Consider the following 144,179-nt stretch of genomic DNA (forward strand, 5'->3'; position numbering starts at 1 on the left):
AATATTGCTGCGCGGTGTGGGATCCTTACCAGGTGGGATTGACGGAGGACATCGAGAGGGTGCAAAGAAGGGCAGCTCGTTTTGTATTATCGCGTTATAGGGGAGAGAGTGTGGCAGATATGATACACGAGTTGGGATGGAAGTCATTACAGCATAGACGTTTTTCGTCGCGGCAAGACCTTTTTACGAAATTTCAGTCACCAACTTTCTCTTCCGAATGCGAAAATATTTTGTTGAGCCCAACCTACATAGGTAGGAATGATCATCAAAATAAAATAAGAGAAATCAGAGCTCGAACAGAAAGGTTTAGGTGTTCGTTTTTCCCGCTCGCTGTTCGGGAGTGGAATAGTAGAGAGATAGTATGATTGTGGTTCGATGAACCCTCTGCCAAGCACTTAAATGTGAATTGCAGAGTAGTCATGTAGATGTAGATGTAGATGTAGATGTAGCTTCAATCAGTTTAGTAAAATTCTTTTGTGTGTATTAATGTATCATCCAGTAAAATAACACAAGGTGTGTATCAATGCATCATCCAGTAAAATAACAAGATGTATGGTGATACTAAAAGTGGTCTTCACTGGGGTGACAATGTACACTACTTTTGTAATGCGAACAGAGCCTCCAATGTATTTGTACGTTTACCTGAATTAGATATCTTGTAACAGTGGTATCAAAGAACTTGTGATGAAATGATTCTTAATGTGCCAGATACCTTTCACATCAATGAAAGGGCTAGCGTGTGTGCACCAGTGGTCTGTAAGCTGCCTAATATTGACAAAAAGCGTGATGAAAGCTTCTCCATATCTTCATGTTTCTGTCCGTTTAATTATATTACGAAAAGGGTAGATGCTACTCATCAAATAGTGGAGATGCTGAGTCGCAGACAGGCCCAACAAAAAGAACTGTCAGGAAGTGAGCTTTTGGTCAACAACACCTTCATCAAAAACAGAACCCGCACAAACAAGGAAGATGAATAAAGAAAAATATACATTATTTTCTGTTAACTTTACTGTAAAATCAAAATTAATACTACAAGAAAAGATATTTATACAATGCGGTATAAAATGTACACTGATAAATTAAATGCAGGTAAAGTTTTTTATGCAGTCATGGGCACGTTGTTTCTTTAATACGTAACTCAACAGATTTGTACAACGATTACATTTTTCTTAGAAAACTGCAGTTTGGCTGGCAGTGCAATTCTTGCTTTACTTTCATACAGAAAAGTCTATCATAGAAATGGAATGGCAGACAGATGATTTATAATAAAAACAGATAATTGCAAGATATATTTGGTTACAACATACATCAATCTATATCTTAGTAAATACCACACAAAATAATTAATCCACATTACTTTCATAATTCACAAAGACGAAATTGTTTACAATTATGTACATCAAAAACAAAAATTCAATGGAAATTCCTGAATGAAATAAGACTTAAAATAAAGGAAAAACAACCACTCACCTGATTGATGTGTGGTACACAGAAACACGCAGTCTGGCAATGTTTGGATGTCTGCATGGTAGAGAAAGAGCAAAAGCTCCAAAGTTAGTGAAAATACTGTTTTCTGTTGTACGTTCCTATGTGTGACACATCACTCAGAGCTATAGGTGAGTGGGTGCCTTTGCTTCATTTACATAAATTTAAATACCACTGAAACAATTTTACAGAGAGAAAAGCAAGTTATTTATCCCCTGTAAATAAGACCCTGGGGAAAAAACTCTTCTCTCTTAATTTTATCAGGCTATGTTGTAAGATATCTAACCAAGGGAACAAACTAAATAGATTAGATATTTTCATTCAAAATATGACACACATTTATTGAAGTAACAGCACAAAGAATTCTATATGCGACCATTCAGTTTTCTAATACTACAGACAAAAGCACATTCCATATGCTACAGAACACAATAGGCTGTAAATTGATTACTCACTAATAACAGTCCACATTATTCCTTCAATAGCACATGTATTTCAAAACAAATCACAGCTGTCACTGTAAACTTCATATGCAAGGTATTACACTTAATATACTTGCACGATTAAACAGAGATTCAATTCCATGTACTGAATTTGTTGTACCGCATATTTGTTAGTAATCAGTACTGTACCTCTTACAAAAACAAAAACAGTGAAATGTGACAAACCACGCACACACTCTTATTTCCTTCATTCCTACATTAATATAATTAACAACTTCAGTCCATGATTCCAGCACACACCATCCAGTTCCTTTATGCTAAATGCAATCGTGTGATTTCAGAAACAAGTGAAGCAGCACAATCGTAATTCAAACAGATCCTGCTGCTGTACAATAATCCAGCACACAACACAACAGATGAGAAATAGTCATCTCATTCACACTTAAGTCATTGCATCAGTCAGTTACTCAACAGATAACAGGCTTCTACAAATGTTAACATAACTGCAAGGTACAAAATGCAATTACTTTAGTATTATGTTGCTTTGAACCAGACATTTCTTCTTCTGTCTGAGATATATTAACAAATAACTGTTTTCACTTACACTGAAAATTTGAAAGTATGACAATATTATTACGTCACTTCTAGCTCTATAAATGAAATGCAAAATTTGCTTCTCACAGCAATCTGTTTTAAATGTATATTAAAGCTTAATTAATATCCAGATTTTATTTTATTTGTCAATCATAAAAAACTGTTTCATGACTGTCAAAAAGTTTACTCTTTTTCATTCTTTTGAACTAACAGTTCTTCGCCCATATATATCAACAGCAGTATTACAGTCCTGTAACAAGTGATACTTCAATGTGTGTACTTCAACCATATACATAATGATTTAGCTGTAATGGGGAGTGTATGGTGACACACAAAACAGAATAACTGTTTCTACACCCCAATCTTTCACTGTCCCATGAAATGCTGTAAGACAAGGTAAATGCAAAAGGTCCCTGCTTTACATAAAAATTTAAATTTTCATTGTAAGTGAAATTACAAGTCTCTAAAATATATGTGATGTATGTTAGTATCCATAACAGGTCAATCAAAAATTTGAAGTTTCAACAAGATCTTAGACTTTTCAGTTATTTTCAAATGTTTTATCATTAATGATTTAATGCTTCAAACAACAACAGCATGTATGCTTCAGTATCAAAAATTAAGTGAAATAAAATATTTCTGTAAAATGATGCTTTCATATATGCACATTACACTCTACATTATCCTCTGCAAGCATCCTATTTTTAACACACAATGGTCCTTTTACAAATTTTATCTATTATTTTATTGTTATTATAACATGTGCACTCTCTCTCTCTCTCTCTCTCTCTCTCTCTCTCTCTCTCTCTCTCTCTCTCTATCAGGAGAAAATAAATGAATGATACATCTAAAAATAAAGGTAACCACTCACTGTGTCGCTGAAGTGTTGAGCAGCAGACATAAATAAAATTGAAAGCTTCCAGATAATGCTCTTTCTACTGACACACACACACACACACACACACACACACACACACAGATGTAAAAATCCAGTGCTCAGGCAACTCTCTCTGCAAGTGTGCCTAGCAACTCAACTGCTCACGGTCTCCAATATATAGTGAGTGGTTACATTTACCCCTTCCATTCTTTGCATTACACTCAGGACTTTCTGGTGTCTTATTAGACATCGAAAAGTTATACTTTGAAAAAGAAAAGGAATATTAACTATCTCGACATATACACACACAGCACCATTTGAAACAGAAAGAGATACACAAAAATGTTTATTTCTTCTGATGGCTGAAGGAGTTTTTAACAAACAGCCCAGAGTATTAACAAATGGCCTGTCTAAAACATGCCCCTAACATAACAATAACATATGAAAACCGTATATATCTCAAAAACAGATAATGCACAAACAGCTCAAAAATGTATGCAAATAATTATTACTTATTATTATATGAAAGGAACTAAGTATTTCAGCTAAGCCTTACAGACTTGTAACTATACACTACTAGATGACTGGAATTACTATCCAAAAATACAAAAAAGCTGAATTGACAGTTCCCATGACAGTGAGATCTGCAGTTTCATCTTTGACCATACAATATAAAACATTGTACTACATATAAAAGAGACTAACTTGCAATAAATAGAGGCTTTTCAATGAAATTAATGACAATATTAATGATATTATTAACCAATTTTCAATTAGTATTTCTTCATAAGAAAATTTAATATTGTCTCAAATAATATTTCTTTTTCTTTCAGATAGCCTCCAACATAAATCTTAGTATATTTCCACTAGTACTGAAAAAAGATTCAAAATAGTGTGCAATTCTAAATCCATAAAGTCAAAAACTATTCAGCAGCATTCTAGTCGGTTTCCAGTCATGTAATAAATTTATTTGCATGTGAAATATTAATGTACCAAGAAACACACCTTCTATAGAAGTCTTGGGCAAAGATGAACGTGCAGTTTATATTGAAATATGAAGTGTGATTATCTCATATTCTATGACGTAAAATTTCAGTTAATGATTCACCACAAAAAGAGTATTATTGCCAATCTTTTTTCCAGTACTTATCCTTGGTAGATTAAACCATGAAAACCATTTTGGAGCCCTGATAAACCATTTCTTGTTAATATGGTGAAAAGCTTGTTGGAAATGTGGTCTGATCTGATTGCTGCACATGAACATCTCACAGGGTAGCAAGAACATACAACCCCTGGCAAAGTGAACAATCATCATTACAACAGTTAGATGAAACATGTGGTGTTATCTGCACACAATATGGTACAGTACTTAAAAAAAAGTTTAATCGCGTGAATTTATAATTTATCAAAGTAATGCTCTAGGTCTGATAATCCTTTTGCCCAGTCATTACAATGAATAAATTTAAAAAAGAAAATATAAAAATGTCTTTTTCAAATACAGAAATGCCTGCATCATCTCTGTTGACAAACACATGTTCTTCTGGTATGGGTACAAATGTATATGAAAGCAAAGATAGCTATTTGGGCAACTTTTTTAAATAGTGTAACACATTTCCCTCCATATTACTAGAGACCAAAATCTGTCAGCACAATGCTCAGAACAGTCTTTACCTAAAACCGTATCTTAAATCCTTTATGTTTTTATTCATCTTACACTACAAATATATAGAGTTGTGACATACAAATAAGACATGTGACAAAATGACCAAACAGCACTAATTCCATGACTAACTCTGCGTAGAAACAGTGAAAAGGTCCATTTTATGAGTGTACGTATCCTGTACTCTCATTCCTAACAAACTGTGTTAAGAGCTTCTTGTTAGTTTCAATAGTGTAAGAAAATAAGAAGTGTATAAGAAAATAAATAAGCACTAAAAAAAAACAGAATATGGCATCATGACCAGACACAAGCAAAATACAAAGGTAGTAACTGACACATAAAGAAAGTGATTTTAGTACTAACAGGCAGAGTATGTAAGATTTTCACTATTAATCATTAAATCTTGCAGGTCTTTATTTCTTGTTTGTAAAGAAGATGCTTAAGAAATAATAAACAGCCACTCCTCCAAACGTACTCCACCATATATCTCACAAAACACCATTGACACAGTCATAGGTTAACTACCTACATAATTTCAGTTGGCTCTGAAGTAGGAAAACATATTCCATTGTTAGTGCAATGCTTGTTGTGCTGCAAGTGTTCATGCTAAAAGTAAAATCTCATTTATAAATGAAAGCATCTGCATTTAATTATGAGGTAGTGTTTCACAAAAAGTGTTTGAAAAATGTAAGACTTGTACTGCTGAAAATATTTTCAAATGTTCTATGTTACAAGAAGCATCCTAATGCCAAGACTTACTTGATGAAAGAACATGGGGTATAGTGACTTCTGCGAAGAGAGGAAAAGGAGGGAGAGGGGGGGGGGGGGGGGGGGTTGATGATGATGATGATGATGATGATGATGACAACAACAACAATGTTTGGTTTGTAGGCCACTCAACTACAAAGTCCCAATTGAAATGATGAGGACAACACAAACACCCAGTCCCTGGGCAGGGAAAACCAACCAACCCGGCCGGGAATCAGACCTGAGACCCCGTGATCCAGAGGCAGCAACACTCGCCTAGACCATGAGCTGCGGACTTTCTGAGGAGTGTGTGTATCTAATAATTTATGAGTCCAACTCTCACCTCCTTCCCTTACATCATGAGAAATTTAACTACATGCAAAGGGCAAATAATCTCCTAATTGCTTTGTGTCCATCAAACATTTTTGGTAGTACAACATAAGTAAATGTAAGTAAATGAAGGATGTAAGGTAATTCGCTTACATCACAGATCTGGGAGTGAAATAATGTTTCTGTACACGAAAATGATGCCTTTTACCCACTTCTTCACACATGACTGCAACCAAAGAAAACAGTTACAGAAATACTCATGTGCCCATAAAACTAAAACTGTCAGAGCAATGTTACTTTTTTTTCTTCTCAGATGGTATTAGTTATGTTACATTAGTTAATTAATAATCATTTGCTCCTAATATGCAGAACTGAGTAGAATGCTGCCTTACATATAAATCCAGCTTCAAATGCAGGTTACATAAAGCATTACAAGTAATTAATCAATATCTCATAGAATACTTACATAACACTTCAATACATGCAGATCTATCAGAAAATAACATAATCTGACCTCATCAAGTTACTTCAAACACTAATACAAACTTATTGTAATCAGTAATACACCACACAGAACAGCTTCCAGAGCCAAAACTATTGCACTGTGGAAGCATGACACTATATGCTGACATTGCTTTCTGTTGCAGAGAGGTTTCACAAATTTTCTACTGAAGTTACAAGCCACTCAAAACTAACACAGTGTTCAGCTTGCAGATAGCACTTATTTCAAACCAAGCACACCTAACAGTACATTTCTTCATTTAGTTCTACTATATTGCTGACTTTTTAACAACAATTTACACAGAAAAAATAAACTTGCAGCAAAGTGGAGTATATGTGCAGATCTTCCTCACAGCTGCTATCCACCCAGTCCAAACCAAGAAAGAAAAATCAAAATATCATAACCTTACCTTAAGATCATCCATTCTTTGCCTTATTCGTCTACGCATCTCCCGATATCTGGAAAAGTTTAAATTGTACTCAAAAAGTTATAAATAGATCAACATGATTCATAGCTGTCAAATAGCACACTAATAACAATAAGAATTTTAAAATTAGGGTGAATGTGTGTCTCTTACTTAGCTTTGATGCGTTTTGTTTCTCGCTCTTCCTCTTCCTGATAACGCATAAGAATAGCACGGCATTCTGTAATGCTGAGATTTAGAAACTGAGCCACTTCATTGCTGATTTCTTCTGTATTCTGTTTATCCATTAAAAACAGCTTTGCAACATCTTCATGTGGACCCAACATAACTCGTACCAACAAAGGGTATTCATCTTCACGTAAACGTCGCCTTTCTTAAACAGACAAGAAAAGAAATTTCTTCAACTATTTTTCTTCACTAATTATCTCTTTCAACCTCCTTTCTTCGCTCTTTAACTGGGAATATCTAAATCTGTGTAACATCATGAAGATTATGAGATACTTTCAAGTCATAAAAAAAGTGATGCAAATATGTTCAAGTGACTCACTAACAAGTTCTCTCCACGTCCTGAATTGATCCGCCTGTAGCAGATATTATTAGTCTGCTTGACTTACAGACACTTAATATGAAAAGTACATATCTGCAGTCTGGCAGAGCGACATACAAACACACAAAAAACAGAAAAACAAATATGCGACATTTATCAAAATGTAGTTGATAAATACTAACTAAAGCATTATTATTCTTTCATTATTACAAAGATTCAATTTCTGGATAAAATCAGTGACTGCAACCCAGAATAATGATATAATAAACAACAATAATGCACCAGTTTGTATCTTTCAATTTCCTAGTCCCATTATTCGCCAGTTCACGAGCAATAAATAAGAACTAACTAGAGGTACCCACATACTGAGATATGAAATAACAGTATGTTACACAATGACATGTATTGTATATTGCATCTCTCAGTATGTAAGGTACATTAAGTTTTTTCTTATTATTTTTTGTGAAGTGGAAATACCTTATAGAGTAAAAGACATGAACACTTAAAGAATTTACAGCACATTATTATAGCAAAATGAGAAATAACTAGAGGTACCTTACATACTGAGATATGCAATATATAATAATATATATATAACACTGAATAAAAATCAATTAAACTTTAAAATACCTAGACTAGTACATCTGAATTTAGCAATGACATGCCAGACAACATAATCTTCTACGTGGCAGAGAGATCCTCTCTTTCTGACAGCAAGAACCCAGAAGCAGCCATCCAAATGAAGTCACATTACTATCCTGCACACTCCAGGAGATCACTTGAACACTGTACCATCATTGTATGCCACTTCTGTATGCCACCGAACTTAGTCACATGTCTGCTTAATTCAGTTATTACTGCCACTGTTACATGTTACTCTGCTCATATTTGCCAATCTGCCTAAAAATACAAGTTTCATTCACTTCCATTACGAAACTGTAGCCACGGCTATGGCAGCCCAGTTCTACAACGAGGAACCAACTGTAAACTAATGGTTCCTCATTAGGAATTGTGGGCAGTGCAGTGCTATGACTGCCTGGCTACATTATGGCATACCATCCACAGCTACCAACTTAGAGAACAATGATTTGTGCTAAGATGGTCTTGCCATATTTTTGTAATGGTTTGTGAACAATTGTGTTCCATACATAAATTGCACACTGGAGGAGGAGGAGGAGGAGGAGGAGGAGGAGATTAGTGTTTAATGTCCCATCGACAATGAGGTCATTAGAGATGGAGCACAAGCTCAGATTAGGAAAGGACAGAGGAGGACAGCAGCCGTGCACTTTTGAAGAAACCATCCCAGCTTTTGCCTAAGTGAGTTAGGGAAGTCAACCAAAAGCCTAAATCAGGAACAATGGAAGCGAGTTTGAACCACTGCCCTCCCAAATGCAAGCCAATTGTGCTAACAACTGCATACTGCAGACCAGCAACGGTTGTGACAAGACATCCAAATTGACTCAATGCATCCTTGGCCCAGTCTTCAGCTGCAAATACAGAGTGTTAACTAATATGTGGGAAACCTCTGGGGAAAAAGAACCAAAAAAATTCATACATACATATGGTTAATTATTTTAATTTTCTTCATTACAGATTCTGTTTTGTTGTTACATGTTTACTTTGTTTGTCATTTTGTTTTCAAATTTCCAGCATTTAAAGAACATATTATATTCAAGACTTACTGCGAATATTGGCAATCTCTGTCCACTGTGTTCAAGAACAATTTCAGTAGATACAGGAGACACCTGGAATACAGGAGCAAGTATGACGATCCATGATATAGCATTTAGAAGCTACTGACAGACAACACTAATGGTAGACATTTTGAGCATTTCATTTAGCCATCAGAAGACAACATAAGAAAAGAAAAAATACCAATAGGACCAAGCTGGAAACTTGAAAACAAAAAGACTGAAATGAAGCAAACATGTAACAGTACGAAAGTGTCTGTAACTAAGAAAATTAAAAAAAAATGACTATATGTGTATGTGAAATTGTTTTTGCTTCTTTTTAAGTCCTCCAAACACTTCCCCGAGGTTCCCCACATATTAGTTAACACCCTATATAAATGATGCAGTGACAATTACAAGAACAAGGAGTTCTTATTATTACTGAAAACACGGTCATCAATTCATGCTCTTTTGGCACATGTTCCCTTACTTCACTTTGTAGGTGGGACTATACTAGACATGGCCTACACCTCAACAAGAAGGGGAAGGTTAAACTGGCTGGGCTGATAGCAGGAAATTTAAAGGTGGGAGGAACTACATCTCATGGTGGTAACTCTTTTTTAGTGTAAGATCAGTGTCCAGAGGGAAACTCGGCCAGGCAAGTACTAAAGATGTTAAAAAAGTTCAAGATACTCACAAAAGTAAAATGAAAAATGTTAGTATATTTCATCAAAATATTGGGGGATTGAAGAATAAAATTGATGAGCTTCTGCTTTGTTTAGAAGATATAGAAACTGAGAATGTAATAGATGTACTATGCCTGTCTGAGCATCACATTGTCACTGATATGCAAAAGGTTAGCATCAATGGGTACAAATTAGCTGCACATGTAAGTAGAGATAATATGATGAGAGGAGGAGTTGCCATATATGTCAAAAGCTTCCACAGCACAAAACATTTAGAAACTAAAAAAATTTGTGTAGAGCAACATATGGAAGCATGTGCCACTGATCTAAAACTAAATGATGGCACTTTCATAATTGTAACAGTGTATAGGTCCCCCTCAGGGAATTTCCAGCTATTTCTAGAAAACTTGGATGCTTTGTTGTGCTATCTGTCAGACAAGGGGAAGCAAATTATCATTTGTGGGGATTTCAATGTTGATTCCCTGAAAGAGTGTGATAGGAAGAATGACCTTGTAGTATTACTCAGTTCTTTCAATTTGAGCTCCGTCATTGATTTTCCTACTCGGATAACAAAGAACAGCAGGACATTGATAGATAACTTTTTTATAGACCAAGATAAGTTTAAGGACATAAATGCTTATCCTGTTGAGAATGGTCTTTCAGATCATGGTGCACAGCTGGTTACAGTACATGGCATAGCTCCATGCAGTATATCAAATCAGAATTTCAAAGCAGTGCGTTCAATTACCAATATAAATAGTGCAAACTTTAGGGAATGACTAAAGGAGCTAGACTGGGATGAAGTGTATATGGAACCCGATGCAAACTTGAAATATAACTTATTTCACGATAGATTTTTAAGGGTATTTGAAAAATGTTTTCCCAAGAAAACAGTGAAACATAATTCCAAGGAAACATATAAAAAACCTTGGCTAACTACAGGAATAAGAATATCTTGCAACCGTAATAGAGAACTGTATCTAACAGCAAGAGGGAGTACTGACCCCGAAATTGTTCAATATTATAAAAACTATTGTGCGGTACTAAGAAAAGTTATTAAAAAGTCCAGAAGCATGTGTATCATGTCTGAGATCAGTAACTCTGATAATAAAATTAAATCAATTTGGAATATTATTGAAAGGGAAACAGGGCAACCAAGAGCACAGGAAGACTTTAGTGCCATAAAACTGAATGACAAGTGTACTAACAAACAATATGAAATTGGAAATATTTTCAGTAATCATTTTTTAAATGTTGTGGAGAAAGTAGGATCTAGATCTTCACTAGAAGAGGCAAGGCTTCTAATAGAAGAGGCCATACCTGTGCAGTTTGAAACAACTGTATTTCCACAAACCTCTCCCTCTGAAATCAGTAAAATAATAAACTCACTGAAAAGTAAAAGCTCTTATGGAATTGATGGCATTTCCAGCAAGATACTTAAAGCTTGGTCCCCACAGATAAGTAGGATTCTCAGCCACGTATGTGTTTTCCCCGATAGACTGAAATATGCCATTGTAAAACCATTGCATAAAAAGGGGGATACGTCGGATGTCAACAACTATCGCCCAATCTCTCTTCTGACAGCTCTATCAAAAATTTTTGAGAAAGTAATGTATTCAAGAGTAGCCTCCCATATATGTAAAAATAAAGTACTAACAAAATGTCAGTTTGGTTTCCAGAAAGGCTTTTCAACAGAAAATGCTATATACGCTTTCATTGATCAAATATTAAATGCTCTGAATAACCGGACATCATCCATTGGTATTTTTTGTGATCTCTCAAAGGCCTTTGACTGTGTAAATCATGGAATTCTTTTAGATAAGCTAAATCATTATGGTTTGAGGGGGGCAGTGCACAAATGGTTTAATTCATACTTAACTGGAAGAATGCAGAAAGTTGAAATAAGTGGTTCATGTAATGTTAATACAACAGCTGATTCCTCAAACTGGGGGGCTATCAAGCACGGGGTCCCACAGGGTTCGGTCTTAGGTCCTTTACTGTTCTTGATATACATTAATGACTTACCATTCCATATTGATGAGGATGCAAAGTTAGTTCTTTTTGCTGATGATACAAGTATAGTAATAACATCCAAAAACCAAGAACTAAGTGATGTAATGGTCAATTATGTTTTTCACAAAATTATTAAGTGGTTCTCAGCAAACGGACTCTCTCTAAATTTTGATAAAACACAGTACATACAGTTCCGTACAGTAAATGGCACAACTCCAGTAATAAACATAGACTTTGAACAGAAGTCTGTAGCTAAAGTAGAATTTTCAAAATTTTTAGGTGTGTCCATTGATGAGAGGTTAAAGTGGAAACAACACATTGATGGTCTGCTGAAACGTCTGAGTTTGTCTACGTATGCTATTAGGGTTATTGCAAATTTTAGTGATAAGAATCTCAGTAAATTAGCTTACTATGCCTACTTTCATTCACTGCTTTCGTATGGTATCATATTCTGGGGTAATTCATCGTTGAGTAGAAAAGTATTCATTGCTCAAAAACGTGTAATCAGAATAATTGCTGGAGCCCACCCACGGTCATCTTGCAGACATCTATTTAAGGATCTAGGGATCCCCACAGTAACCTCACAGTATATATATTCACTTATGAAATTTGTTGTTAATAATCCAGCCCAGTTCAAAAGTAAATAGCAGTGTGCATAGCTATAACACCAGGAGAAAGGATGATCTTCGCTATGCAGGGTTAAATCTGACTTTGACACAGAAGGGGGTAAATTATGCTGCCACAAAAGTCTTTGGTCACCTACCAAACAGCATCAAAAGCCTGACAGATAGTCAACCAACATTTAAAAATAAATTAAAATAATTTCTAGATGACAACTCCTTCTACTCATTGGCTGAATTTTTAGATATAAATCAAGGGATGGAAAAAAAACTAACTTAAGCATTAGTGTCATGCAATATTTTGTGTAATGTAATATCTTGTACAGACATCTTTCATTAACCTGACACGTTCCACATCATTACGAAGTGTCGTATTCATGATCTATGGAACAAGTATTAATCTAATCTAATCTAGCATCAGAGGAGTGGTAGCTCGGCCTTCAATGTATAACCTTCCAATTAACAACATCAGATTAACAATGTGCTTCTTTTCTCCAATGGTCTTCTGGTATGTTACACTTTTTATGAAAATTGAAGCCAATGGCTGCCTCAGTTCCTTACCATTCACAGAGAGTTGTGGCTTCTTGACAGCACAATTTGCACAGAAACTTGTCATTATCGTTAGCTTAGAATTCCTACAGCAGCAGACGCTGCCAACCCAACTGCAGATTGCTGTGTTGAATATGTTCCAATGTTCTACCCAGCCCCTGCCACTACATCAGAGTTGACAAAAGGCACATTTTGCCTTCTGTGTCATCGCTAGGCACAGAGGGCAACAAATCTTAAATCACGTTTACCTTCTCCAGCATTACCAATGTCACTTGATACTAAGTATGATGGAATGTTTGCTTGTCACAAAGTTGGCCACAAAGTACCAAAGGATAAACTAATATTTGATTTCAATTATGTACAACAGCATCTGGGATCCACATTATCTGTTCATTGCTTTACAAATTAAGTCACTGCCAATGACATTTGAAGTAGATTCAGCTTCATCTGTATGTTCAGTAAATTTAAAAACATTTGTACACCAAGGAGTGCCAAAATTTGAAGCTTGGCACCTCAGATTATTAAACTATGGTCACCAGCAAGTTTTTATTAAAAGGAAATTTACAATACTGATTTCACATAGGAAAGCACCTTTAATGGTTCACTCATACTGTTAATAATATTTCTGAACTTTATTGTGTTTGATTTCTCAGTTCAGTAAAATGTGAATTCAGTATCAGATATCATACCTTTGTAAGCTCTGGAAGATCTCTTCCAAAAAAGTTTATTTGCTCGTGGAGTGAGTTGGACATCCTCATTTCGGACACACTTCTTTGTTTCCCTCAACAGCCCTGCATGTCTCTCTCCCCCCCCCTCCCCCCCCCCCCCCCCCACACACACACACAAAAACCAAAAACAAAACAAAAAAAAGACAGTCCCTCACACTATTAGGGAAAATATCACAACTGATTGAACTCTTTAGTGGACCTTGTGTCATATAATTGATTACTGCTAGTGCCAGAGCCACAGTTTTAGCAGTCACTTGTAATGGTGATGGTAGAACATGTCTCTATGGTGGCTCTGAATCTGTAATAAATCTGAGTATGTGATCAATTCATATCTCCTTCCTCAACTGAGGTTCTTTTTAGCAGTCTCAAATGCACCTACTACTTTTCATAGAGAGACTTATTGATCCATATTTACAACTGCCAGTCGATGATGAATTACATAAAGTGGTGATAATCAACGTACCTTTTCAAGTATACAGCTGTAAGTGTTTACTTCTGCTGTAGAAAGTACTCGGGTGGTTTTCCAAAGATTTTAGAAACAACTAATGTAGTCTATACCATTTTGTGCACATTATTTAAATTAAGTCATTATTACAGGAACTATACAGAAAGGATATTTGTAAAATTTGCATGTTTAATGTAGCATGGAGCAAGCAACTGTAATAAAATGTAATCTTAAAAAAAACTTAAAAATAAAAAAAAAATTCAGCTCAATGCCCACCAGCATGTAGAGAAAATAGATATTTTGCTATGGCTTTCAGTCTTGAGAGAGTTACAGTCATTATTGGCTGACGTCGTCTATCTACTTGGCATACTTCATTCCTGGTGTCTCAGATGTTGCTTAATCACTGAATCAGCTGCCGAAAAAAAAGGACCACACCAAACAGCAGCTCAAGGTGGCACTACAATTGCCGTAATTTGTCACCACATACTTCCATGGAAAACAGAAACACACTACACCATGGGAGCCATTCTCACACAACAACAATGACAGTCCTCCAGACCATTCATTAACTTATGCGTCAAAGATGTTTATGGCAACATAACAAAATTATTCACAAATGAAAAAGAAGCAATAGCAATAATTATTGCAGGACCTTACACTCATCAACACATTCATGGGACGAAGCTTTTCCTGGAGACAGATCCTACCCCATTAATAGCCCTGTTTGGAATCAAACCCCAACTAAAAAAATGATGGCACAATGTTTACAGGGCTGGGCCTTTTCCATATTATGACTGGAATCCATTTTCATATTAAATTTGGGTACTCAAATTTAACCTTACAGAGGCCAGCCTAGTCACCACCAGGCCCAACTTCACACATACACAGACATCAGTTACTGACACTTCCACTGCCATCACTACTGCCCTAGATTTCCAACCTCATCTAATGGCTGCTACAACTGGCCTCAGGTCTCTGCATGTAGCAGTGCTCCAACAATGCTTTTTCTAGCAGCCAATGAGAATGATATAACACTGCTACCAAGCCTAAACCACCACTGCTGACATGATTACACTACATGGGCTGAGCTAGATTCATCACTAATCCCCCCCCTCCCCTCCCCCCATACACAAAAGCAATCCCTATGCACCAAATTTTGTGTGGAAGACTGTAGTATCCTCCAAATCCAGAGATGATATAACTTCCATCAGGTAGCCCATTCTGCCATCTCTACAGACTTGGCTGTCTCAATATCCAGAACTCGCACTTTTGCTACAACAGCCCAGCTATATTTTTGTACTGTCTTGCGAGTAGTTTGCTCCTGAGAATAAATATAACTTCTTTCAAAAGCTAGCAACATCTATCATTAAAAGTAAATTTCCCAGATTATTACCAAATTGCAACTTTATCATTAAAAAACTTGCATAGGCTTTCCTGGCTTAATAATTCTTGGTAGTCTCCTCCAGGTTTGCTGCCGGATCCTAAAATCAACATGACTTGATATTTCAGGGGTCCATCTGCACCCCATCTTGAGGAGAGACGCTACTCTTACTGCTGAGTCTCACTGAAAACTGATAAAAGACTAGAAACCATAGTCCTACATGGGCCCTTTTACCATGGACAGCACATGGGCTACTCACCACCAGTGTTGCTCCAAGATTGGCTCGTTGTACCACCCATAGAAGACACCAGTACAAAAGGTATATCACAATTAAAGACTGTCCTCACACACTTGGGCCGGTGGCACTAAAGATTGTTGAGTGTAATTACACAGTTTAGAACAGATGCATCATTGTCAAGTGCTCCTGATGAAGTACCTGATTTCATATTAAAAGCATGTGCTCACCACATAGCAAACCCCTTGGCAAAAATTTTCAACTTCTCTTTACAAACTGGTGTAGTTCCAGATATTTTTAAAATAGCAAAAGTTTCACCACTACTAAAAAAAGGTTCTTCTGAAAAAATATCAAACTGCCGACTCATGTCACAGTTAAGTTCCTTCTCAAAAATTCTAGAAAAACTCTTCTATGACAGGATTTTAAGTTTCATAAATAAATATGCACCTCTTACAGTACAACAACATGGTTTTAGAAAGTGTAAATCAAACAAAGACAGCAATTTTCGAATTCTTAGACTGCATTTTAAAATCCCTTGATCAACATAAATTTGCTGCAGGTATTTTTCCAGATCTATCAAAAGCCTTCGACGTCCTGGACCATAACACTCTGCTCGAAAAATTACAAGACGAGGAGTAAGAGGTGTAGCACATAGCTGGTTGTGTTCATACCTAAAAAACCACAGGCAGAAAGTATCACTTCAGTATGAATTCAACAAAATGAATAAAACAAGAAACAACTCCCTTCTTTCTAGCGAATTACCAATAAAATATGGTGTACCACAGGGCTCAATCTTAGGTCCACTACTCTTCTTGATTTATGTGGATGACTTAGTTGAATATATGAGTCCCACAAAAACTATCCTGTTTGCTGATGACACCAGCATATTGCTCACTGGATCCAGTCCAGAAACTTTGGGGTTCACAGCAGAAAGTTCTACGAAAAGACTTTCTGAGTGCTTCACAAAAACAAACTCATTATAAATACTGAAAAAATGGTGTGTGTCGATTTTCATTTAATTCCTCCAACTAATCAAATGTCTATTCAAGCCCAATTAAAAAATGATCCCCTAGAAAATGTAAGTGTCACAAAATTCTTGGGTCTTTGGGTTCAGCAAGATTTAAAGTGGGGCACACATATAAATAACTTGTGTAGAAAAGTATCATCTGTGTGCTATGGCCTAAGAATTTTAAAGGCTACAACAAGCGAAACAACAGTACTGTAGGCATACTATGCACAGTTCCACTCACTAATCTGATATGGGATCATTTTCTGGGGATACACAACTCACAGTGTAAAGGTTTTTAGAATGCAAAAAAGAACTTTAAGAATAATTTGTGGCCTTAAAAAGATGGAGTCCTGCAAATCCCATTTTACTGAGTTTGGTGTTCTAAATGTTCCAAGTTTATTTGTTTATGAAACTATCTTGTTCACTAGGGACTACCTCCTGAAAACAGCCAAACTTCTACAGAACAAAAATGTACACAACTCTAATATCAGAATGGAATTAAATATACATCAAACCTATCACAGAACAACCACCTATCAGAGGAGCATAATTAACACTGGTGTAATACTACACAATAAGATATCAGAGGAAATAAAAAATACCACTCATCGAATATTTAAAGCTAAACTAAAGGCATTTCTAACAAAGCACTGTTCCTATTCTGTCAGAGAATTTATGAATATGTAACAAAATTAGTTGTAATACGTACCCAATTTTAATTTGCCTACTATTTTGCTAATACTATGTGCTATTGTAACTTATCTTTGACCTGTCCAATATCAATTGTACAATTTGTGCTATATGATAAAACTGGACCAATAAAAAGTCAATCAATAAATCAGTCACAAGAGGTTATGAGAGCCTGAAAATTGGCGGCAGCAGAGTATTCTTTAAACAAGGGACACAGGATGAAATCTGATGAGATCCTGACAGTTACTGGTACATCCAGTTTTTGGGGCAGTGTTAATTTTGAGTCAACTTAATTTGGCTGGCAACAGCTGATTAACAGAGACTGGAGTGTTTATTATTGGCTGATAACAGCTGTATTAAGCTAGTGTGGTGATGTTTTGATGCGGTGATATTTTAACTGCTTGAGCAATGTTTGTTCCCAACCTATTACTCCACGCAGCTACACCTTACACTGCCGCCTTAACACTACCTTATTAGACTGGTGTAGACATTCAGCCTTGCAACTCTCAAGATTTACCTCAGTGTCCAGCTATGTTGTAACCTGTTCTTCCTCGGCATCGAACTTCTTTCTTTGTGCAGATTTCTATAAGTGAAGTGACTATAAAACACAACACTGCTTCTCTACTTAAGTAAAGTGTAGATAGGTTTCAATTAACTCCGAATACTGTCACAAACTTTCAGAAGAAGGTTACTTGTTACATGGAAACCAACTAATATTACTGTCTCAAAGGCCTTTCATTAACATTCTATGAATAGTATATAACAACAATCGCTTATATACATTGTATCTGTCTTCCTTTGTGCTGCAAATCTTCCATAGTACCAGAGCTCCTTCATTCCTCCTTGCTCCATGGAGATTACAAATGCTCTAAAGAAGATAGACTCACACTTGCTGAGTAATACTTCTCACAGCATGTGTTTACAAACTATCTGCAATCACGCTCATCTCTAGTCTGAGCTCTATATCTAAAGTACGTGTCTACATGCCCTTCCATGAATGGCATGGATCACTACAAGACAAAGGTTTTCCTATTAACAGAATGAGGAACCCTGTATTATCCGGCATTAACGCACAAAGTTCTTTGGTGAGACTACCTTGAATGTTTGAGAATAGCCTTTGACTGCATTACATTTTTGCTGCTGGTGTCTAGTGCAGACAGTGCCAGAAGCCCACCCTTAGGAGCAACACCAGTGATGGGTGTTGCATGCACCCTGTACAGTACACAGGGTGTATATGCGGACAAGGAAATGAGATTCTCAGATTTTTCCTGGATTTCCTGGTTAAAAATACACTTTCTCTTGGGTGGAAATTTACTTTCTTCGTGTTAAGTGACAGAGCATAGGACACATGATGTAGTCAGCCAATAGCAACATCACTGTTAAGTAGCACAAACAAACAAATAGGAAAATTTAATGATTTAAATTAGTTTACATAATGTTGCTACAAGAAAAGAAAACCTTTCACATATAATATTGGTCTCAAAGATTAATAAGCTGCAAGAGAAACTAAGCTTTCACATATAATGTTGATCTTTTTTGCGCGTGTTACACTTCAAGATACATCACACAAATGTGCCAGTAAATTTTTTAACGATGACATTAATGTCTGATATTTTGAGCTCGAAATTATTCTAAATGGTTGACCTCAAAGAGTTGATTTTTAAATGAGAGTCAAATGCTCTGTGATTTAAGAAATTAATTGTACATTCTCGTACATAGTTCATCTTGTGTAAAAGGAAATTTACTTTGAAAGTAACGCTTTTCAAAGAACCATTCACAACATTTTCCCACAACCTGTTAGAAATAGGTTCATTTCAGCAGTTGCCAGAGAGTGCCAGATGATGGGCGTCACCGCACTTGTGCAGCCATGATGACGCAGGAAGCCTGTATGTTCCTACGTGTAAAATATTAAAAGACCTTACATTATGTCATAAAAGAAACAAGACATCAGAGGATATTTCAAGAGCATCGGAATTTCGTGACCCATACTAAAATGCATAATTCGACTTAAAGTGCACATTCTTATGTCCAGAGTCAGATGTACATTTTCTTTAGAAGACGTGCTAGAAGATGAAAATGTGCACTTGAAATGCAGCAAACAGATCAAACTAGCCAATACTGTGGAATTAAACACTTCGTTTCAAATAAATTGACTGCCTCAGCGGAAAACATTAATAAAAGCCACATTTGTTCAGCAAACTGACAAAAATAACTTCATTGTTTTGCAAGGCGGTGCTTGACTGTCAGAAAGGTGCAAATAAAATAAAATCTGAAACTAATATCATATTTTAGCCTTCCGTAATTATGTAAATGTATTTTCATTCACTTGATAGCTCCCGGCCACAGAAATCTGTTTTATTTTCATTTGATGTGAGAGCAATAAACAAAAAGGAAACAGAAAAATCACTACATGTAAACACAGGTCATGTGGAGACTACCTACCTCCCCACTACATCTCAGACTGCTCTGTGCATCAGCCCAATATCTACGATATTACTGAACCGGGGCAATACTATGATCTGTTCATCATAAGAACAAACCTGATGTAAACATTGCACTATGTATTCTTCCGCATTTGCTGGAACCTCATTGGATTTCTGTTTCACATGGGACTGCAGCCAAGTTGTGTCGAGTACTGTCAAGTATGATATAAATAGTGGCACAAACCTCTCCCTCCCCTCCCCCTCCCCTCCCATGAGAGTTTAAGGTAGGACGCAAAAAATTTAAAAAAAAAAAAAAAAAAAAAAAAACTTTTCAAAAAGTTGCTCAGTTCGTAGCATACATCTTTCTGAAGAGTTTGATACATCAATGATATGTGTTCGAGGAAATGTAAGACACGTTATTTGGTCTTAAGTGTGCCAAAGTGCAGTGCCATGCCTCTTCACACAGCAGTCTTCCATCACACATCACTGTATTTCACTCTGTGGAATTCAAATGTGTAATATTTTGTAATGGATGCCATCAAACTATATTCAGGACAGTGGAAATTAAAATGTCCTGTGGTGCCTCTCCTGTTCCCAGTTGCCTGGTTTGACATCCTAGCCTTCTTTTTCTTTTTGCACTCTTTATTGTCTATTAGCTAATAACTTGATGTTTTGTGTGACATAAAATTGAATATAGGATAGATAAAATCAGTAATGACAAGAGATAAGCATGACAGTACACATTTCTTCAATCCTTAAGTCATAGAATTTTTTCTCTCTAATCTTGCTACAGCTTTACATGGCGTGCTTTCCTTTCTGGGAAAGAATCTATTACCTCATCAAAGTTCGTTACACGTTTTGCTACATGAAAAAACGAAATATCGTCGTCTAAAACTGAAAAGCTGTTCATACAAATAGCAACCAAGACTGGTGTGGTTTCTCAATCTCATTATGTGTATTTTGTCACTGTCGGCTACATAACACGAAATAGGCCTGCCTAATATAGCAGCAACTGTAACACACACCAAATAAATGTGACTGTTTTGACACAAATGATTATTTTTATAACATGACAGAATACAATTCACGAAGTACCAATATGAAATTCCTATTACACCTCCCACAAGCAAAATGTTTTATGTTAGGAAATCGTTTCCCACTTCATTCATAAGCTCCAGCTTGTAAAGCATGAGATTGAAAGCAGTTGTATGAAATTTTTAGATACATGTGGAATCGCCATATTCTTGCTTATTTTGTGTGATGTCCCCGTTTCTTCTCCTCCCTCATTCTAACACTCAATCTTGTCATCACTAATTCTGCAACTATTCCTGCCAGTGTTAAAACTCATTCTCCGGTTAACTTCACTAACCCTGCCACAATCACCTGTTTAGTTATGCTGCATTCATTCTCTGGTTAGGCATTATTACGTGGTCGTACAACATGTTTTCCGCACTACTCCCTGAATAGAGCTTAAGCGGGTGCTAGCTGGGGACTGTACGAGTGGCCCTTACTAGTGTAGCGGTCTGGCCAAAAATTTTCTGTCAAAATGTCACTTTCTTGGGTACACCAAGAAGACAATATGCGATCTTTCTTACCTGTTATTCCTGTTAGTCATTTATTTCCACTCTGGTAGTCTGAATCTATGGATTTCACTAGTAATTATAATAATGCCGATCATACGCAAATCCAGTCAACCACATAGACAGCGATTGCGGTTCACCCGCTCGGCTTTATTCTACTCAGCTTGTATAGCTCCATCCACTTTTGTCTGCAGGAAAGTTAATTTCTAGAAGCAACAGGGATTCTCTTGGCAGAGACATCACATACACTATGCACATATTCAAAAATCAACTTATGATTCATTTAGAAATCAGCTTAAAATGTGTTAAAAAATATTCAAAAATCAGCAGGGATGTGTTTCAAAATCATATGAATAATCGATAAACCAACGTGCACTGGACGCTAGCTGCTTTGTGAGACAAGGTTGTTTCCCTCAAAAATGTGAATTTGGTGCCCCTCCCCCCTGAAATTGCCGATCTAATGTAAACAGTTGTGACGTCATGCTCATTGGAGGCAATTTGTTATTATTAAGCATTACATAGTCTTCCTAAGACCTTTGACACATTTTGCTGTTAGCAGCAGTCGCTTGTATGAGCACTGTGTTTTGTTGTTGTATATGGCGCATTTCCTTTGAAACTTAAGTTTGATTGTTTGTTTGTTTTCTCTCTCTTGTTCATGTTTTATTGCTGACGTCATGAGATACAGTAATATCCTTTGTTAGAGTGTTGGTTCTTAGGAGTCAAAGTTACAAAAATTTAACTGAAAACTAAAACAATGAAAAATTTCCAGAATTCTAAGAAATTCTAGTTTTTCCCGGATCTCCCAGTTATCCAGGGTCATATACACCCTGAGTACAGGGTCCTATACAGGATAATGGTTTCCACCCTCGCCATCAGTTTTCAACAGGATTCGTCAGCAGCAGCAGCATCTCTCTTAAAGATGGCAGACAGATGGATTGCCAAAATATTAAGTCCTGTTGATTTTAGGATTTTAGAAAACTACCATGTGACATTAATAGTCCCTTTAGCCTCACCTCAACAAGAGATGTATAGTAATAAGAAATAATTATCCTGGAGAAAACTACATAACTGATTCAGCACAGCCTTAAGATGCATATTTGAAGCAATATCCTTCCTCTCTTAGAATACTAATGACAACAGGTTTTGGGTGGGAAAATGCACTAAAGTAAATGTAATTCTTAATGTAATGTGGTGCAAACACAAATATTGCAGAAATTATGTCACTTACCACCATTATCTCTGACTACAAAGAGTGCAAAATTACTTGGCTTGCTATCCACTTTGTATTTCTCGAGTAACAAATTAATAACTTCCTGTGTATTAACAAGAGATGTGACCCAGACACTCATTTGGCTGCCATGAGGTGGAGTGAAAAAGCTTGTTTCTCGGTTGTAGAAGTGGCCATTAATTGAGCACCTTCTCTTCAATTTAGTGCGGGATCGCATTCCCGGACGGCGCCGGATTGCTGTTGATCCTGTTTTAGCTGCTCTTCTTAAGACAACATCAGGGCCACTTTCACTCTGATTTTTAGCGTCTCCACCTGAACTGCTAAAAACATCATCATTACTTGCTTCAGGAATTACTGGTGTGGTTGCATCCATTTTACATCCCTGATCCCAATGTCTTTCCAGACAGTCTGGACCACTCATAGACCTGTTCAGATTTTTTTCAAGGCTAGGAAACTTATCCAGACTTGCAAGGTCTGCTGGTATCTTATCTAAACTGGATCGATCTCCATTTGCATCACCATCACCACTGTTAGTATGGCTGCTGTTGCTACCACGAGTAGCAGCTGTGCTGTCTACACCTGCGGAATCTGTTGCGGATCCTGTTTCTTCACTAGTGAAGCTGTCAACTGTGTCAACACTGGACTGTGTAGAGAATGTGTTCCCATGTGTTGTTTCATCTGAGAAATCTACACTTGACTGTGTAGAAACACTTGGGAGACTGACTGGCATTGTTTGATATATCTTCTCAGACTCATCTCTTTTCCGCTCCACCTGTAATAAACAAAAATTTATCACTACAAATCAAACAACACTAGACCCAAAATTTCTTAACTTATCTGAAGTGCATACCTGCAGGAGGTCATCAAGCTCATCCCAATCAATTTGTTTGACATCAAGTTTTGGTGGTAAAGTTTGAGCACCATGTTTTAATTCATGATTTGCATTACTACTGTCAGGGGATGACAGTTCATCACAGGATGTTTCTTGTTCTTTGTTCTCATCTGTCACATCAGCCAAATGATTGTAAATATCATCATCAAAACTTTCAAAGTCCACCTAAGACAAACGGAAATAAAAAATAACAAAAATGATCAGCAAAGTCAATATAAGTGAGACAGCAAAAAGTATTAGAAAATTCACTTCTCATAAAAGAGAGGAAGTGTGGGGGTAAAAACAACATATGGAATTAAACAAGAACATGATCTTTATTAAGATTTCAGCATTTGTAAACAATGTTTTCTTAACTTGTTTCCAACAGTCATAATGCAGTCTGATCCTAAATTAACTTCATATAATATTCCATTCTGTGGTATTTGTTTAAGTTATTTTAAATTCGCCTGTGTAACTACTAGGAAACACATATTTTTGTCACTAAACATGTTTCATTTTATTGATATAAAACATCATCAGTGGCCTATAATGAATGATACTTTCAATTTTCTAAAAACAGTTCATTACAAAACATGTTATTTTACTTATGGTATTTTATGTCTCATTTTTGATCACATCAGGGCATATATGCTTGCCCATATTTGAGGTGTTCCCTAATTTTGCATTATTGTTTTTTGCATAATTCCACACTGCACTGCAGCACTACATACTTCTTGGTGAGAAACATAACACTATATAGCACCACTATTGTATGTTTGGGATGTGGGAAACTGCCTAAAAATGGCATCCTACCTGGTCAGCATATTAAGCCCCTGTCATTAATCCGCCAGGCATATCTGATCTGTGAATGGTGCACCTCCCCACCCCAGAAGTGGCAGTTTAACACGCACAGTTTTCCGGATGGGTAGATGTGAAAAGACAAGGGTTCCAATTTTATAATTTTTTCATTTTTCACACGATTTGTTCAATGATTGCGTATGGTTCCAACATTTATCTGGTCAGTAAGTAGCTGTTTCACGTGTGGTTGTGCTTTGTGTGGGTGGTAGTTTTCCTGAAAAGTGGGGTGGTGTCTGTTTTTATTGATTTTTAGGATACTCTCATCTTTTTCTACTGTGTTTGGTCTATTTCTACATCTACATCCACATCTATGTAAATACCCTGTCAGCCTCAGTATGAAGCATGCTAGTAGTGATACCCTGTACCACTATTAGTTGTTTCCTTTCCTGTTCCACTCATATATAGAGCAAAGGGGAAAGCAACTGTCTCTATGCCTCCATATGAACCCTAATTTCTTTTATGTTATCTTCAAAGTCCTTTTGTTAAATGTATGTTGGCAGCAGTCAGCTTCAAATACCAGTTCTCTAAATTTCCTCAAGAGCATTTTGCAAAAAGAATGTCGCTTTCCATCCAGTGATTCGCATTTGAGTTCTCAAAGCACCTATGTAGCATTTGTGTGTTGTTTGAATCTGCCACTAACAAATCTAGCAGCCTGCCTCTGAATTGCTTCGATGTCTTCCTTTAATCTGACCTGATGCAGATCCTAAGTACTAGAACAGTACTCTAGAGTAGGTTGCACTAGCATAATATATGTGGTCTGCTTTACAGGTGAGCCACACTTTCCTTAAATTCTCCCAATAAACCGAAGTCAACCACTTGCCTTCCCTACCATAATCTTCATTCCATCTCATATCACAACGTTACACCCAGATATTTAAATGACACAACTGTGTCAAGCAGGACACAACTAATGCTGTATCTGAACCTTATGGGTTTGTTTTTCCTACTCACCCACATAACTTACATTTTTCTACATTTAGAGCCAGCTACCATTCACCACACAAATTAGAAACTTTGATCTTTAACACCTTCATACACACCACAGCATCAGCAGCATATAACCATAGACTGCTGCCCACCTTTTCTGCCAGATCATTTATGTATATAGAAAATAATAGTGGCCCTATCACACTTCTCTGGGGCACAACTGATGATACCCTGGTCTCTGTAGAATAATCGCTGCAAGAACAACACACTGTGTTCTGATACCTAAGGAGTCTTCGAGCCACTGACATACTAGGGAACCTATTCCATCTGCTCGCACCTTCATTAGCAGTCTGCAGTTGGGTGTAATATTTCTGGCTTTATAGCCATCATATTCAGGAACATGAAGCCTTTCTTAGAGCAGTTGAGAAGGCAGCATTTGCAAGACAATGTAATGTGTTGTGAGGTACTGACGGTTTGTTAGGTGAGAATATCATGAGAAAGACCACCTAAATTTTGGACCTTCCCCATGATTAGCTGCTGCTTTCGGAAGTCGCGTGCCAAAATGACAATCTTCTATTATTAATACTAAACAAATTAAACATTATATTTTCTTGAATTTCAAATTAAAGCATCTCTCAATAGTGTGCCGTCATTCCATTATTTCACAAATATTAATAACAAGCAGAATAAGAAACAACTGCTAAATGAAAAGGCAGACGAAGCACTTCGGTAAGCTTCGGTAAGCCTAAATTGGTTGTCGGGCGATGTACTTATGGCTGTAAGATCAGAGCTAGTTTGGCAGTGTCAGAGGACAAACCTGTTTGCCACCATATCAGTTAAGGCTTAGTTGCAATGTATAGTGTATAAATCAGAGCTGGTTTGGCAGTGTCAGAGGACGGACATGTTGTCTGTTGCAGACAGTGTTAGTTAAATCTTTGTTAGTAATCTATGGTTTGTCAATAGAGCTGGTTGGGAAGCCTTGGAGGACAGCATGTTGTCTGCTGCAGTCGGTGTTAGTTAAGACTTTATTAGCAATGTGTGGTTATTTGGACATACAGTTGAAAACAGTGTGATACTAATTATGGAAATATGTAGTTCATTAATTTGTTGAAATATAGAAATCATTTGTGACTCTAAAGTGGAATGCAATTGTGCAGTTTCTCATGTTCTGCTAATAAAAAGTGGGTGGCATCCCACGTAAACAAACTTATTGGAAATTTAATTACTGCCGAAATAACAGTTCCTCGCTAAGAGTTTCTTACAGCCTCAAGAATACAGACTCAAAATCTAAGTGCTGTTTTCTGTGCAGGGAATAACAACTATATAAGACTACAGGTTGGCAAACATTCCACTCAGGGTGGTGGAAGCAAATAAGCACCCCACATGTACTGCAATCTCAGTACAAATGAAATCAGCAACACGTCATCGCTACATCTGCCTGAGCACACCAACAACCCTTCCATTCAGCTTTGCCTGAGAAGTCCTGAATACCACCACCAAGATGTCACCTGCATATGGCACTATGCTATTAACAATATTCTCCCCACTGAGGAGATATGTGAGAGGTTCAACAGTTACGCACGATAAGACAGGACCATTGCAGTGTCTTGCAAGCAGCCTTTTGTTATCTTTTTAACTACTTGTTTCCCTGTGTACCATTCAACAGTACATCCACAACAATAATCTATGAAGCTATTGTACATGCTTTGGGAGCCAAAGATCCCCAAGATGCTTAAACATCTCAGGCCACCATACACAGTCGAAAGCACCTGTGATGTCGCTCATGATTGCTGTTATGTATTTACTTCTGGAGCCATAATAAAGTCCAAGTGATCTATTGATTGTGCCATCAATAGATCTGCCTTTTCAGATGCCATATTAGCTTCCCAAGATCTTCCTGTGTGCCTGCAAACGATTGCAAAATAGGTGCTCCGCGATCCTAGCCAGAGTGGTCAACAGGTATAATTGCCTGCACCACTTGGCAACCCTCACATCCATTGCCTGTGTCCTTGCTTAGTATTATGGCTTGTAATATTTTACAGCTCACAAGGAACCTTCACTGCAATAAAACCTCTTCAGAAAAATCACCCAGAACTGTGTGTCAGGGGAGACTTACTATATGGAATGACAAGGAAAGACTCTTTCCTTCTCATCCCATCCAGTAAGTCTCCCCTCTCCAACACTTTTCCTTCACCCCTCTTTCTTCCCCTTCAACTCTCCTGCCAGAAGAGTGAGCCATTGGCTTCAAAAGCTTGTAAAAGTTAAACTTTTTGTGTTTGTGTGTCCTCCTCCCACTGCTTGGTGAGTACATTTTTTAATATATCCATTTACATTACAAATCAAAGTGTACAATTTACAGCGAAGTAAATTCACTTAAGAGTATGACACTGTCGTAGTTTGTGTGTATTCTCTCAACTAAACAATCCAAGGAAGCTCATAAGCTGCTGGATTTATTTGAAAGGAAACTGAAAACCCTTTACCAGCAGCAAACTTCTACAATTTAGGTAATAAAATAGTACTGTTATTTGTTGATAAAAATATTAAGTTACTGAACATTTATTTGTTTTTCTGATTTAATAATATTTCAACTGATTTTAGGTATCCAGTATCAAAGAGAACATGTCATTAGCTAGTTACTGCATCACACACTGACTCACTAAGCAGGGAAGACACATACAGATGCCAAGAATTTTATTTTGTAAGCAGTCTTGGATATGGTTGAAATTATGTTAGTTAAGTAACAGGCAAACTCGCTAGAAAGCGTAGAACTTCCTGACAATACCAATGTACGCAATATCAGTGATATGGAAGGTGACATTAGGGAACAATTAATCAAAAAATTAAAGAGTACCCCACACTTTGCTTCTCAATTTCATGAATTTATTGATATTTGAGACTATGTGCAGTTTATGGTATATGTACACTTTGAAGACATGCACAAGGGAGACATTTTATTTTGCAAAGCACTTCCTACAAACACTACTGGCTACTGTTTGTATGATATGGTTTTAGAAAGCACTCACAGCTACGAGACTGATTGGACACAACGTATAACCATTTTTAGTGATGGTGCTAAAGCTATGACTGGCAACAACAGTGATCTCATTACAAAATTAAAATAAATAATCGCAAATGTTTCATGGATACACTGCTTTCTTCATCAACAAGTTCTGGTGGCCATGGTTTTATCTTTTGATTTATAATTGTGTACGTAAAGAGGGAATCAAAGTTGTGAACTCTATTAAAGGTAAAGTATTGCAAACATGACTGCTTAGAATCATTTGTGAAGACATGGGTTTGCTCCATCAAAATCTCCTTGATCACACGTGTAGGATGGTTTCCAAAGGAAAGATACAGAGACAAGTCCTGGAACTAAAAGCTGAATTGTTAATATTCTTACAAGATTCTAAATCTGACTATGCAAGTCATTTTTGTGATCCTGTTTGGGTATTAAAATTAGCATTTCTTATTGATATTTTTAATCATCTAAATATTTTAAACAAGAGCCTCCAAGGGAGGCATTATAACTGCATTATAATGGCTAAGGATAAAAATCAAAGGATTTCTTGCAAAACTTCATTTGTGCTCAACATCTTTAATAGAGGAGATGCCTGAACCTTTCCCCAATGTTCAGAAAACTGGAAGAAATTGCAATGGAGCAGTTGGTCGTAGTAACTTCTCACATTCTTTGCATGATACAGAACTTGCATAATTTTGAAGATAAAATATTAAGTTACTTTTCAGAATTGAACTCTGAAGCTTACTATGGGCACAGATGGTTAATAAACTATGTTTGGGTATGTCACTACAATAGCTGAACAGATCATGAGGAAGAAAGAAACACTTATAGATTTGCTGCTGACGGGAAGCTTAAAATGGAATTAAATTCGCAAAAGACTGGCGTCTTATGGATGAAGAGAAAAGATGAATATCCATGGCTGGAAACGGAATCTTTGAAATTATTAGTGCCATATGCCATTTTGTACCAATATGGCTGGTGTCACTCTTTGAATGTAAACCATTAAAAACAATAAAATTCTGGTAGTGTCACGTATGTTTTTAAATAATACAAATGAGAGACATTAGTAATTAATAATCAAAGTGCAGTTGTGCCAATAAAGCTCTGTGCATTTGTGCATAATCACTGAATTATTGTTATTGACTTTACTCTTGATGATATCTGTTAGTTAGTAAGTTAGTTGGTTGCGTGTTCCATTGATCAATCGCATGGTACGGTAGCCATCACGATGTGGAACATGTCAAGTGCACAAGAAATGCACATATGAAACAAGATTTTTTAATATGTATATATTACAATACAGAGTTAAAGATTAATATTGCTATTATTTACCCCATTCCTTTAAATGGCACAAAATGCATATACTATATTTATAGATTTATTTATTCCTATTCAAGAATTCATCTGTGCTATAGAAGTACGTGTCAAAGAGATATGATTTCAATTTATTTTTTAAGCTATTACTGCTGACAGACATTTTATTTCACCTGGTAATTAGTCGAAAATTTTTAAAGTTATTTTAACCCTTTCTGTGCCAAAAATAGGTTGAGTAAAGAACAGCGTAAGTCTGTCTTTATTCCGGTATAATAATCATGACTGTCACTGTTGTTTTTAAACTGGTCCATGTTGTTGAAAACAAATTTCATTAGTGAGTAAATGTACTGTGAGGCTGTTGTAAGAAATCACAATCTTTTAAAAAGATGCCTACAAGATGTGCCACTAGAACCCCACCCCACACATCGTTCTACCCACTTTCTTTTGAGCAGTGAATATTTTTTGTCTAAATGTTGAGTTACCCCAAAATATTATTCCATATGACATCGGAGAGTGAAAGCATGCAATGTATGTTAGCTTTCTAATTTCTGTATCCTCAAAATTATCAATTATTCTGTTTGCAAAAGTTGCTGCCCATTTGCAGAAAACCAATTCACGACTTTTCCGAAGACCTTATTTGTATCATTTTCAATTGGCATTTCTTTTACTGGATTAATAATGATGCTTGTATCACCAGCAAACAGTGTCAATTCAGCTTGCTGTTTCAGACAGGCAGGGAGGTCGTTCACATATATCAAGAACAGAAGGGGACCCATGATTGAACCCTATGGAACACCTAATGTAATTTCATCCCAGTTAGATGAAGTGGCAAACTTATTTAAATCACTTAACCCATATAAGGAAACTTTTTACTTCCTGTTCTGTAAGTATGACTCAAACCACTCATATGCTATTCCATTTATATCATAGAATTGTAATTTCTGTAACATAATGTCATGGTTCACAGAATCAAATGCTTTGGACAAGTCACAGAAAATTCCTATTGGTGACATTTTACTATTTAATGACTCTATTACGTGGACAGTGAAATTGTATATTGTTGTCTCAGTGGAACAGCATTTTTGAAATCTGAACTGTGATTTACTAAGTATCCTATTACTGCTGAGATGGCTAACCACTCTCGAGTACATTACTTTCTCGAAGATTTTTGAAAATGCTTATGTGGCTTACGTATCACAGGAGAGAAAGAACAGTGAGACAACAGGAAATGCGGAAGAATAAATATTGTAATGTTTACATCAGCATTATTATTACAATGAACAAAGTAAAGTCAAACATTACTTAATGAGCAACACACAACATAATTTTGTAAAAGGTTGAATCACTCAATGAGCAATGTTTCGTACAATGAGTCTGTCCAGTGCCTTTGCTTTTAGCCTTTGGTAACCATTCCAAAGACTACCTTCTGACTTAGATAGGACTCTTCAGCTGCTACATTTGAGCAATAAGTCACATGCTATTCTATGGCATTCCTCCTTACGCACAATTTCTTAAAATTACTTTGCTGGATTTTGTTCATTTAGTTATCAATTGGTTCCTGAAAACAGTTTTCAGGTTTTGCGTTTACTCATCGTTAACACAGGGTATTTATTATTAAAAATTCTGTGTGTTATTCAATTCAGAATTAAGTAATTTTTATATAAAACAAATCTGACTTTTATTATGCCTATGTTTTTGTAGCTAACACTTGGTTCAAGAATCATAAAAGACGGTGGTATACATGGAAGAATCCTGGAGATACTAAAAGGTATCAGATAGATTATATAATGGTAAGACAGAGATTTAGGAATCAGGTTTTAAATTGTAGGACATTTCGAGGGGCAGATGTGGACTCTGACCACAATCTATTGGTTATGACCTGTAGGTTAAAACTTAAGAAACTGCAAAAAGGTGGGAATTTAAGGACATGGGATCTGGATAAGCTGAAAGAACCAGAGGTTGTACAGAGTTTCAATGAGAGCATAAGGGAACAATTGACAGGAATGGGGGAAAGAAACACAATAGAAGAAAAATGGGTAGCTTTGAGCGATGAAGTAGTGAAGGCAACAGAGGATAACGTAGGTAAAAAGACGAGGGCTGCTAGAAATCCTTGGGTAACAGAAGAAATATTAAATTTAATTGATGAAAGGAGAAAATATAAAAATGCAGTAAATGAAGCAGGCAGAAAGGAATACAAACGTCTCAAAAATGAGATCGACAGGAAGTGCAAAATGGCTAAGCAGGGATGGCTAGAGGACAAATGTAAGGATGTAGAAGCTTATCTCACTAGGGGTAACATAGATACTGCCTACAGGAAAATTAAAGGGACCTTTGGAGAGAAGAGAACCACGTGTATGAATATCAAGAGCTCAGATGGCAACCCAGTTCTAAGCAAAGAAGGGAAGGCAGAAAGGTGGAAGGAGTATATAGAAGGTTTATACAAGGGCGATGTACTTGAGGACAATATTATTGAAATGGAAGAGAATGTAGATGAAGACTAAATGGGAGATAAGATACTGCGTGAAGAGTTTGACAGAGCACTGAAAGACCTGAGTCGAAACAAGGCCCCCGGAGTAGACAACATTTCATTAGTACTACTGACGGCCTTGGGAGAGCCAGTCATGACAAAATTCTACCAGCTGGTGAGCAAGATGTATGAGACAGGTGAAATACCCTCAGACTTCAAGAAGAATATAATAATTCCAATCCCAAAGAAAGCAGGTGTTGACAGATATGAAAATTACCGAACTATCAGTTTAATAAGTCACAGCTGCAAAATACTAACGCAAATTCTTTACAGACGAATGGAAAAACTGGTAGATGCGGACCTCGGGGAGGATCAGTTTGGATTCCGTAGAAATGTTGGAACCCGTGAGGCAATACTGACCTTACGACTTATCTTAGAAGAAAGATTAAGAAAAGGCAAACCTACGTTTCTAGCATTTGTAGACTTAGAGAAAGCTTTTGACAATGTTGACTGGAATACTCTCTTTCAAATTCTGAAGGTGGCAGGGGTAAAATACAGGGAGCGAAAGGCTATTTACAATTTGTACAGAAACCAGATGGCAATCATAAGAGTCGAGGGGCATGAAAGGGAAGCAATGGTTGGGAAAGGAGTGAGACAGGGTTGTAGCCTCTCCCAGATGTTATTCAATCTGTATATTGAGCAAGCAGTAAAGGAAACAAAAGAAAAATTTGGGGTAGGTATTAAAATTCATGGAGAAGAAGTAAAAACTTTGAGGTTCGCCGATGACATTGTAATTCTGTCAGAGACGGCAAAGGACTTGGAAGAGCAGTTGAACGGAATGGACAGTTTCTTGAAAAAAGGATATAAGATGAACATCAACAAAAGCAAAACGAGGATAATGGAATGTAGTCAAATTAAATCGGGTGATGCTGAGGGAATTAGATTAGGAAATGAGACACTTCAAGTAGTAAAGGAGTTTTGCTATTTAGGAAGTAAAATAACTGATGATGGTCGAAGTAGAGAGGATATAAAATGTAGACTGGCAATGGCAAGGAAAGCGTTTCTGAAGAAGAGAAATTTGTTAACATCGAATATAGATTTATGTATCAGGAAGTCGTTTCTGAAAGTATTTGTTTGGAGTGTAGCCATTTATGGAAGTGAAACATGGACGATAACTAGTTTGGACAAGAAGATAATAGAAGCTTTCGAAATGTGGTGCTACAGAAGAATGCTGAAGATTAGATGGGTAGATCACGTAACTAATGAGGAGGTATTGAATAGGATTGGGGAGAAGAGAACTTTGTGGCACAACTTGACTAGAAGAAGGGATCGGTTGGTAGGACATGTTTTGAGGCATCAAGGGATCACAAATTTAGCATTGGAGGGCAGCGTGGAGGGTAAAAATCATAGAGGGAGACCAAGAGATGAATACACTAAGCAGATTCGGAAGGATGTAGGTTGCAGTAGGTACTGGGAGAGGAAGCAGCTTGCACAGGATAGAGTAGCATGGAGAGCTGCATCAAACCAGTCTCAGGACTGAAGACAACAACAACATGTTTTTGTATTATGGGACCTCTACTGTTCGGACATGCACTGGTCTGGTTGTTTTATTTACTTTCATCCAGTTTCAAAAGAAAACAACATTTCTTATTAATTGATTGTTAGAGTATTTTGGACATTTATTTACAAATTATTATATTAGATTTTAGATGCTATTTTTCAACTCTTTTTTTATAAAGCACTATCAAAATTATGACTTCACATAATCACAATTAACAACACAAACAGAAATGAGAAATGGCTATTTTGTGGGAATCCCAATGAAATCACTGAGCTATGAAAATAGAAAGAATGTCAACACACAATATATCAATTACAATCTGAGGTGAGCTCAAGCATCCTACATTCGCTTGGTAGGAATTTCAGTACTTCACACCTCATCTCACTGCTGCCAATCCTAGCTAACCTGAGCAACTTTTAAATGCACTTTCATGATCTGTTCTAGTTCCATGTGATTTTATCACAGCCAATGATCAACATGAAAACTAAGTTGTAAGTATGGCACAAGATGCTGCCCCTGCACTGCCATTCCCACCTGGAAGTTAATGTGGTCCTTTCCCTCTCCCCACAAGTTTAATGTCTCTCGCAGCCCCAGATCCGTTCCACAGATGTAGGATGAGTTTGGTAGACACTGTGTCACTTCTCACTGCTGCAAGTCTTTGCGTATATGAAGTGTTCAATAGGTTTTAATTAAATTCATATTCATTACTACAAATAAATATCGTAACTTTACAATGTGCTTTCTAAGGCTTTGTCACTTCCATGTGACGTTTAAACCATGGCAAATCATTATCATGAAATATATGTTATCAGCCATATTGCAATCTACTTCCTCTTGCAACCTGTAACCCCCTCTTCATCTCCAAGCAAGACTTTGTGACTGTCCTGGGGATCACCAGCCACATGTAGAAAAATACTAGTCTAGAAGACGGAGCAATGCTGCAGGCAGTAATGTGATTTTTTACTTGGTCAGCTGGTCACACAGCCCACACCAGGCGCCACAGACACTCCGTCTGTGTAAACTACGGATTGATGTAAGAGGGCTGTGTGACCTACTTCTACACATTTTTACCCAGGAGAAGGGAAGTTTAGAGTGTAGTTAGAAAACACATGGACTGGAAGAGTCTACACTGATCTCTCCCTCTGCACCAAAGTGCTTCGTACACACTATGTATACCTAGTATGTTAAGTCTACTACAGTTAAACAGTAGGAGGAGCTCATTAGTAATGAACAAAATCCGTAATATCCTTGACGCAGTGGGAAGGGACATAGCATGTTTTCAGGAGCCCTGTCAATGGATACTCAGTTTCCCCAGACAAACCATGGTCATAAAACTTGGTAATAGGTTAGTGTCAGCTAGTAACATATTTAATAGGCATTGCAATGAAACCAAGATATTTTTGTACTTTCAACATTGCAGCACAGTCAGCAGTCATGATAATCTGATATATAAGAAACTATCAGCCTCGATTGTGGTAATGAAACCAACCATTACCTCAGTTTCAGCCCAAATAATTGAGCCTTTTTCAGAAGATATACCTGAATCTATAATTTGTCTAAGAGGGCATGGTCTGGGCTAGAGTGCTGCATGACCGAGTAAGCGAGCACAAAATACGGGATGGGGCGAGCACACCCTAACTGGATAGGCTGCCCACACTAGTTGTAGTGACCGAGCATAGATGTAGTGACTGAAGATGTAGCACGTAACTTCAAACACATTACACGTGTCACTATCCTTGTGAGACTGCAGCCAGTACGGGCTTCTCATTTGTGGTCTCTCTCTCTCTCTCTCTCTCTCTCTCTCTCTCTCTCTCTCTCTCTGTAATCATGCAGTGCAAGGAAGCCAGTGCAGTAAGACGTAAGATTGAAACCAATGTTTATACATTGAAGAAACAGGAAGGTCTAAAAAGCCAAGTATGGAGCACATTTTTGTTGGTTGTAGACGAAAACAGTGCATCTACCGAGTACGTATCGTGCATAAACTGCTCCACATTATTGTGTTTCTAATCGGGAACCACTCATTTAAAGAAACACAGTTGCAAGAAACCTCACAAAGATACAGCTCCTTCATGGATACAGGCAGTAATAAAAAAACAGTATTACAGCAAAGTGTGTTACAGTGTGTGCGAAAGATATGAGACTTTTTAATGCTGTTTGCGGTGAAGGTTTCAGAGAACTAGGCCAAGCATTAATACATCTAGGTGCGCATTATGGAGAAGTTAACGTGGCAGATGTCATGCCACATCCCTCTACTATAACCAGACATGTCAAACAACAAACTGATGTAGTACGAAACAGCACAATGCCTTCTGTTATTGCGGAAGTTATTAATAAAACATGTGCTGTGACAGTTTATATGTGGACTGATTCGCATAATCAGGTGCACTATTTGAGCCTTACAACACATTACATTAACACAGATTGGTCTCTTGTGATCAATGTTTTATTTACAACAAAATTCCCGGACGGCAGGAAGACGGAAGTAAATATTACAGAAGAAAGTGTGCTCTATGAATTTAGCTGTGTTACGCACCCGTTCTTACGTCACTTTTGTATTAAAAGAGAGATTGGTTGGTTGGGTGTGGGATTGAAGGGACCAGACTGCTAAGGTCATCGGTCCCTTGTTCCACGATAAAATCACACGAAATAAAAACTGTCAGTCATTAAAAACGGAGAACTGAGACAAGGGACGACACAATACAAGAAAGACAGACAAAGACCAGACAAACGGAACTAAAATCACACCGAGTGTGAAGGTGGTTGGCTGACCATGAAAATTAGGAAAAGCCAACCACCAAATGACATTAAACCCACAGTTTAAAACCACAGGCCAAAGGCCCAAGTCAATACAGGAAATAAAAGGACAAACACTCAAATCATACGATAAAAACCCCCTGCCCGAATAAAACTCAACACGAGGTCCGCCATAGCAACGTCATCACATAAAAGGGCAGGGAGGGTATCAGGCAGCGCAAACGTCTGCCTGAGTCCTGTTAAAAGCGGGCAGTCCACCAAAATGTGGACCACCGTCAGAGCTGCCCCGCAGCGAAATAGCGGTGGGCCCTCCCGGCGCAACAAATGGCCGTGCGTCAGCCACGTGTGGCCAACGCGCAGCCGGCAGAGGACGACAGAGTCCTTCCGAGAGGCCCGCATGGAGGAGCGCCACACATCGGTCGTCTCCTTCACCGCCCGAAGTTTGTTGGGCGTGGGCAGGGTGCGCCACTCGTCACCCCAGGCACCAAGCACTTTCTGGCGCAAAAGCGACAGGAGATCACACTCCATAAGGCCAAGTTCCAGAGCCGGTGAACTCACTGCCTGTTTAGCCAGCGTGTCAACCCGCTCATTGCCCGGGATGCCGACATGACCTGGGGTCCAAACAAAGACCACGGAGCGGCCGCAACGGGCAAGAGCATGGAGCGACTCATGGATGGCCATCACCAGACGGGAACGAGGAAAGCACTGGTCAAGAGCTCGTAAACCACTCAGGGAGTCACTACAGATGACAAAGGACTCACCTGAGCGGGAGCGGATATACTCTAGGGCGCGATAGATGGCAACCAACTCGGCAGTGTATACACTGTTCCCGGGTGCCAGCAACCGTTGCTCACAATGATCCTCTAGAGTAAGAGCGTAACCAGTGCGACCAGAGACCATCGAACCGTCGGTATAGGCCACGGCAGATCCGGGAAACTCGGCAAGGAGAGAAACAAAGCGGCGGCGGAGGGCCAGAGGAGGGACCGAGTCTTTCGGACCCTGTGCCAAATCCAGCCGAATGCATGGTCGGCGCACACACCAAGGGGGCAGATTGGCCCGGAAAACAGGCGGGAGAGGAAAAAACTCAATCCCACACAGTAGAGCCCGGATGCGAACCGCGATCGTACACCCTGACCGGGGCCGCCTGTCTGGAAGATGGACGATCGAGTGCGGGAACAGGAGACGGTAGTTGGGATGCCCTGGCAAACTACAAACGTGGGCAGCATAAGCGGCCAGAAGTCGGTCGCGCCGAATCCGCAATGGAGGAACACCAGCCTCCACAAGTAAGCTGTCAACAGGGCTTGTCCGAAATGCTCCTGTGGCGAGTCGGATCCCGCAGTGATGGATGGGATCCAGCAATTGCAATGCTGATGGCGATGCCGAACCATAAGCCACACACCCATAATCAAGGCGGGACTGGATCAGCGCTTGATACAGCCGGAGAAGGGTGGACCAATCGGCACCCCATCCGGTGTGGCTAAGGCAACGGAGAGCGTTTAAATGCCGTCAGCATGTTTGTTTAAGCTGCCTAATATGAGGCAGCCAAGTCAACCGGGCATCAAATACCAGTCCCAAAAACCGATGCGTCTCTACCACAGCAAGAGGTTCACCGTCAAGGTAAAGGCGTGGCTCAGGGTGAACCGTGCGACGCCGGCAGAAATGCATAACGCAGGTCTTAGCGGCCGAAAACTGGAAGCCGTGCGCTACAGCCCACGACTGCGCCTTGCGGATAGAGCCCTGCAGCTGGCGCTCAGCAACTGCAATGCCAGCGGAGCTGTAGTAGAGGCAGAAGTCGTCTGCATACAACGAAGCTGCGACGGACGATCCCACCGCCTCAGCGAGCCCATTGATCGCAATTAAAAACAGGGAGACACTGAGGACAGACCCCTGTGGGACCCCGTTCTCCTGGACCCGGGAGGAACTATGGGACGCAGCAACTTGCACGCGGAAGGAACGAGACGACAGAAAATTCTGAATAAGACCCCACCCATGAAGTGTGGCCAGGATGTGATATCGCCAAGTCGTATCGTACGACTTCCGCATGTCGAAGAAGACGGCAACCAGATGTTGGCGGCGTGCAAAGGCTGTACGGACGGTAGACTCTAAGTAGACCAGATTATCGACGGCAGAGCGGCCTTTACGGAACCCACCCTGAGACGGAGCCAGAAGGCCGCGAGACTCGAGGAGCCAACTCAACCTCCGGCTCACCATACGTTCCAGCAACTTGCAAAGAACGTTGGTGAGGCTTATGGGGCGGTAGCTGTCCACCTCCAGCGGGTTCTTGCCAGGTTTCAACACGGGGAGGACGATGCTTTCTCGCCATTGAGACGGGAACACACCCTCAACCCAGATGCGGTTGAAAACTTCTAGGAGGCGTCGCTGGCAATTCACAGAGAGGAGTTTCAGCATCTGGCTGTGGATGCGGTCTGGCCCAGGAGCCGTATCAGGGCAAACAGATAGTGCACTCTGGAATTCCCAGTCGCTGAAAGGAGCATTGTGCGACTCCGCGTGGCGCGTGTGAAAGGAAAGCCTCCAACTTTCCAACCGCTCTTTCCGGGAGCGGAAGGCCAGTGGGTAATTCGTAGATGCGGAACACTGAGCAAAATGCGCTGCTAACCGGTCCGCAATTGTGTCGGAGTCAGAACACACCACTCCATTCAGCGAAAGCCCAGGGACAGAGACAGGTGGCCGATAGCCATGGAGTCGCCTAATCTTAGCCCAAACCTGCAATGCAGAGGTACGGACGCCAACGGTGGAAACATACCGTTCCCAGCACTCCTGCTTCCGTTGGCGAATAAGGCGTCGGGCACGGGCACGGAGCTGTTTAAAAACGATGAGGTTCTCCAAGGACGGGTGCCGCTTATGGCGTTGAAGAGCCCGCCGGCGATCTCTAATCGCCTCTGCGATCTCGGGCGCCCACCAAGGCACAGTCCTCTGCCGAGGGGACCCGGATGAACATGGAATCGCAGATGCCGCCGCAGAAACGATGCCGGTGGTGACCGACTGAACTACCGCATCAATGGTGTCATGGGAAGGAGGTGCAATAGTGGCGAGAGAGGAGAACAAGCCCCAATCAGCCTTATTCAGAGCCCATCTGGAGGGGCGTTCAGACGAGTGACGCTGTGGTAGTGACAGAAAGATGGGGAAATGGTCACTACCACATAAGTCGTCATGGACACTCCAGTGGATGGATGGTGAAAGTCCGGGGCTGCAGATAGAAAGGTCGATGGCCGAAAATGTGCCATGGACTACGCTGAAATGTGTCGGCTCTCCCGTGTTTAAGAGGCAGAGGTCAAGCTGCGAGAGAAGAGTCTCGACATCTCTACCCCAGCCAGTAATCGCGGCACTACCCCACAGGGGGTTATGGGCGTTAAGGTCGCCCAGTAACACAAAAGGAGGAGGCAGTTGTGCTATCAATGCTGCCAACACATGACGCGAGACATCACCATCTGGCGGAAGATACAAACTGCAGACAGTAATAGGCAGAGGCGTCCACATCCTTGCAGCGACAGCCTCTAAAGGTGTGTGAAGAGGTACACATTCGCTGTAGACAGAGTTAAGGATGTAGACGCAGACTCCACCAGATACCCTCTCATAAGCTGCCCGGTTCTTGTAATAACCCCAATACCCACGTAGGGCAGGGGTCCGCATTGCCGGAAACCAAGTTTCCTGTAGGGCAATGCAGAGGAAAGGGTGACTGCTGATGAGTTGGCGAAGCTCAGCAAGGTGGTGGAAAAAAGCGCTGCAGTTCCACTGGAGTATCGCTTTGTCCATGTCCGAAAAAGGCGTGAAAGGACCAAGGAGGCAGATCACGCCACTAGGTCACCTGCTGCCACCGATGGAGGACCAGTACATCTACTACATCTACATCCGTACTCCGCAAGCCACCTGACGGTGTGTGGCGGAGGGTACCCTGAGTACCTCTATCGGTTCTCCCTTCTATTCCAGTCTCGTATTGTACGTGGAAAGAAGGACTGTCGGTATGCTTCTGTGTGGGCTCTAATCTCTCTGATTTTATCCTCATGGTCTCTTCGCTAGATATACGTAGGAGGGAGCAATATACTGCTTGACTCTTCGGTGAAGGTATGTTCTCGAAACTTCAACAAAAGCCCGTACCGAGCTACTGAGCGTCTCTCCTGCAGAGTCTTCCACTGGAGTTTATCTATCATCTCCGTAACGCTTTCGCAATTACTAAATGATCCTGTAACGAAGCGCGCTGCTCTCCATTGGATCTTCTCTATCTCTTCTATCAACCCTACCTGGTGCGGATCCCACACTGCTGAGCAGTATTCAAGCATTGGGCGAACAAGCGTACTGTAACCTACTTCCTTTGTTGTCGGATTGCATTTCCTTAGGATTCTTCCAATGAATCTCAGTCTGGCATCTGCTTTACCGACGATCAACTTTATATGATCATTCCATTTTAAATCACTCCTAATGCGTACTCCCAGATAATTTATGGAATTAACTGCTTCCAGTTGCTGACCTGCTATTTTGTAGCTAAATGATAAGGGACCTATCGTTCTATGTATTCGCATCACATTACACTTCGCTACATTGAGATTCAATTGCCATTCCGTGCACCATGCGTCAATTCGCTGCAGATCCTCCTGCATTTCAGTACAATTTTCCATTGTTGCAACCTCTCGATACACCACAGCATCATCTGCAAAAAGCCTCAGTGAACTTCCGATGTCATCCACCAGGTCATTTATGTATCTGCTTCCATGGTGTCTGAGGGTCCGGCGAGATCTAGGTCCTCAGCGGACGCCCGGATCTCCACCTTATCCTCGGACGCAGGGCCTGTAGGGAGCAGTGGGGTGGATGCCACCGCGTGTCCCTTGGCCTTAGAGGTCTTCTTCTTCGTCTTGTCTCTCTGGTCCTTGGGTTTCATTGGCTGGGAGGGCTCCAGCGAGTCAGTCTCCGGGACGGAGGAGGAGCGGGAAGCCCTGCGACCAGCCGCTGGTCTGCTTTTCTTCCATTGGCTGACGTCACCCTTCCCAGAGGCGGAAACCTGGGAAGGAAGGGACCCAAGGGACCCTTTCCGTGCTATTCGAGCCGAGGAAGTTTGAGGCTTCCCCAGCTTAGAAGTGGGGACTGATGTCCCCGATGGTTGGGGGGTTGCTGTTCCTGAGGCAGGTAGTGCAGGAGCAGCAGGGAGTGAAGTGCCCCCCACCATCAAGGGGGCAGGTGTAGCATTCCGGCTCTGAGAGGTGGCAGTCTGAGGGAGAGCTAATGGGGGCATAACAGTAGTAGCCGCGGCGTAAGAGGCAGTCATTCGAACAGGATGGAGGCGTTCGAACTTCTGCCTGGAATCAGTGTATGTCAGGCGGTCCAGGGTCTTATACTCCATGATTTTGCGCTCTTTCTGGAAGATCCTGCAGTCCGGCGAGCAAGGCGAGTGGTGCTCTCCGCAGTTTACACAGATGGGAGGCGGAGCACATGGAGTATTGGGATGTGACGGGCGTCCACAATCTCGACATGTGAGGCTGGAAGTACAGCGGGAAGACATATGCCCGAACATCCAGCACTTAAAGCACCGCATCGGGGGAGGGATATATGGCTTGACGTCACAACGATAGACCATCACCTTGACCTTCTCAGGTAAAGTATCACCCTCAAAGGCCAAGATGAAGGCACCCGTGGCAACCTGCTTATCCCTTGGACCACGATGTACGCGCCGGACGAAGTGAACACCTCGCCGCTCTAAATTGGCGCGAAGCTCGTCATCGGACTGCAATAGAAGGTCCCGATGGAATATTATGCCCTGGACCATATTAAGACTCTTATGGGGCGTGATTGTAACCGGAACATCCCCCAGCTTGTTACAATCGAGTAACCGGCGGGACTGGGCGGAGGACGCCGATTTGATCAAAACCGAGCCCGAGCGCATTTTGGACAAGCCCTCCACCTCCCCGAACTTGTCCTCTAAGTGCTCGACGAAGAACTGAGGCTTCATGGATGTAAAGGATTCACCATCAGTTCTCGTACACACCAGGTAGCGGGGCGAGTATGTTTCACTGGCATCCTTAGTCTTTCGTTCCTCCCATGGTGTGGCCAGGGAGGGGAACGATTTGGGGTCATATGTAGTTGCGTTGTATTGAGCCCTGGAAAGCTTAGAGACTGCTGGCGGCTGGCCGCCAGCAAGAGATGATGTACCACACTTCATTGCGGGTCATCCGCCCTGATGCCACCTACTCCGACCAAGGGCCCTCCCCACAGGCGCCACCCAGCCTCAGCAACGACCACCTGGCAGGATGGCCATTGCCGGGAGTCCCAATGCCCCAAGGAGATAGGCATCTACTCCTTGGCATATGTGGGGAGTTAACGGCGCTGGCATCAGCAGAGCGATCCCTGTGTAGTCAGGGGGCTACAACCAACAGGGTACATGGCGGCCCCACCACAACGGACTGGCTACCGTGCTGGATTTCAGGTGATGTAGTCCAATATCGTCATTGGCGCATAAAGCGACACAGCATAGCAGACTGCAATAAACTGCACCCAAGAACAAATCCACGCCCAAGAGATGGTAGGTGAGCGGGACTGCTAAGCGATGACGACAAACCTGGCTAGAGATGGTAATGCAGGATGGACACATCGCTCCTTGTAAGGCGCCCTTCCCCAATCGGCTCGCTCTTCGGAAAATTTAGAAGGATGGAGGTCAAACCCGTTAGGGGACCATCTCACAAGGCCAAAACGTTTGAGACTCCTTTTAGTCGCCTCTTACGACAGGCAGGAATACCGTGGGCCTATTCTTACCCCGAACCCACAGGGGGATAAAAGAGAGAGAGAGAGAGAGAGAGAGAGAGAGAGAGAGAGAGAGAGAGAGAGAGAGATAAATACATTTTGTGTGTGGGTGTGTGTGTGTGTGTGTGAGAGAGAGAGAGAGAGAGAGAGAGAGAGAGAGAGAGAGAGAGAGAGATGCTTTGGATTTGTACAGTACAGTGCAGCGAGCCGGGGGAGGCGAGGCGAGACGTCAGCGGTGACCGGTCATGCTCGGTTATCTGCGTGTCTGGAATCTGGACATCAGACATGGGGCGAGTACGTGACCGAGCCGAGTCATATGGGGCCGGACACTAGCGGCTCGGTCCCCACGTCAACAAGCGAGCTGTGACCGGTCAAACATTGAGCGTTGCATCACTCTAGTCTAGGCTGTTTTAGATTTATTTCTAGACCATGCCCTCTTAGACAAATTATAGATTCAGGTATATCTTCTGAATAAGGCTCAATTATTTGGACTGAAACCTAGGTAAAGGTTGGTTTCATTACTGCAATTGAGGCTGATAGTTTCTTATATATTGAAACCAAGATAACTCATTGAATTAAAATATCTGATATCAGATGAATTATCTGATGCATTTATATGTAATACTTGCATAATATTACCTCATACATTGATAAAGCGTCTTCACTTATTTCACTCATAAAGCATTTCTCATTTGGCCAACTGACGAAAAGCAAAGTTAACCCAATAGCACAGTATTATTTCTCAACAGCCATACAATGTACAATACAATGAGGTTGTTTTTGAAGAGGTTTCTATTGGTTATTTCACATTCTGTATGAAACATTTTTGTAAATGATTACATAGAACTCAGATACTACAAAGGATAAAAATTTTTGATCAACGTGAAGACTTGATAAATCAGACAATTTAGTGGAGTATCATCAATATCAGGTATAAAGCAAGTCCTGATTCAGCATCTTATTTAAATTATTTCTTTTTTCAGAAAATACACCATTATGGGTTAGAGATTTCAATACAGTTTACATGATCCATTATTGTGGAATTTCTAGTCGTGCAACATCATGCGAGAGCCTATTTCAAGTTTGGAACAGTAGGAAAAATATAGTGACAGGCTTACAGTGGATTCACAACCTTCGTAATTCATGGTATAGGAAAGATCTGCATCAGAAAAAGTGTGTGTAACTATTTTAGAAATCTACTGAATTACTTGCATAAGTTACTTCAATATAGTGTCTTAATCCAAGTGTATGCTCTCAGCTGATCACAAACCTATTCAGCTTGAATGTGTGAAAAGATAAATGATATGCTGTGATGAAACAGATTGCTTCGTGCTAACTCACATCCATACACAAGAATGCCACTTCTTCACAATGTAAGATTTACAATAAAAAATTGTTAAGGCATCCATTGCCACTTATTGACAAATTGTCTGTCGGCTTCTGTCTTGAGTTCATCTGCTGACATTAGTTTGTAAACAACACTATGTAGAGGAAATTCTGAGTCGCAGATAGGCACGACAAAAACACTCTGACAATCAAAACTTTCGGCCATTGGCCTTCGTTGACAATACACACACATATTCATGCACAAATGCGCGCACCAATGAAACTCACACACACACAAGTGATGCAGTCTCAGGCAAGATTTTCCATTGTTTGATTAGTTTGTAAACCCAAGTTTTACATTCCCACATTTTATGTTTTCCTGTTTTTATGTTTATTTTTGTTGGTACCAATAGAAGTCCAGTTCTCTCAATACAATGCTTTCCCATCATTAATGATTCTGTGTGACAATATTTCTCGCGTTTTAAGTTTTCTTTGATGCTTTCATGACATTTACCATTGATTTTTATACAGATTTATGCAAAAAGTGATTCATATTCAGATAGTTAAGCAAGATGAAAATTTAAGAGTGATGCAGGATTGGAATTCGATAGAACGAAAAGGAAGAGAAGGAAAAGTAGTAGGTGAATATGTACTCGGGGTACGGAATGGAAGAGGAAGCTGCCTGGTAGAATTTTGCACAGAGCATAACTTAATCATAGCTAACACTTGGTTTAAGATTCATAAAAGAAGCTTGTATATGTGGAAGAGGCCTGGAGACACTAGAAACTTTCAGATAGATTATATAACGGTAAAACAGAGATTTAGGAACCAGGTTTTAAACTGTAAGACATTTCCAGGGGCAGATGTGGACTCTGAGCATACTTTACTGGTTATGAACTGTAGATTAAAACTGAAGAAACTGCAAAAAGGTAGGGTTTCAAGGAGATAGGACATGGATAATCTGAAAGAACCAGAGGTTGTAGAGAGTTTCAGAGAGGGCATCAAGGAACAGTTGACAAGAACAGGGGAAAGAAGCACAGTAGACGAAGAATGGGTAGCTTTGAAGATGAAAAAGTGAAGGCAGCAGAAGATCAAGTAGGTAAAAGGGGGAGGGCTAGTAGAAATCCTTGGGTAACAGAAGAGAAATTGAATTTAACTGATGACAGGAGAAAATATAAACATGCAGTAAATGAAGCAGGTGAAAAGGAATACAAACGTCTGAAAAATGAGATCGACAGGAAGTGCAAAATGACAAATGTAAGGATGTAGATGCGTATACTATCAGTTTAATAAGTCACAGCTGCAAAATACTAACACAAATTCTTTACAGACAAATGGAAAAACTGGTAGAAGCTGAACTAAAGGAAGATCAGTTTGGATTCCGTAGAAATGTTGGATAACACGAGGCAATACTCACCCTAGCTTATAAGCTAGGTTAAGGAAGGACAAACCTACGTTTCTAGCATTTCTAGACTCAGAGAAAGCTTTTGACAATGTTGACTGGAATACTCTCTTTCAAATTCTGAAGTTGGCAGGGGTAAAATATAGGGAGCGAGAGGCTATTTACTGGTACAATTTGTACAAACAGCAAATGTCAGTTATCAGAGTCGAGAGGTATGAAAGGGAAGCAATGGCTGAGAAAGGAGTGAGGCAGTGTTGTAGCCTGACCCTGATTATTCAATCTGTATATTGAGCAAACAGTAAAGGCAAAAAAAATGTGGAGTAGGAATTAAAATCCATGGAGAAGAAATAAAAATTTGAGGTTTGCCAATGACATTGTAATTCTATCAAAGACAGCAAAGAACCTGGAAGAGCAGTTGAACAGAATGGACAGTGTCTTGAAAGGAGGATATAAGATGAACATCAACAAAAGCAAAACAAGGATAATGGAACATAGTCGAATTAAATCAGATGATGCTGAGGGAATTAGATTAGGAAATGAGACAATTAAAGTAGTAAATGATTTTGCTATTTCGGAAGCAAAATAACTGATGATGTTCGAAAAGAGAGGATATAAAATGTAGACTGGCTATGGGGAGGAAAGCATTTATGAAGAAGGGAAATGTGATAACATCAAATATAGGGTTAAGTGTCAGATAGTCTTTTCTGCAAGTACTTCTATGGAGTATGGAAGTGAAACATGAACAATAGATAGTTTAAACAAGAAGAGTATAGAAGCTTTCAAAATGTGGTGCTACAGAAGAATGCTGAAGATTAGGTGGGTAGATCACATAACTAATGAGGAGGTACTGAATAGAACTGAGGAGAAGAATTTGTGGCACAACTTGACTAGAAGATGGGATCAGTTGGTACGACATGTTGTGAGGCCTCAAGGGATCACCAATTTAGTATTGGAGGGAAGCGTGGAGGGTAAAAATCATAGAAAGAGACCTAAAGATGAATACACCAATCAGATTCAGAAGGATGTAGGCTGCAGTATTTACTCAGAGGTGAAGCGGCTTGCACAGGATAGAGTAGCATGGAGAGCTGCATCAAACCCGACTCTTGACTGAAGACCACAGCAACAACAACAACATTCCTGCTCAAAGTCAGCCTTGGAATGAAGCAGAAAATGCAGGCTATAGACAGAGTAACTGATCATGTAACGCAGCATTTTCACAGTTGGCTTGTTAGGTCACAGCCACCTGTAATATAGGTTCACAGTGTTTGGAAGGTTTGGAAAGTATGCTGAGTCACTGCCTTAATGACATTCATGGTTCAATGGCAGTGACTTTAGTAGAAACCTTTCTTCTACTCACTGGATAGTATTACAATAGCTTCACATTAATTTCATAGCCATTTATACAAATTAACATTACTTTTGAAGTGGTGTCTATAATGGGCTTTCACGAATTGTCATTACTTCCACATGAAATGCGCTAATCTGTACTAGGCATGCTGTCTTAGATTGGTACAACCTTAAGTCACACACAAACATTTCTCCTCAAGATGCTCCATAACATGATGACCATTTTCACCCTCCTCCTCACATAGGACCAAGTGATGTTGACAACAAGCTGTATATTTCTTATCTATTGTTCTCTGTTTATGAAGACTGCCAATTTTAGCGTTTCACCAATGCTTTGTTACCAGTTTAATTTGACATAACTTTATAATGATTATCAATATTAAGTCTCACATTAGAACAAAAATACCATTTTAAATTTGGGTTCATGAAAGAGTAGAGTTAACTGCTGTTAGAAAGAACAAAAACAATTAATTACTTCAGATTTTTCTAAACAGGCATAATTTAAATTGTTTTAATTTCATATTTTGAACAACGTAAAGAGAATGACAGTAACAGTACTTTCTTCACTTTCACTTTTTGTGTTTCCTATGCTGTCCTGTATTTTACACTTTCCTGCATTTTACACTTTTTGGGTCAGTCTGCTGAAAAGTGTAAAAAGGGGGTTTTACTGTAATTATTTTTTTAAATAAAAGATAGAAAATGACAACAAGTAAGTGAATAAATCAAAAAGTACAGTACTGAGTTCACACCTCCACAAGAAATTCAGGGCACAGTGTCCAATAAATTGCAGACAGCAATGCACATCAGCAGAAACACTGCTTTTACTGGTAGTCCAAGTTTATACTTTGTTCTTACTGGAGATTTATATGACACATTGTGAAATCCAGCCACACTTCATTGATTTATCAATGAAGCTCACAGTCAGCAGCCTTTTCTTTAATTAAAGTCATAAACATATCAAAACTTTAATGATCAGGAAAAAAAATCTAAAAGTAAATTATATGTAGGGGAACCTCTATCTTGACGAAGGCCTTGTTGGCTGAAAGCTCACTTTTTGACAGTCTTTTTGTTCCGTCTATCTGTGGCTCAGCATCTCCATTATATGGGGACTAGCAATTATCCTTTTCATAATATTGTTACATTCCATCCTAGATTTTCCATTTCGTTATGTGATAATAACAGTTTACACCTACATTCTTTTCTATGGATGAAGAAACTTAAATCCCAATTAAAAATTAATATCTATCTGTTCAAATGGTGTAAATAGGTATAGTATTTGTTTTAAAGGTAATTCTTGTTTGAACAACATATGAGTAAAACATCTTGAATCAAAATAACATTAATTCACGGCAAAATACAATCATAATGCTAAAATGAGGAACCATAATGCCTATAATTACACGTAAGAAATATCCTAATTAGCAAGAATAAGCAATGAGAAGATGAAAGAATATATAGAATGGCTATACGCTGCAGACAGCTGACGAAGTGAAGAAGACCTTGGGATGGAAGAAGAAGATACAGTTGCAGATGATGACAAAGGAAATGCAATACCAACTAGTGAGATTGAAGAATCTATGAAGGAGATGAAAAATGGAATGGCAATGGGAATTGATGAGATTCCCGTGGAACTGTTAAAGTCATGCAGCCAAAGTCTTGCTGAGGACGCTCAACAGAAGACTATATGGAAAGCTGAATTGCGTAGGATATGAACAATTTGGTTTCATGTGAGGAGTGGGAACTAGAGATGCCATTGAGCTACTGAGAGAGATAGGGGAGAGGTACATGGAGAAGAAAAGTAAGGTGTATGTTGTGTTCACTGATCTTGAGAAGGCTTTTGACAGTTTCAGATGGGACAAACTGATGGAAACCCTCAGGAAACATAGGGTTGACTGGAGAGATAGATGGCTAATAAGAAATTTATATTGGAACCAGAGAGCAAGAGTACAAATAGGAGGTTTGATGAGTGAAGAAATTGAACTCGGAAGAGGTGTAAGACGAGGTTGTTGTTTATCACCGACACTGTTCAATATATATCTGAAGTAAGTTATTAGTGAAAGTTTTGATGGAAGGAGATGAGCCTGTATATGGGGTTGGAAAGTGGAGTGTATAAGATTTGCAGACGATTGTTGTGATTGCAGAGAGTACAAGAGAGATGGAACAAATGTTAGATGATCTAAACACAAAATCAGAAGAATATGGAATGTAGATTAACAAGAAGAAAACAAAAAGCATGGTAATGGGAGGAAAGGGGAGAGAATGCTGTATGAAAATAGAGGGAGAGGAAATAGAGCACATGAATAACATCAATTACTTGGGAAGTGTAATAATGGATGATATGTATTGCTCAACAGAAATTAGGAAAAGAATTGCAATGGCAAAAGAAGGATTCACGAGGAAACAGAAATTACTTTGTGGACCACTAAACGAAGATCTGAGGAAAAGATTTGCCAAATGTTACATCTGGAGCATTGCACTAAGGACACTGAGGAAGGAAGATGAAACAAGATTGGAGGCACTACAGATGTGGGCATGGAAAACGTGAAATGGGAAGATCGAGTAAGGAATGAAGAAGTATTAAGAAGAGCTGGAGAAGAAAGAAACATGATGAAAGTCATCAGAAAGAGAAAATGAAACTGGATCGGACATTGTTTGAGGAGGGACTGTTTATTGAAGAAAGGAATAGAAGGAATGGTGGAGGGGAAAAGGGGAAGAGGAAAAAGAAGAAATCAAATGCTGGACAATATCAAAGGAGACAAATGTTCAGAAATGAAAAGACTGGCTATGGACAGACAAAAGTGGAAGAGGCTTAACCCATGACAAGACCTGCCGTAAGGCAGAATACCATACTACTAGCAAGAATGACCATTGCAAGTGAACTATAGAATATTCTTAAGTAATAAGGGAGTCAATACTTTTATATGCAAAAATGCAGTAAAAAAAAAGTTGTTACAACACATCTCTTGGCTTTGTTGTAAAGTATCAGATCTCCTTCTTCCTTATTGCCTTTCACATCCCATTCACTTTACTATTTACTGGTACTAATAAATGCTTGGTTTCAAATTTGTGAATGCAAGACTTTTGGCAGGTTTACTGTAGGAACACAGCATTCTGTATCTTCACTCTGATAGATTCTTGAAGCCAGTTACTGCCCCATTAACAAACAGGTCATCAGACAAATGTAAACACAAATATGTTATTACCTCAAAATCAACTCCATTAAAACCATCACTTCGGCAAGAATTACGTTTCCTTATAGTTACAACAGTGCGCTGATCATCATCTTCCTTGAGATGAATCATTCCTAACACTCCCCAATGTATTCGCAGGGCACCTTCTAAAACAAGTCGACCATTTACCTGTGGGAAAAGTAAACATTTCACAGTTAGAAGTACTTGTATCTACTTTTTATCAAAACAGTTGTCAAATGAGTGCAATAGAATTTAGACCAAGGACAGAATAAATATTGCCCATGAAAATAATACCATACAGACATTCAGCGTACATTCAGAATTACTCAAGTAGCCAAAATCTGGGTTTACAGGAAGGATAAACAAAAGGACTTGTAAACAGCTGTACTCTACAATGGCAAGAAGAAGTTGCTTGGTTAGCAGTAGGATATGCAGGATCTACACTAAAATGGTTCAAAGTCTTAATCAAAAGATGTGAGAAAACAACAGACAGATTGGAAAAAAAATCTGGAAATATAATTCATGTCTGTACGTAAAGACTTTTGTCTGTACATAACTTGAACAGTTATTTTATATTGTAGGTGCCAGCAGTGAATGAACACACCTGGAATTTAGCAATGAATAATGAAAGTGAATTTAGTTCTGTGGGCTATGGCGAAGGAAGTATAACCATTCATCATCTATTACATTTGAAAAATCAGCTGAACCAGCATTTCCGTATTAATGCACTTAATATATTTTCTGTAAGTTATCAATCTTTGCATCTAAAGAGTTTTCTCATAGCTTATTTGCCATTCACTTTTTTTCCAGAATACTTCCCATTTTAACTGAAATAGCCATTTATGGTTTTATTTAAAATTTAATTTAATTTGAAAATATTTTAAAGGAACATCTGTTACATTCTATAGCAATAATGCGATGGAACTAGTCTCTCTTTGAACAACACCTCAATGGGTATCTGGAGTAATGGAGTTGCTTAACTCGTACATATACTATTCTGTTGTTAGTATGGGTGTCACACTGCCAGATGAAAGATAGACAATGCTATGCACTATGCTATGGTATGATACTGAGAGAGAGAGAGAGAGAGAGAGAGAGAGAGAGAGAGAGAGAGAGAGAGAGAGAGAGAGAGAGAGAGAGAGGGGGGGGGGGGGGGGGGAGGGAGGGAGGGAGGGAGGGAGGGAGGGAGGGAGGGAGGGAGGGAGTTATATTAAGCTGCTGCTGATACCTGTGGTGACATCAGGGCACTAGACACAAGACCTTCAATATTTTTGGTGCTGTTGGAATCCCCTGGTGACCTAGTTGTTGTTGCTGTAACTTTGAATAAATAACATCTAACCAAACCATCTTCACTCAGTAGTGAATGGTATATGATAATAGGTTTGCATGTCTCTGGGCAAAAGGCGAAAGTGGGAACTTGCACCAATGACTTAAGGCTGGTTCACACTAGGCCAGTAATTTAGTCAAGTGACGAATGATTCAGTAACTAAAAGTGTCTGAAAGACATCATTTAATAAAGTTAGTAAGCAAAATAGTTTAGTCCGACCAATCCAGTAAACTGAACAGTAGCCGGGCAAGCAGCGACACCCCACACCAGCTCACTTACAACTGGTGCAATACTAGACACATGTGAATACTGTCTACTGTCTACTGTCTGTAATACGCATTATTGTCTTTCTTCTTTTCACTCTCAGTTTTCAGTCATCTGTTTCTTGTGGATGAGCAACATAAGCTCCAGCTACAATCATTGCCACTACTACTGACTCTGGAGGCACAAGACCACATGCAACTGTATCTAAACAGGGTGGAATGTAACATATACGAAAAGGAAAGTTGCTACTCACTATATAGCAGAGATGCTGAGCCGCAGAAAAGCACAATAAAAAGACTCTCACAACTAAAGCTTTTGGCCATTAAGGCTTTCGTCAACACTAGACACACATATGTGCGAACACACACACACTCACTCACTCACTCACTCACACACACACACACACACACACACACACACACACACACACACACACAGACACAACTCATACACACACGACTGCAGTTTCAGGCAACTGAAACCACACTGCGAGCAGCGGCACCAGTGCACAATGGGAGCGGCGACTGGGTGGGGGTAAGGAGGAGGGTGAGAGGGGGAGGGTAGTATGGTCGGGAAGTGGATGGAGGGGGGGGGGGGTAACGGAAAAGGAGAGAAATAAAAAGACCAGGTAAGTGGTGGAATGATGGCTGTGTAGTGCTGGAACAGGAACAGGGAAGGGGCTGGATGGGTGAGGACAGTCACTAATGGAGGTTGAGGCCAGGAGCGTTACAGGAACGTAGGATGTATTACAGAGAAAGTTCCCACCTGTGCAATTCAGAAAAGCTGGTGTTGGTTGGGAGGATCCATATGGCACAGGCTGTGAAGCAGTCACTGAAATGAAGGATGTCATGTTTGGCAGCTTGTTCAGCAAGAGGGTGGTCCACTTGTTTCTTGGCCACAGTTTGTTGGTGGCCATTCATGAGGACAGACAACTTGTTGGTTATCATGCCTACATAGAATGCAGCACAGTAGTTGCAGCTTAGCTTGTAGACTACATGACTGGTTTCACAGGTAGCCCTGCATTTGATTGGATAAGTGATGCCAGTGACCGAAATGGGGTGGTTTGAAGATTTATGGGACAAGTCCTGCATCTAGCTCTAATACAGGGGTATGAGCCATAAGGTAAGGAATTGGGAGCAGGAGTTGTGTAAGGATGGACGAGTATATTGTGTAGGTTCGTTGGGCAGCAGAATACCACTGTGGGAGAGGTGGGAAGGATAATGGGCAGGACATTTCTCATTTCAGGCACGACGAGAGGTACTCGAAACCCTGCCGGATAAAGTACTTCAATTGCTCCAGTCCTGAATGGTACTGAGTTATGAAGGCAATGCTCCTCTGTGGCCAAATAGTGGGGCTTTGGGTGGTGGTGAGAGACTGGAAAGATAAGGCACAGGAGATTTCTTTGACGGTCAGTGAAGGATTCAGTGATACCATAATTATCCTCCCAACCTTGTACAAAAACAAATCTCCCATGTCTTATATGTCTGTAATATACATAGATACAAGACCTGTCCCATACATCCTCCAACCACAACCTACTCCAGTCTGGTCACTAACCTCACCTATCCCATCCCAGGCAGGGCTACCTGTGAAATCAGTCATGTGGTCTACAAGCTCAGCTGGAACCACTGTGGTGCATATTATGTAGGCATGACAACCAACAAGCTGTCTGTCCTCATAAATGGCCACCAACAAACTGTGGCCAAGAAACAAGTGGACCACCCTCTAGCTGAACGCACTGCCAAACCCAACATCCTTCATTTCAATGACTGTCACAGCCTGTGCTGTATGGATCCTCCTCAACAACACCAGCTTTTCTGAATTGCACAGGTGGGAACTTTCCCTGCAATACATCCTAAGTTTCCGTAACCCTCCTGGCCTCAACCTTCGTTAGTCACTGTCCTCACCCATCCAGCCCCTTCCCTGTTCCCATTCCAGCACTACACAGCCGTCATTCCACCACCACACCCTATCTTTTTATATCTCTACTTTTCCGCTACTTTCCGCCCCACCCAACTCCACCTCTCTCCTACCCCCTGTCTGACCTGCAGCACTTCACTGTCTGCCACCTCCACCATAATATCCCCCCTCCCTTGCCCCAGCCTCCACCTTACCCCAGCCCCCACCTTACCCCCATCCCACCCAGTCGCCACTCCACTGGTGCTGCTGCTTGCAGTGCTGTTTCAGTTGCCTGAGACTGCAGTCATGTGTGTGAGTTATATTTGCGAGGGTGTGTGTGTGTGTGTGTGTGTGTGTGTGTGTGTGTGTGTGTGTGTGTGTGTGTGTGTGTGTGTGTGTCTAGTGTTGCCTTAATGGCCGAAAGCTTTAATTGTGAGAGTCTTTTTGTTGTGCCTATCTGCGACTCAGCATCTACGCTATATGGTGAGAAGCAGCTTTCCTTCTCATAATTATTATATTCTGTCCTGGATTTTCCATTGCGTCTAAACAGGATTTGATGACAGCACACACTGTTGAGCCAAAACATTATGAACATTTGTTAAATAGCATTCTGGTCCACTTTTCAAACATAATACAGCAGCAGTTCTGCTTGGCATGGATCCTACTAGACCAGAGGTATGTGGCACAATAATTCTACACACAGGTCACCCGATTACTGAAAGTTATAGGATGGTGGTTTGTGGGCATGCAGCTGGCACCTGAAATGGGGTACAATGGGTACAGATCGGGTGCATTGGCTGGCCAAGACATCAATGTGAGTTCGCTATCATGCTTCTCAAAACCACAGTAGCATGATTCTGGCATTGTAAATGGACAATTATCCTGCTGGAAGCTATCACTGCCATTGTAGAAGATTTCAGGCTCGAAGGGGTGCAGGTGGTCTGCAATAATGTACATGTAGTTCACCGCTGTCATGGTGCTTCAATTACTATCTCAGATCCCATGGAAACCTAACTCAATGCACCCAATAGGATGATTCTGATGTCACTGACCTGCATCTGTGGCCTCCGATCTATAGCACAGTAGTATGACAGAGCACACGTCCGCATCCGTTGTACGCGGTTCCATATAGATCGGAGAAGTGATCACTATGGTACGATTCATTTTGGACCCATCCACTACATTGGAATCAGGTAGTTTTTAATCTATGACATACTATCTTTTGGCGGTGTTTTGTTTTGACGGACAATGAATGTTGGGTAAAAAGATTCCGTGTTTTTCTGTTTCAATGTTTTAATCATATGTTCACCTGAAGATGTGGCTTGAAACTGTGTCATGAAACTGACATGATCCAGTAATGAAGGACTAAATACAGCTGAAGTGGTTATTAATACCCAAGATGAATACTCACAGCTGTGGTTGCCCCACCTACATGGTTGTCTGCAGTATATCATATGTGAATGCGCACTTGTTTACTTGACATTTAGCCACCAAGTGGAGTTACTAAATCACTTGCTACTCGACTAAGGTACTGGCTTACCGTGAACCAGCCTTTACCAGAAGTTTACAAGGCAGTACCCACTGTTCCGAGCCAGTACAGGATGCCTGTCCTGTTGGGCCAGTGGGTGATATTCCTACCCATTCTAGACAAGTGCAGATGGATGGATGGATGGATATGGTGGATATGGGCGCTCAACAGTGTAGTCTGTAGCGCCCGAACGGAAACAACAACGGACGAGTGTCACTAAAATGCAGCAAGTGCTAAAATAGGACTAAAATTAAAAGTGAAGGGCAGGTATGTTAGTCATTGGAAGCTGCAACGTTAAGTGGATAATGGAGCCCCCCACAGAAATATACGCAGGTCGGGAATGAATGCCAGTGTGCACTTGATGTGTTTGTTTAGAGGTCTCCTACGAGACATGGAGGAGTCTCTGTTTGCAGTTATTGAGTACAATGACTGCAGCGGCTGCAAATCATGGCTCATGCAAGCACGAATGATGTATGCCACTTGTGTTCTGAGGTCATCCTCGGTTCCTGCAGGTGGTTGGCTGCTTTGGTGAAGACAGTTAACATCAAATGCATGGTGCATGTTAAGATTGCTATTTGTTGCATTGTATTCAGGGTCAATCATGCTCTTCTGGTATGGAGCAAGGTGGAAGGTTTAAAACAGAGGCTCAGATGATTTTGCGACACCACTGGCTGCAAATTTCTCAACTTCCGCTATCGGGTGGAGAGCTGTGGGTTCCCCTTAAGAGGTCTCTCATGCACCACATCAGGAAGTGACTACTAGGCTAGTAGCACATGTGGCATGAGCATGGGAGTTTTTTTAGGTTAGAGGAATTGTCTCTTGGGATCAGAGATGAACTGCGTGGTGAAGATACGTCAGCCACATTCTTCTCAAAATACCCTCATCCCTACAGATCAGAAATAGTAAAGGTTGACACAAAATTTATAAAATTCACAAGAATCTATGGTAAAGTCCCAGAATTAGTATTCCTTATTGAAAGTTGTTGTATACGTGGAAGAACCCTGGAGATACTAAAAGGTATCAGATAGATTATATAATGGTAAGACAGAGATTTAGGAACCAGGTTTTAAGTTGTAAGACATTTCCAGAGGCAGATGTGGACTCTGACCACAATCTATTGGTTATGACCTGTAGATTAAAACTGAAGAAACTGCAAAAATGTGGGAAATTAAGGAGATGGGACCTGGATAAACTGAAAGAACCAGAGGTTGTACAGAGTTTCAGAGAGAGCATAAGGGAACAATTGACAGGAATAGGGGAAAGAAATACAGTAGAAGAAGAATGGGTAGCTCTGAGGGATGTAGTAGTGAAGGCAGCAGAGGATAAAGTAGGTACAAAGACGAGGGCTGCTAGAAATCCTTGAGTAACAGAAGAAATATTGAATTTAATTGATGAAAGGAGAAAATATAAAAATGCTGTAAATGAAGCAGGCAAAAAGGAATACAAACGTCTCAAAAATGAGATCGACAGGAAGTGCAAAATGGCTAAACAGGGATGGCTAGAGGACAAATGTAAGGATGTAGAAGCTTATCTCACTACGGGTAAGATAGATACTGCCTACAGGAAAATTAAAGAGACCTTTGGAGAGAAGAGAACCACGTGTATGAATATCAAGAGCTCAGATGGCAGCCCAGTTCTAAGCAAAGAAGGGAAGGCAGAAAGGTGGAAGGAGTATATAGAAGGTTTATACAAGGGCGATGTACTTGAGGACAATATTATGGAAATAGAAGAGGATGTAGATGAAGACGAAATGGGAGATACGATACTGCGTGAAGAGTTTGACAGAGCACTGAAAGACCTGAGTCGAAACAAGGCCCCCGGAGTAGACAACATTCCATTAGAACTACTGACGGCCTTGGGAGAGCCAGTCACGACAAAACTCTACCAGCTGGTGAGCAAGATGTATGAGACAGGCGAAATACCCTCAGACTTCAAGAAGAATATAATAATTCCAATCCCAAAGAAAGCAGGTGCTGACAGATGTGAAAATTACCGAACTATCAGTTTAATAAGCCACGGCTGCAAAATACTAATGCGAATTCTTTACAGACGAATGGAAAAACTGGTAGATGCAGACCTCGGGGAGGATCAGTTTGGATTCCGTCGAAATGTTGGAACACGTGAGGCAATACTGACCTTACGACTTATCTTAGAAGAAAGATTAAGAAAAGGCAAACCTACGTTTCTAGCATTTGTAGACTTAGAGAAAGCTTTTGACAATGTTGACTGGAATACTCTTTTTCAAATTCTAAAGGTGGCAGGGGTAAAATACAGGGAGCGAAAGGCTATTTATAATTTGTACAGAAACCAGATGGCAGTAATAAGAGTCGAGGGGCATGAAAGGGAAGCAGTGGTTGGGAAAGGAGTGAGACAGGGTTGTAGCCTCTCCCCGATGTTATTCAATCTGTATATTGAGCAAGCAGTAAAGGAAACAAAAGAAAAATTTGGAGTAGGTATTAAAATTCATGGAGACGAAGTAAAAACTTTGAGGTTCGCCGATGACATTGTAATTCTGTCAGAGACGGCAAAGGACTTGGAAGAGCAGTTGAACGGAATGGACAGTGTCTTGAAAGGAGGATATAAGATGAACATTAACAAAAGCAAAACGAGGATAATGGAATGTAGTCAAATTAAATCGGGTGATGCTGAGGGAATTAGGTTAGGAAATGAGACACTTAAAGTAGTAAAGGAGTTTTGCTATTTAGGAAGTAAAATAACTGATGATGGTCGAAGTAGAGAGGATATAAAATGTAGACTGGCAATGGCAAGGAAAGTGTTTCTGAAGAAGAGAAATTTGTTAACATCGAATATAGATTTAAGTGTCAGGAAGTCATTTCTGAAAGTATTTGTTTGGAGTGTAGCCATGTATGGAAGTGAAACATGGACGATAACTAGTTTGGACAAGAAGAGAATAGAAGCTTTCGAAATGTGGTGCTACAGAAGAATACTGAAGATAAGGTGGATAGATCACGTAACTAATGAGGAGGTATTGAATAGGATTGGGGAGAAGAGAGGTTTGTGGCACAACTTGACTAGAAGAAGGGATCGGTTGGTAGGACATGTTTTGAGGCATCAAGGGATCACAAATTTAGCATTGGAGGGCAGCGTGGAGGGTAAAAATCGTAGAGGGAGACCGAGAGATGAATACACTAAGCAGATTCAGAAGGATGTAGGCTGCAGTAGGTACTGGGAGATGAAGCAGCTTGCACAGGATAGAGTAGCATGGAGAGCTGCATCAAACCAGTCTCAGGACTGAAGACAACAACAACAACATTGAAAGTTATACTGCCCAGATAATATTAGCAACAGACAATTAGTTGAAACCAGAAGTGAATGGAAATGAAATTCTAAATTCAGAATGGAATATTTATTGTATGGATAGGTTAGTCGCCAATAGCATCGGCACTTTATTCCAATAAAGAACTCAATAGCATCGGAGAGGTTATCAAGGATTCCAAAGAAGAATTAATCTGAGTGAAGGTAAACATAAAAAATGGGTCAAAATACTTTTATAAACCACCTGGATTAGGACCTGTAGCAGCAGAGCACTTCAGAGAGAACTTGCATTATTTTGTGAACAAGTTTCCTGCTCATGCTGTTGCAATAGGGAGAGACCAACTCGCCAGATACAGAATGTACGAGTCATGCTATCAAAATTGGTGTCAGAGATGGGATTCGTGTGACATTATTCTGAATGTCTTGTACGAAAATTCCTTCGAACAGATAGTCACAGAGCCAACTCGAGAAAGTAACATCTTAGACCTATTAGCAATAAACAGGCCAGAACTTTTGAATTAATTAATGCAGAGGAGGATATCAGTGACCATAAGGTTATGATAGCATCTATGATCATGGGTATTACAAGGAATGTTAAGAAAGGCAGAAAAAGTTTTTGCTTAGCGGGAGTCACGGGATACAAACTGCAGAGTATGAAAACAAACATGTGAAGTACAAATGGAAAAAAAAATTCAAAAGCATTGTTCGCCTTAGATAAATATGTTCCGAGGAAGGTTATGGGATGGAAAAGGCCCATCATGGTTCATTAGCTGTGAAAGAAAACTGTTATATAAACAAATAGAGCTTCAGCGCATATGATAGAGAAGTCAAAACCTAGCTGACAAACAAAAGTTGAATGAAGCAAAAATGAAAGTAAGGAGAGCAATGAGAGAAGTTCCCAATGGCTTTGAAAGTAACATTTTGTTAAGCGATCTGACTAAAAACTGTAAGAGGTTTTGGTCTTATGCAAAATTGGTAAGTGGTTCAAAATCGTCTATTCAGTTACTCAGTGACCATACTGGTACTGATATGGAAGATAGCAAAGAGAATGACAAAATGCTGAATGTGGTCTTCCATAATTATTTCACCGCAGAGGATCATAGTATAGTCCCTCCTTTACAACACGAACTCCAAAATGACAGATCATGGAATAGAAAAACAACTACAATCGTTTTGTAGTGAAAAGGCATCATGACCAGATGAGATACCAGTAATATTCTACAGAGATTATGCGAAAGAACTTGCTCCCCTTCTAGTAGCAATTTACCACAGTTTGCTGGAGCATGAAGGATACCTAGTAACTGGGGAAAAAATGCAAGTCATCTCCACTTTTAAGAAGGCTCTTAGGGCAGATACATGTAAATATAGGTCTACATCGTTAAAGTCAATCTGTTATAGAATTACGGAACACATTTTATGCTGACATATTACGACTTTTTGGAGAAAGAAAGCAGATGGTTTGGAAAGAGGAAATTGGGACAAGTTATTCAACTGTGGCTAAAATGGGATCCAACTGTACACAAGGGCAAAATGCTGTGCTGGGGGCTGAACTTCCTGATGGTAAGTACAGTGACTACATCTGCCCCCCCCCCCCCCCCCCCCTCTCTCTCTCTCTCTCTCTCTCTCTCTCTCTCTCTCTCTCTCTCTCTCTTTTACACAGACATTCCAATCTGTGAAAATATATGAGTGTTTTTGAGTCACTTAACATGAAATGACAGCAAAAATTTGAATATCAAAAAAGCTAACTGGGAGAAATCTTATAAAGAGTAGCTCACCTGCAAACAGGCCATCCAAGTACCTTTCCTCTGTTAATAAACAGCATTAATGGAAGGCAGAAAGTTCAAGGGTTATGTTATTTGACAGAGCCATTTATCCAAACTGAAAATGGGAACACTGCCTAATGTCTATCATGAAAAGCATTTTTGTTCAAATTCTAAGAATACACCATGAAACAAATCAAAGAACATAATAACAAAATCACAATGAGACAGATAAAATTAGAAAAACTCAGACTCGTGAAGAGGCACACAAGGAGAAGCTCACAAGCTGCCTATAAAATTCAAACATTCACCATGACAAAAGGGATTCATCAGAAGATTGTATAAATACAGCACCTGAAAACAAATTCCCTTCATTTTCACATTCAGTTATTGATATAAGGAATAAGCCTAACATGTAACTCAACATCTATTTTTAATTTTTCTTTCCTAGTTTCTACAAGCTGTTGACATCTACTACACCAAGGGTGCATGTCTACTACAGCTGAAGCTATAAGGGACTGTGACTGCTAATATCAGCGAAGAAAATAAAGCTTGTGTAACAATATATAGACACACAGTTAAAATGCCTATATATTCTACATACCTCTCTACTTCTTATTTCACCACTTTTTCCGTCATAAAATTGATTAAATATTTTCAATTTGGATTCTATGTGTGACCTGTAACATAAAAATATTACAAAACATTCTTGGAAATATCAAAATGGAAGCATTCCTGCAACTTTCTGTATAAGTAGTAAATTACCTGGGTAGATTTGGTCCACCAGATCGATTCTCTACCTTTCCAAAACTTGTATGAGATTCCACACGAGTTCCATGCCCAAAGAGTTGTGGTCCAAATAAAGCTCCATAACAGGGCACATGGCAGTATGGTACTCCTTTATGCTGAACAGAAGATGCTCATCATAAGGAATGTCAAAAACAAAATTATGAGAAGAAAGTCATAAATTATTAATTATTATTAATTAATCAAAAAAGGCTGAAATTTGTGTATTTCCACTTATTAGTAACATTTTTCGTCCTGTGAAAACAAGGAATGTCACAAAAATGTGAGAAACAGTCAAGATGGTTCTGAATGATTAGGCAATGAACTTTGTCATAATAAAAAAAAAAATAATAAGTTTACACAAAAAGGGCAGACCACAGTGGTGAACTGGCTTATTTACACTCTATCTGTTTTGGTGAAGAACACACTATCTGATTTGGTGAAGACTGCCAGTCTCGCTAGCGGGATGCAAGCAGAGCTCACCATCTGCAGCATCGTCGACAGGACTGACTGCGGACTTTTGGTACAGAGCCGAGTGGAGGGTCTGAATCAGAGGCTGAGACGGTTCTGCGACCATGTGGGCTGCAGATTTCTCGACTTGCGCCATAGGGTGGTGGGGTTTTGGGTTCCACTGGATAGGTCAAGAGTCCACTACACGCAACAAGCGGCTACACGGGTAGCAGGGGTTGTGTGGCATGGGCTGGGCGGCTTTTTTTAAGGTTAGATGGCCTCGGACAAGTACAGAAAGAGCAACAGCCTCAACGGGTGCGGGGCAAAGTCAGGACATGCAGGGACCAAGCAGCAATCGGTACTGTAATTGTAAACGATCGAAGCTGCGTTGGTAAAGTACTGGAACTTCAAGCGCTGATAAAAAGCACCGAAGCTGAAATCGTTATAGGTACAGAAAGCTGGCTGAAGCCAGAGATAAATTCTGCCGAAATTTTTACAGAGGTACAGACGGTGTTTAGAAAGGATAGATTGCACGCAACCAGTGGTGGAGTGTTCGTCACTGTTAGTAGTAGTTTATCCTGTAGTGAAGTAGAAGTGGGTAGTTCCTGTGAATTATTATGGGTGGAGGTTACACTCAACAACTGAACTAGGTTAATAATTGGCTCCTTTTACCAACCTCCCGACTCAGCAGCATTAGTGGCAGAACAACTGAGAGAAAATTTGGAATACATTTCACATAAATTTTCACAGCATGTTATAGTCTTAGGTGGAGATTTCAATTTACCAGATATAGACTGGGACACTCAGATGTTAAGGACGGGTGGTAGGGACAGAGCATCAAGTGACATTATACTGAGTGCACTATCCGAAAATTACCTCGAGCAATTAAACAGAGAACCGACTCGTGGAGATAACATCTTGGACCTACTGATAACAAACAGACCCGAACTTTTTGACTCTGTATGTGCAGAACAGGGAATCAGTGATCATAAGGCCGTTGCAGCATCCCTGAATATGGAAGTTAACAGGAATATAAAAAAAGGGAGGAAGGTTTATCTGTTTAGCAAGAGTAATAGAAGGCAGATTTCAGACTACCTAACAGATCAAAACAAAAATTTCTGTTCCGACACTGACAATGTTGAGGGTTTATGGAAAAAGTTCAAGGCAATCGTAGAATGCGTTTTAGACAGGTACGTGCCGAGTAAAACTGTGAGAAACGGGAAAAACCCACCGTGGTACAACAACAAAGTTAGGAAACTACTGCGAAAGCAAAGAGAGCTTCACTCCAAGTTTAAACGCAGCCAAAACCTCTCAGACAAACAGAAGCTAAACGATGTCAAAGTTAGCGTAAGGATGGCTATGCGTGAAGCATCCAGTGAATTCGAAAGTATAATTCTATATACCGACTTGACAGAAAATCCTAGGAAGTTCTGGTTTTACGTTAAATCAGTAAGTGGCTCGAAACAGCATATCCAGACACTCCGGGATGATGATGGCATTGAAACAGAGGATGACACGCGTAAAGCTGAAATACTAAATTCCTTTTTCCAGAGGAAGACCGCACTGCAGTTCCTTCTCTAAATCCTTGCACAACCGAAAAAATGGCTGACATCGAAATAAGTGTCCAAGGAATAGAAACGCAACTGGAATCACTCAACAGAGGAAAGTCCACTGGACCTGACGGGATACTAATTCAATTCTACACAGAGTACGTGAAAGAACTTGCCCCCCTTAACAGCCATGTACCGCAAGTCTCTAGAGGAACGGAAGGTTCCAAATGATTGGAAAAGAGCACAGGTAGTCCCAGTCTTCAAGAGGGGTCGTCGAGCAGATGCGCAAAACTATAGACCTATATCTCTGACGTCGATCTGTTGTAGAATTTTAGAACATGTTTTTTGCTCTAGTATCATGTCGTTTTTGGAAACCCAGAATCTACTCTGTAGGAATCAACATGGATTCCAGAAACAGCGATCGTGTGGGACCCAACTTGCTTTATTTGTTCGTGAGACCCAGAAAATATTAGATACAGGCTCCCAGGTATATGCTACTTTTCTTGACTTCCGGAAGGCGTTCGATACAGTTCCGCACTGTCGCCTGATAAACAAAGTAAGAACCTACGGAATATCAGACCAGCTGTGTGGCTGGATTGAAGAGTTTTTAGCAAACAGAACACAGCATGTTGTTATCAATGGAGAGACGTCTACAGACGTTTAAGTAACCTCTGGCATGCCACAGGGGAGTGTTGTGGGACCATTGCTTTTCACAATATATATAAATGACCTAGTAGATAGTATCGGAAGTTCCATGCGGCTTTTCGCGGATGATGCTGTAGTATACAGAGAAGTTTTAGCATTAGAAAATTGTAGCGAAATGCAGGAAGATCTGCAGAGAATAGGCACTGGGTGCAGGTTAGTGGCAACTGACCCTTAACATAGACAAATGTAATGTATTGTGAATACATAGAAAGAAGGATCCTTTATTGTATAATTATATGATAGCTGAACAAACACTGGTAGCAGTTACTTCTGTAAAATATCTGGGAGTATGCGTGCGGAATGATTTGAAGTGGAATGATCATATAAAATTAATTGTTGGTAAGGCGGGTACCAGATTGAGATTCATTGGGAGAGTCCTTAGAAAATGTAGTCCATCAACAAAGGAGGTGGCTTACAAAACACTTGTTCGACTTATACTTGAGTATTGCTTATCAGTGTGGGATCCATACCAGATCGGGTTGACGGAGGAGATAGAGAAGATCCAAAGAAGAGCGGCGCATTTCGTCACAGGGTTATTTAGTAACCGTGATAGCGTTATGGAGATGTTTAACAAACTCAAGTGGCAAACTCTGCAAGAGAGGCACTCTGCATAGCGGTGTAGCTTGCTCGCAAGGTTTCGAGAGGGTGCATTTCTGGATGAGGTATCGAATATATTGCTTCCCCCTACTTATACGTCCCAAGGAGATGACAAATGTAAAATTAGAGAGATTAGAGCGCGCACGGCGGCTTTCAGACAGTCGTTCTTCCCGCGAACCATACGAGACTGGAACAGGAAAGAGAGGTAATGACAGTGGCACGTAAAGTGCCCTCTGCCACACACCGTTGGGTGGCTTGCGGAGTATAAGTGTATATGTAGATGTAGACCAGCATTTATCTATCACTGTCTTGATTATTTGACATGAATATTCAAGTTACACATGGTATTTTAGTTCCTAATTGAAAACGTTTCCACAGGTTAATTTCAGTGTTTGAGTGTTCTCACTGCCACTGAGAGAATATTTTTCTAAATGACATTTTTAGCTTTCTTGTAATTTTTTACTCATCAAAGCTATTACCTTTATCACTCAAAATATTTATTCCTTTAATTTTTTGATAGTTCCTTCACCCAGAACAGCCAACACTTTACCACGACAACAATAAACCTCTCATTTGTGACTCATACTTTTCTCTCTCTCCTCCTTTGCCACACGATGTTTGTATTTTACAGTTCCCTCATTCCCTTTCTGCTTCTATATCACTGCTCATTACAGTTAGTCTATCTCTCATCGCTTCCCCATCTGTTTATGTTACATAGCATTCACATCACATGACTCATAACTTCGTAATCTGCATACAAACCGTCATTTATTTTGATTAACTGCATGTACTGCTTTTTATGTCATTCTAATTTTCTCAGAGAGAATTCCCAACAGTACTTGCCCTTTGCCTTTATAATTTCTTAAACTCATTTCTCAGAAGGATTTTGTTGAAATAAAATCTGTAAGTCCTCCTTTTTCCTACAGTACTTTCTTCATACTCTGATTCTCGCATAGTGTTCCAATAACTCATTTCTTGATGCATTTCCCACATATTCTCTGCTTATCAACATAATTTTAATTTGAATGCTTTTAAATCTCTGACAGTGGCCAAATTAATCCTTGCTACTCCCTGACATTGCACTTCACTTTCTTTTCTGCCCACTTCCTCTCTGTTACGTACACGGTCAGAGAGTTCACTGCAAGTGCCTTCCGACCACTGTCAGAATTCTGTTTTCTTCAGCAACGGAATAGTCTTTCGGATGTCTTCTATTATTCCAATTGTGCTGTAACTTTGTTGTTAAATGAGCCATGAGTGCGAACTTGTTCTGAAGTATATGTGCCTCATTTGTGAAACAGTTACAGCTTAACTACTAGGAAACAATATTTTAAGAAACTTACCTCAGCATGCTGACCTGGATTTAAACGCTTGCCACATTCTTCACATCTCAGGCACTCTGGATGCCAGTCATATCCCAATGACTGCTTCCGTTCAGCTGTTAAAATTGGAAATAGTTTTTATGGATAAGACACAGTACTGTTTATAGCATCATGCAAGAAACAACTTCCGCTAAACCTTATGTGTATCGCAACTAACATACAAATAAAAGAGAAATAGTGTAACAAGGGGGAAATTAATCCAATGGGCACTCAATATGAATTTCACAAGGAATCACTGCTGGTGGAGCAGGTCATACCAATAGCAATCAAAAGGACAGATTACAGACAGCTGGAAATTTTCACCCATATATGCACCAAGAATGTCTCTTGACTGGGAAGACTCATTTCTTTTCAGAGACTGGTGAAAGTACTGAAGAAAACTAATCCCGTAACTTCTGAAATTTTCTCAGCGTACTTGAACTTCTACTAATAATTTTCGGGTTTGCAGCTGGAACACATCTACATTCTGCCATGATATTTCGGCCCAGAGATGTCTGGCCACCTTCAGGTAAGTAGACAACTACTGAAGAGTCCAGGTGCATTCACAGTGTTTATGCCAAATCTCACGCAAGCAAAACATGCTGGTATCTTTCAGCACAAGCGTCAGATGATGGCACGCATGGGACAGTAGAGTTGTGTGTACTGCTCTCGGTGGTGGAAGTGAAAGAAGACCTAACTATTGAGTATTGAATGACCCCGGATAAATTTAATTATAGAAATCCAATTTTTAACCAGTTGAAAGCTGATATCGCAGTTTATAAGGTTATCGGCTAGACGTATTTCCACCAATTGTTTGATTACTAACTCCCAAAAACTGGAAACTGGAGCTAAAATGTTTGTTCTATTGTATTCCAGTGAGTGTCACATGGAAATACAGTGTTCTGCTACTGCTGGTTTTGACAGTTGCTGAAGACGGGTGTATCTTTCATGTTCTGTACTACACTCCTGGATAGTTCGTGTCCTCTGGCCTATATATGCAGCACCACACTCACAGGAAATTGCGTAAATGCTCGTCTTTTTCAGAGGTAAGTCGTCTTCTGGATCCAACCATGGCCAGGCTCTTCACTAGTAGATGAAAGGTAACACTGATTTTATTTTTCCTAAGCAATCTGCCTATTTCAGAAAACACATTCCCAGCATATGGAAGAAACGCAGTTGATTTATAGTTGTCATCAGTGTCCTCAGTTCATTGCTTCTTGCTGTTATAGCTGTGCATGGCCATCCTTATTTGGTGTTAAGTGTAGCCATTCTCTTTACAAACCTTCTCCAACTGTTCTAATTCTGTGTGGACATTTTCATTACCCAATGTATTAAGGTACTGAGAACACTGGAAGTTCGTGCAGGGCGATGGCAGCTAGATGCCAGGAGATATAGATCTGTGGGTGTGGATTTTCTGTACGCAGAATGTCCCAATGACCCATCATTCTTGCAATGTACCAGCACGTCTAGAAAGGGTACAGCCTAATCTTTCTGAGTCTCCATCATAATCTTAATGTTCTCATGTAATGAATTTAAGTGACATTGAATTTATCCAGTTCTTGTCTGCTATTAGGACATACAGCCAAAGTATCATCTACATAGCGTCAGATAACCATGACCTTTAAAACAGCAGACTCAAGTGTTTTCTCCTCAATGTCCTCCATAAAAAGATTAGGACCTTTAGGACTTTTTATGGAGGACTGTGAGGAGAAAGCACTTGAGTCTGCTGTTTCAAAGCCCAGAGTTATCTGGTGTTATGTAGCTGATACTTTTGTTGCATGACCTCATAGCATACAAGAACTAGAGAAATTCCTTTGTCACTCAAACTCATTATATGAGACCATTATGTTTATGACGGAGATTGAGAAAGATGGAACTTTACCCTTTCTAGACATGCTAATATGCCATAAGAATGATGGGTCATTGGGCCATTCTGTGTACAGAAAACCCACACACAAAGATCTTTAATCACACTGCACAAACCACCAGTGTTCTTAATACCTTAAGATACGGGTGCATGTAATATCACACAGTGAAAAGCTCCATGCAGAATTAGAACACTTGGCGAAGATTTATAATGAGAATGGCCACACTTCATGCCAAATAAGGGAGGTCATGCACAGCTATAATAACAAGAAACAATGAACTGAAGATACTGATGATGACTATAAATCAAATGTGTTCCTTCCATATGCCGGGAATGTGTCTTTCAAAATAGGCAGATTGCTTAAGAAAAATAAAATGACAGTTATCTTCTATCCAACAAAAAGCTTCACCCTGGTTAGTTCCGTTATGATTAGTTCTGTTAAAGATGACTTACAACTGAAAAAAGCAGACGTTTACAAAATACCTTGTGAGTGTGGTGCTACATATATAAGCCAGACAACATGATCTGTCCTGGAGCATTATACAGGACACAAAAGATACATCTGTCTCCGGCAACTGTCAAAATCTGCAGTAGCTGAACACTGGGACAATCAATAGAATATAATAGAACAAAAATTTTAGATCCTTTTTCCAGTTTTTGGGATTCAGTAATCAAAGAATCGGTGGAAATACATCTTGCCAATAATCTTATAAACTGCAACAATAGTTTTCAACTGCATAAAATTGGAATCTTATAAATAAACTATCCAGTCACAGGTTAGATTAGATTTAGGTTAGATTAGATTCAGTTTTCATTCCATAGACCCAAAAAATGAGATGATTCTCGTGAATGTGGAACATGTTAGAAAATATAACACAAAAAATAGAAATGCCGTGTTGCTAGGGCCTACTGTTGAGTACACCGTTCACCAGTCTTTCAAGTTGACACCACTTCAGTGGCTTGCGGGTCAATGGGGATGAAATGACAATGATCAGGGCAACACAACACCCACTCCCTGAGTGGAGAAAATCTCCGACCCAGCCGGGATTCGAACCTGCACCGTTAGGTATGACATTCCATCAAGCTGACCACCCAGCTACCAGGGGCGGACAGTATAACATAAACATTTGAATATAATACTTACTACTCTGATCATTTGTCAGGAGATTGTCAAATTAGGTTAATACAATAGAATAAACTGAAACAGCTAATATTTACAGAATTAATACACTGTCAGAGTGAAAATTTTTTAAGCACAACATTCATCATACACAAAATACCTAATCTTGACTGTTGTTACCAATTGCTGTCAAAACTGAAATCTAACAGACATTTTTACTTATGCTGGCCTAACCGTCTCTCTTAAGATATTCATCTATAGAGTAGAAGGAGTTGCCTATGAAAAAGTCTTTCAAACTCTGTTTGAACAGTGCTTCATCTGAAACCAAGATTTTAATGGTTGTCAATTTATTGAAAACGTGTGTTCCTGAATATTGGACTCCTTTTTGAACCAAGGTAAGTGATTTTAGGTCTTCATGCAGACTGTTCTTATTCCTAGTATTGATACTATGTATTGAGCTATTTGCTGGAAATAGATACATAATTACTTACAACAAATTCCATTAAGGAATAAATATACTGAGAAGCAGTGGTTAGAACACAAAGTTCCTCAACAGGTTTCTAAATGATGTTCTTGTATTTATACCACAAATGGCTCTTATTACATGCTTTTGCATGCTAAAAACTTCTGCACAGTTTGATGAGTTACCCCAGAATATAATCCCGTATGACATAATAGAACGAAAGAAAAATATGCAAGTTTATAAAGATGATGTAACTTACCAAACGAAAGCATTGGTACATTGACAGAAACAATTGTTTCTATTAATGTACCAACACCTTTGTTACATCATCTTTGTTTTTAAATATATTTTTCCCATGTGGAATGTTTCCCTCTCTCTCTCTCTCTCTCTCTCTCTCTATCTATCTATTAAAAACAAAGATTCCAAGACTTACCAAGCGGGAAAGTGCCGGTAGACAGGCACAATAAAATAACACACAATCGTACACACAAAATTTTGAGCTTTCGCAACCGGCAGTTGCTTCGTCAGGGAAGAGGGAAGGAGAAGGAAAGATGAAAGGATGTGGGTTTTAAGGGAGAGGGTAAGGAGTCATTCCAATCCCGGGAGCAGAAAGACTTACCTTAGGGAGAAAAAAGGATAAGTATATACTCACGCACGCACGCGCAAACACGCGCGCACACACACACACACACACACACACACACACACACACACACACACACACACACACACACGGTGCTTTCCCGCGTGGTGTCTGTGTATGTGCGGATGGATATGTGTGTGTGTGTGTGTGTGTGTGTGTGTGTGTGTGTGTGTGTGTGTGTGTTTGTGTGTGTGCGTGCGTGCGTGCGTGCGTGCGCACGCGAGTGTATACCAATCCTTTTTCCCCCCGGAAGGAGTACACGATCAAAGGCAGAGCCATGTGTGAAAGCACTCACGTGATTTACCAACTGACCTGCCTACACTGTGATGCTTTCTATGTGGGAATGACCAGCATGAATGGACACAGGCAGACAGTGTTTGTTGGTAATGAGGATCACCCTGTGGCTAAACATGCCTTGGTGCACGGCCAGCACATCTTGGCACAGTGTTACACCGTCCGAGTTATCTGGGTACTTTCCACCAACACCAACCTATCCGAACTCTGGAGATGGGAACTTGCCCTTCAATATATCCTCTCTTCTCGTTATCCACCAGGCCTCAATCTCCGCTAATTTCAAGTTGCCGCCACTCATACCTCACCTGTCATTCAACATCACCTTTGCCTCCATACTTCCGTCTCGACTTACATCTCTGCCCATACTCTTTGCCTTTAAATATGTCTGCTTGTGTCTGTGTATGTATGGATGGATATATATATATATATGTGTGTGTGTGTGTGTGTGTGTGTGTGTGCATGCGCGAGTATATACCTATCCTTTTTTCCCCCTACGGTAAGTCTTTCCGCTCCCGGGATTGAAATGACTCCTTACCCTCCCCCTTAAAACCCACATCCTTTCATCTTTTCTTTTCCTTCCCTCTTTCCTGACGAAGCAGCCGCCGGTTGCGAAAGATCGAAATTCTGTGTGTGTGTTTGTGCGTTTTATTTATTGTGCCTATCTACCAGCGCTTTCCCGCTTGGTAAGTCTCGGAATCTTTGTTTTTAATATATTTTTCCCATGTGGAAGTTTCTTTCTATTTTATTTACATCATCATTAATTTGAACCCAACAATTACGTTTGTTATTGTCTCTGTTGCAATTCGAAATCTTCTCTATCATCTTACTTTTTCTTTTTGTTTGTACAAGTAGTTTCACTTTGTATTCATCTTCCCTTTTTCCGTAACTTACCATACATTTTATCCTGCCTAATTATACTCAATAATTCGTAATTTACTTCCAAACCATAACCTAAAAATTTTTAACGCTTTCAACATAACCGATGCTATAAAATCCACTGTTCCAAGTTTACAAACATTTCGTGTAAACTCGTGAATACTATTTCACAGCTTCAGTTCCTTTCACCCATTAAACAACCATCTCAGCTATTTCCAACAACTTTCGTTTTATTTGCATTCCCGTTTTTCCCACATAACCGATCATTTTTTAGCAGCTTCCCACAGGTTTAAACGTTATTATTTCTTCATCAAACAATTGTTAGCCTCATTCTCATAACCTGCCAGTACACAACCAGTCCTTTGAATAGATTTACACGCATTTTTTACAAGATTTTTTTCGGAAAATTTTTTCGAGATTTTTTCGAGATTTTTTTCGGGAAATTTTTTTCGCAACTGTTTTCAAAATTTCACTTTTTTTTTCGAAACTTTCTTCGAGAAAGCTTTTTCGAAATTTTCCTGAATTTCCCCACCCTTTAACGTGTTTTGGAGACAACACAACTACCTAACCTTTGCACCCATTGTTCTTCACCAGCCTAAGTTCAGCACAGGATCAACATAGCTCATCTCAAACCAACACTTTTTCGACTTTTTTTCACACCTTTATCTCTCCCTATATATATTTCTATTTATTTTCACTTTAACCTCATATTACCCTTTCCACCTTCTAATACCATGTCAACCTCACGACATCCCTACAACGACCCCATTAAATTTTATTTACATTCCTTCCGCAAACATGCCTTCACCCTAGCCAGATAACGCTCCCATATTTAATTTACTCAGGCTTGTCTGACATTTCGCATTACCCCCAAAGGCCTCACACTTAAAGTTCCCATCTCTGGCTGCAATCCCCCTTTCCATCAGTCCTTATACCAGTTCCAAACTGCACAATCCATAGCCCTCACCCGCCTAATCCTTCACCTATACATCGACTCGGCCAATGAACACACCCGTCAACTCCTATCCCAAATCAAAGTCCTCAATCTTTCCTCTCCCACATCCACACCAGCTGTTAATAGCATCCTCCTACAGACCAACCGCAAATTAGAACAGCATGCCACCCTCCACCTCAAAACACTATCCAATCTCCTGGTTTCCCACCTCCGGAAAGGCAACTCACTCACCCTCCACAACCTTTCCAACAAACCTCAACCTCCTCTCATTGCACACAGACCCAGTCTCTCCCATCCAGCTCCACTCCCCCCAACACCTCAAAATTCTAGTCAACACAATCTGGAACCACAACACCCCAATTCAGTAGTTAACCTTTCCTCCAAACCTCTCTCCAAATCCGAAACCTCTGTCCTATCCAAAGGCCTCACCTTCAGCCCCACTCCCAGGTTCAACCAAACTGCCCTTGTCAAAGATTTACTGTCCTACACTCGTAGTCTCTGCTGTAAATATCACTTTGCCACGAAGAAAAATAATCCTGATCCCACTCCTAATGATCCAACTCCCCAAGACACTATCCAAATTGAACCCTGCCTGGAACAGTTCCGTCCTTCATCACAGTGCGACCCACCTCCTCTTCCTCAAAATCACCCTCTCCAAACCTTCCAGGAATTTCTCGCTTCCAGCCTTGCCTCTCAATCTTTCTTGAAAAACCTTAATCTTACTCCCAACATCACCACAGCCGAAGCCCAGGCTATCCGTGATCTGAAAGCTGACCGATCCATCATCATTCTTCCGGCTGACAAAGGTTCCATGACCGTGGTACTTGATCGTCGGGAGTATGTGGCTGAGGGACTGCGTCAGCTTTCAGACAACTCTACATACAAAGTTTGCCAAGGTAATCGCATTCCTGATGTCCAGGCGGAGCTTCAAGGAATCCTCAGAACCTTAGGCCCCCTACAAAACCTTTCACCTGACTCCATCAAACTCCTGACCCCACCGACACCTCGCACTCCTACCTTCTACCTTCTACCTACTTCCTAAAATTCACAAACCCAAACATCCTGGCCGTCCCATTGCAGCTGGTTACCAAGCCCCCACGGAACATATCTCCGCCTACGTAGATCAACACCTTCAACCCATTACATGCAGTCTCCCATCCTTCATCAAAGACAGCAACCACTTTCTCGAACGCCTGGAATCCGTACCCAGTCTGTTGCCCCCGGAAACCATCCTTGTAATCATTGATGCCACTTCCCTATACACAAATATCTCGCATGTCCAGGGCCTCACTCCAATGGAGCACTTCCTTTCACGCCGATCACCTGCCACCCTACCTAAAACCTCTTTCCTCGTCACCTTAGCCAGCTTCATCCTGACCCACAACTTCTTCACTTTTGAAGGCCAGACATACCAACAATTAAAGGGAACAGCCATGGGTACCAGGATGGCCCCCTCGTATGCCAACCTATTTATGGGTCGCTTAGAGGAAGCCTTCTTGGTTACCCAAGCCTGCCAACCCAAAGTTTGGTACAGATTTATTGATGACATCTTCATGATCTGGACTCACAGTGAAGAACAACTCCAGAATTTCCTCTCCAACCTCAAGTCCTTTGGTTCCATCAGATTCACCTGGTCCTACTCCAAATCCCATGCCACTTTCCTTGACGTTGACCTCCATCTGTCCAATGGCCAGCTTCACACATCTGTCCACATCAAGCCCACCAACAAGCAACAGTACCTCCATTATGACAGCTGCCACCCATTCCATATCAAACGGTCCCTTCCCTACAGCCTAGGCCTTCGTGGCAAACGAGTCTGCTCCAGTCCTGAATCCCTGGACCATTACACCAACAACCTGAAAACAGCTTTCGCATCCCGCAACTACCCTCTCGACCTGGTACAGAAGCAAATAACCAGAGCCACTTCCACATCCCCTCAAACCCAGAACCTCTCACAGAACCACCCCTAAAAGTGCCCCACTTGTGACAGGATACTTCCCCGGACTGGAGCAGACTCTGAATGTGACTCTCCAGCAGGGATACGACTTCCTAAAATCCTGCCCCGAAATGAGATCCATCCTTCAGGAAATCCTCCCCACTCCACCAAGAGTGTCTTTCCGCCGTCCACCTAACCTTCGTAACCTCTTGGTTCATCCCTATGAAATCCCCAAACCACCTTCCCTACCCTCTGGCTCCTACCCTTGCAACCACCCACGGTGTAAAACCTGTCCTATGCACCCTCCCACCACCACCTACTCCAGTCCTGTAACCCGGAAGGTGTACACGATCAAAGGCAGAGCCAAGTGTGAAAGCACCCACGTGATTTACCAACTGACCTGCCTACACTGTGACGCTTTCTATGTGGGAATGACCAGCAACAAACTGTCCATTCGCATAAATGGACACAGGCAGACAGTGTTTGTTGGTAACGAGGATCACCCTGTGACTAAACATGCCTTGGTGCACGGCCAGCACATCTTGGACACTGTTACACCGTCCGAGTTATCTGGATACTTCCCACCAACAGCAACCTATCCGAACTCCGGAGATGGGAACTTGCCCTTCAATATATCCTCTCTTCTCGTTATCCACCAGGCCTCAATCTCCGCTAATTTCAAGTTGCCACCACTCATACCTCACCTGTCATTCAACATCATCTTTGCCTCCACACTTCCGCCTCGACTTACATCTCTGCCCATACTCTTTGCCTTTAAATATGTCTGCTTGTGTGTGTGTGTGTGTGTGTGTGTGTGTGTGTGTGTGTGTGTGTGTGTGTGTGTGTGTGTGTGTGTGCGTGCGCGCGCGAGTATATACCTATCCTTTTTTCCCCCTAAGGTAAGTCTTTCCGCTCCCGGGATTGGAATGACTCCTTACCTTCCCCCTTAAAACCCACATCCTTTCATCTTTCCTTTTCCTTCCCTCTTTCCTGACGAAGCAGCCGCCGGTTGCGAAAGCTCGAAATTCTGTGTGTGTGTTTGTGTGTTTTATTTATTGTGCCTATCTACCAGCGCTTTCCCGCTTGGTAAGTCTTGGAATCTTTGTTTTTAATATATATATACTTACTACAGCTGATATTCTCACTGCAAATACATACTTGTTTAGGTGCTTAATCAATTATGTGGTATGCCCTTGCCAACTGAATTTGTTATCAAATTGTAATCCCAGAAATTTAACACTGTCAACCTCTTCAGCCTGCATGTCTTTACATGTTATACATATGCTGGAAGGAAATCTCATACAGGTTCTGAACTGCATAGGGTGCACCTTTTCAAAGTTTAATGACAGTGAATTAGCTTAAAACTATTTACTAATGTCAGTGAAAATTTGATTAGCAGCTATTTCTAAATCTCTACTTTGACTTGCTACTTATTGCAATGTTTGTATCATCTGTAAACAAAACAAACCTAGCAACTGGCAATGTAACAGATTGAGAGGTCATTAACGTACACAGGAAAAAGCAATGGACCCAAGGCAGAACCTTGAGGAACACCACATGTAATTAAACTCCCAATCAGATGAAGACTGACTGCTTACTGCACAGGTATTTCCCAGCAACACCCTTTGTTTCCTGTTAGTTAGAGAAGACTCAAACCATTTCACAGCACTGCTGGTGACACCATAATATTCTAATTTACTTATTATTATCTAATGAATTAAGTACATTCTCACTGTAAGTGTAAATAGCTTTCTCTATATCAGAACTCTTAAGAAATCCAAACTGTAACTTGGGCGATATACTACTTGCAGTCAGATGCTTAAGGAAATGCATTTTCAACTATTTTTGAGAAAGCCGGCAAAAGTGAAATTGGTCGAAAGTCTGATGACATCTCTTTTCCCCCTTCTTGTCAAGAGGCTTAACTTCAACATATTTTAGCCAGTCTGGAAGTGTTCCACTGGTAAGAGACTGATTACACAAATAACTTAAGATAGAACTCAACTAACTTCATTGATATGACTTCATTGATATATTATCAAACCCATTAGAATACTTAGATTTTAAGAATTTTATGATGGATGCTACTTCTTTGGGAGACATGAGTGTCATTTCCATTTTATGGAGAAAAAAAAAAAAAAAAGACTGGACTGACACACTCTATTCAACTGTTCAAATGGCTCTGAGCACTATGGGACTTAACATCTGTGGTCTTCAGTCCCCTAGAACTTAGAACTACTTAAACCTAACTAACCTAAGGACATCACACACATCCATGCCCAAGGCAGGATTCGAACCTGCAACCGTAGCGGTCACGCAGTTCCAGACTGAAGCGCCTAGAGCCACACGGCCACATCGGCCGGCTATTCCACTATTCACCGAACCTGATAACCCCAAGCTGTCAGTAACAGAAATGAAGTACAACACTAGTGCAACACTACATGCACTTGTTACCAAAGTCTCATTTGTTTTTAGAGCTAAAATGACAAGGTCATTCGATACTCAATGGTTAGATTCATCTTTCACTTCCACCACTGAGGGCAGTACATACAAATGTACTGTCCCATGCATGTTATCACCTGACACATTTGCCAAAAGACACCAGCACATTTCACACATGCAAGAGTCAGCATAAATACTGTGAATACACTTAGACTCTTCAGTAGTTGTCTACTCCCCTGAAGGAGGCTGCACATCTGCAGGCTGAAATATCATGGCACAATGTCGACAGGAATCGGCTACACACCCGAAAATTATTTGAAGAAAAAAAACTAATCATATTTATGGTGTCTCAGCAAAGCAATCAACTTGACGCACTGTTCCAAAGAATAAAACAGATTTCTTATGTCTGGAGATCAGCACAGAGAGTAAACCCAAGGATTCATCAGTTTTTCAGAAAGCTAGGCTGTAGATTTCTTAACCTGTGTTATATAGCGGAAATGTATCACATAACCCTAGGAATGTCTAGTGTGCACTTTAGGATGTCATAATATACATAGATATACTTTTTTTTTATTTTGTTCTAGGCATGAGATACCAGACAAAAGATCAATAGCTTAGAAAATGGTTATTAAAATCTGTCAAATATGAAGACTGAGTATAGTAGAATACTAGCTATTCATTACTGGAGCATTCATAACAAATTCTCTCAGCTCACCTCCCTCCGAGAAAGCAGTTGCTCTTACACTGAACCACAAAGTACAAAGTAGGGAAAATTTTCAGCATATAGAACATACAACAAATTGATTAGACTCCTCTGGAAATGGAATGTTTGTATCAACAAGCACAAGATATTATGTTTAACAAAGACCACAATAAATTCAACTGGAACTTGATACTGACAACAGCAACTAACAGTAGTTTTTTTGTTTGGTTGATTTCATGTTCCATGGATCATTTGCACGATAAATTGTAATTATGTGGAATGAGTAGTGGATTATTTACAACAAACTTCATGAGCAAGTAAATATATTGTGAAGCAGTAGTCAACAGCCTAATTCCTTAAACAGGTATATGTAAGACGATTGTGGATGAGCACCACATATTACACTTAAGCATGTTTTTGAGCAATGAAGACCTCTTTTCTTAAAGATGAGTTACCCCAGAACATTATACTATATGACTTTACTGAATAAAAATATGCAAAATACTTGACCTTGCCGATTTGTCTCTTCCCCAGATTTGCAATTACTTTAAGAGCAAATGTGACTGACTATGTTGTTTTAGAAGTTCCAAAATGTGCCTTTTCCAGTTTAAATTCTCATCAACATATACACTTAAGAATTTCGAAGTTTCCCCCCATTTACTATTTCCTTACACTTATCACTGTCGTAGTACCTCTAGGTGTGTAAAACTGAATATTTAAACTTTAAAATTGAGGGTAAAAACATTCGCAGAAAACCACTCAATGGTATGTTTAACAATAATGTTTATCATGTCTTCTGTTGCTGTATGTATACTTGGACTGATTAAATACTAGTGTCATCCGCAAAAAGAACTAATTCTGCTTGTTGCATATTGTGAACTTCAATTACTTGCTGGATGTTTCTACCATCTGGCTCATTAAGACACAAAGATTGTAGAATCTTCGACGACAGTCCAAATTCAAAGGTATAGAACTACACTGACCATCCACATGATCAGCACATCCATATGATCAGCATATACAAGGAGAAGCATTTTCCGTGTGTAACTCAGTATGCCAGTAAGTACCTGATAATACTGAAATATTGTGCCAAGAAGACCCAAAATCCCAGCAACATACCTGGGAAATGGTTTGTATCATCAGTGGTGCCTACACATGAAGACTCACATGATGCTGTTATAGCAATGAATGTCACCAAAAAGAAAAAGTAGGGAAGTATATCTCTTTGGTACAGCTGCTAACTAGTCACTAACATTTTTTCTAAAAGGATGAATTAATATTCACATCAAATCCAATAAATGTAGAAGATTGTGGTCACAGCTAAAACACTAAACAAATTTTCCTTTGGAAAAATACATGCCAAATAGGGTACACAATGATCCCATCACCACATGTATGTTTAACCACCACACACACATCCACAAATGAGAAATGCTGAAATAAACATTCCAAATGTTGAAAAGTACCTTACACTACTCAAACTGAATGAGGGACTAGGTCCAGAGAGAACTTCTATTAGATTTTACTTCATTTCGAGACTAGTTTCTTAGCTATTTATCAAGAACACTTCAGGCAGTAAATAGTCCCACAGAAGTGGAAACAAGTGCTGACCACCCCCATTTATAACTGGATCACCACCACCAATGTGCATTCATTATAGGATCGTACATAAAAAGATAAAGTTGTCATGAATTTGAACGCCAGACTGACCACCATAGTGTTTTATCGTGCATAATCCTATTGGAGGCATGGTCAAGTCAGCAAAAGAAGATCCCCGGCAGTTGCAGTGGGCTTGGTGCTGCTGCTTCAGGCATCTACCTTAACCAATTACTTCACATGATTTTTTATACATCTCTATGGCAACACCCCAGTGTTGTTGCAAATCTAAAGGCGACTACTGTTTTCATCTGCAACCATAAGCACTTCGCAGTAGAAAAGCTCTTACAGTGCTGCCAGTTGTCAGGGATCTTCTTCTGCTGACTCTACTCTAGTGTACCTTTGCCTTCCACTGACGTATAGTTGAATGTACAATCTGAATGATGGTGCAGCTTCACGTTAAGAAATCACTGTCAGAGTTGAAAGAAGTAACAATAGAAAAAAAAAGAAGTTGGATTGTCTGGTGACCAAATGCATTTGTAGTCCAGTGTATACCCACTTAATAAGACACAATTACACTTCATCCAGACCACACTGTTAACTCAAACATTTTGGCATTCCTGAAGGAAAAGAAGGTACTTTTCAACAATAGAATCATATTAAGGAAAAACTAAACATATGAAACTAATTTAATTTTTTCAAACAATTTTTTGTAGATAGTGTATTACGGTAAACAGGTAGATTCAGTCTTCCTAAAGTTCCAAATGGTCTTTATTGCACAATCATCATATGTGATGGAAGTGTTAGCCTTCAATCCACAAGGAAAATAGTTCCATAAACCTATCTCTGCAAGTTTTTATTGCCAAGCAGCATCATGCAAACAGAATAGTAAATAATGCACCAAAGTCAACACACAATAATCAGTTAACAGTTACCTAACAAAATGTACAGGGCTTAGGCAGCCCGTTTGGTGGCTCTAATTGATAATTTAACTTGAATTAAAATGTTTTTTTTTTTTTGTCATCACTCTTCTAACTAATTTGATGTGGCCTGCCGCAAATTCCTCTCCTGTCTCAACATTCTTATCTCAGAGTAGCAATGCAACCTATGTCATCAGTTATTTGTTAGATGTACTTCAATCTCTGTTCTTTCTCTACAGTTCTTGCCCTCTACAGCTCCCTCTAGTACCATGGAAGGTATTCCCTGAAGCCTTAACATGTGTCCTATAATCCAATCCCCTTTTCTTGTCAGTGTTTTCCATATGCTCCATTCTTCACTGAGTCTGCTCAGAATCTCCTCATTCCTTACCTAATCAGTCCACCTAATTTTTAATATTTTTCTATAGCACCACATCTCAAATGCTTTAATTCCCTAGTGTTCCAGTTTTCCTGTTGTCCATGATCCACTGCCATACAAAGCTGAGGTCCAAATGTATACTCTCAAAAATTTCTTCCTTAAATTAAGACCTATGTTTAATATTAGTGGTCTTCTCTTGGACTGGTATGGTCGTTTTGCCTTGCTTCATCTGTCATGTTTTGCTTCCAAGTTAGCATATTAGCACCTTAATTTCATCTGCTCACTGACCACCGCTGGCTGGCTGGTTTTGGGAAGAAGACCAAACAGCGTGGTCATCGGTCTCATCGGAGTAGGGAAGGATGGGGAAGGAAGTCGGCCGTGCCCTTTCAGAGGAACCATCTCGGCATTTGCCTGGAGTGATTTAGGGAAATCACGGAAAACCTAAATCAGGATGGCCAGACGCGGGATTGAACCGTCGTCCTTCCGAATGCGAGTCCAGTGTCTAACCACTGCGCCACCTCGCTCGGTCACTGACCACCAATTTTGATGATAAATTTCTTGCAGGTTAACAAGTGCTGCAACAGTGTCTTGATTTTTGTTCATTCTTGCTTCCATCATCATAGTGTCAGGACTGCTTCTCTGGTGCCTTTAACTTACCTAAGGCCAAACTGATTGTCATCTAAGAGAGCCTCGACTTTCTTTTCTGTTCTTCTGTATATTATTCTCATCAGCAACATGGATGCATGAGATGTTAAGCTGATTGGGCAATAGTTCTCGCACTTATCAGCTCTTGCTATCTTCTGAAGTGTATAGATGATATTTTTCAGAAACCCTGATGGTACGCCACCAGTCTCATAGATTCTACATACCAACATTGTTTTGGTGCCATTTCTCCCTATGATTTTAAAAATTCTGATGGAATGGTATCTATCCTTTCCACCCTATCTGATCTTAAGACTTCCAAAGTTCTTTCAAATTCTGACTACCCTCTCTCTTCCCTGTCAATTCCTGTTATCATAGAGGCCTTCAGTGTACTCTTTCCACCCATCCACTCTTTCCTCTGCATTTAACAGTGGAATCCCCATTGGACTCTTAAAGTAACAACCCTTTCTTTGTATTTCAACACTGATTGTTGAATAATGGCTGAATAGTCCTTCTGACGAATATTTCTCTTTCTGTTTCTTGTCTTTTTCCTACTGTTATTTTGCCTTGGCTTCCCTGCATTTCCTATTTATTTCATTCCAAAGTGATTTATATTCCTACATCCCTGTCTTTCCCTGAACATTTTTGTACACCATTCTTTCATATATCAATTGAAGTACTACTTCTCTTACCCAAGGTTTCTTTGTAGTTATTTTCTTGTGCCTACATTTGTCGTTCCAACACCTGTGATTGCTGTTTTTAGAAATGTTCACTTCTTGTCAACTGAACTGCTTACTGCGTTGCTCCTTACCATAATAGCCTCACGTTTGGTAAACTTCTACATCTACACGAACATACTGTAAGTCACACTTAAGTGCCTGGCAAAAGGTTCATCAAACCATCTTCACAACAATTCTCTATTATTCCAATCTCAAACTGCATGTGGGAAAAACGAACACCTATATCTTTCTGTGACAGCTCTGATTTCCTTTATTTAATTATGATAATCATTTCTCCCTATGTAAGCCAGTATAAACAAAATATTTTCACATTCCAAGGAGAACATTGGTGATTGAAATTTTTAGATTCTGCTGCAACAAAAAACACCTTTGCTCTAATGGTGTCCACCCCAAATCCTGTATCATGTCAGTGATACTCTCTCCCCTATTTCGCATAATAGAAAACATGCTGCACTTCTTTGAACTTTCTCGATGTATCCTGTAAATCGTATCTGGTAAGAACCCTCAGGCTGCGCAGCAGTACTTCAAAAGAGGCTGGACAAGTGTAGTGGAGGCAGTTGCTTTAGTAGATCTGTTACATTTTCTAAGTGTTCTGCCAATAAAACGGAGTCTTTGGTTTGCCTTCTCCCACAACATTTTCTACGTGTTCTTTGCAATTTAAATTGTTCATAATAGCAATTCCTAGATATTTAGTTGAATAAACGGCCTTTAGATTTGAATGATTTAATGTATAACTGAAGTTTAACAGATTTCTTTTAGTACTCACATGAATGACCTCACAATTTGCATTATTCAGGATCAACTGCCCATTGTCGGACCATTCAGATATGTTTTCTAAATCATTTTGCAGTTCATTGTGATTTTCAGATGATTTTACTAGACAATAAACAACACCATAATCTGTAAACAACCTAAGATGGCTGTTCAGATTGTCTCCTAAATCATTTATATAGATTAGGAACAGCAGATGGCCTGTAACACTACCTTGGGTAATGCCAGAAATCACTTCTGTTTTACTCGAGGACTTTCTGTCAGGAAATAACAAATACAGTCACATAACTGAGATGATATTCCAAAAGCACGCCATTTCACTACATGCCGCTTTGTGGTACAGTGTCAACAGCCTTTTGGAAATCTAGAAATATACAATCAATTTGAAATGCCTTGTCAAAAGTGCTGAGTGCTTTATAGCTAATTGTGTTTCACAAGAATGATGTTTTCTAAATCCATGCTGACTGTGTGTCAACAGACCCATTCTCTCTGATGTATTTCATGATGTTCCAAAATCCTGCTGTATATCGACATTAATGATACGGGCCTGTAATTTAGTGGATTCTGCCTACTACCTTTCTTGAATACTGGTGTGAACTGTCTTTGGGTATGGATCTTCCATCGAGCAAGCAGTTGTGTATGATTGTTAAGTATGGAGCTATTGCATCAGCATACTCTGAAAGGAACCTACTTGGTGTACGGTTTGGACCAGAAGACTTGCTTTTATTAAGTGATTTTAGTTGCTTCACTACTCCAAGGATGTCTGCTTCTAATTTATTCATGTTGATAGCTGTTCGCGATACAAATTCTGGAATATGTACTTCATCTTCTTTTGTGACGGAATTCCGGCAGGCTCTGTTTATTAACTCTACTTTGGCAGCACTGTTGTCGATAGTATTTCCATTGCCCTCATGCAGAGAAGTCATAGACTGTATCTTACTGCTAGTATACTTTACATATGACTAGAATCTCTTTGGATTTTCTGCCAGGTTTCGAGACAAAGTTTCATTGTGGAAACTACTATAAGCATATTGCACTGATGTCTGTGCTAAATTTCAAGCTTCTGTAAAAGATTGCCAATCTTGGAGATTTTGCATTTGTTTGAATTTGGCAAGCTTTTTCATTGTTTCTGCAACATTGTTCTGACCCATTTTGTGTACCAAGGGGGATCAGCTCCATCATTTGTTAATTTATTTGATAAAAGTCTCTCAATTGCTGTCAATACTATTTCTCTGAATTCAAGCCACATCTGATCAACACTTACACTGTTAATATTCAATCTCGCTATGACAGACCTGTGTTCACTAATCCTGTATTTGGTTTGATGCTCACTATTAGTTCAGGATTATTTGTTGATAAGAGCTCAAGTGTGTTTTCACAACAGTTTACTATTCGCATGGGTTCATGAATTAACTGCTCAAAATAATTGTCAGAGAACGCATTTAGCGCAATTTTGGATGATGTTTTATGTGTACCTCCAGATGTATACATGTATTTTCACCAACATACCAATTTAAATTAAAGTCCCCACCAACATGTATGTGTTGGGTGTATGTTTGAAATTAAACTCAAGTTTTCTTTGAATCTTTCAGCAATTGCATCATATGGGTCGGGAGGTCGGTAAAAAGGTCGAATTACTATTTTATTACGGTTGCAAAAAATGACTTCTGCCTATACTGACTAACGGGAACTATCTGCTTCAATATCGGTACAACATTAACTACTTCTAACATCAATGAACACGCCAGCACCAACTGCGTTTACCCTTTCCTTTCAGAACACTGTTAAATTCTTCATAAAAATTTCATCTGAACTTATCCCTGGCTTTAGCCACCAATTTTCAGTGCCTATAAAGATTTGAGCATCACTGCTTTCTATTAGCGCTTGGAGCACTGGTACTTTCCCAACACAACTATGACAATTTACAACTGTTGTACTAATGGTTTCTTTATCTGTGTTCTTCCTATGTTCACCCGGTACCCTATGAGACTGAAGCCCTTTTTGTATTTCCCTGGGACCCTCTAATCTAAAAAAAAACACCCAGTCCACACTACACAGCCCTTGCTACCCATGCAGCCGCCTCCTACTTGTAGTCAACTCCTGATGAATTCAGTGGAAAGTGAAAACCAACCACCCCAAGGCGCAAGTCAAGGAATTTGCAGCCTACACGGTCACAGAACCATCTGAGCCTCTGATTCAGACCCTCCACTCGGCTCTGTAGCAGAGTTCCACAGTTGGTCCTGTTGACTATGCTGCAAATTGTGAGCCCTGGTTTCATCTCGCAACCAAGACTGGCAGCCAGCCTGTAACAGTTCTGTTAGCTGCTCAAAACCAGAGAGAATCGCTTCTGATCCAAAGTAACACACATCATTAGTACCGACGTCAGCCACCACCTGCAACTGTCTCCACCCTGTGCTCTTCATGGGATCTGGAAGGACCGTTTCTACACCTGGAATGACTCCACCCAGCATGCATCCAGAGTTCATATCAGCTTTCTTCCACTCCTTGGCAGCAATCTTCCTAAGGGGCCTCACAATGTACTACACTGGAGCTCCCACCTACCAATAATCCCAACCTACTGATAGCCCAGATCTTGCAGGCTGAGAGTTTCCCTCTGAAACAGGACAAGCAACTGCATCTGGCTGAGGAACAGTGTCAGACATATGTGACTTCGTAGGCTTTCCCGGCGTAATAAGTCTTGAAAATCTCTTTGGGTTTGCTGCCGGATCCTAAAATCAACTTGACTCGATATTTCGGCGATCCAACTGGTCGCCATCTTCGGGAGAATGCTGCTTGCTGATGAGTCCCGCTGAGAACTAACGCCTGGCTGCAAAACGACGTCCTATATAGCCCACCGTGCAGTACACAGCGCGTGCCCCGCCCGTCACAGTTGCTGCCCTCCAAGACAGGGAAGGGGCGCCGCCCCTGGTAGAACTTTGCGGCAACGATATATCGCACTCATGGTCGCACCGAAGAACGTCCAATTTTGATGCGGGATAGTACCGGATTCCACGTCCTGCTAAGAGGAAACCCATTGTCTCTATTGATTAAGTGTCAGACATAGACAGCACCTAGAAGCTGTTTGTCAGACTAAACGGAGTGGCCTTATGTGCAGCCCCTGGGAGGTCTTTTGCTGCCTGCCACACCCTGAGGCGGCCTCCCACTCAACCTTGGGTGAGTGTTCAACCCCAGGGCGAACAGTAGCTGGACTTGCCACCTGTGTGGACAGATAGGCGAACTCAAGAGTTCAAATGCGTCTCATCCTTTCTTAGTACTTCAGTATGCCATTTCTTTGTGCACTGATTCTTCCATACGATTCTCTTAAACTTCAGCCTGCTCTTTATCATTAGTAAATTGTGATCTGAGTCTAATTCTGCTCATGGGTATGCCTTATAAATGAATATCTGATTTCAGAACCTCTGCCTGATGATGATTTAATCCAGCTGGAATCTGCTAGTGTCTCTGGGCCTTTTCCACATAAACTTCAGGCTTTTGTGATTTTTAACAGTGAACTTGCTATTACTAATTGAAATCTACTGGAGAAGTCGGTCAGTTTTTCTCCTCTCTCATCCCTACTACGATGCTCATATTCTCTTCTATTCCTTCCTCTAGAACAGTAGTTATTGGAGTTTTATCCCCCTTTAGATACTGAGTTATCTATTCAATAGCCTCTATATCATCATCTTCAGCTTGGGACTTCAGCATGTACCTGAACTATTGTTGTCAGCATTGATTTGCTGTTGAATCAGCTGAGAACAGCCTTACCACTGAAATGCTCAAAATAACGCTCAGTTTGCCATACCTTCTTACTCATAATGAATCCAGCTCTTGTTATATCAGTTTCACCTGCTGTTGATATTCATCAGACCAGAAATTCTTGTCATCTTTCCATTTCACTTCCCTGATCCCCCACTATATTGAGTCTTAGCATATCCCTTTTCATGTCTTCCAGCTTCCTTACCCCATTCCAATTTCTCACACTCCATAGAATGTTGCCCTTTCATTGGTTATTCAATCGTTTTCTCGTGGTCACCTCCCCCTTGGCAGTCTCTTCCTGCAGATCAGAATGGGGGACTAATCCAGAACCTTCTGCCAATAGAGGGATCATCATCACACTTTTTCAATTACAGGCCACGTGACTAGTGGATACACCTTATACAGCTTTAATGCAATGGTTTCCACTGTCTTCTGCATCCTCACACCACTAACCATTGCTGATTCATCCACCGAAATAAGGCCCCTGGAGTAGACAACATTCCATTGGAACTACTGACGGCCTTGGGAGAGCCAGTCCTGACAAAACTCTACCATCTGGTGAGCAAGATGTATGAGACAGGCGAAATACCCTCAGACTTCAAGAAGAATATAATAATTCCAATTCCAAAGAAAGCAGGTGTTGACAGATGTGAAAATTACCGAACTATCAGTTTAATAAGTCACAGCTGCAAAATACTAACGCGAATTCTTTACAGACAAATGGAAAAACTCATAGATACGGACCTCGGGGAGGATCAGTTTGGATTCCGTAGAAATGTTGGAACATGTGAGGTGATACTGACCTCACAACTTATCTTAGGAGAGAGATTAAGAAAAGGCAAACCTACGTTTCTAGCATTTGTAGACTTAGAGAAAGCTTTTGACAATGTTGACTGGAATACTCTCTTTCAAATTCTGAAGGTGGCAGGGGTAAAATACAGGGAGCGAAAGGCTATTTACAATTTGTACAGAAACCAGATGGCAATCATAAGAGTCGAGGGGCATGAAAGGGAAGCAGTGGTTGGGAAAGGAGTGAGACAGGGTTGTAGCCTCTCCCCGATGTTATTCAATCTGTATACTGAGCAAGCACTAAAGGAAACAAAAGAAAAATTTGGAGTAGGTATTAAAATTCATGGAGAAGAAGTAAAAACTTTGAGGTTCGCCGATGACATTGTAATTCTGTTAGAGATGGCAAAGGACTTGGAAGAGCAGTTGAACGGAATGGACAGTGTCTTGAAAGGAAGATATAAGATGAACATTAACAAAAGCAAAATGAGGATAATGGAATGCAGTCAAATTAAATCAGGTGATGCTGAGGGAATTAGATTAGGAAATGAGACACTTAAAGTAGTAAAGGAGTTTTGCTATTTAGGAAGTAAAATAACTGATGATGGTCGAAGTAGAGAGGATATAAAATGTAGACTGGCAATGGTAAGGAAAGCGTTTCTGAAGAAGAGAAAGTTGTTAATATCGAATATAGATTTATGTATCAGGAAGTCGTTTCTGAAAGTATTTGTTTGGAGTGTAGCCATGTATCGAAGTGAAACAGGGACGATAACTAGTTTGGACAAGAAGAGAATAGAAGCTTTCGAAATGTGGTGCTACAGAAGAATGCTGAAGATAAGGTGGATACATCACGTAACTAATTAGGAGGTATTGAATAGGATTGGGCAGAAGAGAAGTTTGTGGCACAACTTGACTAGAAGAAGGGATCGGTTGGTAGGACATGTTTTGAGGCATCAAGGGATCACAAATTTAGCATTGGAGGGCAGCATGTAGGGTAAAAATCGTAGAGGGAGAGCAAGAGATGAATACACTAAGCAGATTCAGAAGGATGTAGGTTGCAGTAGGTAAAAACAACGATTCCAAGACTTACCAAGCGGGAAAGCGCCGTTAGATAGGCACAATAAATAAAACACACAAACACACACACAGAGAATTTCTAGCTTTCGCAACAGACGGTTGCTTCTTCAGGAAAGAGGGAAGGAGAGGGAAAGACGAAAGGATGTGGGTTTTAAGGGTGAGGGTAAGGAGTCATTCCAATCCCGGGAGCGGAAAGACTTCCCTTAGGGGGAAAAAAAGGACAGGTGTACACTCGCACACACACATATATCCATCCGCACATACACAGACACAAGCAGACATATAAGAAACTTCCACATGGGAAAAAATATATTAAAAACAAAGATTCCACGACTTACCAAGCGGGAAAGCGCCGGTTGACAGGCACAATAAAATAACACACAAACACACACACAAAATTATGAGCTTTCGCAACTGGCGGTTGCTTCGTCAGGAAAGAGGGAAGGAGAAGGAGAGATGAAAGGATGTGGGTTTTAAGGGAGAGGGTAAGGAGCCATGCCAATCCCGGGAGCGGAAAGACTTACCTTAGGGGGAAAAAAGGATAGGTATATACTCGCACACACACACCTTTAAATATGTCTGCTTGTGTCTGTATATGTATGGATGGATACGTGTGAGTGTGTACGCGAGTATATACCTATCTTTTTTTCCCCTAAGGTAAGTCTTTCCGCTCCTGGGGTTGGAATGGCTCCTTACCCTCTCCCTTAAAACCCACATCCTTTCATCTTTCCTTCTCCTTCCCTCTTTCCTGACGAAGCAACCGCCAGTTGTGAAAGCTCGTAATTTTGTGCGTGTGTGTGTGTGTGTGTATGTGTGTGTGTGTGTGTGTGTGTGTCATTATCAAGTAATTTTACTGTTTTCCAGCAAAACTTTGAAATGCTGCTAAATTAACTTAGAAATATCAGCTACAAGATACAACTGTTCTTGGACATTTTAATCATAAAACTATCTGTATTGAGCAACAATCAACTGGTGCTTGTCTTATGACAGGAACTGTGCATGAAGACAATAGATGTATAAATGGGTCTGAAACAACAATTGACGAATTATATGTCAACGAGAACAAATAATAGTATATCACTGTAATAACAGACACTGAGTTCTCTGGCTATAAGGCAGTCACACTGAGTTTAAATATTATATGCAATAAGAATCTAGTGATCAGTGATAAATAGAGAGAGAGGAAACTTGGTAATAATGGCGCATATGGATTTTTAATCACATGCTGAAAAATATACATTAGACCAAGAAATCAGGCTGTGATGTAGATAAAAAAAAAATCATTTCTTGGATTTTATACGGACTGTTATGATGCTCCAATTTCAATTCAATACACTGGTCTAAAATAAAATAAAAGCAAACAATTGGGTACCCCAGGGAATAAGGAAATCAGGTGCCACTGTAACAAAAAATAAATGTGTAAATAATACTGATATGTTGAAGTTAAATGTGAAATTTACAGAAAACTGTGTAAGAAAGTTAAAACAGCAGCTGGAAAGCTTGATAATGACTCATACATCATGAAAGATAGTAATAAAACAAAACCAACCTGGGAGTATCATAGTAGATAAGAATATAGACAAAAAAGTTATTAGTAGAATTGAAGGTAAGGACCCACTGTACATAGCTGACACATTCAACAATTATTACATAAATATAGCAAGAAACAAAGTTCAAAATAAATGTAGTTCCAACACGAATGACTCTCTCTATCCTACAACTGTACTGAAGGTACAAGATGCTATAATCACACTGAAAATAAACAAAAAGTGTCATGAGGCACTGGCTAGATTCCAGGCAAAGTCATAAAACAACAATGTAAGAAACACAGATTTCCATCTTGCCACTACCATTTATGTATCGTTTAGTATAGGAATCATTCCAGAAAAAGAAAAGAAAAAATCAGTTTTCAAGTCACTTTATAAAAAATGATCAGTCTCACGTAAGTAATTACAGACCTATATTATTGTTATCTGGTGTTTCAAAATAATAGAGGATTATGGAAAGAAAAACACATTTTCTGAATAAAAGCCAGTTACTGGTTAATGAAGAACACGGATTTTGAGAAAAATAAGTGAAATGACATAGATATCTATCACTTTTTACAAATGGTCATAAATCTCATAGACAACAATGAATTAAATTGTGGTCTGCTTAGATCTATGTAAGACATTTGATGTCACTGACCATAAACTGAGGCTAGGGAAACTATATTGCTATCAGATTTGTGGAGTGGTACACAGCTGGTTCAAATACCATCCATTTGGTAGATATCATGGCGTACAGACAGAATATACAGATATACAATGTCCAGTCACATTAATGTGACCACCTTCCAAAAGTCTGAATAACCACATTTTACAGTGTGAACCAAAGTGAACCATGTATGAAGAGAGGTACCGAAAGAAACGTGGGGCCACACCAACTCCAGTGCCATGGCCAGCTGTGCTAGGTTTCTCGACTGGGTTACCATGGGACAAACACCTCAATCCAGGTTGCCACACATATACTCAAGTTTAAATCCAAGAAGTTTGGTGGCCAGGAGTGAATGGTAAACTCATCCTGCTGCTCTTCAAACAATGCACCTATACACTGGCAGCTGTGTGACACTTTGCATTGTCCTGCTGCTACATGCTATGGGTGCTGAGGAAAAACACTGCATGTACGATTGGACACAGTCCCAACAGACAGATGCATACTTGGGCTCATCCATTGTACCTTCCAGAATGATGAGATCTCCCAGAGAGTACCACAAAAACATTCCCCAGAGCATAATACTATCTCCTCCAGCCTGGACCCTTCCAACAATTTTTACAGGGTATTTGCTTTCAGACATTTCATGCTGTACACACCGACGACCATCTGTCCGATGGAACATAAAACATGATTCATCTGAAAAGGCCACCTGTTGCCACTCAGTGGACATCCAATTGAGGTACTGCCATGTAAATTCCAGCCTTGATCGCCAATGAACAGCAGTCAGCATGGTTACTTCAACCAGGTGCCCGCTGTGAAGGCCCATAAGAAGCAACGCTGTTCGCAAAACAGTCACTGAGAAGACACTATTGGTAGCCCCTTGGTTCATCTGGGCAGTCAATTGCTCAATAGTTGCACATCTACTCACCTGTACATACCTCCACAGCTATTGTTCACTGCTGTCATCTATTGCCCGTGGCACACCACGGTTGCCTCACTTCCAGTTTTGGTTAGCGCAATTTTGCAAAGTGTGGTATACTGTAACCATGGCAACATGCCAATAGTTTACAAACTTAGTTGTCTTGTAAATGCTTTCGCCCTTGGCCCAAAAGCCTATGATCATGCCTTTCAGACATCAGATAAAGCACTCTGTTTCCATTTTACAACAACAACTGCATTGTTTTCCATGTCCATCCGGCATGCTTTATACACACACCACTGCTAGAGCTGCCAACTGTACGTGGTTACTGTATGGTGGTAGTTACACTAACGTAACTGGAGCATGTAGTTCACTCATCACATAAAATTATGACATACGAAGTGTGTTTTTTCAGTAAGGTCCATTTTGTTGTAGACGCTAGTAGTTCGCATGCATACCGCAACGAGCACAGGCATCATGTACCGGCATGCCTCGGGAACAACTGTGCTCAGTTTCAGCTCTGTAGCTAACCTGTACGGTTCAGTGCTTTCAAAATGTTTAAGACTATCAACTCGCCAACCGCGTGTGAGGTTCGCTCAGTGATATGGTTTTTGTCAGCAAGGAACCTGTCTGCTACAGAAATTCATTTGCGAAGTGTATGGTGAAACTGTTATGAGGGAAAGCAAAGTATGTAAGTGGGTACAAGAATTCAAAGGAGGCCGTGACAATGTCCACAACGAGGACCGCTCCGGTTGCCCTTCTTTGATTACAGACGATTTGGTGGCTTCAGCTGAAATGAGGATTCGTGAGAACAGGTGCTTGACAATAACAGGTCTCTGAAACGAGGGAAACTGTGCTCCCGTTGGGTCCTGGAACTCCTAACAGAGGACCACAAAAAATCAAAGATTTGACTGTGCGATGAAGTTCTTGGCTCGTTATCAAGAAGAAGGTGAAGGCTTCTTGAGTCAGATCGCAACTGGAGACGAAACATGGGTTTCGTATATCACACCCGAATTGAAGCAACAGAGCATGGAATGGAGACACAAACACTCGCCTGTAAAGGTGAAGGCCAAACAGACTCAGTCCCAGTGCAAAATCATGGCGTCGGTGTTTTGGGATCGGCATGGCATTTTGTTGGTCAACTTCATGCAATGAGGAACCACTATCAATGCAGAAACATACTGTCAAACCCTGAGAAAGATATACAAAGCGATTCAAAACCAAAGATGTGGCATGCTGATAATGACAATGCAAGACCTCGCATTGCAGGTCAGACCTGTGATTTATTGGACAGTTTTCATTAGGAAGTTTTAGACCACCCACCTGGTCTTGTGCCAAGCGATTACCATCTCTCGGTTATCGGAGCAGGCGGCAAGTTTTTCTAAAGAGGGTATTAAAATTGGTTGAGAGGTATGAAACGTGTTTGAACAAACTTCACAACTATGTTGAAAAATAGAGTGAAGTTTAAAAAACACGCCTTGTGTATTGGGGGCCACGGTACTCTGTTCCGGAAGCAATACTGTTATTAATATTTGTAAATGACATATCAATCCATTTATCAGCACCAGATATAATATTGTTTGCCAGTGACACCAATCTCTTAGCTAAATGAATGAATGACTTAACAGGAAAGAGTCACTGTAATAACAGAAGAAGCGACTACATGGTTTAGGGATAACAGGTTAATTGTGAAAAAACAAGAAACAAATGAGGAATCAACCGAACAGTCGTTGGGCAGTGTAAGACTGCGAAAACAGGTCCACTAATTTTTTAAGAGTATGACTGGATGACATTCAATATATTAAAACAGTGTTACTACTACAGTATTACAAGTTTATATGCCAACTAGCTCTGCAGATGACGAAGAAATTGAAGAAATGTATGATGAAATAAAAGAAATTATTCAGATAGTGCAGGGTGACGAAAATTTAATAGTCATGGGTGACTGGAATTCGGTAGTAGGAAAAGGGAGAGAAGGAAACGTAGTTTGGAGAATATGGACTGGGGCAAAGAAATGAAAGAGGAAGCCACCTGGTAGAATTTTGCACAGCGCACAAGTTAATCATAGCTAACACTTGGTTCAAGAATCATAAAAGAAGCTGTATACTGGGAAGAATCCTGGAGATACTAAAAGGTATCAGATAGATTATATAATAGTAAGGCAGAGATTTAAAAATCAGGTTTTAAACTGTAGGACATTTCCAGGGGCAGATGTGGACTCTGACCACAATCTATTGGTTATGACCTGTAGGTTAAAACTGAAGAAACTGCAAAAAGGTGGGAATTTAAGGACATGGGATCTGGATAAGCTGAAAGAACCAGAGGTTGTACAGAGTTTCAAAGAGAGTATAACAGAACAATTGACAGGAATGGGGGAAAGGAACACAGAAGAAGAAGAATGGGTAGCTCTGAGGGATGAAGTCATGAAGGCAGCAAAAGATAAAGTAGGTAAAAAGACGAGGGCTACTAGAAATCCTTGGGTAACAGAAGAAATATTGAATTTAATTGATGAAAGGAGAAAATATAAAAATGCAGTAAATGAAGCAGGCAAAAAGGAATACAAACGTCTCAAAAATGAGATCGACAGGAAGTGCAAAATGGCTAAGCAGGGATGGCTAGAGGACAAATGTAAGGATGTAGAAGCTTATCTCACTAGGGGTAAGATAGATACTGCCTACAGGAAAATTAAAGAGACCTTTGGAGAGAATAGAACCACATGTATGAATATCAAGAGCTCAGATGGCAACCCAGTTCTGAATAAAGAAGGGAAGGCAGAAAGGTGGAAAGAGTATATAGAAGGTTTATACAAGGGCGATGTACTTGAGGACAATATTAAGGAAATGGAAGAGGATGTAGATGAAGACGAAATGGGAGATAAGATACTGCGTGAAGAGTTTGACAGACCACTGAAAGACCTGAGTCGAAACAAGGCCCCCGGAGTAGACAACATTCCATTAGAACTACTGACGGCCTTGGGAGAGCCAGTCATAACAAAACTCTACCAGCTGGTGAGCAAGATGTATGAGACAGGCGAAATACCCTCGGACTTCAAGAAGAATACAATAATTCCAATCCCAAAGAAAGCAGGTGTTGACCGATGTGAAAATTACCAAACTATCAGTTTAATAAGTCACAGCTGCAAAATACTAACGCGAATTCTTTACAGACGAATGGAAAAACTCGTAGATACGGACCTCGGGGAGGATCAGTTTGGATTCCGTAGAAATGTTGAAACACGTGAGGCGATACTGACCTTATGACTTATCTTAGAAGAAAGATTAAGAAAAGGCAAACCTACGTTTCTAGCATTTGTAGACTTAGAGAAAGCTTTTGACAATGTTGACTGGAATACTCTCTTTCAAATTCTGAAGGTGGCAAGGGTAAAATACAGGGAGCGAAAGGCTATTTACAATTTGTACAGAAACCAGATGGCAATCATAAGAGTCGAGGGGCATGAAAGGGAAGCAGCGGTTGGGAAAGGAGTTAGACAGGGTTGTGGCCTCTCCCCGATGTTATTCAATCTGTATACTGAGCAAGCAGTAAAGAAAACAAAAGAAAAGTTTGGAGTAGGTATTAAAATTCATGGAGAAGAAGTAAAAATGTTGAGGTTTGCCGATGACATCATAATTCTGTCAGAGACGGCAAAGGACTTGGAAGAGCAGTTGAACGGAATGGATAGTGTCTTGAAAGGAGGATATAAGATGAACATCAACAAAAGCAAAATGAGGATAATGGAATGTAGTCGAATAAAGTCGGGTGATGCTGAGGGAATTAGATTAGGAAATGAGACACTTAAAGTAGTAATGGAGTTTTGCTATTTGGGGAGCAAAATAACTGATGATGGTCGAAGTAGAGAGGATATAAAATGTAGACTGGCAATGGCAAGGAAAGCGTTTCTGAAGAAGAGAAATTTGTTAATATCGAGTATAGATTTAAATGTCAGGAAGACATTTCTGAAAGTATTTGTATGGAGTGAAGCCATGTATGGAAGTGAAACATGGACGATAAATAGTTTGGACAAGAAGAGAATAGAAGCTTTCGAAATGTGGTGCTACAGAAGAACGCTGAAGATTAGATGGGTAGATCACATAACTAATGAGGAAGTACTGAATAGGATTGGGGAGAAGAGTAGTTTGTGACACAACTTGACCAGAAGAAGGGATCGGTTGGTAGGACATGTTCTGAGGCATCAAGGGATCACCAATTTAGTATTGGAGGGCAGCGTGGAGGGTAAAAATCGTAGAGGGAGACCAAGCGATGACTACACTAAGCAGATTCAGAAGGATGTAGGTTGCAGTAGATACTGGGAGATGAAGATGCTTGCATTAGATAGAGTAGCATGGAGAGCTGCATCCAACCAGTCTCAGGACTGAAGACCACAACAACAACATGGCCCACTTGCCACTCTTACCTGTATAATATTAAGTTATGGCATAATGGTTTTTTTGTGGGAGAAGGGAAAATAGCAGCCTGGCTAAACATTCATTTATACTTCTATAAAGAGCAGTAAGAACAATCAAGGCTCTTACACACAGAGAATCATGTAAGTATCCTTTTCAACATGACAGGAAATGATCGACTGCTACTCTCAACACAGAGGAGGCATCGAGTCAAGACTACCAAGTCAAGACTACTAAAATATTTAGCTCTCAGAGAAAGTACTACTACCAAAATAGAAAACACACATATTCACACCAGTACACTCATGGCCACCATCTCTCAGCACTGGAGCCTGACTTTTTTTTATTGAATTTAAAATTATGACTCTATCATGTATCTAATGTGGTTTCTGAAGACACATCAGGAATTTTCTGGTGAACAGTCAAGCACATGATGATGAAACAAGAAAAAGACTTATGTTCACAGAGAAATAAACATAAAAACCATTTACTAAAAAAGTGTTATTTATTAGACTAATATTCTATACAGTGCATTACCAGAGGAAATACAAAACTATCGGAATTCCACATTTTAAAAAAACTCAAAAAATGTTAATTAGAAATAGTGTTGTGGTATCAAGGAATACATGAAGCCTCAGCATTCAAAGCAGAGTGGCTCATTTGCATCATCATAGGGAACCGAAGTGCTTATTTTGAAAATTACTGTATATGCGAAAATATAATAAAACTTCTTTTATTAAACTATTTATATTTTGATTGTCGTTAAATGTATGGCTTCATGTAGCACATAAGAACATTTTATTTACTAATATACAGGCCTAATCACAAAAGTGTTTCCTATATCAAAGAACACTGTACAACATTAGGAACCAACTGGTATTAAGATGCTGACCTTATATTTGGGAAGATGGAGCTTGGTCTGTCTGGCCATCCTGATTTATGGTTTCCTAAGTCACTTCAGGCAAATGTTCGTATGGCTCTTTAAACAAAGTCATTGCCTACCACCTGTCCTGTATTCTTAAAGCATACTTAGATGTTGTGTTCTATGTTTATGCATATTTTGGAGCTACTTATTTTTATTTTACTATAATGACATATCCATATCATCACTGGATAAATGAATGTATAAATGGGTGTGATAAATAAATGTACTATCAGCTACAACAAATCCTGCATTATTATGCTAATAAACTGAACTGGATTGAATCACTGGCTGTGTAGCTCTATTATGAAGACCTTCAATCTCTTCAATGATTGCTAAATTACAACGACCACAAGCAAATAACCAATGCAGCACTTCTTTCACACACTGGATTACCTGTACCTTCTCAGAAAGCACTTACAAAAATCCAGATGGTTTCAAACTGGTCATCCCTACTTCTCCTCTATAATAGGATCATTTTTTCAAGCACTAAAATGATCCAACATTTCTTAACTGCATACAACATTTCTGCACAGAACTTTCAATGTATTAACTGAATACTAATTGGCTAATGACTACTGCCACTGGAGATAAACGGACTAGATATAATCACTAAAAAGTTGGCAAAGAAGACAGTCCTTTCTGAACAATTGTAATTTTGGACTAAACTCAAAAAGTATGAGTGTTCCCCTAATTGTCTGCTGTCTTTTCTTCTACACACAGTAATATACAAACTCATGCCCAAAATTTAATGGACTATTCATTACGCTTCAAGAAGTTGAAAAGGCATACAAAATCATGTTCTGCAAATAGTAACAATAATAATAATATATATGACATAACAACATGTTAACTACAGATCAGTAATAATGAGCAGGAGGTAAGGGTGCTGATGGCTATGAATTACTCTTGCTAGCATAAAATCTTATGTGTTGGCAATACCAGATATCTAGACATGCTGACCCAATAATTACCATTTGATGAAGGAAGATATAAAAGGAATCACAACAAAAGCCACCAGATCTAATGCACATATCACAAACTAAACAAAAGTGTAGGTTTTGGTCTTCAACACAAGCAGAGCATACCAAGGAATCCCATGCAAGAGTTTCACAGCTACTATTATGAGGAAGCATTAAAAGACAGTACTCAATACAATTTCTCAAAACTGCCCATAAAGTGGAGCTGTGTAATAGAGAACATTACGAAATAAATATAAAAGCATTGGTATTCTAAAGAGGCAACATTTTTAACTGAACTTAGTACTCATTCATATACTCGTCAGAAAAGGAAATTGTTAGACAATGAAGTTTTCCTCTTGCAAAAGTTATGAAATACATGATCCATGCATTTGACACTGAAACTGTTTAAGGTCAACAGGTCTTGAAATTTCATCAACATCTGGTTGCACGAACGTAATTAGCTATGAAATAATTTCACATTACTGGCACAAAAATCGTGAAACTCAACACTGCTTGTATATTGTGAGAGGAAACCATTCTTCTTTGTAATACGGAGCAGTTACTGATCATTTTTCGTTCTTTAAGCTACTTATAACTATCAGTATAAGGAAGTGAACAATTTTAACATAATAATAAATATAAAGGAACTATATTAAAAGTTCGCTTTCTTTTAATTAAAGATATTTACGACTTTTGAGGTTATTAAAACGCCCTTATGACTGCCGAAATGTTGAGAAGAACTCAAAACTGAGATAAGGAATGTCAGCTGTGTTTAATACCTATCTCACATCTTTATTCGTACATTCATAGCAAATTGCTTAGAAGAACCGCTACACCATAACTCAGATTCCTTTCTGCAGTCAGCTGGCCTACTTTGGCAAGACATCGGTACGGCAAGTGGCAGAAAACATTACGTGGGCGTAGTGAATTTACGGCAGCCATGGCAGAAAGACCTATTTTAAATATAGATTTAAATGATTTCATTCAAAAGTCATAAATTCGAGTCAAAGAAGCAATATGTGCAACTGACGCACAATTGTACGAGTGTTACATAGTCTGACAGATAGGATAACTGACAGGTCGGCGGAGACGCTTAGGTACTTGTCAAACACACAAAATTTCCTACAAAGTTGGTGTGATGCAGAGCTCCACTCACCAAAGTACACGGGTTTTCCACATTTATGGCACTTCCACATGATCCACAAAATAAAAATAAACTTCACCGTATGACATTACAACTAAAAACAAGCATCATTAGACAACTATGATTGTTTACAATTAAGGTAATACGCAAAGATAATGCTGTGGCAGAGATTATAACATGTTGGGTATGAGAACAAAGTCGACAGCCTCGAGATGAAATTATAGCAATTTCTACGCCTCATGTGATTTGAATTATTGATTCATAGATCTCAGTGCGTGGTTTTGTAAGCCCAATGCTTCTCAGGGCAAGAGTTAAAATCGGAATACCCAATTTTTGTTATTTCATTCTTCCCACACAGCGACGGACACTTGAGCAACCATATCAACGAACATCAGCCTACACAATTTAAAAAAAAAGATTATTACGAATATTTACAATATTAATTGAGGTTTACATGAGATTTAAATATACAAAATGCGAAGATATTGATGGTCAAGCTATTCATGACATGAGGCTGCGTTAATACTGATGAGTTATTTACTGTACTAATAAACGAAGACCGACAGGTCGCTGACGGCAGGGAAACGAAGGTAATAGAGGCAACAAGAGCTCCATGCAGGCAATTTGTAATGGTTGTTATAGATGTATGCTATGGGATTTGTATTTTACAAAATGAAGAACCAAGATGTCGGTACAAAACGGGTAATTGTCGTTCGACAATTTAATCCCGCATGTATGTCAGTACAGCAAACTGGGCTACACGGTAAAATCTCCCGTGCAACCAGTGACAAACTTTATCGACTGCGGTCACAGGAGAAATGGTTCAAACGACTCTAAGCACAATGGGACATCGAGGTCATCAGTCCCCTAGAACTTAGAACTACTTAAACCTAACTAACGTAAGGACATCACACAAATCCATGCCGAGGCAGGATTCGAACCTGCGACCGTGGCGGTCGCGCGGTTCCAGACTGAAGTGCCCACAACCGCTCGGTCACATGGGCCGGCGGTCACAGGAGAGACGGCGAAGAAAAATGGTAGGTTCTGAGAATACAAGCTAACAACATCGAAAGGGTGCAAAAAAGGGCAGCTCGTTTTGTATTATCACGTAATAGGGAAGAGAGTGTGGCTGATATGATAAGCGAATTGGGATGGAAGTCATTACAGCAAAGACTTCTTCGTCGCGACGAGATCTTTTTACGAAATTTCAATCACCAACTTTCTCTTCCGAATGCGAAAATATTTTGTTGAGCCCAACCTATACAGGTAGGAATTATCATCAAAATAAAATAAGAGAAATCAGAGCTCGAACAGAAAGGTTTAGGTGTTCGTTTTTCCGGCGCGCTGATAGGGAGTGGAATAGTAGAGAGATAGTATGATTGTGGTTCGAAGAACCCTCTGCCAAGCACTTAAATGTGAATTGCAGAGTAGTCATGTAGATGTAGAACTCAACATTAATCTGCAAGCAAAAGTACCCACAAGTTATACTATAACTATAAACAAAACCATAACACAAATATAAAACACAAAGCCTCTAGTGTTTAATGCGAAATGTTTGACAATGTAACATTTGCAAGCACACGGCGCGTATGACACAACAATACTTAACGGCAGACGGTCGCTGCAACGCCTCGCCCATTCACAGCAGTCTTTTTGCATCCCCCGCAACACATAACGAACTGTCAGCAGATGGGTTGTTGATTGTATGCCTTGGTGACAAAATTCGTCTAAAATCGCGAATGTGTGTCTTCTGAATGTTGTTGATAGGAAAGAATGAGGCCTTGAAGTGGACATATCGCAATAAAGATTAAAATCGGTTCAGGGTATCTCAATTAGCTGTAGGTCTAACGCTGATGGTACTACTGTTAGTAGTTCCTATAGTTCCTGGTCTATTTTTTGTGCTTTGGCAAGCTTAGTGTAATCAATTGCGCTGGAGATGCTTCCGACCCAAGAGAGACGGCTGGCCACCGCATTGTTAATATCAGAAACGTGTCAAACATCAGTGCTAAACTGTGAGGTGAACACAATTTGGTTGAGCTGCTTTGGCAGAAAGTTCATGTTGTTCTGACAAAAGGATTACATTAACAGTTTGTGCTCAGTATAGACGATAAAGTCTCTGGCTTCCAGCTGACGCCTGACGTATTTAATGGCCTCATATATAGCTAGAAGTTTCTAGTCATACATTCTCCATTTCCTTGCAAGAGTGACAGCTTTCGTAAGCACACTAGTGGCTGCCATGCATCATCACACATCACTGATTAGCATTAATTAGCAGTGATAAGAGGCTAAGGTTAAATAAGCAATGTAGCGTCTGTGACACACGTTTTGGCTGCTTCAGATGCCAAGGTCATACCATCAGTCCATGTTATGGGCGAGTTGCCTTTATTCTATGGACAAGAAACCGCTGCAGTTAATGGTTCTTGGAACTTAGCCAAGTGCGGCAAGTTGTGGCAGTATAAATTCACCATGTCCAGAAATCAGCACAATTCCTTGGCTGAGCTAGGTTGTGCGATCTGCAAGAACCACCTTCTCAGATAACAGTAGCGATCATGCTGGTGATATTCTTTGCCCCAGGAAATCCACTTGTGATTGGCTGAAGATACATTTAACTGTGCTGAGGACCACACCATGTCGTTCCAGCCGTTTGAACTCTCTGCTAAATGTTGACCATGCTGCTCTAACAAGGCCAAAAAATCGGAATGTCGCCAAGATAGGTGAAGAAAAAGAAAGACCTAAAACTAAACCAATAAACCTTTTCTAGGTTTGTGTGGCGTTCTGGAGACAAATGCCATAAACATCCTCTCAAAGAGTCCAAAAGCAGCTATTATAGCTGTCTTCGGGTTATTCTCTTCTGTCATCGGTATCTTCTTATATGTCTTACGACAGTCTAATAGAATGAAGATATTGGTACCACTCAGTACGTCATTGCGATTAATGCAGCAATGGCACAGGGTATCTGTCTGGTACTGTTCTGGAGTTAAGATCACTATAATCGCCAAACAGATGACATATATCACACTTCTTCGGAATTAGATGTAACGGCGAGGATCAGTGATTGTTGGATGTGTGCATTACTCAATCATGGATCATACAAACTTTGCCTTTACGATCACCCGTAAGGCTGAAGCCAAACATCGTGATCTAGAAGATTTGAGGGCCCATTGCTTGCCTTGATATAATGAACAGTGTCGTGCATTATCCCCTTAGGCGCATCACATGGTCATGTCAGGGCTGGAAATCCTGGCAACAGTATGGCATACTCTCCGTCCATGATTTGAATCAGTTTGGCAGTGTGTGGGCTGCATCTCGGTGAAACCCAGGTGCTGTCAGGCCGGTGATGTTATCAACCAGGCGCATGTTCTTGATGTCCGGCAGTAGGCTATAATAGCTACAATAACAGCTTTGCCAGTGTGTGCAAGGGTGAAATCCGATGTGAAAGATCAACGCAAACCAGATCTAATTCTTGCCACAGAGTGCCAAGTTGTTCACAGTGGCCAGGCAGAATTATGCAGGTGGTAGTCTTCTGTGCAATATGTTCTATGGGCAAATACAGAAATCGGATCCAGGCTCTATTAAATACTTCCAGCTGGACTGTCGATCAGAAACAAACAAGTGGGTAAACAGTGATCGGCAATAGGAGGAGGCGCCTATTGCAACTGCCGATGGCATTTCGGTAAGTCAGGGTGTTGTGTATCTGTGTGCTTTCTCAGCGATTTTTCCGTGATATCAACAGATACTTTGCTACTCAAGCCGAGGTTCAGAAGCGGTCGTTGATGATCTGATGGGCAAGCGTTGGCGGTATCAGTTTCAGTCTCTGTCGTTGCCTGAGTCATGACAACATAACAGTTCGCCGATCTGCTGCATCATTAGATCTTCTTGACCGCCAAGATGTCATAATCTACATGAGAAACAGTTGGTGTCATGCTGACACACTTCGCAGTGACCATGATGACAGGAGTTGGCGTCACTGTGTCCTGAATTTTATCTACCAATTCCGCTGCCACGTCCAGGGAAGTATCAGTTTGGGATGCTGTGATTGCTTTCACAGATGGTGGTAAATTAATGCTCCATAGCATATGTAGGAAGTTGTCCAGTACGGTTTCTGTGTCAACTTTGCTCCATAGGTGCAGCGAATACTGTGAAGGCTTTCTGTGTTCAATATGTGTGAGAACCTGTCGGATTCGCTCTTCCTGCAATACTGACACTCGCCAGATTAGTTCTGCTTTAACCCAGTCATAGGAGTTAGTCTAGGACGGTGAGGTGATTACATCTTGTATGTCCAAAGCATAATGGTAATCTAACTTTCTTACTACCAGCGGAAATTTGGTAGCGTCCGCCGAATTTCCAGAGTAGAAAAAGCTAGCCTTCACCTGTACAAACAACAAAGGAATTCTCTAGCCTGAAAGGTGGTAGCCAGTCGCAGTGCTTGAGCACTAGTAATTAAGTGGAGAGAACTTGTAGTTCAAGCACTTGCAGAGAGTGACAGAATTTGGTGGGGCGGAAATCCAAGCACCACTGGTAAAAAAAAGTAGTTGTATCACCACTCTTGAGCTCAATATATATAAATAATTTGCCAGGCAGAGTGAGTTAACTCTAGAATTGATCTCTGCTGAATCGAGCAATTGTAAAAATATACACCTGATAAAGACAAAAATTTCTCTTGCTCTACTCAGAAACCTTAAAGGTTAGAACAGGACGAGAGAATTTATATGTTTCATTGGCTGTGGTATTAGGAGTCGGATTTCTGGACTTCAAAAATCCATAAAATTTAATCTCATAAAAAAATCTGCTTTCCTCTAATGTAGTCCATTGTAAGTCCTTAGATGTTTCTGCGAATTCAAAGTTTGTACTTGAGTTGCTCGTTTCTCATTGTTTATCTGTAAATCAAGTTTGTAATGATTGGCTCTAAATAAGTCACACACCGAAGTTGTGGCAGTTCTGGGGTACCCAAAACATATGTCGTAATTCGTTATTACCGTCTGAATGTAACAGGTGTAGCTTTCGAAAGTTAGGTTCTTCTGGTAAACAGAACCGTTTGTTGTTAGTGACTGCATAGGTTGACTCTCAGTGACTGTATAGGTTGATGCGCTTTAGGTACAGTTTCTCCTTTAAGCTTGTTTGATCTAGTGTTATGCTTTCCTCTGCTGTTCACATGTGCTTTCCCTGCAGTAGCCAGTGACTTTTAAAGAGTAATAAGATGTCTTTTGCTGATGCCATGCAATGCCCAGGAAGGTGTTTGACACACCTGATTAATAAACACCTTATAGCCACAGGAAGAAACATGAGATGTACCTTCATCTGTTTTTTTCTACGGTCTTCTTTGCATAACAACATTTACACCGATAAGTTCAATCAGGTCAGTTTTGTGTACCATAGAGAGCTATTTGATTGAACTCCTCCATTACTGTATTGCTTTCTGTGATGGAACATTCTGAAAATATCTCAATCGTAAGCACTTAAGTATCTTCACCTGTAACGAGACTCATGGCCCATAATATTTTTGAAAAAATCAGAAATACGTCCCAAATTTTTTTCCCTGCACTTGTGTCCACACAGGACTGGAATGTTCATCTTCATTCTCTGACGTTTTTGATGCCTTCATTTCACTTAAGATATAGCTTCATGCATAAACTTGGTAACTTAAGGGCAACTTACAAGAAAAACTGCTTCCTTTGGGTCCACAGTGTGGAGCAGTTTTATATCGGCCTCGCGTTATTATTAAACAGTGTAACAGTTCTAACTTCATTCACAATGTGTGAGTGACTGGCAAGTATTGTTGGAAAGCCAGTAAAAACACGCTACAACATTTTAAAATGAAACATAAAAGGAAAGGCTTTAAATATGAAATTAATCTTGATCGCTCTTCCTCAGCACCAAGTGGATCGTAGTCGTTTTCTCAAGTACATAAAAACTTTAGCACATATGTTTGAGCTCCTTGACTTTTTTACAAAAAAGAAGTATACATGATATCTCTTATTATGCACAGTCATGTTCAAGACTGTATCTGACAAGTACATTGTGCCAAATGAAGCATGTATGAATAAGTAAATGAAAACAGTAGTTGCATGGCAATCGAGTATTATTGTTGGTTTATCTCCAAAACTGGTGTAGGCTCATGTACTTTGAAACCTCGATATGGAATTCAAAAGGAAACTCAATCTGGTTATTCCTGAATAACTGAGACAGAGAATACCTGGCGAGAAATATTCCAGAAAATTGGAGTGAATAGACTACTGTTAAAGAGATTCAGTAATTGCAAACATTTATGGGCTAGCAAAGCAACCATAGGTAAGTGCTTTGCAAACATGAACATTAAACGCATTGTGCCTATGATTTGAAAGTTGAAAATGTAACTAGTAAGAATCAATACCACTCAAGTGAGCATTGTTTTCTGAGTTCTATCTGCATCAGATATCTAAACAAATACAATAAAAGATGATTTAAATGTATTACGAAAGCATGCTTTTCACATCACATACTTCTCTTTTGGCTTGTCTTAAATGTATCAACAAAAAGAAAGTTATATTTACGAGCGCAAACGCATCGTATTACTGCATCAAACAGGTACTTAAGATCAGAAGAACGTTTAAAACAGCCTTCCTGATACTTTGTTATAAGTGTAAACACAGTATATTTAATATTTAAAACAACAGTGGTGTGTACACGACAGGCGTTACGAACAAAATCATAAACAATATCCATGTGAACAACAGTCTGTTAATGTTTTGGGACTTCTAACATGGCGGCGCCTGCTTCAAACAATGCACATCGTAAGTCTGTAGCGCCATCTCCCCTTATCTTTACCTCCATCCTTGAAACAGACTTCATCTTTGACTTTACCCCAGAGTATAACGTCCAGTAGCATCAAATCATGCAAAACTATATGCCAACTGATGACACCTCCACATCCTATCCAGCGACCTGGAAATAGCTGTGCACAATAATATGACTGGAAGATGCACAATCAACAGAGCACACATAGGAAGTGCGGTAGTGGTGGGGGGTTACGGACAGGCGCTGTAAGGGAAATGTCGAGCGCTGGAGGAGAAGTGCCATTCTAAATTGAAGCATTTGCTCACATGTTTTGAAAATATTAAGTGGGGCCCCTCCACTCAAAAACTTGCGTCGTGACTATTCAAAAAGATCTTTCACCTCTGCTTTGGTTAGCATCTAAAAAAATTAGGCTGGAAATGCAACAAAAGCAGCAACTTATTTTCGCCTGGCTCATTAACTAATTCTAATTTTTAGAGAAGCATCATTAGCGACGAATTTTGAGTAAAACCTACACATTTCCCTTCTTGCCATTTAAAGTTTCCTTCTTTTGTCAGCTCAGTTTACACAGTGGCACCTCACTAACATATTGCGCAGATGTGGCAAAAGAAGTCTGAAACAGTAGTTATTAAGTTTATTGAGGATCTAAAGAAAAGTAAGGTCAATAGCTATGAAAAAGCACAACATCAGTACGAAAATAAACGTGTATTGTCTTGACTTACGTTTTCCCAAAACAATACCTTTCCTCATTTCACCAGCTAACGATGGCCCTTAAAAATTACATTCTTCCATCGAAAAAGTCTGCAGTTAGTGGAATAACACGTTGGATATGAAATTTCGCATGATAACCATGTGACAAAATACTCTGTGTGCTATCATTTGCCAGGATTTCATTTCGATATCTCAAACTAGAGATGGGTCAGTTCGAGTTACCAAAATGGGTTAACTCAGGTTGAGAGGATTTCAAGTCGACCCGAGTTAGACTGTTACTAAATCGAGTTCTGTTCATACAGTGCCAGGCGCTATTGATGATGTTTTCGCGCGAGGTCGGAATTTAATGGCCGTCGCGCTGATCGAACCCGAATTGAACTGAGTTGAGTCTATACCTACAGAAGAGAACATCAGTGACTGTGATCTTTAAAATGGAATAGCTTACTATGATTTATTTTGTTTGATCGAAAATCGTAAAGCTTCTGTTAAATATTATCTACAAGTGAGTCTACACAGAACATTAGCATCATGCTAACTCGGTATACATATATACAGGGTGGTCCAAAAGTCCGGAAACACCCTGATAAAATCCAAATGGAGTTGCAAACAAGGTAACAGAGTCCCTACACACGAGGAACGGGAAGGGCGAAACTTTATAGGGTATGCCACCAACATGGCGGCCATCTTGAAAGCCGCCATCTTGGATCCAACTCCAAAATTTCAAATGGGAACGTGGTCATGTGACATATCAAACAGATAGAGAATTTCACCAGAAAAACAATGCCATTGTTATTTTAAACATAGCTTTATTCATTCTCGGGTTATTGCCAATTACTTGCGGCAGCGAAACGATAACAAAGTGGTAACTTAACACCATTCATGTTCGCGCCCTGGTATTTCGCTATCTACCTGAAGATCAACCGATCATCGTCAGAATCCTTAGAGCACATTCCAGGGGTTACATGAGTGTATTTCTGAATCGCAGCCTATACAACAGCAATCGTTCATGCACATGACAAGGCATTTGACTACCTTAAAACAATCCAGTCACCAATAAAATCTTATAGAACATTCAAAGTGTCTCATGAGTGTATTCTCAAATCAGCCTCTAGTGTGGCATCCATTAACGTTCGTGAAGAGGTATTTAGCTACCTGTAGATCGTTAGATCGCCGAAAAACCATTACAGCAAATTCCGGGAAAATTACCATCTTCAAAATTTCATGTCAAAAGATTCGAGATTGCGGCCTGTTGCGCGGTGTGCAATCACGTGCCTGAACAGGATTTTCGCTATCGTGCGATCCAGTAATGGCTGTCAAAATTTATCCTGCGAATTTCGGATGTTTCACAAGCCTACTTTCAAAATTTCAAACAAAAAGTCCCAATATTGCTCTGTATACAGCGTTATGCAGCCATAATCGTGAACAGCAATTTGGCGACCTTACGATCACCCAATAACCATCAAAGTCTGCACAGTTTGTTGCAGGTTTTTCGCAATTATTTTCAAAATTTCAAGTCGAAATATCAAAAATTGCACCAGTGCATTACACTCGTGACTATACACTGATCAGTCAGAACATTATGACCACCAGCTTGCTATCGATATAAACTCGTCCAGGCGATAGCAGTATTACCTGACGAGGAATGACTACTAATCAGACACACGCACGGTGCATGTAGTATCACTGAGCGAGCTGACCATGTGTTGAAGGCGAGCAATCTATTTGAGTTTGACCGAGGGCAGATTGTGATGGCCCAGAGCCTCAGCACAAGCATTTCAGGCACTGTACGATTTATCTGGTGTTTGAGTTGTGCTCTGGTGAGTGTCTTCAATACATGGTAAAACCGAGGTAAAACCAAGTCCAGACATCATGGGGTTGGGTGGGCACTCCCCATTACAGATGTCAGATGTTGTAGACTGTGCAGACTAGTAAATCAGGACAAGTGGCGAACTGTGGAAGAACTAACATCAGAGCTGGACAGAGTACACATGTCAGAACACACAGTACACCAAAGATGATGGGCCTCCACAGCTAACGACTCATCCATTTGTCAATGTTAACATCGTGACGTTGGCAACTACAACTGAGATGAGCACGTGACCAATGGCACTGGACATTGACGCAATGGCAGAGCATTGCATAGTGTAATGAATTCTGATACCTTCTTCATCATGCTGATGGGAGGTCACAAGTCCATCGTCTTCCAGGCTCCTTGACACCAGTACTGTGGGATGGAGGCAAGCTGGTGGCAGCTCAGTTATGCTCTGGGCAACATCCATAGGTCCAGTGGAGGTCATGCAAAGCACTATGACGGCCAAGGAGTATCGCATACTGTTTGTAGACAATATACACCCCTTCATGACAATGATGTTTCCTGAAGGTAGTGGCATTCTTCAAAAAGATAATGTGCCAAGTCACAAGGCCAAGAGTTTGATAGAGTGGTTCGGGGAACACAGTGGCGAGTTCCAGTTGACGTGCTGGCCCCCAAACTTTCCAGATCTGAACCTGATCAAAAATGTCTGAGATGTGACTGAATGTGGCATCAGAGCTCATCGCCCCCTCCCCGGAATTTACGGGAATTAGGTGACTTGTGTGTGCTGATGTCGTGCTAACTCCCTCTAGCGACCTACCAAGGTCTCTTTGCTCTGATGCCATGATGCATCACTGCTGTTATCTGTGCCAAAGGTGGGCATACTGGCTGTGAGGTAGGTGGTCGTAATGTTCTGGCTGATTGGTGTATTCATATATAGTCACCAATTGGAAAAGAGGGCAGCTCATTTTGGATCACTGCACTTAATCGTAATCTGCACAAATAAGAAAGAGAGAATGGCACTGAATGTTATATCAGTTTTTTCATCCCAACTCAATTTGAACTTGGTTTACACAAACTTTCAAATTGGTTAACTCGGTTTGGTGTAAACCTGAGTTGGTCCACCGCTATCTCAAACCATCTATGAAATATGAGAAATGTTGTATACGCATATTTCACTCAGGCCTTATCGATGGAGTGCGCGATCGCAAATGAGAGTGCTACATCAGAGCAATTTTCTTAAGATTGATGAGAGATAGAGAACTCCGGCCACTTCTAAAGGAAAATTCAATACGTTTGCTAAATTTCATATACAGCAACATATTATGTAATCATAACGACCCCTAGTTTTCATTGAAAACTTTTTCGAATTTCGCACAGTGTCCTACTCCCACGCAAATATCACTGTAACTATGACCATTAACAGAATGATGTGCACATCATCATGAAGTTGACATATAAAGCTAAAAGTAACCCAAAAACGAAATTTTTTTACAGTATAGTTTCTGAGAAATCGTTTAAGAAAGATTGCAAGGCGTGCGCCTCAATTCTGTAATCGCTGACCAGACGAAACGGGGTAAATACTGTCGGCCTCCCCTTCCGAACAAACGAATGAACTCATCCAGCCCTTTGGACGAAAACTGGTCACTGCGTATCGGCCACTGTACCTTTCCCTGACTCTACCTACTAAGGGTTCTTCAATGGAGTAAGAACCAATCACATAGTCTCCAATAATGCGCATCAAATGTTTACAAACCGCTGCCGCTGATGTTCAAGCAGGCTCAGCCACTTTGTATTCCCAGTGGCCCAATAATGCGAATTTCTTATTGCACGTGCATATCAAGTTGACACTCGATGCAGTGGCTGATGGAAGCAACGGTAAATAGGATGCGTTGTTAACGAATGTTCCCATCAGCCGCCTCTTATAGCTTTGGTCATGTGTATTGGCGGGTGGCTGTTAGAGCGCTGTTGCCAGACCGTGAGCCACACGCACTTCATGGTCACATGCAACTTTGTTACTCGTAGAAACAACTTTTCCTTTGGTTAAAAGCAATATAATTACGTTTTTGCAGTGAAATAATTTCGTAAGCAATTGGAAAATGTTTTAAGAGCCTTGCCATTCAATTTGTTACCTCTAGACTACAGTGTTTAAAGTTATTATGGATATGCCTCAAAATGGTTCAAATGGCTCTGAGCACTATGGGACTCAACTGCTGTGGTCATCAGTCCCCTAGAACTTAGAACTACTTAAACCTAACTAACCTAAGAACATCACACACACCCATGCCTGAGGCAGGATTCGAACCTGCGACCATAGCAGCAGCGCGGCTCCGGACTGGAGCGCCTAGAACCGCACGGCCACCGCGGCCTGCATATTATGGATAACACCAGGTATTATATGTTTGTATGAAGTGTAAACGTACGTAAATCATGACAAACATTCATATCACAGTAAAAAATATAAATATTGGAATTTCAAGCAAATTAGCATGCTGAAAATGCATAACTGGTCAAACTTAGCTTTGTTCACTTCCAAACAGTAACCTTCTGACTTCTTTGGTTTGCTTCATCTGCAAACTAATTTACTTTCCTTAAGAAAACCAGTCTTCATACTGACCCAACATGGACAATGATCAATTTGGCCTGTTTCCCAACAGGTACCTTTAGGACCCCACTTTGCATTAATTCTGCCAGATGCACTTTAGTGAGTGGTTTGAGTAACCCAAGTTTCATCCAGGACATGGCGGTAACGACTGATATCCTCCGTTCCTTGACATGTACCCTTGACGGGGCTGCTGTGGAGATTCTCACAACGACGTCACTGATGCTCTTCATAAGGGTGTGGCGAACAAAGCCCCAGGTCCCAACAGGTTTCCGCTGGAGTTTTACTGCACATTCCACGACATTATGGGCTCATATTGGACTGCGATGTATGAAGAACTGATGAACCCTGACTTTCCCCTCCCACCCGAATTGGTAGAAGGCTTGCTTATCACGGTCCCTAAGGCATCGGGAGGTCGAGGAGTTGGACATTATCGGCCTTTGACCATGTTAAACTCTGACTTCAAGATTTTTACCCGGATTCTTGTGAGTCGCCTCTCAAGTCATTTTTCTGGATCAAACGTGCTTTGGTGGTCAAATTAACATTCAGACGGCACTCAGCGATTACCGTGACATCACAGCCCTGGCCAGTGGACTTCGACCATGCCTTTGATGCCTTAATGAGTCATGACTTTCTAGAAAACATAGGCCGACAGATGGCCTTCCCTAACAGGTTTATACACATCGTCCTGTGGCACCTCTGAGGTGTAGCGTCGCGTGTGGTAGTCAATGACCGTGTTCAGGCACTCAGTCCGGAACCGCGGGACTGCTATGGTCGCAGGTTCGAATCCTGCCTCGGGCATGGATGTGTGTGATGTCCTTAGGTTAGTTAGGTTTAAGTAGTTCTAAGTTCTAGGGGACTGATGACCACAGATGTTAAGTCCCATAGTGCTCAGAGCCACTTGAACCATTCAATGGCCGTGTGGCGGGCCCTATTAATGTCATGTCGTCAGTCCATCAAGGATGACAGCTGTCAATGCTCCTTTTCGCCATCGCCCTTGAGCCACTGTTGCTCAGTTTGAGGAGCCAGCGGATGATGGGTAATGTTTTCATCTGCCGCACCTATGCAGATGATGTCGTGTTCTTGGTTCTATCGAAGGATGAAGTGCGAAAGGCACTGGCATGGACCCACCAGTACGGGACTGGTGCGGGCAGCCATGTGAACCTGACTAAATCTAATGCTATATTTGTTGGTAGAGGTCTTCCTGCAGAGGGTGTGGCTCCATTGCCATTAGTGGACAAGCTCAAATGTTTGGGGATCACCTTCACACGTGATAATGCGCACGATCACGTTTAACTATAAACGCCTGCTTCAAGCTATCCGCACGAACGTTCGTGTCAACCTCCTGAAAGGATTGGACATGTTACAACAGGTGGATTTTGTTAACACTCATCTAGTCTCGCGAATACCCCATTTAGCACAGATTTTACCAATGCCAAAGGCAATGGCGCACACAGACGTCAGGCAGCGTTCGGCTATTTTGTAAGGGCGGGTCTTACCTTAGAAATCCGCTACGGCACACTTCCTGACACTTCCTCCTCGAGATGGCGGCCTCGAGAGGAGCTGCCCTAGGTGTGTAAGTACGATGGTTAAATCGTGGACCCGCCGCCCAACCGGATTATCGGGAAACCTGATTGACGAACTGGCCCTCCCTCTCGAGTGGCACCCGTTGCACGAGCCCAAATTTCTTCCTCTCTCTCACATGCTAGGACCTTTTTCATCGAATACAGTTACGTCCATACTGACTTGCCTAGTACCAGGAACCATATGGCACGTGATGTATACCGCCTAATGATGAGAAATCATGCACAGGATGTTGTGGAAAGCCGATATCCTACGATAGCGTGGCCCGTGCTTTGGCGTTCTGTGCACCATGTCCTCCTCGACACGAGCATTCGTGCCACCTGGTGTCTGGTCGTTAATGGAAAATACATGACACAACTTCGTCTACATGCCATAAAAATGACAGATTTGCCGCTGTGCCTTCGTTGTCACACGCTTGATATGGACAAACATAGACTGATGTGTGGATCTCCTGCCGATGTGTGGCAGCTGACTCAGAAGGTGCTTGCCTTTCTTCTATGTATGGCTCCCCATGCCATTACACCGCAATCTCTTCTGTTCCCAGATGAGACACACTTCTCTTCTGTTCCCAGATGAGACATACTTCTCACACCGCCAACTTTTTGGGTGGTGCCTTCTTCGATCCACCCTGCAGGTGGGGTGCCCCAGGTATGAGAAGGTGATTTCAGTGAGATTGCTTGCCTTTCTTCTACGAATGGCTCCCAATGACATTACACCGCAATCTTTTCTGTTCCCAGATGAGACGTAGTTCTCACGCACGAAGACCAACGGTGAGACCTGGATAAAAGGCCTCTCGATCTCTTATTTGTTCCATGAAGGTGATAAGAATATTCTTGATTTTTGGACGTTCTTGCAAGATCACTTTACTTTTCTCTTGCACCATCCGCGATACCGTCAGTACTATGCCAACTTTTTGGGTGGTGCCTTCGTGATCCTCCCTGGAGGTGGGGTGTCCCAGGTATGAGAAGGTGATTTCAGTGAGATTGTGTAATACCAAAACTCAGTCCAATGTAAAATGGAATATTCTTTGTGAAGACGTGCCTGGAACATGCCTGACTACCTTGGGATTCAGAGTGCGTCTACCCAAAAGTTGGCGGCTAGCAGATGCCATTTTGTTTTTTCTGCCAGGAGGGCGTTTTATTTAATTTAATTCCCTTAAAGTTTTGTTATTGACGGTAATTACAGATCATTATTTTTCGCCTGAAGGGTGACCTATGTGATCTCAAAAAATATATAAAAAATAAAAGTAATTGGTATGATACATGATCTGATGTTGAAAGAGCATACTTATTACGTTTTCAAGAAATATTTTTTTTACTTTTATGAAGTAGGCCGTAATTTATTTTAGTACAACAGAGATTTTTATTTGCTTTGTCATTATCTAAGACATTTTACTCACGACCTAGGAAAAAAACGAAGTTGCTAGAGCGAAACAAATTTTTTAAAAAAAGAATGACATGGTGGCCGGTCGTTACTGTTGGGCATTTATGGGCTGCTAGGACAGTGTGTGTTTGTTTTCGTATATCACTAATTTATACACCAATGTTCGTTCCTGTTATAGAAGCTTCAGTATTGGTACGGAATAATCTTATTTTCTATAACGAAACAGATTTATCATTGGTGAATGGACTTATTGATCTAGTAGGCCTATCTCTTTCCCTTGATTATTATTCCTTGAATGGACATATTTTTTGTCAAAATGACAGCTTGACAGTGGGATCACGTCTTTTAAAAAAAGTCTTGGTCAGGGCATAAATTTTCAACTGTCCCCGTTGATATTCATCAACGCCTGTAAGCAGCTGCAAAGCTCTGGCTTTCACTGTAATTTTATTCTTCGAGAGCTGCAAGATCCCATTGATGTCTGTTCTTTCAGGAACCATATTCATATAAATGAAATATAGGCCGCATGTCCCCTGCAAATTCGCCGGCCGTGGTGGCCGAGCGATTCTAGGCGCTACAGTCTGGAACCGCGCGACCGCTACGGTTGCAGGTTCGAATCCTGCAAAAGGCATGGATGTGTGTGATGCCCTTAGATTAGTTAGGCTTAACTAGTTCTAAGCTCTAGGGGACTGATGACCTTGGAAGTTAAGTCCCGCAGCGTTCAGAGCCATTTGAACCCTGCAAATTCATCGAGCGCAAAAATTTGATTCTGGAAGCCACTATGTCGTTGCGGTCAAGTAAAGTCATTCTGACGCTTGTATTCAAATCTATATAGTTTCACAAGCATTTCACAGGTCTAGCAGATCCAGTAAAATTCATTTGTTCAGTTAAATTTTTTCTCAGTTTTTCTGATGTTGGCTACTCGACATTATCGTAAAATTCATAGACTGTGTGCTTACAACGTCTTTAGCAATGTCTTTTAGTTTGGTTAAGAGCTATTTTGTTTAATATTTTTCCTTCGAGAATTGCACTTTGGGGTTTTTCTAACAAAGATTGTTTTTCTTTGTAAGATATTACTGCATTTCTTGGTATCATAGCTATTGAATATGTATCACTTCCGCAAATCATTCCTAACGAGGGAGCATGTACAGGGTAACACTCCATCATCGTTGTCTTCAAGAATTTATAAAGATTTATGGACAGTGTGGATTATGGATTTGCTTTGCCTCCGTTACTCAGTTGCCTTTTTCAGTCGCATTCTTCCTGCAGTGTAACTCGTCTTGTTGGAGTTGTTTGGAAACCCGATCCACATGGCACTGCGAAAATCTCTCTCTCTTCATGTTTTTCTATTATCAACTTACACAAACACTTACGCTCAGTAAATAAACTGCACAGTCAATACCGCAAGATACAGATTTTTACTTCGAGTACAGCTCCCAAAACTAATAACTCTACTTCCCCATTTATACTCTGCAAACCACCGTGAGGTGCATGGCAGAGGGTAGTCCAACTGTACCAGTTATTAAGGTTTCTCCCTGTTCCATTTACGATGGATCGCGGCAAGAATGGTTATTCGAACGCATCTGTGCGCGCAGTAATTGTTGTTGTTGTCTTCAGTCCTGAGACTGGTTTGATGCAGCTCTCCATGCTACTCTATCCCGTGCGACTTGCTTCATCTCCCAGTACCTACTGCAACCTACATCCTTCTGAATCTGCTTAGTGTATTCATCTCTTGGTCTCCCTCTACGATTTTTACCCTCCACGCTGCCCTCCAATAATAAATTGGTGATCCCTTGATGCCTCAGAACATGTCCTACCAACCGGACCCTTCTTCTAATCAAGTTGTGCAACAAACTTCTCTTCTCCCCAATCCTCTTCAACACCTCCTCGGAGCGATCTCCTACACTGGCCGTACACCTCTGGTGATCGTCGAGGGGACACTGAATAGTGCACGGTACATCCAAACCGTCATCGAACCCATCGTTCTACCATTCCTAGACCGGCAAGGGAACTTGCTGTTCCAACAGGACAATGCACGTCCGCATGTATCCCGTGCCACCCAACGTGCTCTAGAAGGTGTAAGTCAACTACCCTGGCCAGCAGGATCTCCGGATCTGTCCCCCATTGAGCATGTTTGGGACTGGATGAAGCGTCGTCTCACGCGGTCTGCACGTCCAGCACGAACGCTGGTCCAACTGAGGCGCCAGGTGGAAATGGCATGGCAAGCCGTTCCACAGGACTATATCCAGCATCTCTACGATCGTCTCCATGGGAGAATAGCAGCCTGCATTGTTGCGAAAGGTGGATATACACTGTACTAGTGCCGACATTGTGCATGCTCTGTTGCCTGTGTCTATGTGCCTGTGGTTCTGTCAGTGTGATCATGTGATGTATCTGACCCCAGGAATGTGTCAATAAAGTGTCCCCTTCCTGGGACAATGAATTCACGGTGTTCTTATTTCAATTTCCAGGAGTGTATTTATCGTCCATGTTTCACTTCCATACATGGCTACATTCCATACAAATAGTTCCAGAAACGACTTCCTGACACTTAAATCTATACTCGATGTTAACAAATTTCTCTTCTTCAGAAACGCTTTCCTTCCCATTGCCAGTCTACATTTTATATCCTCTCTACTTCGACCATCATCAGTTATTTTGCTCCCCAAATAGCAAAACTCCGTTACTACTTTAAGTGTCTCATTTCCTAATCTAATTCCCTCAGTATCACCCGACTTAATTCGACTACATTCCATTATCCTCATTTTGCTTTTGTTGATGTTCATCTTATATCCTCCTTTCAAGACACTATCCATTCCTTTCAACTGCTCTTCCAAGTCCTTTGCCGTCTCTGACAGAATTACGATGTCATCGGCGAACCTCAACATTTTTACTTCTTCTCCATGAATTTTAATACCTGCTCCAAATTTTTCTTTTGTTTTCTTTACTGCTTGCTCAGTATACAGATTGAATAACATCGGGGAGAGGCTACAACCCTGTCTAACTCCTTTCCCAACCACTGCTTCCCTTTCATGCCCCTCGACTTTTATGACTGCCATCTGGTTTCTGTACAAATTGTAAATAGCCTTTCGCTCCCTGTATTTTACCCCTGCCACCTTCAGAATTTGAAAGAGAGTATTCCAGTCAACATTGTCAAAAGCTTTCTCTAAGTCTACAAATGCTAGAAACGTAGGTTTGCCTTTTCTTAATCTTTCTTCTAAGATAAGTCGTAAGGTCAGTATCGCCTCACGTGTTCCAACATTTCTACGGAATCCAAACTGATCCTCCCCGAGGTCCGTATCTACGAGTTTTTCCATTCGTCTGTAAAGAATTCGCGTTAGTATTTTGCAGCTGTGACTTATTAAACTGATAGTTCGGTAATTTTCACATAGGTCAACTCCTGCTGTCTTTGGGATTGGAATTATTGTATTATTTCTTGAAGTCTGGGGGTATTTCGCCTGTTTCATACATCTTGCTCACCAGCTGGTAGAGTTTTGTCAGGACTGGCTCTCCCAAGGCCGTCAGTAGTTCCAATGGAATGTTGTCTACTCCGGGGCCTTGTTTCCACTCAGGTCTTTCAGTGCTCTGTCAAACTCTTCACGCAGTAGCGTATCTCCCATTTCATCTTCATCTACATCCTCTTCCATTTCCATAATATTGTCCTCAAGTACATCGTCCTTGTATAGACCCTCTATATACTCCTTCCACCTTTCTGCTTTCCCTTCTTTGATTACAACTGGATTTCCATCTGAGCTCTTGATGTTCATACAAGTGGTTCTCTTATCTCCAAATGTCTCTTTAATTTTCCTGTATGCAGTATCTATCTTACCCCTAGTGAGATAAGCCTATTCATCCTTACATTTGTCCTCTAGCCATCCCTTCTTAGCCATTTTGCACTTCCTGTTGATTTAATTTTTGAGACGTTTGTATTCCTTTTTGCCTGCTTCATTTATTGCATTTTTATATTTCCTCCCTTCATCAATTAAATTCAGTATTTCTTCTGTTACCCAAGGATTTCTACTAGCCCTCGTCTTTTTACCTACTTGATCCTCTGCTGCCTTCACTACCTCATCCCTCAAAGCTACCCATTCTTCTTTTGCTGTATTTATTTCCCCCATTCCTAACAATTGTTCCCTTGTGCTCTCCCTGAAACAACCTCTGGTTCTTTCAGTTTATCCAGGTCCCATCTCCTTAAACTCCCACCTTTTTGCAGTTTCTTCAGTTTTAGTCTACAGGTCATAACCAATAGATTGTGGTCAGAGTCCACATCTGCCCCTGGAAATGTCTTACAATTTAAAACCTGGTTCCTAAATCTCTGCCTTACCATTATATAATCTATCTGATACCTTTTACTATCTCCAGGGTTCTTTCATGTATACAACCTTCTTTTTTGATTCTTGAACCAAGTGTTAGCTACGATTAAGTTGTGCTCTGTGCAAAATTCTACCAGGCGGCTTCCTCTTTCATTTCTTAGCCCCAATCCATATCCACCTACTACGTTTCCTTCTCTCCCTTTTCCTACACTCGAATTCCAGTCACCCATGACTATTAAATTTTCATCTCCCTTCACTATCTGAATAATTTCTTTTATTTCACACACATCAGAAAAAGTTTTACATCACCTCGGTTCGAAGAGATCCGGAACCTGTACAGAAAAGTGGAATAGAGATCAACATAAACATCATTTGCGCCCTTTTCATTGCTCATGAAAACCACACATGCCATGTTGTAGCACCATACATCGAGACCTCCAGAGGTGGTGGTACGGATTGCTGTACACACCGGTACCCCTAATACTCAGTAGCACGTCCTCTTGCATTGATGCAAGCCTGTGTTCGTCGTGGCATACTATCCACATGTTCATCAAGGCACTGTTGGTCCAGATTGTCCCATTCCTAAACGGTGATTCGGCGTAGATCCCTCAGAATGGTTGGTGGGTCACGTCGTCCATAAACAGCCCTTTTCAATCTATCCCAGGCATTTTCGATGGTGTTCACGTCTGGAGAACATGCTGGCCACTCTAGTCGATCGATGTCGTCACCGCCGGCCGCGGTGGCCGAGCGGGTCTAGGCGCTTCAGTCCGGAACCACTCGGCTGCTACGGTCGCAGGTTCCAATCCTGCCTCGGGAACGGATGTGTGTGATGTCCTTAGGTTAGTTATTTTACTTAGTTCTAAGTCTAGGGGGACTGATGACCTCAGATGTTAAGTCCCATAGTGCTTAGAGCCAATCGAATCATTTTTGATGTCGTCATCCTGAAGGAAGTTATTCACAAGATGTGCACGATGTGGGTGCGAATTATCGCCAATATGTTGCCGATATGGTTGCACTATCGGCCGGAGGATGGCATTCACGAATCGTACGGCCGTTACGGCGGCTTCCATGACCACCAACGATGTACGTCGGCCCCACATAATGCCACCCGAAACATCAGGGAACCTCCACCTTGCTGCACTCGCTGGACAGTGTGTCTAAGGCTTTCAGACTGACCGGGGTGCCTCCAAACACGTCTTTGATGATTGTCTGGTTGAAGGCATATGCGACACTCAGCGGTGAAGAGAACGTGATGCCAAACCTGAGTGGTCCATTCGGCATGTTGTTGGATCCATATATACCGTTCTGCATGGTGTCGTGTTTGCAAAGATGGATCACGCCATGGACGTCGGGAGTGAAGTTGCCCATCATGCAGCCTATTGCGCACAGTTTGATCCGTAACATGACGTCTTGTGGTTGCACGAAAAGCATTATTCAACATAGTGGCGTTGCTGTCAGGATTCCTCCGAGCCATAACCAGTAGGTAGCGGTCATCCACTGCAGTAGTAGCCCTTGGGTGGCCTGAGCGAGGCATGTCATCGACAGTTCCTGTCTCTCTGTGTCTTCTCCATGTCCGAACAACGTCGCTTTGGTTCACTCCGAGGCGCCTGGACATTTCTCTTGTTGAGAGCCCTTCCTGACACAATGTAACAATGCGGTCTCTATCGAACAGCGGAACTGACCGCCTAGGCATGGTTGAACTACAGACAACACGAACCATGTACCTCCTTCCTGGTGGAATGTCTGGAACTGGTCGGTTGTCGGACCCCCTCCGTGTAATAGACAGTTGTTTACATCTTTTGGCGAGTTTAGTGACATCTCTGAACAGTCAAAGGGAATATGTATGTGATATAATATCCATGTCAATGTCTATCTTCAGGAATTGTGGGAACCTTGATCATGCAAAACTTTTTTGGTGTGTGTATTTTAATCTTATCCTCACGATCCCTATCTGAGCGATACATTGGGAATTGTAGAATATTGCTAGAGACATCATTTAAAGCCGCTTCTTCAAACTTTGTAAACAGACTTTCTCGGAATAGTTTACGTCTATGTTCAAGAGTCTTCCAGTTCGGTTCTCTGTGACACTCTCCCAAGGATTAAAGAGACCTGTGACCATTCGTGCTACCCCTTCAGTATTCCCTGTTAGTCCTGTCTGGTACGGATCCCACACACTTGAGTAAAATTCTAGAACCGGTCGCACAAGTGATTTGTAAGCAATGGCGGCTGGGGTGGCCGAGCGGTTCTAGGCGCTACAGTCTGGAACCGCGCGACCGTTACGTTACGGTCGCAGGTTCGAATCCTGCCGCGGGCATTGATGTGTGTGATGTCCTTAGGTTAGTTAGGTTTAAGTAGTTCTAATTTCTAGGGGACTGATGACCTCAGAAGTTAAGTCCCATAGTGCTCATAGCCATTTGAACCAATTTCTTTTTTTTATGTAATCTCCTTTGTCGACTGATTACACTTACCCAGTTCTCTACACCCGGGTATTGGTATGAGTTAGCCGACTCCAACAGTGACTAAGATACTATGTTTTTTCATGCCAAATTTTGCATTTCTGAACATTTAGAGCAAGTTGCCAATCTCTGCACTACGTTTAAATCTTTTCAAGATTTGACTTAATGATTATGCAGCTCCTATCAGATAGGACTTCATTATAGATAACTGCATCATCTGGAGGAGAACAAAAACTGAGAAAATCTACACGCCATCTCGCTATTGACGATCAACTGGCTCTCGAATTAGGCAACTACAGACGATCGGCGTTGCCATTTTCGAATGTTAGAGGGAGGGAGGGAGGGAGAGAGAGAGACAGAGAGAGAGACAGAGAGAGAGATAGATAGAAGAGCTGCGGGAGACCATTACCCATTTCATAATGATTGATCCTTGACTTTGAGCTCATTCTGGTCACATCACATGACGCGAACATCGATGTGCTATATCTTGCCGGAATCGTGGGAAGGTCTACTTTTATTTGGTGTTTGAATATCACATTTTAGTTGAATAGGGGACGGCATATGTGGTAATATTTAAGAGAAAGCGCGCTTTTTCGACTATTAATTTTTTTTTGTTGGCTAGTGTCAAATTTGAGCAGTCATACAAGGCAGACCGCAATTACGAGAAAAATTTCCTTTGCACAGTTTAAAGATAGAACTATACTCAACTTCTAGACGAACTGTCGTTGCTTTTCAAATAGTCGTTATGTTCTACTAATGGTGGGCGTAGGCTGCTGCAATTCCCGATGCTGATACAAGACAGAAAGTATAAATGCAAGCTCTATTGTTGCCTTTCATGGCTGTTATGTTTTTATGCACGTAAATCTACATAAAGCGCTAATATCAAATCTTTAATTTATTTACTTTTGCGTTTCTGTGCGTCGCATGTGCTAAGTTGCCGGACCTCCGAACAGTATTTCCATTTCGTTGTTCATTGTCGTAGTGTTACATCTCGGCTTCCCATCGTATTAGAAACAATCGTGCTCCCATACGTTGTTGTGTAGTCGTGCGGGACAGCGCTCATAATATAATTAGTTGCCTTATTCTTATGTGAAACCATGCATCATTTACGAAGTTGTGGAAAGTCAATGGTGATCAGTACGCGTGCTTACTTTGAGGCCGAAAAAGAATAGGGCGCGAGCAGTTCCGTATCACAGCCAGTAAATAGAACTTCTGTATGTCTCATGTCTTGTATCACCAAGAACGAGTTCTGTGTATTGCACGAGTTTACACAGGGGATCTTAAGGAGACAAATCCACGACTTCTATGAGGAAGCGCAGTTTCCAGCAACGGCAGCCGCGTTGGAAAAGTTGAAGCCTGAAATGGAAGATTTTTCTGATATGAGAAGCCGACCGCTGTGGCCGAGCGGTTCTAGGCGCTTCCGTCCGGAACCGAGCAGCTGCTACGGTCGCAGGTTCGAATCCTGCCTCGGGCATGGGTGTGTGCGATATCTTTAGGTTAGTTAGGTTCGAGTAGTTCTAGGGGACTGATGACCTCAGATGTTAAGTCCCACTGAGCTCGGAGCCATTTGAACCATTTTTATGATATGAGAGAAATAACCCTTTGGTGCGCTATTCGAAAGTTGGGGTTCAGATACAAAAAGTTCAACAAAAAACCTGTGCTGATGAAAAATAACCAGGTTGCAAGAAAAAGGGACCAGTTAGCTCCTGCAGGAAATAAGACACTCTGGCAACACTCGATGGACTATTTATTACACTGATGAAAGTTGGCGTGGTGCAAATCATTCCAGTAAGTTTGGTTGGCAGGAACAAAAAATGCCTTATGTATCAACAAATTCTAGAGGAAAAGTTAAACAGTGGAATGACTGGAAAGGAGGAATTGAAACACCATCCGGTTCTATAAAGAGGATTATAGTGTGCCACATGGGGAACGCAGATGGGTTCGTGCAGTATGCTTGCGTATGTTTTATCGGTGAAAAGGAGGTGCAGATTATCATTCTGAAATGAATGCCAGACACTATGAAGTGTGGTTTCAAAGCTTCTCGAAAAATCACCGAACAGATCTGCGATTGTTTATCACATGATGATAAATCCGTACGAAAAAATCCACCTACGAAATGGAGAAAGTGTTTTATTATTGAATTGAAGCTGGTCTACTGGAACACGCACGATCGCACATCAGGGTGCAGGAATATGTTTTCGAAAGTGTATTGCAATCAGTGGACAAGGAAATAAAACTTCTGGGTTGCCTGTAGCGCACCGCGAACTGGACGCCATTGAACTTATTTGGACATTTGTCAAGAACAAATTAGCAAAAGAGAACAAGAGTTTTAAAACAAATGATACTTCATAGTTGTGCCGGTCTTGCTACATTGGACAGACGAGGAGATCAATCCGCACCAGACTTAAAGAATAATACAGTGCCTGGAGATTGAAGAAATCTCATTCAGCCTTTTCGGGAACATTTCTTGAACAATAACCACAAATACGTAATAGATGTACAAGTCTTACACATGTAGTAAAAGGGGGCTAAATTAAACCAATTAGAAATTTTAGAAATTCAAAGACAGATGTGTACTTCCCCACACCTATTATTAAACCATCAAATCCAGTTCAGTTATTCACCTCTTTTAGATGAGATCACAACCCTAGGATAGAAGCAAAACTATGGACCTCAAACCATCAGTAGACAAAAAGTTCTTGGCTGATGCATAACTTCAGTTCTGTCACATTAGTGTAATTGGTTCAAATGGCTCTGAGCACTATGGGACTTGAACAGCTGAGGTTATCGGTCCCCTAGAACGTAGAACTACTTAAACCTTACTAATCTAAGGACATCACACCCATTCATGCCCGAGGCAGGATTCGAACCTGCGACCGTAGCGGTCGCGCGGTTGCGGACTGAAGCGCCCAGAACCGCTCGACCGCAACGGCCGGCTTAGTGTAATTGCTGAATTGTGTAACTACATATGTAATATGTTAAAATGGTCATTGACGTAATTTTACATTCAGCTGTGGATTGATACCTTAAGAAGTTGAAATAATTATCTTTGCCTTGTCAGAATATTTAACCGTGTATTATCATCTTTGGTAATCAGTAATGTGCTTGAAAATGGGCTTATAGCCCGATACCTAGGTTGTGCTGTAAAATTAATAATAAAATTAGTGAAAAAGGGCAAAAAACGGTAATTCTTTAGTTAATTTACAATGTTTCACCGAGAATCCACAGTTGATTAAATTAAAATCAAATGTTCACTCATTGCAACTTCCAATATTATTTCCCTCTACTAACAAAAACTAAACGCGGTAATGCTGAATGCGAGTACGAAGCTGCCGTTCGTCGGTGATGAACAGTCACTTATGGCGTATTACAACAGTGGCTGCCAGCTGGTGTGACTACCATGTTCCACTACAGACTCACATACGCATATTGTAGCTACTAACGCAATTGCTTTACAAATTCGTAACTAACAAAAGCAAGCAGTATTCATTAGTAAACACATATGATGTAACCAACAAAAGTTCAAGCTTAACACCAGTGTCTATTCCGTCGCAATAGGTACATGATAAGCTAAATCACGGAGACTTGCATTTGACATCATAGCGTTGAAACGAGTAATCAGAAAATACCGGCTGTGTCTTTAAACTATGCAAAGGAAATTTTTTCCTAATTACCCTCCGATTTTTATGCGTCCTTTAAGTTGACAATCGCCGAAAAGAGCTAGAAAAGAACGGTTTACCTTAAATATTACACCGTATGTCGCCCCCATTTCAACTAAGATGTAATATTCTAATATTAAATAAAAGCTAACATTTCCACGATTCCTGCAAGGTACAACACATCGATGTTCGTATTACAATGTAACCAGAATATGAGCTCAAATTCTGCAGTCAATCATAAAACGAATAATAGGCACGAGTGGAGCATCAGAGCTCTTGCAGGCACCCGCCGCTAAGCCTGGCTAGAGCTATAGTGCTGTGCAAAGCAAATTTCGAATGGCAGTAAATAGTACTGCTCTAAAACCAGAACAAAAGCACATTTAGGAGAGCGTTTTCGAAATTTGGCACTGGTGATGTCTTTCAAACGGTGAAAGCGAGACGCATACTGCACGAAAAAGAATTTTTTCAGTTGCAGTTAGATTAAAAGTGATGATTATCAAGACAATATTACACGAAACTGGGGCAAGAAAAGTTAACCCTGTTTTAACTCATGAGGTGATTTTTCTGTAATGTATACTCCAAAGTGGGTTCACTGTGACCCCTACGTTTAAACCAAGTATGGAAAAGCAAATCATTCGAAATTTTTAATTTAACTTACATAACATTTATTTTTACAATTATTTATGTATTTTTTATATACTTTTTGTTGATTTTAATGTACAAAAAAGCCTGCAGCGTTGTACTCTTTGAAAACATCAGAGACTTTTGTGCAGTTTTTTAAATAGTACACATAAACAAACTGATACATAATTGATTTTACGTTCTGAAAATTATAGTATCTCTGTAGCAAGCAAAGTGTTACATGAAACTAAATTCCAGGGTTTAAACTTCACATAAAAAGTGTCCTCGGTAGGTACAGAAAGAATGTCTGCAAAATTAACGTTTAGTGCTGTGATGCACATTTTTCTTTATCACTGCTCAGAACTTAAAATTTTATAAGATAAACAGAAAGGTCCTCATCCAGAGTGTGCTGAAGTTCTTCCTCTGAATTATCCTCCGCCAGCAGAACTGTGGCCACTGAATACTATAAATTAACCGCCTTGTTCGTCGGTTTCTGACTTGTATCACTGACATCTTCCTCCATCCACTGATTAACAATTTCATGAAACTTAGGACCTTTGAAACCGTCACATTCCAACGAACACGTTTTGTACTGTACTGAAGAGAACAGGTACGTCGTTCATCAGGGTCTAGGAGACCCTACACGTGTTAGTAACGCGTATCAACAACAGAGAAGGCGATAATGCAACCGACAACAAAAGGTTGTTGGGTTGGCAATTTAAAGAGAAAAAGGGGGGGGGGGGATACAGAAGCGGTCCGCCAGAACTGACCTTGGAGAGAGAGCACAAAAATTTAAGCGCGGTCAGAGAAACCAGACACGTCGAGAGTGAAGGGTTAAATATGTAACTCAACAGCTCTCTTCGCGTTTCTTCTACTGTGTCCGTAAAGAAGTATCTCCTATTCTGTGAAAGCCACTTGTGTTTTCTAACTAACCAGCAGTTGACACATAAACAACACATTTGAATTTGTCTCTTTAACAACTACGGCACTAGCAACAGAAATTACCAATGTTCTATTTGGAAGCGTGAATCTGATGCTGGTATTTCTGTAACTAACACAACTAAACGCCGTTTCGTGACAACTTTCTTACAGTTAATCTTGATTTAAAGGAATTACAATGTCTTAAACGGCTCTGGAAATATTTGAGGTCAACAGTGTAGCTAAATCACCTTTTATAGCGATTTCCGTGGGGGTAGTTGAGGTATGGACCAAGGGCGCCAATACCTGGGGACAAAGGAGGGCCCACCGTTCCTCCGTCCCCCAACTCTCAGGAAAATGAAACTATACAATCAGGTGTTGTTCTTTCAAGACAATGATTTAAAAGTCGGTACGTAGGTTTTTAAAGGGGGTCGTAACCGTAATTTTTTTATGCTTGCTTACAAGTCGCCAACCGTCTTCGAAAATTTTAAAAACACTCCATACTCCCACGTCTCCCCCTCCCCCTACAAATCACCCTAAGAGGGCCCTTGATTGGTATCTGACAGCACAGCTAAACATGAACTGCATGTTTTGCTCAGTATCATGTTCTGCACAATTTACCGGTATTTCATTATACCGCCGCGTATCCACATATTAAAGAATGGTATCGTCATGATAACTTTCATCTAATGCCATTCTCTCATTGGTTCCGCCATCTTATGTATTCAATGTATTACCAACTCATATTCCGAAGTTCACGTTTGTTTTTCTTTTTTAAATTTATTATTATCGTACCGTATGGAAAATATTATAATTTCAGTAATAGACACTTCTTGTCTACAGTTCAGTGTCGCATACATATATTTATGTCATGCAACTTTTTTTGGACATCTGCTAAAGTTTTACCGCGTTCGAAATACAAAAGAGCTTCTATGCGAACTTATGACTTCATAAATATTACAAATATTTCTCATGAGAGTCGCACGCTAAACTATTTTCGAAAGAGTTTAAATTGTGTTCTGCTCGATATCTCTCTGATTTGATACCTTCAGCCTGTATTGTTAGTGCATTTCGGTGCTATATAAGTCTATGATTTGATGTAGTGGTAGTCTCTTGGGTTTTTCGTCCTAACAGAAGACTAATAGAAATACTAAATGAGATGGCCTCTGAGTTCCTACCTTCTGTAACCGGCGCAGGTTCACTGGAAGCTGGCCACGGATTACACAGTTTCCAAAAACACGTCATACCTTCCAGGATTTTGCAGCCGACAACCTCTGTTCAATTGCCTCTGCTTCAACCACCGCCTTATCATTTGTTTCAGCCGTACTTGTAATTCTAGCCATATGTTTAGTTACATCTTCTGATTACGGTAAATACAAACGTTTTTTAGCTCTAGGAACAAAAAATGGTAATATCCGAGAATGATTGCCTATCGAAGTCGCGGGTTTCAAACGATATATATCGAAGATGCGACCGTTAATCGATCATGCGATTCTGATGGCGGGCGTTATGAGTATGTTTACGGTGATCACTACAGCAACGACAAAATAAGAGTGTTACAAAAATACTTGTAATTACAAAGGAGACGACTTACCATACTCGTTGTCGGTTTTGTCATGATGTAAAAGGCCATTACGCTGGTCTGGATGGATAATCTGGAAGAGTCGAACCATGTATTCTTCCTGATACTCGTTCGTTTTCCGCACTGTCCGCACTGAAATTGTAACGGCATTTCAGCATGGAAACTGTTCTTACCACGTTTTACACACTTTGCACCACCACAGTCTGTCCAGTCGCTTCTTTCGACGTCCGGTAGTGCTATATACACTCCTGGAAATTGAAATAAGAACACCGTGAATTCATTGTCCCAGGAAGGGGAAACTTTATTGACACATTCGTGGGGTCAGATACATCACATGATCACACTGACAGAACCACAGGCACATAGACACAGGCAACAGAGCATGCACAATGTCGGCACTAGTTCAATGTATATCCACCTTTCGCAACAATGCAGGCTGCTATTCTCCCATGGAGACGATCGTAGAGATGCTGGATGTAGTCCTGTGGAACGGCTTGCCATGCCATTTCCACCTGGCGCCTCAGTTGGACCAGCGTTCGTGCTGGACGTGCAGACCGCGTGAGACCACGCTTCATCCAGTCCCAAACATGCTCAATGGGGGACAGATCCAGAGATCTTGCTGGCCAGGGTAGTTGACTTACACCTTCTAGAGCACGTTGGGTGGCACGGGATACATGCGGACGTGCATTGTTCTGTTGGAACAGCAAGTTCCCTTGCCGGTCTAGGAATGGTAGAACGATGGGTTCGATGACGGTTTGGATGTACCGTGCACTATTCAGTGTCCCCTCGACGATCACCAGAGGTGTACGGCCAGTGTAGGAGATCGCTCTCCACACCATGATGCCGGGTGTTGGCCCTGTGTGCCTCGGTCGTATGCAGTCCTGATTGTGGCGCTCACCTGCATGGCGCCAAACACGCATACGACCATCATTGGCATCAAGGCAGAAGCGACTCTCATCGCTGAACACGACACGTCTCCATTCGTCCCTCCATTCACGCCTGTCGCGACACCACTGGAGGCGGGCTGCACGATGTTGGGACGTGAGCGGAAGACGGCCTAACGGTGTGCGGGACCGTAGCCCAGCTTCATGAAGACGGTTGCGAATGGTCCTCGCCGATACCCCAGGAACAACAGTGTCCCTAATTTGCTGGGAAGTGGCGGTACGGTCCCCTACGGCACTGCGTAGGATCCTACGGTCTTGGCGTGCATCCGTGCGTCGCTGCGGTCCGGTCCCAGGTCGACGGGCACGTGCACCTTCCGCCGACCACTGGCGACAACATCGATGTACTGTGGAGACCTCACGCCCCAAGTGTTGAGCAATTCGGCGGTACGTCCACCCGGTCTCCCGCATGCCCACTATACGCCCTCGCTCAAAGTCCGTCAACTGCACATACGGTTCACGTCCACGCTGTCGCGGCATGCTACCAGTGTTATTTTAAAGACTGCGATGGAGCTCCGTATGCCACGGCAAACTGGCTGACACTGACGGCGGCGGTGCACAAATGCTGCGCAGCTAGTGCCATTCGACGGCCAACACCGCGGTTCCTGGTGTGTCCGCTGTGCCGTGCGCGTGATCATTGCTTGTACAGCCCTCTCGCAGTGTCCGGAGCAAGTATGGTAGGTCTGACACACCGGTGTCAATGTGTTCTTTTTTCCATTTCCAGGAGTGTATTTGCGACAGAAGGTCGAACAATTTTCTACGCTGGATAAGCATGGAATTGCATTTTTCCGTGTGAGAGAATCCACCGAAGGAACGTCAAGAACACCAGACATCCCACTCACTACTGACATGAATCGCATGGGTTTCCCTAGCAACTCAAATAATTCGCGTAGATATGCAATTTAGAGCAACTAAGGGAACGACACAAAACAGATAAAAATGACGATCTCAAATAATTGATCATAACGCCTTCCATCTGAGTCGCATGTACGATTTACGGTCTCATGTTCGATATGTATCGTTTGAAACCCGTGACTTCGATGGTCAATCATTCTTGGAAATTACCCAAAAAATAATTAGTTGTGACATCGGCGACAGTTTGCAGTGAAAAGGTTCTTGAAACTAGCGTTCTCCTCCGACCGGAAGTACTGATACCATTATTTATTTCACTGTATATGACATTTTGTTTCGCTTGAAGTGTGAAAGTATAAATTAGTAGTGTCTTAGGATTATGAGTAATTTCTGGAGTCTGTTAATAGGACTTCTTTTCCGTGCAATGTACAAACAGCATAAAAAACCGTAAAAGCCAATACCGAAATTTTGTTTCTTTCTTTCACGATTGGATAAAGACATCCGCTTGTCCACAAGCGATACTGAACATAAATGTGAATGGGAACTGTGGTTTCTTTCTCGCACTGTTGTGAAAACCATTATCTATTATTTGCACGGTTATTATGTTGACTTTTCAAGCGGTATCTACCCACTAACCTGTATATTGGTGAATTTCCGTCAAACATAAACATCATGTAATGAGGTAGACTAATATCAGATTTTGCCAATCCGAATTATCATCGATGAGACATTAAAGTAGAAGAAAGATGTAGCGTATTGGTTTGTACTACCCTGAAACGTACACCAACGTGTCATTTAGATAATCTTTGGCTATTTTCTCGAAAGTGGGTGTTTATTCCATGTAAGACAGTGTTTCTGTTAAATGTTATTTTGTGAAATATTTCAAGGGAAGAACTACGTAAATAAACCCTCGAATACCACTTGTATCTACATATAATCACGACTGACTTCACAGTCGACAGAAAAATGGAACGACGACAAGAACGTCATCACAAAGCCTCACCACAGGGGGTTGGCGCTGTTAATGTAGAAATATCGCGTGACGAAAGTCAGAGGCCGAAGAAAAAATGGTATTCACGACTGCTTGGTACGTATTTCATGCGTCTTTCGGCACACATTGTAGTCCGTAGTTTGCTCGAAACTATTTTCCGTGAGATGAGGACAGGTATAAATGTCTTCCCCACTGCATTCCTTTTAATGGAAAGTTAATAGTGCACAAGATGTCCAACAAACGACACTTTTATTTACGTCACAGTCGTGATTGTCATTCAAAGGCAGTTTTTTTAACTTTTTTAGTTTATTTTACTTGCCAAGTGGCAAGATAAGCACCATAAAGTCATAAAAATAACAAGGACCATAGACAACGTGCAGTTAGTAATATATCTGAAATATTCATTTCCTGAAACCTGAAATTCTATGCTTTACATAAGAGCCGTAAAGGATATTGGTATAAACACGAGGTAGACGGACGCCTGCTTCTCTCAAATCTTACATAAAAACCTGTCTGTCAACGCTGTGTTTAGAACAGGAAAAGAAAGTATGATTAAAATCAGCATAGGAAATACTATCACGTTCACGATAGGGAGAATTCAAGATTCGTAGTCGGTTATGAGGTTATGGAATGTATAGATGATTAAAAGTACACTGGTGTGCAAAACTTTAAGATGAAAGTGCTTTTTGGGGATGTGTCAATGCCAAGTAACATAGCTCGATGAAACTTGGACCATACGTAGAAAGAACTGCTACAGAATAGTGCAGAAGTCAAGGAAATACGCAATGAGACGAACAGAAATTACAGTTTTATTCAAAGACAAGACAAAAGTACACTGAAGTCACCGCGATTTTTGACGCTCCTTTGGACATCATAAAAGGAGGGGCATGTTTGTTAATAGGGTATGTGACCACCATGGACAGTAGGTAATTCATGTTCTGCAACGTGCTCCATTTTGGCCACAAAGCATATATAAAGTTCTTATGGTAGGGCGTTCATTATTCCACCAGTGTTGGTGACAATTGGCGAATGCTCGTTGGTGCATGTCGATGTGCTGCCAAGTGATAACTGAAATGCATCAGGCCGATGTCAAAGAAAGGACAAACAACAATTTTTTTAATATGCGTAACATACACAATGTGGGAAATAGAAAATGATAGAGAGCAAGAACAGTGGAACTAGTAAGGACGATGCAAGTATTTTAATACTAACAAGGTATTTTATAATATAACTTTTACCAAAAATTATTTTTAGTACATTTTCTTTGTCAATGTCAACTGCAGCAAGTGTGCTAATCCTCCACCAGTTCGCCGGCCAGAGTGGCCGAACGGTTCTAGGCGCTGCAGTCTGAAACCGCGCGACCGCTACGGTCGCAGGTTCGAATCCTGCCTCGGGCATGGATGTGTGTGATGTCCTTAGGTTAGTTAGGTTTAAGTAGTTCTAAGTTCTAGGTGACTGATGACCTCAGCCGTTAAGTCCCATAGTGCTCAGAGCCATTTGAACCTCTATCAGTTCAAGCCACCAACGAAGGCGTCAAGTGAATTATTATCTGCTTTTTTAAACAGATATGTTTTGGGCTTATGTTTGATAGGATCGATGTTACGTTATTCAGTCTTGTTACAATGACCTTGTGGTCACTAACCCCTGTATCCGCCATGATGCTATTTGCTCTGGACTGATTGTTGCTTAGAGGTGAAGTAAGTTTGTCATTCATTATAGTTAGAGTGGGCTCCTCAACTAATTGTTCAAAATAATTTTCAAAGAAAGCATTCAGTGAGATTTCGGACGACGTTCAGTGGCCACCAGCGAATTTAAATATGCATTTTCGCGAGAATATCGAGGATAGGTTAAAGTCCCCGCCAGCTATAATTCTATGAGTGCGGTACCTATTGGAAGTGCGACACATGTTTTCTTTGAATTGTTCAAGAACTGTATCGTATAACTTCAACCCATATTAACTTACAGGAACTGTTTCTTCAATTTCACTATAAGATAAACTACTTTTAACAGTAGCAAACACGCCACCGCTAACTCTATTTAATCGACCCTTCCTGAACACTAGTATGTCCTTTGTAAACATTTCGATTGAAATTATCTCCGGGTTTAGCCAGTCTTCAGCACCTATAACGATTTGAGCTTCAGTGCTCTCTATTAGCACTTCGTTCTCTGTTTCTTCCCCACACATCTACATTTTACAACTACAGTACCAATTGCTGCTAGGTCTACCATCGTCGCCGGCCGCTGTGGCCGAGTGGTTCTAGTCGCTTTGGTCCGGAACCTCGTTGCTGCTACGGTCACAAGTTCGAACCCTGCCTCGGGCATGGATGTATGTGATGTCCATAGGTTAGTTAGGTTTAAGTAGTTCTAAGTATAGGTCACTGATGACCTCAGATGTTAAGCCCCATAGTGCTTAGAGCCATTTGAACCATCTACCATCGTCTTGCGTTTGACCAGCACCCTTTCAGACTGAACCTCTTTCTGCAGTTTCCCTAGAATCTCTAACCTAAAAGATCAACAAGTCCACTCCATACATACCCCGCTGCTGGTGTAGTATCCTCCATTCGGTTCTGTACCAAAGGTCCACAATTAATTCTGTCGACGATGCTACAGATGGTGAGCTCTGCTTTCATCTAGCAAGTAAGACTGACAGTCTTTACAATTTCAGGTAGCCACCCGAAACGAGAAAGAATCTCTTGCGATCCAAAGCGACACACATCATTAGTGCCGACATGAGCCATCACAAGCATCAGCTGCAGTTGACTGCAACTTTTGCTGTTCATGGTATCCAGAAGGATCCGTTCCACATCTCGAATGATTCCTCTTAATGAGTACAGAGTGCTCACTGGATTTCTCCCTGTTCTTGGCTGCCATGTCCCTAAGGCGCCCCACTACAAGCCTAACAGGGCTCTCCCAACTACCAGTAATCACACACACTCTGTGAATACCTGGAACATGCTGGCAGAGAGGCTTCCTCAGAAACAGGATAAGCGACTTCATCTGGATCATGAGCTTTGTCAACCAGAGATAGCATCTGAAACCTGTTTACCAGATGAACTGGGGGGGGGGGGGATTTTCAGTTGCCTCGTTCCCCCCTCCCCTCCTCCGGAAAGTCTTGCGCTGCCTACCACGCTTTGGAACGACCTCTCACTTGCTAATGGGTCAGGAGTCTACCTTAGCACAGGCAATAATCAGGACGGCCACGCAGTGGATCAACCTGCAGCCATGAAGGACATACTGGGCATCCCCTTGATCCCCACACCTGGATCCCCCACACAGTGATGCCCACTGGCAACAGTCTCAAGCTGCACGACTGAAGTCAGCACCACATCGCACATTGAGCTGTGAGCAAAGGCTCACCAACTTAGCTTGCATCTGAACACAGCTACTGTAGTCTAAATCCATGCACCAGATGGAGGAACTATAGACTACACAGGAAGACCCTACCCAAAATTTCTACTTTATAGGTGTCATTTCACCAGGTTTTCAGCTGTGTCATACTTTTGATGTCCTCCTTGAAATATGCATTGCTCCTCAGAATACATCAAAGTGGTTTTTTCATAGTTTTTTTTTTGTATCCGAGATGCTGCAGCTCACATATAAGTGTACTAAACGTGCTCCTCTTTTGGTTTGTATGTTGATTCGTAAGGTTAGGTAACTATCAACCAATAGGTTTCACCATTCCTAGTGTCTAGCAACTGGAGGAAATGTAGCCATTTGTGCTTCTCTGCTTTCGTGTGATACTAAATGCTGGTATGAAGTAATAACTTCCTCCTCTTAAGGATAAGTTGAAATTTCATTGAAATGTCATACTGCATCTAATAGTTTGCCTGTGTAGAGTCTCAAGGGATAACAGTAAGCCGGCCTTTGTGGCCGAGCGGTTCTAGGCGCTTCAGTCCGGAACCGCGCAGCTGCTATGGTAGCAGGTTCGAATCCTTCTCGGGCATGGGTGTGTGTGTGTGTGTGTGATGTCCTTATGATAGTTAGGTTTAAGTAGTTCTAAGTCGAGGGGACTGATGATCTCAGAAGTTAAGTCCCATAGTGCTCAGAGCCATTTGAACCATTTGATAACAGCAAACAACTGCATTGAATGGGCATTTGAATATAATTAATGAAGTAAGTGATAATTAAGAATCGATACAACTAGTGGAACAAAGAGAGTTCGTTCTCAGATTGTACAGTTGCCAGATCTCCCACTTCCTTCTAGGCCAATTCCCTTAGGTATATACGGCGGGAAATTCAAAACAGGAGATGGGGTGTTGTCCCATTAGTCTCAGATTCAAAGCTGGAGATGGGCTGTTGTTCTGTTTGCCTCACATACTGGCACAACCTGAATGCTTACCAGATTTCGCATTTATATTTAGACCCTTATTGTTTAATTTATGATGACTGCCTCTATACATTTATGTCACCCTTTCTTTATCGCTATAACTTATGACATAGCCACCACAATTAAGGCATGGATGCCCAAGATGGTAAAACACGTTACAGGTGTCATCAGCTCTGTATCTATGAAAATACTGTTCAGGGCCTCTACTGCTCCACTGACCATGCACTGACAGATGGCTCCATCTAAGGTCGAGCGTCACCAGTATAAACTAAAAGTAACAACTTTTTGAATGCACTACGCTGCTCAGCCTACAGCGAGCGAAAGCACACATCATGTCGTATCTAGTTGGATGTCCAGCCTGTACTGACTCTTTAACAGCGTGATCTGCCGGCAGCACGTGTGCATATATCCACATGAATTGCCATATCGCGTCCAATGCCAGGAGGAGATAATACATGTCCTTGAACCAGTTATTCCCAACACTTGAACTGCCCAGCCCTGCGTCAAGCCTTCTGAGATGAATATTACTACGATGAAACAAGTGGCGTATTATGCTCACTCTGCCAACTGCATCATAGCCACGAACTGCAAGGTTCCAGTGAGGTTCTGGTTTCGATCACTGTCATGTGTAATTCTCTAAAAAATCATCTTTTCTCAACACATCTAATGTCGAGTATGTATTAAATGCTCACAGATTACAGAGCACAATATTAGTAAGCAATCACGAGCTGCAGACGAATTCTACGAGTTTGTTATATTCAGAGCATTCCCACTCTGACAGTGATTCCATGGCTTGATGAATCCTCACATGCTCAATATTTATTCCACAATACTGATCCATAAAAGGACTGCAGAGCTTTAAAAACAATAATGCATTATACCTGTATTGTACCATGTGAGGCTAGTAGTGCACAATGAACAGCAGTTCCCGCCATGATCTAGAAAAATCGAATTCGCTCCTAACGAATTTCCACAAAGAAGTGAAAAAAGTAAATGACAAAACGTCAGGAAATGTGCTGGAGAATGTATACAGGAATACCATGTGGTACTTTGAGAAATGAAAGTCTTGACTGTTTATTAAACACTCAATACCTTCTCTACAATAGCAGAGAAAACTGAAGATCATGGTGTCATGACAGAAATGTTTATTTTACTTGCAGCATTTTTCAGGGTTGGCAAAAAAGATCTTGTCAGCCGTCCAGTGGGCATACATGTTTATTTTTTCCTAGTAACAGTCGTCAGTCACTGACTGAAGACCAAGTAAGCTGTCAATCCATAATTAGCAAATAATTGTTTTAGTTAGTTTGCAGCATTTGTTACAGGAGAGAAATCATAGCAAACAGTACATGTACACGATAAATTACACTGTTAAATTGTTTAATTTCAACTTTGTTGTTGTTGTTTACGAATCTGTCGTGCAGTGGACGAGCCCCTGGTCAACTGAAATGTTTACTGGAAGCTTTGCACAGTTATTTCATCCATTCTGCATATACTAGGTTTTCGGCTAGGAGTGACCAGTTGACAGATGTGCGCTGCCGAAGAAAATCGTGACTGGCAAGACTGAGACATAGATGTGGGATTTGCGACCATTTTTGTGGTACACAGGTCGTGTATATGTTCTGTTTTCTATGATTTCTCTATTGTGACAAATACTGCAGACTAACTAAAACAGCTATTTACTAATTACGGACTGAAAGCTTACATGGTCTTAAAGTCCATGGCGTGACAACTGTTGCAAGAAAAATATAAACATGTATGCTCACTGAACGGCCGACCAGGTCTCTTTTGCCAATCCTGGAAACTGCTACCAGTTAAATAAACATTTCTGTTTACTGCCATGACACCATGATCTTCAGTTTCCTCTGGTATTGTGGACAAGGTATTGGGTGTTTACCAGTCAACACTTTCATTTATTCGAACACACACATACGCAATTCAAGAGGAGGTTTCTCATCTCAGCGTTATAAATGGTATTCTGGGCATTTTAAGTACTTTGTTTTGATGTAGGGTGGCGCAACATTCTCGGGGATTCTCTTGGAATCTCATCACGATGCAGCAGTACCATTCCATCAGATAGAAAACTGACTATGTATATTGATGTAAAAACAAGAAAATGAAATTCTAAAACCACATACAGGGAGTTTCAAAAATGACCGGTATATTTGAAACGGTAATACAAACTAAACGAGCAGCAATAGAAATACACCGTTTGTTGCAATATGCTTGGGACAACAGTACATTTTCAGGCAGACAAACTTTCTAAATTACAGTAGTTACAATTGTCAACAACAGATGGCGCTGCGGTCTGGGAAACTCTATAGTACGATATTTTCCACATATCCACCATGCGTAGCAATAATATGGCGTAGTCTCTGAATGAAATTACCCGAAACCTTTGACAACGTGTCTGGCGGAATGGCTTCACATGCAGATGAGATGTACTGCTTCAGCTGTTCAATTGTTTCTGGATTCTGGCGGTACACCTGGTCTTTCAAGTGTCCCCACAGAAAGAAGTCACAGGGGTTCATGTCTGGCGAATAGGGAGGCCAATCCACGCCGCCTCCTGTATGTTTCGCATAGCCCAAAGTAATCACACGATCATCGAAATATTCATTCAGGAAATTAAAGACGTCGGCCGTGCGATGTGGCCGGGCACCATCTTGCATAAACCACGAGGTGTTCGCAGTGTCGTCTAAGGCAGTTTGTACCGCCACAAATTCACGAAGAATGTCCAGATAGCGTGATTCAGTAATCGTTTCGGATCTGAAAAATTGGCTAATGATTCCTTTGGAAGAAATGGCGGCCCAGACCAGTACTTTTTGAGGATGCAGGGACGATGGGACTGCAACATGGGTTCCCCATATGCGCCAGTTCTGTTTATTGACGAAGCCGTCCAGGTAAAAATAAGCTTCGTCAGTAAACCAAATGCTGCCCACATGCATATCGCCGTCATCAATCCTGTGCACTATATCGTTAGCGAATGTCTCTCGTGCAGCAATGGTAGCGGCGCTGAGGGGTTGCCGCGTTTGAATTTTGGTATGGATAGAGGTGTAAACTCTGGCGCATGAGACGATACGTGGACGTTGGCGTCATTTGGACCGCAGCTGCAACACGCCGAACGGAAACCCGAGGCCGCTGTTGGATCACCTGCTGCGCTAGCTGCACGTTGCCCTCTGTGGTTGCCGTCCCTGGTCGCCCTACCTTTCCAGCACGTTCATCCGTCACGTTCCCAGTCCGTTGAAATTTTTCAAACAGATCCTTTATTGTGTCGCTTTTCGGTCCTTTGGTTACACTAAACCTCCGTTGAAAACTTCATCTTGTTGCAACAACACTGTGTTCTAGGCGGTGGAATTCCAACACCAGAAAAATCCTCTGTTCTAAGGAATAAACCATGTTGTCCACAGCACACTTGCACGTTGTGAACAGCACACGCTTACAGCAGAAAGACGACGTACAGAATGGCGCACCCACAGACTGCGTTGTCTTCTATATGTTTCACATCACTTACAGCGCCATCTGATGTTGAAAAATGTAACTACTGTAATTTCGAAAGTTTGTCCGCCTGAAAATGCACTGTTGTCCCAAGCATATTGCAAAAAACGGTGTATTTCTATCGCTGCTCGTTTAGTTTTTACTGCCGTTTCAAATATACCGATCATTTTTGAAACACCCTGTATATAACTCACTGATTCCGTAGAAAAGGGAATGAACGATTTGCCTCACTACCCTTACGTAATCAGTGCTTCTATCCTCCTCTCTTCTGTTTACAATAGGCAACATTAGAAGCTCCATGTACAGTATGACTGCCATGATACCAGTCCCACATATACAGTACAGGCAACAGAACAAAGCCACACCAAACACGTGGAACACATCGCGAATAAATGGAATAAGACATAAACAATGCACTTTAAAATCGGAATAATTTCCCAAAACTTATTATAAAATGATAAATAAAAAGGAAATCATGACTAGTATTACGAAAAAAGCTATTTTATAAACGTGCCCATTAATTACATTTTATTCCGAAGATGAAACTTGTTCTACATCAATCATTTAACTTCTGTTCCTGTTCCGTTCGCGAGTGGCATGTGGAAAGAATGAGTGTCGGTAAACTTCTAATTCTTTGGATTTCCTCGTTGTGGTCATTTTTCGAGACATATTACGGAGGAAGCATTATGTTGCCTGGAGTGTACTCTGTCTGATTTTCTACAGTAAACCTTACTGTGATGCACAACGCCTCTCTTGCAGTGCCTACCACTGGAGTTTATTTGGCATGTCTGTAATGACCCCATGCATGTTACTCCACTTTGGATTTCGTCTTCATCTCCTATTAATCCAGCCTCATGAAGGTCGCAAAGGGATGAGTAATACTCAAAAAATCGGTCAGATAAGTGCTTTGTAAGCTACTTCTTTCTTGGATGGCTTACAATTGCTTAAGATTCCTTCAATGTGGCACTTGTTTTATGTAGTCACTCCACTTTAGGTCACTCCACATAGCTACTTCCAGGTATTTTACGATTGTTACTGTTTCTAGTGATTCGTCGTCAGTATTGGAACTATACAGTACTGGATTTCTAGGACTATTTATGTGCACTGAGCTACATTTATATACATTCACTGTCAACCGATTATCAATCCTCTACAGGTCTTCCTGCAGTTCGCTGCAGTCTTCTGGCGTTGTTGTCTTCTTCTCATAGTGAACCACATCGTCTGTGGTCAGCATCAGGGAGCTTCTGACATTAGCCTTTGCATCATTTACATTGATTCAGTGGCTTCGCGGATCAGCCACAACCACGTAACCCTGCAACAAGATTTTTGGGAGTACCAATATGTGATCTTTGAATATATATATATATATATATATATATATATATATATATATATATATATATATATATATATATATATATATATTACTGTTGCAGAATAATGAAGATACAACAGTAGCCTGACTAGTACATTTTGACAAATAACAATATGAGCAATTTTTATTTTACCACAAGATCGACTATTTTCGTTTGTGATCAGAGATCTGTAATAATACTTGCATTCTACGATAAGCAAACTGCCTCTGTTTTGTACACACGTTGTTACTCTCCACCCAAAAACACCTCTTTAGGGAGAAAATTTAAGGGTGTAGATATGTTAAAGTGACACTTTCATTGTAACTCGATAGATGTATTGCATCATAGCGCAGCAAACCGATACATAATGAGAAAAGTCCCAATATACTGAAACGTTTTCGATGATTGTGATCCCATACAGGAATCATTGACAGATGATGCTACAGCTATTACAAAACACGTGCTGTGTGGAGTTCTGGGTCATAGATCCATATTGTAGATTACGTAGCATATTTAAAAAATAGTGTACTGTATAATGCCCTTTCCTTACCAGAATCGAAGTAAACTACTCTCACTTTATTATCTATGGAACACTGCCTCACTGCTACTGATCGCTTGCTTATAAATATAGTTTTTTACCTACTTTCAGCCAGGAAATTCAAAATATTATTCCTTTCCGCCACTCCACAGTGATGTGGGGTCTCATGACTGGTAGACAACAACTGGTGTGGGAGGGGCAGGGGTGTAAAAATCCCATCGGTTCGCTCATCTACTTAGCTGTCGAAGCGATGTTGCTTTTCATAGGTAAATTTTATTTGACCACTAGCTGATCGAAACACATTAATGTTGGAATGGCGTCAGACATCAAGTTTTCCATCGTAAATTGAAGTAGAGATTGTGCAGCAATCTACAGCTGATTAGTCCAGTCAAACAGAGAGGAGAAGCTTCTCCTAGAATTTGCCATACTTCGAGAGCCAACTGTTCTCCCGATACAACCCACATGTGGTCATCATCATTTTCTCCAGCAACAGCAGCAGCGCCTCCACCAGAAGCAGCTGCATTATCACCTCAGTGGTGACAGATTTTGGTGGTACTACGCTGAACTCGTATGCAACTAGATAGTACTACAGTTACTGATAATATTCTTGTAGATACCGCTAGCTCGGAAAGAATTAATGTGTACCCAGTAGTCAATGGGCTATCTGCTCATGATGCACAATTAATAGAAATAAGAAATATAGAACTGTGGAGCACTGTGGGAGGTTGGTGCAATGCAGTGAGGCTTATTAATGAGAACGGAACACAATGTTTTAAGAGTAAGATAAAAGAGGCAACACAACATCAAATTCAATTTATTCCATTATACATCTTTACCAATATTTCAAAGAGGTTTTCCTTAAAAGTTGTCCAGAAAATGGAACTCAGTAGACCATGGTAACTAAGGGAATTAAAATCTAATATAAGAGGAACAGGGAAATTTATATATAGGCCAGAGTAAGTCAAGATGCAACATAACTCGTATACTACAAAAAATATTGTAATATTTTAAGGAAAGCCATTAAAATGTCAAGATATATGTACATCTGAACCGAAATTAATGACTCAGATAATAAGATAAAAACTATACGGCATATCATCAAATGGGGTATAGAACAGCCAGTCGGTCTACACGATACCATGTCAGTTAAACTAAATGACAATGGTGTCACTGAAAATTCACACATTGCAAGTACTTTTAACAACCACTTTTTAAATGTAGCAGCAAAAATAAGACTAAATGGTTCAGCTGAAACAGCAAGAGAACGTATTAAAAATCTCATTACAGAAAACTCTAACCAACTGGAAACAACACCATCATCTTTCACTGAAATTAATAGAATTATAAAAACTGTAAAAAAAAAGCTCAAGTGATGTTGATGGAATTTAAAAGATAATTTTGGAAAGTTGTTATAGCTTAATGAAAAATGTCCGAGTAAAACATACAATGTATCCCTGGTATAGGACATTTTTCCAGACTGATTAAAATGTACGATTGTTAAACCTCTTCATAAGAAAGGTAACAAGAAAAACTTAAATCATTGGAACTTCCTGGCAGATTAAAACTGTTTGCTGGACCTAGACTCGATCTCGGGACCTTTGCCTTCTGTGGGCAAGTGCTCTACCTACTAAGCTATCCAAGCATGACTCACGCCCGGCCTCACAGCTTCACTTCTGCCAATACCTCGTCTCCTACCTTCCAAACTTTGCAGAAGCTCTCCTGGTTCATGTTATTATTAAACTAAGACGAGGGTGACAACTCTTGAACGGTCCACTAGCAGGATCAAATAGTTTTTCTGCATTGGTTTATATCTGTTGTGAGGCAGAAGTGGGAGCTCAAGGGGGGGGGGGGGGGGGGGGCTCAACAGTGTGTTTCGGTATTCTGATACAGTTTTTTTCGAAATTAATAGAACTTTAGAACTTTACACCTCTCCATCCCAGCACCTCACACAAAATGGCGATCCTACCATTGATCTCACTGGTTGACACTGAGAGTCAGTCATTTTAATTCATTAAATTTCGCAATTTTTTTATCCTTTTACTTCCGTGGTAGAATAAGCTGGAAGCGCGAGTTTACTAACTTGTCTTCTTTCCAATTTCATGTAATTTTTTGTTCAAGTCTATTTAGTTTCTGTACCACATTTCATTTTTTGTGCTGATAACTGTCGTTACCAAAAGCGTTGTAGTCTAATTTTGGAAGGGATATCAATCACTTGTGATGAATTTGTATAAAAACATGTTTACTGGACAGGAAAAGTTTAAGTTTTTTTTTCTTTTTTCACGTTATTTACTCGATATCAAGCACGGATTTTTTTTTTTTTGCATGAATGTTAACACTTAGTAAGGTGAGAGTGTTACAGAGTAGGTCTCAATTTAGAAGGACCTAGCATGATTGACTTCGTACTGGACAGTAACAGAAACGAGTCGGAGTACGAGATAGTATGTTTCCCCATGGAGCAGGGAAAACAGTAGAAAAGAAAGAATTTAATTACAGATTGTGATGATTCGGACGAAATACACAGTTTGAGTGAGGAAGAAAACACAGTCGAACGTGAAATGCATAATGATGTTAGTGTCCACACCAGTAATGACATAAACGAAAGAGAATATTAGACAATCCTGCCATGTCGGAGCAGTTGCGCACATGAAATGCATGTCATGTCACCTCAATGAGGAACACAGCACAAGCAGGAGCCGAATTTACTGTTTCAAATTCTGAGTGGAATGAATGTTGATGAAACATACAGAAAGTGTATAGAAAGTACGAAATGCAGGAATTAAAAAGGAAACATTAGTAAGAAACGCACGAATTACAAAGGATATATGAGCAGGAAATGCAGGAATTAGAAACTTAATGCGAGGAAGTAGCAATGAAACGTGAGCATGAAATGCAGGAATCAGATAGGAAACGAGAGGAAGCAGAAAGGAAATGTGAGCAGAAAGTTCAGGAATTAGAAATGAACTGTGAAGAGGGAAAGAGATTTGACGGAACACACAAGAGACGATTAATCTACTGAACAAAATTGATGAGTACATAACCCAAATAGAGAAGATCAGCATTAAAGTGACCCACACTCCTTTAGTTGTGAAGAAGAAGGCTGCTGTAGCAAGTGTAGAAGCAGCAGGTGCTAGGAAAACAGCGGACATGGGAAATAATCGTGCCAGACTAGTCAGATGTACTGCAAACAGCAAAAATGTGCTATTACCTTCCTCACAATGGAGGGACAGAAGGCAATTATGGGGAACTCACAAAGGTTCGGTAGGATGGAGGAAAGGCTTGTTTAACAGTAACAGGAGTTCCACAAGGTCACCTCACATTCAGATGAAATCAAAGCAGCACATAGAAGCTCGCCATGCACAGTGTCGGCACGAGGTAACAGACCACAGGGCACATCCTCCAAGATGTAAACCGATCTCCCGCATAATTGCAGCCCAGATAGGAGGTACAATGCGGAGTTCCAGTACCATCACAGTGATGCAGCAGTTGTTGGTCAAAGTACTTGAAATGAAATCCCAGAGCATATGGAGACTGCTAGAGTGTCTGATTCTGGATCAATAACGATCCAGAGAAGTGAACTGGCATTTGGTTGCAAGCATTTTACTCAGTGCCAAAATTCCAGAATTTCTGCGAGAATAAAAATCTGCTTCACCCCAACATCTGGCTGTGGCATTTTAGTCATTCATTTCCTGTATCATGGCCATTGGGGGCAAAGTTATAATTTATGCGTGGACATATTGAGAGCCCAAAAACAGAAAGAATGTGTGGAGTAGTGGCAACCTGCCGTTTATATAAAGAATTCAATGACGCATTTCTCGGGATATACTGGTTGTAAGAAATTCAGGAGAGAACAAAACAGGAAATGAATCTTTCCGGTTCTTGTATCATTGGGATACAAGAGCTCTACCAAGTTATTTGAACGACTCATTAAAAGGAACCAGTTCTTAGATGTGCCGTATGGCGAGAGCGAGATAATTAGATTTTGCTCCTCATAACTACCAGTAGTTACCAGCCATTACTGTAGGAATATGTGGGACAACATCGACTCATTTAAGAGCCTACATCATGAGCTGGGGCTTATATCTGAGACACAATCTGCGTGAAATCGAAAGGCAGGAAGTCAAATTCTTGAGAGTAATGTATGTAACCTGTTAGTTCACTTTTTTTTGTGAATACCATGCTATTCCGAATCTGAGTGAGTCATTCATATATTTTTCATTGTGACTGACACCCACTCGAAATGTTCCCAATGGGAGGAGGTCGTGTAAGGTCACACAATAACATGTGAGTTGATAATGAGAGCTCTAATTTCGTTTGCTCTCATCAAATTACTTGGGTCATAGCACTTGTTTCTTTCCTATATTTTCGTCTGTGGGTACTTCTGGTGACTCTGCAGGCAGTAGCGCGCTGACGAAGATCGTAGCAGGTCAAGTAGTGCGTTCTTACTCGAACTACCAGACACTGTGGATTCCGAGTCGTCGATAAAGGCGGTCCCTAGGGACCCTCCTGCGCCATGCCATCGTATCTGGCTGTATGGACGTTACACGCAGTCAGCACATGTGAGAGACGACTCACTGGCCCCTCACCGTAGCTTTACTGCCGACAACAATTCGATGGCCGCCGGTG

At 40.7% G+C, this 144,179-nt stretch overlaps 1 protein-coding gene across 1 annotated transcript; it reads right to left on the reverse strand.

Moving 5' to 3' along the window:
- Positions 1-1,090: 1,090 nt before the first annotated feature.
- LOC126278786 (uncharacterized) lies at positions 1,091-98,818 on the reverse strand. The gene is made up of 9 exons (XM_049979066.1): positions 98,666-98,818; positions 66,133-66,227; positions 61,470-61,609; positions 61,309-61,384; positions 50,663-50,818; positions 23,717-23,923; positions 22,867-23,638; positions 7,216-7,435; positions 1,091-7,096 (listed from the first exon to the last, which is right to left on the reverse strand). The coding sequence occupies exons 1-9, from the start codon at positions 98,703-98,705 to the stop codon at positions 7,036-7,038; spliced, it is 1,767 nt and encodes a 588-aa protein (XP_049835023.1). The 5' UTR covers positions 98,706-98,818; the 3' UTR covers positions 1,091-7,035.
- Positions 98,819-144,179: the final 45,361 nt, after the last annotated feature.

This window comes from Schistocerca gregaria, chromosome 1 (assembly GCF_023897955.1).
Source record: "Schistocerca gregaria isolate iqSchGreg1 chromosome 1, iqSchGreg1.2, whole genome shotgun sequence".
Taxonomy (NCBI): Eukaryota; Metazoa; Arthropoda; class Insecta; order Orthoptera; family Acrididae; genus Schistocerca; species Schistocerca gregaria.

Bases quoted from the DNA above. Each gene is read 5' to 3' on its own strand.
- LOC126278786 (XM_049979066.1), bottom strand. From the start codon at position 98,705: ATGTGGAAGTGCCATAAATGTGGAAAACCCGTGTACTTTG. The intron at 61,610-66,132 runs GTAAGTTTCTTA...TCTTCTGTTCAG, and splicing joins ATCCAGGTCAGCATGCTGAG to CATAAAGGAGTACCATACTG. The intron at 50,819-61,308 runs GTATGTAGAATA...CTTTTCCCACAG, and splicing joins GTGAAATAAGAAGTAGAGAG to GTAAATGGTCGACTTGTTTT.